Source organism: Xiphophorus hellerii, chromosome 3, assembly GCF_003331165.1.
Source record: "Xiphophorus hellerii strain 12219 chromosome 3, Xiphophorus_hellerii-4.1, whole genome shotgun sequence".
Taxonomy (NCBI): domain Eukaryota; kingdom Metazoa; phylum Chordata; class Actinopteri; order Cyprinodontiformes; family Poeciliidae; genus Xiphophorus; species Xiphophorus hellerii.
Window position 1 is genome coordinate 24,882,977 of NC_045674.1, and position 139,968 is coordinate 25,022,944.

The 139,968-nt window shown below is 40.1% G+C and overlaps 11 protein-coding genes across 18 annotated transcripts; 7 read left to right on the forward strand and 4 right to left on the reverse strand.

Annotated features, from left to right (window-relative positions):
- Nucleotides 1–13,901: 13,901 nt before the first annotated feature.
- LOC116717833 (basic helix-loop-helix transcription factor scleraxis) lies at nt 13,902–52,614 on the reverse strand. Its single transcript, XM_032559465.1, has 6 exons — nt 51,693–52,614; nt 51,566–51,625; nt 51,359–51,452; nt 28,993–30,035; nt 28,695–28,911; nt 13,902–14,556 (listed from the first exon to the last, which is right to left on the reverse strand). The coding sequence occupies exons 4-6, from the start codon at nt 29,382–29,384 to the stop codon at nt 14,518–14,520; spliced, it is 648 nt and encodes a 215-aa protein (XP_032415356.1). The 5' UTR covers nt 29,385–30,035; nt 51,359–51,452; nt 51,566–51,625; nt 51,693–52,614; the 3' UTR covers nt 13,902–14,517.
- Nucleotides 52,615–54,144: 1,530 nt separating this feature from the next.
- LOC116717832 (B-cell receptor CD22) lies at nt 54,145–63,954 on the forward strand. 2 transcript variants are annotated; one of them, XM_032559463.1, is made up of 19 exons: nt 54,148–54,663; nt 54,755–54,820; nt 55,539–55,637; nt 55,887–55,998; nt 56,066–56,211; nt 56,297–56,417; nt 56,992–57,125; nt 57,467–57,589; nt 58,120–58,266; nt 58,417–58,522; nt 58,733–58,896; nt 59,611–59,760; nt 59,885–60,016; nt 60,782–60,863; nt 60,982–61,030; nt 61,235–61,321; nt 61,402–61,535; nt 62,065–62,183; nt 63,111–63,954. In XM_032559463.1, the coding sequence occupies exons 2-18, from the start codon at nt 54,772–54,774 to the stop codon at nt 62,159–62,161; spliced, it is 1,932 nt and encodes a 643-aa protein (XP_032415354.1). In that variant the 5' UTR covers nt 54,148–54,663; nt 54,755–54,771; the 3' UTR covers nt 62,162–62,183; nt 63,111–63,954. The 2 variants fall into 2 exon arrangements, with proteins under 2 accessions (XP_032415355.1, XP_032415354.1); XM_032559464.1 differs by lacking the exon at nt 62,065–62,183 and having other exon boundaries at nt 54,145–54,663.
- Nucleotides 63,955–66,846: 2,892 nt separating this feature from the next.
- On the forward strand, nt 66,847–72,122 carry LOC116717950 (B-cell receptor CD22-like). Of its 2 annotated transcripts, XM_032559634.1 has the most exons (9): nt 66,851–68,068; nt 68,171–68,509; nt 68,589–68,813; nt 69,530–69,820; nt 69,897–69,975; nt 70,691–70,721; nt 70,895–71,038; nt 71,119–71,207; nt 71,361–72,122. In XM_032559634.1, the coding sequence occupies exons 1-9, from the start codon at nt 68,029–68,031 to the stop codon at nt 71,422–71,424; spliced, it is 1,302 nt and encodes a 433-aa protein (XP_032415525.1). In that variant the 5' UTR covers nt 66,851–68,028; the 3' UTR covers nt 71,425–72,122. The 2 variants fall into 2 exon arrangements, 1 of the variants encoding a protein (XP_032415525.1); XR_004338851.1 differs by lacking the exon at nt 71,361–72,122 and having other exon boundaries at nt 66,847–68,068; nt 70,691–70,725.
- On the reverse strand, nt 71,819–85,494 carry hpn (hepsin). 2 transcript variants are annotated; one of them, XM_032559633.1, is made up of 12 exons: nt 85,314–85,494; nt 76,712–76,819; nt 76,519–76,560; nt 76,175–76,304; nt 75,541–75,660; nt 75,338–75,378; nt 74,960–75,125; nt 74,602–74,792; nt 73,892–73,987; nt 73,641–73,783; nt 73,375–73,539; nt 71,819–73,141 (listed from the first exon to the last, which is right to left on the reverse strand). In XM_032559633.1, exons 1-12 carry the CDS (start codon nt 85,348–85,350, stop codon nt 73,097–73,099), a joined length of 1,284 nt encoding a protein of 427 aa, XP_032415524.1. In that variant the 5' UTR covers nt 85,351–85,494; the 3' UTR covers nt 71,819–73,096. The 2 variants fall into 2 exon arrangements, with proteins under 2 accessions (XP_032415524.1, XP_032415523.1); XM_032559632.1 differs by having other exon boundaries at nt 76,664–76,819.
- A 1,114-nt stretch (nt 85,495–86,608) lies between these two features.
- On the forward strand, nt 86,609–92,871 carry LOC116717951 (sialoadhesin). 2 transcript variants are annotated; one of them, XR_004338852.1, is made up of 9 exons: nt 86,609–87,358; nt 87,483–87,625; nt 87,814–87,884; nt 87,981–88,186; nt 89,300–89,563; nt 89,726–90,028; nt 91,120–91,213; nt 91,476–91,871; nt 92,036–92,871. XR_004338852.1 is itself a non-coding variant. In XM_032559635.1 (8 exons), exons 1-8 carry the CDS (start codon nt 87,307–87,309, stop codon nt 91,570–91,572), a joined length of 1,230 nt encoding a protein of 409 aa, XP_032415526.1. In that variant the 5' UTR covers nt 86,609–87,306; the 3' UTR covers nt 91,573–92,871. The 2 variants fall into 2 exon arrangements, 1 of the variants encoding a protein (XP_032415526.1); XM_032559635.1 differs by having other exon boundaries at nt 91,476–92,871.
- Nucleotides 92,872–93,412: 541 nt separating this feature from the next.
- On the reverse strand, nt 93,413–99,040 carry LOC116717952 (sialoadhesin-like). Of its 2 annotated transcripts, none has more exons than XM_032559638.1 (7): nt 97,278–99,040; nt 96,055–96,399; nt 95,748–95,969; nt 94,823–95,110; nt 94,583–94,661; nt 94,440–94,476; nt 93,413–94,349 (listed from the first exon to the last, which is right to left on the reverse strand). In XM_032559638.1, exons 1-7 carry the CDS (start codon nt 97,312–97,314, stop codon nt 94,311–94,313), a joined length of 1,047 nt encoding a protein of 348 aa, XP_032415529.1. In that variant the 5' UTR covers nt 97,315–99,040; the 3' UTR covers nt 93,413–94,310. The 2 variants fall into 2 exon arrangements, with proteins under 2 accessions (XP_032415529.1, XP_032415527.1); XM_032559636.1 differs by having other exon boundaries at nt 96,055–96,402; nt 97,278–99,038.
- A 14-nt stretch (nt 99,041–99,054) lies between these two features.
- On the forward strand, nt 99,055–101,659 carry LOC116717955 (uncharacterized). 2 transcript variants are annotated; one of them, XM_032559643.1, is made up of 6 exons: nt 99,055–99,218; nt 99,758–99,868; nt 100,637–100,863; nt 100,960–101,107; nt 101,202–101,324; nt 101,441–101,659. In XM_032559643.1, the coding sequence occupies exons 2-6, from the start codon at nt 99,793–99,795 to the stop codon at nt 101,485–101,487; spliced, it is 621 nt and encodes a 206-aa protein (XP_032415534.1). In that variant the 5' UTR covers nt 99,055–99,218; nt 99,758–99,792; the 3' UTR covers nt 101,488–101,659. The 2 variants fall into 2 exon arrangements, with proteins under 2 accessions (XP_032415534.1, XP_032415533.1); XM_032559642.1 differs by having other exon boundaries at nt 99,056–99,218; nt 99,745–99,868.
- Nucleotides 101,660–107,348: 5,689 nt separating this feature from the next.
- Nucleotides 107,349–111,184, forward strand: fxyd11 (FXYD domain containing ion transport regulator 11). The gene is made up of 7 exons (XM_032559646.1): nt 107,349–107,391; nt 109,112–109,167; nt 109,346–109,378; nt 110,058–110,072; nt 110,289–110,363; nt 110,485–110,509; nt 110,618–111,184. Exons 2-7 carry the CDS (start codon nt 109,134–109,136, stop codon nt 110,646–110,648), a joined length of 213 nt encoding a protein of 70 aa, XP_032415537.1. The 5' UTR covers nt 107,349–107,391; nt 109,112–109,133; the 3' UTR covers nt 110,649–111,184.
- A 268-nt stretch (nt 111,185–111,452) lies between these two features.
- On the forward strand, nt 111,453–123,539 carry fxyd3 (FXYD domain containing ion transport regulator 3). The gene is made up of 8 exons (XM_032559645.1): nt 111,453–111,643; nt 118,471–118,528; nt 119,850–119,891; nt 120,089–120,112; nt 120,283–120,357; nt 120,472–120,508; nt 120,585–120,628; nt 122,866–123,539. Exons 2-8 carry the CDS (start codon nt 118,495–118,497, stop codon nt 122,883–122,885), a joined length of 276 nt encoding a protein of 91 aa, XP_032415536.1. The 5' UTR covers nt 111,453–111,643; nt 118,471–118,494; the 3' UTR covers nt 122,886–123,539.
- A 127-nt stretch (nt 123,540–123,666) lies between these two features.
- LOC116717953 (uncharacterized) lies at nt 123,667–127,675 on the reverse strand. 2 transcript variants are annotated; one of them, XM_032559639.1, is made up of 6 exons: nt 127,570–127,675; nt 126,227–126,330; nt 126,002–126,031; nt 125,615–125,897; nt 125,279–125,415; nt 123,667–124,545 (listed from the first exon to the last, which is right to left on the reverse strand). In XM_032559639.1, the coding sequence occupies exons 2-6, from the start codon at nt 126,258–126,260 to the stop codon at nt 124,199–124,201; spliced, it is 831 nt and encodes a 276-aa protein (XP_032415530.1). In that variant the 5' UTR covers nt 126,261–126,330; nt 127,570–127,675; the 3' UTR covers nt 123,667–124,198. The 2 variants fall into 2 exon arrangements, with proteins under 2 accessions (XP_032415530.1, XP_032415531.1); XM_032559640.1 differs by lacking the exon at nt 127,570–127,675 and having other exon boundaries at nt 126,227–126,718.
- LOC116717954 (synapse differentiation-inducing gene protein 1-like) lies at nt 127,577–134,395 on the forward strand. The gene is made up of 4 exons (XM_032559641.1): nt 127,577–127,702; nt 128,974–129,145; nt 130,663–130,923; nt 134,029–134,395. The coding sequence occupies exons 1-4, from the start codon at nt 127,602–127,604 to the stop codon at nt 134,173–134,175; spliced, it is 681 nt and encodes a 226-aa protein (XP_032415532.1). The 5' UTR covers nt 127,577–127,601; the 3' UTR covers nt 134,176–134,395.
- Nucleotides 134,396–139,968: the final 5,573 nt, after the last annotated feature.

Below are 139,968 nucleotides of genomic sequence, written 5' to 3' on the forward strand. Positions count from 1 at the left end.
CTAATTTCCCCAAGCGCTCGGATATTTATTAGCTGGATAAACTAGGAAGTAGGTCGAGCAGCTGTTAGCTGGAGCATCCAAGCATTCATCATGCAGAGGTGAGTGAATTTTCATCAGTGCGGACTCAACATTTTCATAGTGTGGCATTAGATTAATTGTTGTTGTATAACAGCAACCAGATTCTTTAGAATATTTTTAAGTCTGCAGCTGCACCAGTCGCTCTGTTTATCAAATTTTAGTCTATCGATGAAATAATTGAATCAAAAGACGAAGATATTTCTTTATACTCATATTGATTCAAATAATAAACATGAAAAGGATAGCAGTTATCTGACAGCTGATGGCTATCCTTTTAGGCACAAACGTAATTATCTAAGAAGCAAAGCAATATAATAATAAAGCATGACTGAAAGACAGAATGGAAAATAAAATAGTCATCAAGAGAATTATTAACTGTTCAATGTCCAGACTAAGATTATTATTATTATTTTTGTTTAATTTGGTGTTCACATAAACTAACACCGATTTTGAAGATCCTGATTATGACATGGGTTGTGCTCTGTTGCCCAGCGATATTTTTTGTTGACATGGACAGAACCTCACTCAGTAGTAAACATTAATGTGATGTATACAAGACAGAGGCTAGTTGAAGAAAATAAAGAGTTCACCATTCATAATTATTCATTTTCCCTCACAAGAAGGTCCATTGCAGCTTCAGGTGGTTTTATATAGACAGAATGCTGCAGTAACAGCGAGGACTGCCAGGAAGACATTATTATATCAAAAACTGGTGTAATGCTTTGGGAAAAAAAATATTTCATTTGTCTAACAACAATTAGCTGGCCAGCCAATTAAGCATAAGAACTTAAGAGTATTTGGAGCTGAAAAAGTCAAAGTTTAAGGGTTGGTTTGCACAAGGAAAGACATTTTGTTGGATCACAGAAATCAAGTTTTTGCTTGTATATGGTGAGTTAACTGTATCATTACCATGTTGGATCAAAACCTCCATTAAATTAGCTTCAATTTCATGTTGAGTTTAAGAACAAATCTGATACCCTGAATGCATTTTCTGACATACCAGAAACCCCAAACATGCAGGCCACTGGGAGACAACAGCAATCCTCAGCTGAGCTGAGAACTCAGTCAAGGCCTTGATAATTATGTTTCAGCCTGTTTTTCCCAACTGAACGGCGTAGAACTGGAGCAAATTAGTCAGGAAAGACTGGAAAAAAGTGCAGCATCCAGATGTGCAATGCTGAAATTATGCATTTCAGAGTCACGGGAGTAATTGGTTCCAAGGGGTCCTTCCAATTTTCACATTCTTAGATGGAATATTTTGTTGGCCATAGTGCTACTGCTTTACCTAGTCTAAAAAGTGATTTACAAATCTAAAAAGTTGTCCAAACAAATGTGGGTGAAAGTATATAGAAAAGACAACACTGCTTTCCACTGAAACGAGACTAAAATGTGGTTGAAAGGCAACGAGACGTCAACATAAAGATATCTAATGATATCTGTTCATTCTCAAATTGTTGGTTGATCAAATAAGCTGAAAAAGAAGTGAATAGGAAGCTTAGGCTTAAAAAAATCAGATGTTAAACGTACCTATCAATGTGGCCAAAGAACAAATAAACTGCAAAACGGGTGACAAGTGTTTTTTTAGCGTATCTTCACATATTGTTTTTGTACTTTTTCAGCACGACAGAAGAGAACCAATCAATAACCTTGAACTGATTTTAAAATTTTACAGTCAGACGTTTAACTCAGACAGCTGTATGGAAGCTGTGAGTCAGCTAAAGGCAATAAAACCAAACATCCATAAACACAAAAATGAAGAGAGTCAGGATGACACAGAGCTTGATGGAGAACAAAAATCTAATAACACAGGCCGTGTTGCTGACATCAGTTATTATCGATACACAATCATCACGGCCCTCCATTCTTCTTGACAAACCTTCACTGCAGCAAACAGTAGCTTGTGTGCAGCTCTGGAGCCGCAGGCCAACATTTTTATCATCTCCCTGAAGAACGCTTCCCTCAGTCGTCCCGCAGTGACTTGCCTTGACACTGATCATTTTCTCCTGTTCTTTTATTTCATTTAAACATTTTTTCTGCTGGCTCTAAGATCAGTACTAGTCAAAGATTATATATTTTACAAACCTCTGCAGCCAGGTTCGCATTTGTAGTCAGGAGCTGGAGTCGGATGGAACACATTGTTGTTATTATGAGCAGTGGAAGCAGTCCAGCTGCCAAGAGCAGGAGAAAGGCACACAATCGTCTGGTCAGAGGAGAGGGGGGGGGAAAAAAAGCCGCAGTGGTTACTATGCACTGTTTAAATCTACTCTCGTTCTCTCAGTCTCCTACACACACACACAGCCCAGAACTTTTACATAAACAAATGGATGCTCACAAGGACACCGTGCAGGAACACGTACAAATCATCTAAATGCACAGCACACATCCATGGACAATTAATGCTGATATAAATCAGCTGCCCAATTTCTGGTTGGAGCGTAGAGCAACTTCTCCACCCCCCTTCAAATTCCACAAAATGATCTGCAGTAATTTATGGTGTGTTTTCCACCGAGGGGAGTGATACGGGGTTCTGGGCTGTAAACGTTGCGCTGCCGTGTTTATTTTCATTTCATTTTGCTCTGCCTCTACTAACACTTTACCTTGGTGATTTAAGAAGGTTGCGAGTGGTTTTGGAATCCCACCAGCTGGATCGGTGTGTGTGTGTGTGTTCGTCCTTCATACCAACAGCAGAGTTTCTTTTTTTTTTATGGTTCTTCTAGACTTAATTAGAAATATAATATTTTACACATCCAGTTCTTGTGATATTCTGCTCTATTTTTGTCACGGACGCAGATGTGTTATTTATTGCTACCCGTGTCCTGTCATTTGCTTGCAGATGGATGGAGAAATTTGATGTGACAATTCAAACACAAATTTATGGCTACTTAGTGGCAAATCGTCAGTTTATCAGCTTTTTGATCGGTCATGGATATGCTAAATATTTTTTTCTAATTGATGTACGACTAAATCTTTTTTACCGGTGGGATTCAGGATGTGGCACACTGACACCTAAAAATTGGGATGAAAATGTTTCATTTGGAATTTCATCATAAAAATAACAAAAAGGCGACCATTTTTTTTCAGTTCCCTACTGATTTACACCTCCTTCACACTCCGATCGCCCCAGACGCTGCAAGACCTTAACGATCATTCGAACACGGCTGGTTTGCGGCAAATTTGGAAGATTTAATTTCAGTGTGAAAGGAAGGCTGGGCTGGAATATTTCAGTGAATAGGCTTTTCACAAAGCAGCGACATGTTTTAATTGGAACTGTTTGCTCAAAATGTATGGCTCGTACAAGGAGATTTCTCATGCATATACTGTATAAGGGACGTTTCTGCAACAATTGCTAAATTATGCAACATACCCAATTTGCTGCTGCTTTTGGTTTTTCCTCTTCTTAATCACTAAATACCTGGCGCCTATTTGGGTCAAGTGAATTTTATATTTAAACTACTGCCTGAAAACCTTCTTTGGTCTTCCACCAAACGGCAAAGCCTTGCTTATGGGCAACTTGGAGGAGTGTGCAATCCTTGCTGTGACAGTGTGCTACTCTAGCTGAGCTCCCACCACTTTCCACTGGCAATATAGCGCTATCTCATAATAGCGCTATATTAACTGGAATCGGACTGGTGCACCTATAGAGTGTTGCAAAACCTTAGTTGAAGTTCTGCCAACAGTACAGGACGGGAAGTGGCTGTTGTACTTGGCATGTAACACGTGTGGCCAACTTTATGCCTGATATTTTGTTGGCCAATCAATTCAATTTCACACAGGTCACTCGTCATACTTACACATCGTTCTTTGCTACTGTGCTGCCTCGCTTTGCACCTGGAACATGCAACCACCATGATAACCTAATGCCATATGTACATACGGACGTTTTGTGCACTTATATGTTGTCAAGTGTGACGGGTAGTGTACTACATTCTTATTCTAGGCCAGGAAACTTTGCCAACACCTGGCAAAAAAAAAAAAAAAAAATCCCTGTTTAGTCTGAGTCTTTTATGTCACACAGCTTTATTAAGGGGGCCTTGGACTAGCTTTTCTGATTTGACTGCCAAAGTTTCATCTACAGTACCAAAGAAAATCTTACTAGATTTACAATGTCCTTCTGCTTTTTTATTTCTTGTAACAGGCAAGAAATATGTGCTGCAAGAAACTCTTGAAGCATATTTAGTGCTTCTGTTTGGAGTTCTGAATCAAAGTGTAAGTGAAGGTCAAAAGGAAAGCCTTACACCGGGGACACGCAGTAGGATTGGTTGCCCAGTTTTACAGTCGATTCTGAGTCGGGGAAGGTTTGCGCCAGTCTGCAGTGTTGCTGGTGAGTTGGCACATGAAATCTGTTAGTGAGATAAGAGGCAAAGACTGGAGTCTGTAAGTGAGTGAGGGCAACCGACCCGATCTCAGCTGCAGGCCATCAAACAAAAATAAGACATTTAAGACTAAAATACAGTACATTGTGAATTATTATCCTTACAATATTATTTTAAATATATGATATCAAAATTAATGGTAAAATTGCTCTGAATGTGAAAGGTTTCAGTGGTTTAATTGGAGCCCAGTAAAAAAAAAAAAAAAGTAATTGCTCTGAATAAAGTACTTTTTAACAAAAGTGGTAAGGTTATTTTATTTATCATAAATACTATACTAAAAATCATAAATACAATAAATACAATACTAAAAATAGTATTGCTATCATGATTGATAGCAGTCATGATTGGACTGTTATCAGTCCAATCATGATAGCAAAGACATTTTCAGAATAAAATCAACATTAAAACTTGTTAAAAAACACACAATCTTAGATGGAAAATTAAAAATGATTCAAACGCTCAACACCAAAAACACAATCAACGCTATCCGAATGAACTTTTCATTGAAGAAGTTCAGCTGTTGCCTATTAAGTTTATCAGAGTTTATTTCTTTAACTTAATAGGGAAGTGAAAAAGAACTATAGCCAATCTCGATTCTCACACGTCTTTGCTTACCCTTTAAAGTACTTCAGTCAATCCATTTTTCATTTTATTTGGTTTTAAGTGGTTGAAAAACATACTGCGATACTGTAATCCCTCAGCAGGTCTAATTATTAAGTGTGCGGTTCCTCCAACTCTGTTCAAAACCTGTGAAGACCAGGACCGTTAATCCGCAGTGTTTTCCTCGTAATTTTTCAGGGAACAATTTTCTCCTTTTCCTGCATTTCTGACTGACAATGTTTCACAAGTCTCTCCTCACCAATAATAATGTCGAAAGACGGAAACCACTGTTTACCTCCCACAGCCAATTACCAGTTTTTCGTGCAAAGCCTACTTTTCAGATTAAATAGACAAATGCCTCACGCTGATCGGAGGTATGCAGTTATTTATTTAACCAGCTTGAAGTGAAGCCTTTGCAATACCAATTTAACCTCAAGGAACATATATCACACTATGTGCTGTGGCCTGCAAGCCGGCCACTGATTAGCTCCAATAGTTTGGACATCTCCTGAGTGACATTAGAAAGTCACATATTTATAGTCAGATGTTGGATTTTTACTGACCCACTCTTTATTTTTAGGTCCATGTAATTTATTTGAACTTTTTGCTTGCACAAGTTCGTGAAACTCGATGAGGAGATGGAGGGGAAAGGTCCGTGGGATTCGGTTTCAGTCTTACTGGATGGCGCCAACCTAAAAAGATGTTCTCTTTTCCAAGAGATCTTTTTTTTCGTCTTCATAATATGTATCAGAAGGAAAACCGGACTGATCTGCCAGGTCAAAAACAGGTCCGCATCACGCTGCGTAGGCCTACCGTATTATTGATGGCTTTAACGTCAGGGTTCATATCCTACAATGAGCACTGATGTAAAAATATTAAGCAGACATGGCTGTTGAATGACTTGCAGTCTGCTGAGGCCCAGAAACCAACATTTGAAGAAGTTTTCTTAGTTCAGCTGGTAGAAGAAAGAGTTCATTAATCTTACACGTGCGGTAGGATGCCAGCTGCCACTCAGCTCGTCCGTAATCGTCACTCATCGGTCAGCCGGTCAATCTTTCATTCTGTCAGCCGTCTTAGCTGAGCTTGTCAGCACCCAACCGGTCCATCAGCTAGTCAGTTAACCAAACAAATGAGCAAAAGAAAAAACACCCAACCAGCCAGCAAGTCAAATCAGATCCCATCGTGGACGTTAGGAGTAGTTTCCCTCAAGCAAATCTGATTAAGCATGAAATAGAAATGGAGAGAAACAGGAAGATACATAAACCATGTCTGGAGCTCGCTCGCACACGAGTGGACGGAGGGAGATGTGTATCTGTGTGCGCAGGCAGATCCTGGAGTTATTTTCTGTAATACCCCCAGTTTCATTTAAGGTTTGGTCAGGGTCCAGGTGGTTGGCTTTAATGCTGTCCAGATGGGAGACACGGAGCGGAGAGTGGCCAGATTTTTCCAAAGTTTCTGTCGAAGCAGGATTCCTCTAATAAAAGCGGAGGAGATTTTCACAGTTCCGCAGACAAAACCTTGCATTCTGAATCTCAAAGGAGAAGGGAGAACAAGTAGGACCGCAATGTTATACTTTGTTTTTATTAAAGGGGCTGATTGACAGCTTGGAGAGAATTTTCCAGCATTAAACCAAGGGTCTTATTGGAGAGGACATAGCGGTGAGCAAAGGGACCTGGCAAAGAAAAGCAACTCTTTGGCAAGCTGCTGCTGACTGAAGGCTTGGCGTCCTCTCTAATTCTCCTCTCCTACCATCTCATTCTCACTATAGTTGCTATCTATCGCCTAGGAGCAGACTGCTGTGGGGTGTAGCTGATCTTAACCTTTGACCCACCCAAATCTCTCTTCTCAAAGGCCAGATCTCCACTCGGTTTCAAACCCCATCGCAATAATTCCCCACATTTCAGGTATATGCTGTATCCTTATTTCACTTTATCCTTGAAGTTAGGGACCTAATGACTGTCTTTGATGCTCAGAGAATCACTTTGGGAACTGCGGTACAACAGCACGGTTTCATACGTGCCTGCTTAGAGCCTAATAAAACCCAGAGTGCCTCTTGATTCAAACAGCCTATAAAGGATAAAACACTTACTGTCCTTGCATTAGTGTGTCTGTGGATATATGGGCGTGTCTCAGTCTCCGTCTTATCTCCGTTATGAATCTCTCAAAGCCTGGATCCAGTTATAAAGACTGAACAGGTCGCTCAGTGTGTCTCAGGGTCTGAAAGGCACCATCAGAACGAAGGAACAGCACACCGGCCGCATGCTAAAGAGTTATTGGATATTCTGTTTTCTTTTTGTTGCTAAGATTTCACACATTGCCCTGCGATTGTCGGCGGACTATCACTCAGCAGGCGCAGCGTCAACATTTGGCACCGATTTTCACTTTTGACTTCAAAGTTGCGCCATTGCAAATCTATTTTTACACCTTGGTGTGCAATACTTAACTGTGTATCGAAATAACTGGACGATAAGGTCTCGACACACACACAGCGACAAAAGACAGTGAGAAGCTGTCGGTAGCAGCGACAGCAGTTCAAGCCTCAACTGTCTGCCACGTCTACGTGTACGAGCTCGAAATTTCCCACGCACAAATCTCATCGGTCACTTGGCTGTTGGAAGGCAAGAGGTTGTCGACTCGTCACACAAGTTTCACAGGAAGTTAAAGGAGAGGGAGCGACGTTGCCTCTCGTGTCAAGCCCATTATTCTTTCCCAAACGGTGCATTGATGAAGGCTAAAGAAAACCCTCTAAAGACTTGCAAAATGCATGTCAGTAAATCTTTTATGTTTTTTACTGTGATCCTAACAGAGCCACTTTTTACAGTTTTTTGTTACTTTTGCAATTATTTGGAGTCTGATTATAATTGATGTGTGCACACTTAGCCATGATGCAATAATCACTGAGGCCTCAATAGCACGACTCTGTGATTGCAAGGTTGTATCCTTGTCAGCGGGAAATGTCTTTTTAACAACCAATTAAAGATGAGCCAGGCTGCGTGCCTGCAAGGAGAATGTTTACGCAGCGGACCTCTCGGACGCAGAAAGAGGGAGAGAAGATTTATTGTCGGGGAATGCAAGGAGAGAAAGAGAGAGAGACCAAAGGCAAGGGGCCTGGGGGAGGACGAATGCTGAACAGTCCGAGATTTGGCACTTTCACAGGTGTGCACAACAGGGGTTTTTAAGGCGGACGCAGTTTATGCGTGCATGCGTTTGCGTGTATCCGTGTGTCGGGGTGTGTGCGTGCGCATGTGTGGAGCTGCCAAGCCGGCCACCTGTCTTTCCCTCGTTGTAGTTTTAGTGTTTCCTTTCATCCGGACCTCGGCAGCAGAGCTCCCACTTGGAGCAGTTAGCCTCCTGCAGTGTGTGTGTGGGTGTGTGCGCGTGTGTGTTTGTGTAGCTCAGGCCTCAGGTGGATTGGAAAGACTAATGTTCCTAAAGGTGCATTTCGCTCTTTCCTCCACCTTTTTATATCTTTCTTCTTTATATTTTATAGAGACAGCTCGGGTGGAAGCAGGAAGTTGGCCTACAGGGCCGCAGAGCAGAGGAGGACACCAGAGGAAACTTCTGCTCCAAAGTCAACAGGAGGTCATGCTACAGGAAAAGTACTGCTACTGATCCATCTTTAATTAATAGGCCTTATTCAGCTGGGTGCCATCAGAGAGCAAGAACATGGACGAGTTGGAAAAAGAGCAGGAAGTGCTTCTGTCTCCTTCACTGATTCCCATGTTTTGACAGTTGAGAAATGGTGAAATAACTAGTTTATGTTTTTGAGATGTGATCCAAAGGCCCGTCTGGCCACTTATTCCCGAATAATTTGCTTATTTATAAAAGCCGTGGAGGGCGGTTTGAGAAATTCCAGGCTTTACTTTCAGTTTCCGACTCGGCGGTTTATGGGTCTGCAGCGTGTGAAGGATAACCGAGGTAGATGCCCCGTGAAGCCAAGCAGCATGGCGGGGTGAACGTTTCAGCTATTTCAGAAGTGACCCATAAAATGCTGCATTCATCAATATTTTCACACACCCAGTGATTTAACAATGACTCATATGATTTCGCTTGATGTGACAAAAATTAAAAAAAAAAAAAACACAACAGAAAACTCTTTGAGATGATGAGGCAGAGAGCGCTCTGAGCTGCTCTGTGTCTGTCCGTCTGTCTTCACGGCGACGTTGCGCCAAAGATACGCAGTCAAACAGACGGAACCTAATGGAGAATCGCTGTTTGGACAAAAAAATAAAAAATAAACTCATAAATTATATTCGCTTTAAAATTACACATTTTTGTAGCTACACCTACCTACAAGCCAGTTAAGTCTTAAACCTCTGAAAAATAATCAGACACTTTCACTTGGAAGGAAAAAAGATATTTAACTACCCTATCTAATAATTATTAACTATTTTTTGTCTCAAACAATGTATAAATGAGTAAATATCAAAAGTCAGAATGCAAGTGAGAAGGGGTTCACTGATATAAATCGGCCACGATTTCCTTAATTTTGGGAAATCGGTGACAGGTTGATGCTCAGATGTGAAGCTGATCTTATCCACCGATCTTATCTCCTCGGTAAAGATCTAAAAATCAGCCTCTCTGCCGTCAGAGAGGCTTGACTGAAAGCCCCGCCCACCAGGTCATGTCTGCATGTTTGCACTTGACAACAGTCGCCCCACTGTTGCCAACTCAGCGACTTTCCTGCTATATTTAGGGACAAAATCTGATCTGTCATGTTAGGTTTTTTAACGATTGGTAACCAGCGGTCAGACTGGTCCGCCGCTCCAAGTGACAAGAGTCTTAGATTAGTGTAGTAATGTTATCTAAAAAAAAATATTGACTGTTTTTCCCATCAGGATGCGAGGGAAATGTGTTCTTCTTTCACATCCAACTCGATTCCATAAGGGAGGAACCTACAAAGATTTAGAACCTGTGCCAAAGCTGACGCCCTGCCAGTCGCAGAGAGAGCGCTCTGATACCAGCATGTTGGAGCAGAATCGGACTGAAGCCAGAGACACAAGTTGGTTCGGTGTAAATTGGACCAAAGTAAGGTCCTGTTTTCAGGTTCTGTCGTGATGGTTCTGGTCCTAACAGCTCAGCCTCCTGAGACTGATAAACTCTTGATAAATGTTAGATCTTTAATTGGTTGAGACTAACTATTATACATAAAACCTTTTTAATTGTCCGGGTGTAGAAGAGAATCGGAGTTGTAATTTTTTTTATTTTAGATGTCTGTTTTTGTATTCCATTGGCCAAGTTAATCATTTTGTGAAAATATCTTAGTTTTAAACTTAAATGTTTCATTACTAACCCTTCTTATAATCTTAAATTGGAGTATTGATTAGCGTTAGTTTTTGATTTGAGATAAAAGAAAAATTTTAAAAACCGATTCATTTTTGATGCAAGCATGTGTTCCACTTCCTGTGCTCACGTTTGGTCGACATTTTGCCCAAAATTAATGGGCTTCATCAAATCCATGTTACTTTTATTTGTACTCTAGGTTACATGTTTGAAACCATGCTGTTGATGATTTTTGTTTTTAATCACACTTTCCTTTAAACTTAATATCTAGTTTTGCAAAAGTGAAAATTTCATGCCAAGTGGGTTTATTTTTTATTCTTCCATTTCTGATTCTCTTGCTGGTGTGAAAATCCTCTGACAAAAGCTGCTTTTTTGTAACTTTTGCCGGCTGTATTAACATACAGTCTGTCGCACGCAGCATCCTCGTCGGGCCATTATGTCGATAATTAGAACCAGTTGATTCTCCAACCTCCGCTTCACCTTTTAGTCCAAAACCTCCCACTTCAACACACCGCAACAGGCTGCGTACTCAGCTGATCTGCTTCATCGATGTAAAATACAGAGATCATTATACGGCTAAGCTATAGCACAGACTCCCCTGCTGCAGATGAGTGTGAGCGCATGCAAATGTGTGCGCGTCCATTCATAAAGTGTGCTCATCTATTTGTGCGTAAGTTCATTGGCTCACAAGTTGCATAAATGGTCATCTGTGTGTGTTCAAGATTATGCGAGTGTAGGCGTAGGGGGAACCTGATCTGATCTGTGTGGGAGGAACCGGCTCCTTTTTTCCCCCCACTCACAACTGTTCAGACAGACGGCCTGCTAGAGAGATCAGACTCTCAGACTAACTGGACCAGAAGCCATTAGGACACACTAGACACGCTGCACCTTTTTTTTTTTTAAAAGCTGATACTTTCTTCTTTTTTTTTTTTTAATATCTAGCTCTTAAATTATCAGGGGGCAATAATAAGAAAAAAACATTTTAAAGTAAATTCGCAACACTAATCAATTCATTTCCCCGGGATCCGACGCACAGCATGGGCCAACAACGGCCAAAGTGTCCTGAGATTTGGCCCTTTATTTTCCTATGTTCTGTCTTTTTGGGAAGGAAAACAGCTCTGGCACTTGAGTGTGAGGGCAGTTCAAGCATGACATGCCAGAACTACATTTTGTCTTTAATACAAGTGATTCTCCAGACCTCACAACTATCTTTAGCTTGGGTTTTCTCTGAAACTGCTTTTCCAAAACTCTCTAAATATTGCCAGAAATGCTATTAGTATTAATGATATATTATTAGTTGTTTGTTTTTTTTTAAATATATAACTATTTTTTTCCTTCACTTCTATTACCTTTGTGAATCATGTTGTAATGGCTGATACGACGTCTGCGGTGTCCCCTCAGGAAAAACATTGGCACTAAATGTGGATTAAGTCTTCAGCACCGTTTAAAGCACTCAAAATGAATCTGTTTCGTTTCCTTCAGTATTTTCTTTCTGGTTCAGGTTTTATTGTTTTATTTTTATTTGGCCTTTTTCACCAACGCTTGCCACGTTGCAGAAAAAAGTCAATACAAACTCAAACAGCTTCTTTGTTTGTAAGAAATTTTACCCACTGTGCTAACTCAAATTATTGGTGAGCTATTTCCATTTGCTAAATGCCCGGCTGACGAGAGAATATTTCTTGAAAAAGTTTTTAAAGACAACACCTCAAACATATTGTTTCCAATTACGAAATCATAAAAAAATAAATTGACCTAGATATCAGGGCAGTAATGTGGACCTGTACAAGTCTGCTTCGTTCTTGAGCACAAAGTCCAGATACCTCAAAGTACCACGTTCATTTGTTCAGACAATTGCATGCAAGTACAAAGACAGGCTCTGTGTGCAAAAGAGAGAACATCTTTGGTTGCAAAATGTGTGAGTCAACCATTAAATAGAATAAAAAACCTTGTAGAAATGCTGACCAAACCGGTGTGAGCTGGAAGGCCACTCAGAATGGAAGAAGTCATTATTGGAAAGCAGCATGAAAAGCCTCCTTATAGTATGTAAGTGCGTTTAAGACAATCCCAGTTGTGGTGGCAACGTCGTCTTAAGGAGGCGATTCGCTGCATAAGGAAACATTTCACACGACGCATGGCATCACGACAAAAACAGTCAAAGCAACACCCAAAGACATGCCGGATAACCAACATGTTTGACCCAACCCACACCGCTTTAGGCAGTCCAACCAGACAGAAACTGTGTGTAAACCTCTTAATACGAAGAAAGATTTTTTTAAAAATCATGGAAATGTAGTTTAATTTAATGTGAGACAGTGGAAAAAAAAGCTTGTTATTTTTGTATCTTTTATTAAACAGTGTATGTAAACATGCAGTCTCAACCCTCCAAACATCAGTAATGTGTATTGTCCATCAGCCAGTCACAGTATTTATTTAGTTACTTTAGTTATTTAGGTTGACATTTTGGACTATTCACTCCATCGGTCCGACACAAATTCAGGCTAAATGCTTGAAAGTGAGCCTCGGTTAGCCCGTCCGGTCAACCCCGACCCTAACGTCAGCGGACCTCTGCATGCGGGCGTTTCTTCACCTTTCAATTTTCAACCACAGTTAGATGAGAGGCACCATCACGTTCTCTACAGCCGTCAGACGAAGGTTTGCTCGGATGAAAGGCTTTGTCTTTCGCTGAGATCAGCTAAACAGAACAATTAAGAAAATGTAAAGAGCATCCTGTTTATTTTCACAAAGCCAAATTCAGAAGAATGGGAAAATAAAAAATACTGTTTCTCGTGTCAGAGAAGAGGCTGGAAAGATGGACAGGCAAGGTTATGGGAAGGCAAGCACGGTCAGGATGCACACACTGGAAAGCCATCACCAACCAGATTCTGGCCAGTGGCACTCCAGGGAGAAAAGAGGAAGAGCAGAGGAGGAGAAAAGAGAACAAGCATGTGGAAAGGTAAAGAAGAGGACAGCAAAGGGACAAAGGCAGATGTCCAAGTAGCCATACCTGCAGATGCAATTTTGCAGCCCACTTCAACCCTTCCTCCCACCCCTGCTCTTATGCTCGCCTGTTACTCCGCTTCTTAATCTTGCTTTTTTTTTTTATTTCCTCTTTAGCCTTTCTTATTCATTTTTATTTCAACCTTTATTTTTAAAGAAGCAAATATTGCTTTTTCAAGATCATTTTGGCCAAGGCAAAGAGCAGCACAAAAAAAAACAACAAAAAAAAACATCCAACATAACGGATTTCCTCTGTTATGTTAAAAACAAACCAGCAGCTTGAAATGAAAGGGAAATCTGAACTGAAATGTAAAAACAAAAGCATCGATTCTGTTTGTTTCAGATAATTATGCCTTAAATTTGCTCTTGTAAAAAGCTTTCGTTGACTCTTGTGTCTCCCGTAGCAGCGAAAGTATCCCCTAAAGAACCCCCCACAATTTGGTTTTAGAAAACATCTGCGTGCCATCATAAATTCAAAATGGAAACTTTATAAGCTTTATTGGTTGGAACCGGCAATTACTGGGACAAGATTTGAAAATACAGTATGCTCAGAAAAAAATATGATTTACGCCCAGATTTACAAACATTTTATTGGTCAGCTCGAGTTATTTTCCACTTTCAGGGATGAATATTCGAAATAGCCATTACCACCATAGTTCCAGCATGTTCTCTGTGATGCTACAAACTGAGTCAGAAACCAAAGTCTGCACTTTAAAAACAATATCAGAAATGCCACAAGTCTGTTAAATAACACAGTTTCATTATATATTGTTATGTTACATAAATATACATTTTGTTTTTATATCAGTTTACATTTTAATAAGACAACTTTTAATGAGTACAAATTTGTGGGTTTGTAGAGGTCATGTGCCATATTTCTTTTTTTAGAAGTACTGTGTTGTTTTTTTTTTTCTCTCTATAGTCTTGATATGCTGGTGAAAATCCACGGAAAGTCTTGTTCACGATGCCTCACTGTAAAACAAAGAGTTCGCATAAAGTAATAGAAAAAGGAAACATTAAAAAGTTCCTTGTAAAAGGAAGTGGAAGTGCTACATAAATCCTTCAAAAGTCTTTAAAACGCATCACAAGTCTGGTTCGTCTTCAAGCTGCAGTGGTTGTAATAAAAATCACATGAAGCCCCGTCAGAGTCGTGAACATTTTGTCCGTGTGGTTTGTGCCCTCGGCGTTAGCTTCGGATGCTCGTCTTCCTGTCTCTGTCTTTGTTCTGCGATAGAAAGAAAACACGGTGTCAGATCGTCAGGAACGTTCAGCTTGGATCTAATGATGCAACATTGAGAAGGCGACGCCAGAAAACGTGTCGATTTTTCACATTTCTGGCGTTGATGTCGACCTCCGGCGGCGGGACCGGGGTCACGAAACTTCCGCTTCAGACAACTTTCGCCGTCTGCTGCGGCAACAGGATCTGGTTTTCTGCAATCAGTGCGGCTTTGTGAGCATTTCGCCTCTGGTCGCCGAGAAAGCAAATCGGCCCCGACCGGCTGCAGCAAAGTCACAAACACATTCCACACAGTAGCAGGGCAACATTTGCTGCGGCGGCAGGGAGCAACACGTGTTTTGCTTAATTCGATCGCAGGCTGAATGATGACATCATGAGCTGATTTATAAGCGCAGCGTAAGACGATATATTCCTCATTTATCTGTGGTATCGGAACAGAGGAGCCCTGATTTCCTGGCTGGTGAGGAGCCTTTCTCTATCTGGCCAGGAAAATAACATCACTTTTTCCCTCCTCACCTAACCTCTCCCCTGCTTGCTGCGCCGGCCATCCGCCGCCGAGCCCAGCTCAAAAGGCTTTTAATGAGGTTATTTTCTGAGTGATTTGCAACGTATTCAATCTTTGCTGTGCTTCAAAAATTAATGATATCTGATCTAATGCTGTTAAGACCTAATCCCTGGCTGTTGATAAATGGTTCCTAATCAAAATCTGTTCTCATTCAAATTGAACTTGGATGGGTTTATTGTATTTTCTGCCAAAAAAAGTTTGGGAGATTTCTTTTATTATTATTTTTTTTTATTACTCCTTGCTCTTTTTCCTTTCTCATATCATCTCAGCTAACCTTCTCCGACTCCCAGCTTGGCCTCCTTCTCAACACCTGCAACACATTTCCTTCATTTCAGACGGAGCACGAGGTGTAGGTGTTTGGAAAAGTCCATGTGACTGACATCAGCAACGGTGGGTAGGTGTTTGGACGGGCGTCAGGTGGTAATCGGAGGATGAAATCACAGGATTTGGACAGGAATCGGTCCTCCCACTGATTGGGGCGAGCGCGCGGAGACGGCGAAACCATTATTGACGATCCGTCCTCCAGCTGGACAGAGAGGAGTGTCATTAGTAGATTGTGATTGAACCACTTGTAGTTGGCTGCGAAAGCGAGCGTGAGCAAACGCGCACACATTTAGAGGCTGGTGCTTTGTGTGCAGGAATTTACGTTTCAAAGGAGCAGCTACTTCATGTGACCTTTTCATGACATTAAATTCACAGCTTTTTTAACGCAAGTTCGCTGCTCAAAATGCCCCGCTAAAAAAAAAAAAAAAAAAATTCATTTTCACCCTGAGGCTTTCGCAATATGCCGATGATCATTTTCTTTTTAGATACAATAGAATAATACAATCCAATTTTCCTAACTTAAACAGACAAGAAAGTCAATTTATAAAGATTTGCTGAACTTCAGTGCCTGAACTTCATTTTGCACTTGAGAGATCTTCAGGAAATACCTAAAGCTCAGATGCTGCACTTTCATCCTGTCTCATCTAGTCAATTCCTCACACAGGTCTCGTTAAAGTCCAGCCCAGGGAACCGGCTTTAGACAATAATTTGGTCAAGGCAAACCTGAGGATGTTGCACAAGAAGCAGCATTTAGTTTCAATGCACTTGGCTTCTTGAAATACAGATGGAAAAAGTTACAGTTTTCTGCAGCTTAGCCGTAAAGGTCAAAGATCGCTTTATCCGTCCATTTCTGTCATGTGTTAGCTTTGCTTGAATGTGATTTTTTTTTTTTTTTTTAATGGGAGATCATTTTTTACTACTAGTCTTTATTTAGGGTTTTTATTATCTCTGTTCTTTATTATTCTAGTGACTCTGCACGAATAAACCTGCTGCACCTGAAAAACTCGTACAGTTTGAGAGCATCAGATGTGCAATTTTACCCCTAACAGTTTTTGCCCAGAATTGAAGCCTTAATCTGAGTTTCATACATTTGATTAGATTAGTACTTATCCACTACCATTGAATTTGGATGCATTGCTACTTAAGTTACATCCTGAAGTGCAATAACTGGACTACCCCAACACATTGTCCTTGGTCCTTTAGGTAGTGGTTAGAGATGGAGCCGTCCTTCAAGAAGCTGATAAATCTGCAATTCTCGCTGTTTCCTGATATGTGAACATTTGTGATCTAATTTATCGCCTAAGGTATCATAAAAAATAAACATAGTTTAATGTATGCGAAATTAATTAAGATTTTTATACTGTATTACTAAATAAAACTGCTGAAGCAAACAATAGGCTCTGTAGTTGTTCTAAAATAGCACTCTATATTTAAAAATCTTTAAACGTGCATGAGTTATATTAGTCTGGCTGCACCTACACATACGTACAACACAATTTAATCTACACAACACATTTATTTTTCACCATGGTAACAGATCAGAAGCGATCAATTAACTAATTCATTTTTTTTTCAATGGATAACAAATTAAATACATTAGTACACAAGAAGCTACAATAGTTCTTAATACGTCAAAATATTTTAAAATGACACAAGTATTTAGTACTGATTTATTAAACACTAAATTACAGTGATACCAAAAATACCAGTAAAGCAAACAGCAAATATGCTACCATTAAAAATAAGTTAAAGAATAGATATTACAATTAAATAAGCTGAATCAAAAAAAAACAACCTGAGTTGGATTTATTGGGTTCAGTGACAGCCCTTCATGCACCTCTCAGTCGCTCAGCCCTCCACCTAATCGGCACAAACAAATGGGGATGCTCTACCCCATAGAAATATAGAAACTAGGGCTAAAAAAAGGGTTAAAGGGCAAAATGTGGTTCAGCTTTTAACTCTCAGACCTTATAAACTCCTTGAATTGTGGCGTAATCCAGCAATGCGCACTTCAAAACTAAGAGTAAGGCAGTGGGCGTCATGGGATTTTTAGCCAAAAATGTTAATTTTTTTTTTTTTTTTGTGAGAATGAATTTAACACAGCCTGGGAAACTGCGGCCAAACCGTAGCACTCCTGTTATCGTACTCGCTTTCCCAACACAAACCATCAAACCAACAGCTGCGAGACACAAGTGCAGCCGCGCTCTCCGGTGTTTGCTGGAAAGCGCTGTGGAAAATTGCAGGCATTTATCAGTGGAAGGAAAAGTACTCTGGGGTTGGAGAAAGAGGATATACACCAAGAATTTCGCTTAAAACCTGGGCGTTGAAATTAGCCAATTTACCAAAATTACATCAAATTAGTACGGAGTCATTAGACGAATCGTCCCGCGTCTCGTCGTGAGCAATCGGTGACAGCTTGGAAGCGCAGCTGTAGCTGCTGAGGCTTGGATCTGAACTGGTTCAATCCCAACAGGAGGAGGGGTCGCCTCCAGGCCGGCCTGGTAGTCAAAACAATCTGCTAAAGACTAATAGGTCACGGTCAGATGACGGTTCTGCTCTTTCTTCCCTCTTTCCACACACACATACCGGGAGCTTCCCCAGAGGACGATTTGTCCAACCCTAATATGATTACCTGATGATGTTTGCTCAAGATACAATATGAAGATATCACCACCCTGAAACAATATTATTGTTCTATTAAGGTGAAAAGCAGCCTGTTGCAGTCTGGATGTGAAGACACTAAGCACTTTCATTAAAGTGTCTCATCAACTCACAAATTTAAACTTTTCTTTTTTCTTTTTTTTTTTTTTGCGAAACTCAACCCTGCCGATTTTTTACCTATAATTCTGGATTTTCCATGCACTCTTTTTTTTCTTTTCTTTTTTTTTCCTGTCTTAAGCTCGGTCTGTCAAATAAAAACATCTAATTTAGTCCCTGGCTGCATGAGGACAGGACTGACTAGTTGGAAAAAATAATTCCACTTGGGCTCGGGCCTGCATTCATATAAGGACATTGGTATTTAACCATGAAATGAAAGCGGCTTATATCCTTCTAGATTATTAAGTGAAAATATTTAAGACTGTGTCACTGTCTCCAGTGGCTTATATAAGCTGTAGTTACCCTCATAAATGACAATCAATTAAAAAAATCACACATCAGACCTTTAAAGTGAGCTAACTAGCAGGCCAAAATGTCCCAATTTGCCATTATGTGGCTTGGACGTAGAGTCATACCGATTATCGGTATCAAGGTTTTAAAAAGTTACAGTTTCAAAACCGCTGAAACTTTCCTTTGTAGCGTTTAAAGTCCTGTCAGTGAAATACCAAAGAAAAAGTGGAGTTTTCTCCGGCTGTACAAAGGATATAGTAATGCAGGGCGGCCCCTACCCCACATGTTGCTGCTCACCGCCAAACAGCTTACTTATTATTGACTTCTAAGTTGTCCATGAAGTAAAACAAACACCAAACATAAACAAAAACAATGCTATAAAAATGAAACAAAAACCAGCAGCTTGGAAAAGGGACATTTTTCCAAGCCTAGTCAAAGGAAAGTTGAAATAAAGATATTTAAAAGAACAATCAGAAGAAAGTTTATATGTAGCCCTCAACATATTTATGGTTATTTTATTCGACTAATGCAACACAAAAAACAGCAAACATCATCACACTTTTACAGGACGCAAAAATTAATAATCCGTAGGACAGTTTGGATTACACGCCTGTTTGCTAAAATGCCAACTAACATGAGCTTCTACTTTGCTAACAGACCTGCAGCCTGTTGGGTTAAATGTCTTTGCAGCGGATGCCCACAACTGGGCCGGATCGCAGCGCCCAAGATGCTTAGGGTCACAGAGTGTTGGACGCACAGCTGGAAAAGAGGAAAATGTGGATCCATCACAAGTGATGTCACTGCAGTTTTCGACAATAATATCACCATTGCATCATTTTCTGATATCATGCCGCCCTATTTTTCACTCATTGTTGGCCTCCTATCATGCTATTCCTCCGTTACGGTTAGAGCACATGAAAAATTAGTTGATGATTTGGTTTGGCTACGTCAAGCAACTTGTAGGACCGCCACAGCTGCTAGAGTTGACAGCGCAGTGTTTTTTTTTTTTTCCTGCCTTGTGGCACTGGTGGCCTTTTAGGCCTTTATTATACAGCAAAAAATGGCTGCATTAAGGACCGACAGCCTCCAGGTTTTGGGCCTCCACTCCCAACACCACACAATGTGACATCATGACGACTCGGGTTTTAATGCTATAGTTACCAAGCATTTCTCTACCTGGAGAAATACAGCTGATTAACCAGCTAATTTCACTTTGTTATATTTGTGATGCTGTAAGAAAGGCACAAACGCAAAAAAAAAGGAACAATATTCTCCAAATTGAACGGTTCATATACTCATAATTTTATATGCATGCTGTGAGCACTTGAAAAACCATACTTAAATTAATCATCAAAAAGTAAATAAAGCTTCAAAAGTAGGAGTAATATTTAATATGTTGTGTTGTTTAGCAGCAGTAGGGATAACTGTAGCTTAACCTGTAACTAGACAGGTTACAGGTTGTCATGAGAATCCAATGCCAGCCTGTTTTCCTCGGATTAGAACATATTCATGTTACCTTACTATATCTTCTTGATACAATCAACTGATTGAGTTTAGATTGCCCCGTTTGCACATGTATTTTATTACCGCCATATTTTAATGCTGCAATGAGCAGAACAAGCCTGATTTTATTTTCACTTTGTTCTGCCCCATTATGCCGATAGCGTTACTTCATCACCGGCGCTAACATGTCCGCCCTCCAACAGCAAATTTGTCATTAGCTTCAGCAGATATTGTTTTAAGAAGCAGCCTAATTAAAAGCGCCGACTGCTGCTTTCCTGTTCGCCATGTTGCGTTTCTCTCTGCCAGGCTCGGAGCTCCGTATTTGTGTTTTAATTTGCCCTGCGAGCGGCTCCGTCCCTGGAGGCCAAATGACAACAGAATGATAGTTTTGCTAATAGATTTTGTTATCGGACCCGACTTCTTCTGTTGGTGTTGAATTAGGGGGCTTAATTGCTTCCATGTGTGCCGCAAGCGTACAGACGGCTCTGCGTTTGACTGCATGACAAGCTGGACGTGGGGGAGAATATATATATATATATGTTTTTTAAAAAGACAGCCGCAGAATATGACCCTAGCCTGATGCACCTCATTAGCACAGGTTCAAACGAAACGCACGAAGGCGATGCTGCTGCTTATGAGGCACAAATCATTAACTCCCAGTCGACTCCAGCTCCATCGCTCTTTCATCTATGACACTGAAACGTCAGCTTCATGCACGAGAGTGACGCAACGCTTTTTCCAGCTAAAACAGTCTTAATATTCCAAAGAGCTGTGAGGACCGCAGCCATTAGCGCGCTCCTGAACGCGTCCCAGCCACGCATTTAAGCTCTCTTTGGGCGCTCGCTTGATTGGGGCCTCCATAAAGACGCAAAGCGCGGCTTAAAAGCAAACGTCCAAACTGGAGGATGAATCGCGGCGTTGATTATCCCCGCTGACTCGTTGGCCACCTTCCTCCTCGTCTCCAGCTCCGTTTCCAAAACTTCCTGCCCGCCATTAGTTTTAGAAAGCGTTGAAAGCGCAGTAGCCATCCAGAGCTGCTCAGCTATCATACATGGTTTGTTTATGCAGTCTAGATAGACGCAAAGAGCTGCCATCTGGCTGACATGAAAAGGGAAATAGAAATAAAACGCTTTTATTAAAAAACTCTCAAGAAAGGTTGTGCACTCACGCGTATATATATATATATGTGTGTGTGTATATGTGTCATTTGTGGAGGTGTGAGTGTAAGCAGAGAGGGCGTTCCACAGAGCGCGGTTTCCAGGCTCCTTTACCATCACCATCAAAGCTCAGCCTCAATGTGTTTCTAATAGCAGCCGCTGAATTAAACACTGGCTGCACTGCCTCAGCAGAGGATAAATCATTTACAGAACAATTAGCTCATTTGTTGCTCTGCTCCTTTCTGCCAATGACTTCCAGACACAGAGAGCCAGCCGAGGGAGGACGTGTCTGATGTGTTTGTGAGGTGACTGTGTGGGCAAAAATTTGCAAAAGTCACCCGATTCGACTGAGTCATCCAATAAATGACACGATCCGCTTTGATACACGAGTCGCCGCAGCGAGTCTGTGCTTTTATCCCGCAGTGAAGCAAAACAGGCAAATGGAAATCAGCTGTTTTCTGAATTCGCCGCAAAGATTTGGCCTCTTCTTTTCTTACACCCATAGATAACTGTGCGTACAAAGCGCTTCGGATCAGCAGCTCCGAGCAGCAGGAGAGGAGCACACGCATCACGTTTCATCTGCTGTGCCACTGACTTTGAACCTCTCTTTTTAATTTTGAGAAATTCACTCAAATCATAAATAAATATGGGCTGCACCCTAAAATGCCAATAAAATTGCCCATTTCAAAGGGAACAATGGTCTATTTACAGCAACCACACCATAAGTACCAAGATAATTGGATTTTTTCCAGCGTTTTTATGTTGTTTCCAAACATCTGACAGCTCTTTTATGCCATAAAAAAAGAGCTGTAAAACCCCCGATATTGGGCAAATTGTCTCGACTTGTAATACAGGGATTAAAAGGAAAGAAGTTCTCAATTGCAGTCATTGGCAGACAAATTACCACTTTTATTTTCTTTTGCCATTAATTTGAGCTGACCCTCTTCCTAGTTCGAGCCAATAGAAATAGGCCACACTTGTGGAAAAAGCTGTAAAAATATACAGAGTTCTGTGCCCTTAAAACAGAAGTAGACAAATTAGCATGGTTAAAGTTGTTATGTACGGAAAGACCATCTTAACTACAAGCCATCACCCCAGGCTCACCTCAACCAGAAGCGAATGGGCCTCCAGAATCTGCTCTGTTAGAGCACGGCTGTGCCGACCGAGATTTCTACATGTTTATGCAGCCTCCACGCTCCCCACACATCAATCTGATGAGATCTGAAGGGAGCAAACCAAATTCATGTGGGCCCCACGCACCATCCGTGGAGTCCAAAGGGTCTGCTAAACCTGACACTGTGAAGATCTATAAAGATCTTTTACTGCAGTACTATAATCGCACACTGAAAAATTTGCTGCAGCTTTATTACTTGTGAGTTTAGAAAAAAAAAAAATAAAAAGTTCTGACCTCCTTTGCCATGCTCATCATTTTGAGATAAACTTTCCTGCTTTGTTCGCCCCTGCTCCTTTAAACCTGTAGTAACTATTCTGATGGGTTAGCAGCTCATTTTCTTGTAATTATTTTCTGGCTAACGACGGACAACGCACTTCTGTGCTACACTTTTGCGTCTCACCCATTTTGAAAAAAGAGCAATTGAAAACATTGATCAACTTAAAAAAAAGTAAAGTATAAATAAAATCAATGCCTTAGTGGTAGAAAATGATTGATGATGTAGAAACGCACATATGTCGTGTGAGCTTTTCTTTCCCTTTGTCCAACATATTAAAAAAAAATCTTTGCTGGGACCTCTGATGACCTCTCTGGTTATTGACAGTAAATCCTTAGTTATTAAGAAGCTACAGCTTTGTGTTATATGTTGACTGCAGACACCTGAGAGTGAAGGTGGAGTGAGACATCCTTCACAAGATATGTGCATCAGTCATGGTTCAAGAGGCAGGCCCAGTTCTGCTCATTCACCGCCTCCCCATTTTAGTTAACACAACCATCAAAGGCATTAATACAGAAACTCTCTCGTCATTTTACTCATCATTCCAGTTTTTTTGACTCTGTTTTATTGTCTGTTCTGAAAGTCTGATTAAACAACTTAAAATAGTTCCAATATTCCAACATCCAGACTGAACAATTGTACAATTACTCCACTAAGAAATTAGAAGTGTTGATATTTTGCACTTTGGAACAATAATGGTATTTTTTACCAACTGGCATTGTAATCAATTGAACTTGATAATTGCATCATGGTTGAATTGCATATAGTTGGATCCAGATATGGGTAGTAATTAGCTACATTTACTAGAGTACAGGAACGTTTTGGACTATTCACAGTTTTACTTTTACTTCAGCAATACTATTATTAAGAATCACTACTCTTACTGGAGTAAAATTTCTGGATACTTGACCCACTAAGAGTAAATGTCACTGAATAAGAGTTTATGTCAAAGTGAGACTTCGTCTTTACATACACAAGTTTTGTTCTTCTAATGATGTTTTCCACATACTGTTAATGGAAATCCACCTTGCTCTACCATAATACCTACTATAAGTATCAGTGTAAAAAGTTTTATATTGAAAAAATGAATGAAATCTATATATAACAATCATTTTAGTCTTTAAAATACCAGAATATGCACATAACTTTATTTTTTTTGTCTGTGAGGTCATTTTCTAATCTTAAATCAGATGTTTTTATCAGTTACTCAGTACTTGTGTAGCCTTTTATTCAGATGCCATTTTACTTGAGTAAATACATGGTGAAGCAGTGCTGCTCTTACTTGAGTACAATTTTTCTACCCACCTCTGACAAGATTGTATTGTAAAGAAGTGGATTTGTCTGACAATGACAAATGATACACAACTGAGTTGTATTTAGCAAAACCGCATATGAATTGGAGCAATTTCTAAAGTAAAAAACAACAACAAACAAACAAAAACAAAAAGATCTAATGGGTTCCCAGTCTTAATGAGTGACCAAATTGTTTCTAGAATCCAAGTCACATTCACCAACCTGCACTCAAAAAGCTTCACAAAGACTGGCGAACAGCTTTGAGGTTTAAGTGGCAAAAAGAAAACTGAAATCAAATTTACAACCTTCCCAGTTGACAGACTACACATCACATTGACCTGCATCCATCAAAGTGTGACATTAGTGTAACTGTGCCCCATATAAATGTCAATGAAAATGTTTGTTTTCCGAGTGCAGCAACACAGATAAATTCAAATTCAGTCAATTTCCTTTCTCCCTATGATATTGATATAAAAGATAATAATCACTTTATTTATCTTTGCTTTATTTTACAGCTTTCTTCGACCCTTGGATCAAGTCCAGCAGATGAATAAATCACATTAGTATTCACCGCACTACATGCCTGAATATGCAACATGTGACGCCGTGTGCGCAGCAGTCATTAGTAACAAGGCTGTTTGTTTTGAAACACTTACACCGTAGTCACCCATAATAAGAGGAAATGACTGTACACTTTTCTCACTTTCACCCTCTGCTGCGTTGGAAATGGGAGTAACTGAAGCGGCTGGTTTAAGCAGACCTGACAGCGGTGATGAACCTCAATAACTATGAAAACATACGAAGAAAGAGCTCTGAACAGAAACTCCCCTCTTACCTCTTCTGGCTCTTTCTCTGTAATCACCAGCGCCAACTCTGCCCTCCAGCCCACTCCAACACACTCCAGATATTTGGCAAAGAAACGCTCTCAATTAGCGCTAATCACAGTTAATCGTTTACGTTCCAGGACTAGATGGACTACTCATTTTTTATTATTGTTAAAGTAATCAAATAAATTTGAACTGGAGAGTGTTAATAATATACATAGATACGAGATCTTATGTAAGCCGAAGAGAAACGCGGTTAAACATTTGCAATCCATCATAAGGCTTATTATGAAGTCTCGTTCTGTGTGTATGAATGCAGATTGCTTGTAATGATTTTAAAAACAGCAGTGATTCAGCATATAAGCGATTGAAACTAAATCTTAATCTGCATTATTCCAGCTTACAGTGAATAATGACACGTTCTCTCTGCAGTAAACATGAGTAACGTACTTTATTATGACTCCATCCCACAGAAACCCTCCCTTTGTTACACTAAGCTTATTACAACGCTAAAGTGAGCCGACGGGTATTTATGCATAAACACAGACAGATACGAGACAAACACAACCGTGTGCTCCTCTGAACAATTACTAATCTGGTATTAAATTCTGTAATAATACACTTAGTTAATATCCGTTTTAAGGAGTGTGTTATGTTATGCAGGAAACCCAAAACACATTCAGTGCTACTCCACAGGTATTATAAAAAGTAATAATATAAGAATTTATGACTAATTTGTGATTTTGTATTGGAAGATGAGCCTCTTCAATTGAGTTTGATAGATGATTATTCTGCAATTACAAAGGTAGATAAGGTATTTTTTGTAAGTAAATACACTACAGTTATAATGAGGAATGGCTCCCGTACCTCTAGTGGATGAACAACATAACAATAAGTTTGTAGAAAATAAGGGAATAAATCCTCCTAGAGGGAGAGTGGACCCTGACCTTAAGTTGATTTTAGACCCTTCAAACCACTTAAACTGAAAACATTCATATCCATGAGAGACAACACTAATATGAAGATTATTTACAAAGTTTGTAGTTGTTTTTCTCAGCCGTGTCACGTTGCTACTTGTCCTCGCTGGGCCTGTATCTCTTCACCTCATCAGCTTCAAATCATCAGTCATCTCAAAGTTCAGCAGTAAACCTTTTGTTTTGAAGTTATAGTTTGTGCAGTGACATTAAAATGCTCCGTTACTGTAGTTTGCAGACTGATAAACTGATCAGTCGAGTTGATGCAGCCAGTAGACTCAGAAAAACAGAAATGTAGAGTACTAACATGGATGTGTTTTGACTGAGAGGAAGTAATATTTGCACATATGAATATAAACTGTTTGACTTGTTTTCCAAATGCTAAAATCTGATTAAAACGGGCTTGAGAACAGGGAGTCTGTTAGCTGCCTTCGTCCGTCTGATCGACTAACTTTTTGGACGTCTCTAAGTATGGAGTAAGCTTTTGGATTTTGCAACAAGCTGCTGTGTTTACAATGGGACATACAGTCATTATGTTCCTGTGCTTTTCCAGAGCAAGCAGTTGCTTAGGATTTAGCTAATGGGGCCTATTAGCTGATCAGGCAGAATGTTTCAGACAGCTCCAGTCTACATAACCTCTCTACTAACACAGAGGATGTTTGCTTGAGTAAACAACGTCAAATTAATGTGTGGGAGAGAAGAGTCAATATTTAATAATGCTCAATATAAATATCTGCAGTTTGAGTGAACTTAAATGGTTAAAGTCCGCTAACGTATAGCTGATCAGCTTTTAGCCTTCCACTGTTTTGAGGTTTTCTAACATACTTTTTTTTTTTAGAAATCTCACTTGAATAATGTAATAGACCAGGAACAATTACAGTAGCCTGCCTCACCCCGAACCAGTCTCCTTTAAATGAAGTAGTGCTTAACTTGTCATTGACATGTGGAAGAATCTAAACCGTAGATCTGAACCGATGGAGGTGAAGCAACATGTTTACATATAAACCAGTGAGTCACACCACAGTTTCTAGTACACTCCTGTTTTAGCCAATTGAGAAATGTGGTTTTAAAATAATGGGGTATAAATTCTGTGTTGTGGACAATATTCCCAAAGACCTTCCCGCTGTGATGGGATGGGGTGAGGGGTCTCTTTCAGCACCCCTTGCCCAGGGGGCTCTGCCTTTTTTAATCTGGCACTGCTTCCAGAAACTTTATTTTGAAACACCCAAATGGCCTTAAGGTTACTGTTATATCATTTCCATAATATCACCAGTCTATATAAAATATATTTATTACAAGGTGTGTTTTTATAAAAGCTTTGTCTCTAACTAATCTCATATCGCCCTTATTTGTTTTTCTTCAAAACTTTGATAAAATAACCAAGAAATAAAAAGAATAGGCTATGACTTTCATGTGTGTTGACTTCATCATTTGAAAGGGTTTTAGCTCACAAAAGAACACTGGGACTTTTTATCCGGCTGTAATGGGAACCAGTGTAATGTGACTGACACCCGGTAATGAGGGACTTTATCAAAGTGTCCGCGTTTGAGTGCTCCGACATCAGAAAGTTTCTAAACTGTTTTCCGCGCAGCATGCATTTACAGGTCGGTCATGCATCTGCAGCGGCCGGTTGGCGGCCGCGGATAGTATTACACATTTCTGACTGATAGCCCCGACCTGTGCAGGCCTGATCGATATGCAAAGAAGTAGTTAAGGAGGGAAGGTTCAAACGAAAGGAGATGTGGATGAGAATAAAAGAGGATGTGGGGGTTAAAACGACGGGACAGACGGAAAACGATTGGTGGTGAAACTAACACTGGTTTCAGGCCAGTTATCTCCCAGCTGAGAGCGTCTGGGTGTAGACACTCAGGACGTCTAGGCTTTCAGGCGCACAAGTTCAGAGGGTGAGGCAGAAGGGGTTGGGGGGGATTTGTGCCGCTGAGACTCTGGTTATCCCTCAGCTAAAGGGTCTCTGGGTTTAGACACTGAGGAGGGTATTAGCTTTCACACACTGCTGGGGTAACTGGGGAGTCTGCCAGATGTCAGCTCCTTACCAATAAATCCTGCTAAATGGGCAGCCGGCTCGGTTATAGAGGAAGGCCTGAGTGGACGTCAACTCTCTATCATTCTCCGCTCTGTTTGTCAAAACCCGAACCGAGCTCGTAAATATTTGATTTCCCTCAGCTGATGGCAATCCCTCATTCCCAGTAATTCCTCATCAGACCGATGGTTTCTTGCGGGAGAGTGTTCTTGATTATGACAATTTCCTGTACTGGATCAGATAAACCAAAACTCACACTTTTTAAAGTTCACCTCTGCTTTGTCTTTGAAAGAATGGCAGTTTTTCTCTTTCTTCTTATTTCAGATTTTATATCTGTATTAAATTTTGCAGCAGTTTGGATTAAAACCTCGTCAAATCCTGGCTGAAGAATTTACACACTATTGGACAGATTTCACGCACGCCCGGTAATAAATCTCACTGTATAAACACGTATAAACTTCAAATTCATATTTTTCGTGCTCATATCGACTGGAGTTCTGAAAGTGAAAAAAAACGACTCAGGTCCCCCGAGCTCTCGCTGAGCTCCTGTGACAGAGAAACACTCATGTATATGGAGTGCAGAGGATTTTTTTTTTTTAGGAACCACCTTGAACTTTCAAGCCAGCTGCTCCAGTAAAACCCAACCCCCAGCAGGACAATATTGCATGGTCGTTCACCCCAGAAAGTGGACTCTAAAAGAGGTTGCGCTTTTAAAGCCCCTTAGGGCCGGCTAGGTTTATAGGCACAGTTGCTGATCTCAGGTCAGGTATTTAACACAAAACTGACCCGACCCAACAGCCCGTCTCTGCGACCACCCTGTCGCTATTAATGCGTCTTGATTTGACCTCGTACAGCTGATATCTCTCTGACTTCTTGTTTTTCTGCTCACCATTTTCCGCTGGTTGCTGAGGCAGAAGGTACAGATGTGCTTGGGCTGAGCCGATTGGTCGGATCCTCGGGTGGGGGAGGAGCTGACGTGGAAGAATGGAGGCGAGGGGGCGTGGCACGGCTGTCCGTCGTGAAGCCCTTCGCCCAGGAGCAAGACGTTCCCCAGATGGCTTATGTAGCTGCTGGCCAGACGTAGTGTCTCAATCTTTGACAGTTTCCTGCAGTCAGATGAAACGTGAGTTGCAAAATTAATATGAAACCTGAGGTAGAACGGGTCAATAAAAAACCTCGCTACTTACCTGTCGGCCGGCTCGGTGGGGATGAGCGTGCGAAGCGCCGTGAACGCTGTGTTGACAGAATTGGTGCGATCTCTTTCCCGTGCGTTGGCTGCCGTCCTCTGGCGGACTTCGCCGTGAGGAGACGAGCCCGGGGGTCCGAGCCTGTCCGTCAAGTTTGTGACGCTCACCCCGGCGCCCCCGCACATCTTTCTCTTCCTGTTCACCTTGATGTGGAAGGCGGACTGGGACGACGAGGACAGGCGAAAGGACGCGGAGTGGGAGGAGCTGCTGGTGCGGTCCTCAGAGCCTGAGCCCTCGCTGCAGTTCTCGTCGTCGTCTTCGGAGAGGAGGCCAATGTCTCCGTACAAGAAGCGGCCTGCTGGAGGTGGAGTGCGTAGCATGGCAAAAGTCATCTTTGATGGCTATTTGATCAGTCCCGTTCAGGAGCTCTTCCTAGCAAGGCTTTGCTCTCTTGTTTGGTTGGGTAGCAAAAACGTGTTGATGCTCCCAATGAGTGTCGACTGGTGGCGTTCGGCAAAGCAGACTTGGTTTATAACCTCCTTTACTCAAAGCAAAACATCAGCAGGTTGAGCTTAAGGTCAAGGGCAGTAAAAGTCGGGTCTTCTGATCTATACCCACAGGTGCATTCAGACTCCAGCTCTGTCTTATTCTCTTCTGATCTACTAAAATAAAAACATCAGAAAAAAACTCCACATTCCCAAAGTCTGCTTAATCTTCAGTTACTGTGCAAGAGCTCAAAATAGCATCTCCAGATTAAAACTCTGTCTTTCTTTGTGTGTCTTTACTTCCTACTTTATCACTTGTTTCTACCCGCTTCCCTTCCAAAAGTCCAACTAGAGTCAACTGGTCTGTGCCGGCAGATTCATGCTCTTTTGCTTCCAGCTGGTCTCCCCCCCTTGTCCTTCTTCCTCTTTGCCTGTTTGCTCCACGTGTGCGTGCGGTCTGAGTGTTTCAGCCTGCCTCTGGTCTTATAGTCCGAGGGAGGGCCAAGAGGACTGTCGTGCTCCTCCTCCTCTGAGCGTTCAGAGTCCCCCGGCTGCCGTCTGAAAGCAGACCACAGAGACCGGAGGCAAGAGGCGAGCCATCAGCAGTAGTTTGTTTTGGCTGCATGCTGATGCTTTCCAGGGGAAATCCACCCAAAAACAGTGCTTGCATCATCCTCAGGGGCCACAGCAGCTCTCCAGCCAGTCAACATGAGTAAGGTTTACAGATAGGAAGAAGTGACAAAGCACTATCAGCTGGCAGCTAGAGGGGGCAATGAGATCACCTAACTCTGTACTAAGTTAATTGTTTTCTGCAACATGTTACCAAAATCTTTTCAAGAAATCTTGAGTACCTTTTTAGTTTGTGTTCAAAAACTTATAGTTTTTGCTCTACGTTTCAACTCTTAAAACAACAGAACAGGTTACAAGGAATGGGATTAAAATGTTGTGTTTTGCTCTGGCACATTGTTGCCAGTGATAAACTGTCGACTGCAAGAAGTCAAGTGAAACCTTGCTTTTCTAATTGGTGTCTTTTATTCACAATGCCGTCGCTCTTGTGTTTGTCCTCTGGTCTGGAAATCTGGACGCAGTGCAGCCACAGAGCTGGAAGATGGCCGGCCAGACTGAGCTTATAAATAAAAGCCTCTAATGGTTTTACTGAGCCATGCCTGAAGTCTTTTCAACTTCACAGTTTTTGACACTAGAGGGCCCGAAGTTTCTAATCGTAAACACATTTAGTGCCTTGCAAAAGGATTCATGTGGGGAAATTGAACTTACAACAACATACAGTACAGACCAAAAGTTTGGACACACCTTCTAATTAAAATGGGTTTTCTTTATTTTCATGACTATTTATAAGGCAAGAAATCCCACTTATTAACCTGACAGGGCACACCTATGAAGTGAAAACCATTTCAGGTGACGACCTCTTGAAGCTCATCAAGAAAATGCAGAGTGTGTGCAAAGCAGTAATCACAGCAAAAGGTTGCTACTTTGAAGAAACTAGAATATAAGGGGTATTTTCAGTTGTTTTACACTTTTTTGTTTAGTGCATATTTCCACATGTGTTATTCATAGTTTTGATGCCTTCAGTGTGAATCTGCAATGTCAATAGTCATGAAAATAAAGGAAACTCATTGAATTAAAAGGTGTGTCCAAACTTTTGGTCTGTACTGTACATCTGTGGATTTTATTGAGATTGTGATACACCTACACAGAGAAGAACATAACTGTGGAAAGAAAATGATAAAGTTGATTGATTTTTTTCAGTTCCCTTTACAATATTAACCCTGAGACTGTAGTTTAATCTGATTATATATATAAATGTTCTGTGAAGGCCAGACAAATAAAGGTTTGGAGCAGTTCAAAGCAGGGTTAGTATATGGAACAATGTCCTTATCTTAAAATTTACAGGCCAGACAAGGATAGCGTTAGTCCCAAGAGTACCATACAAACACTGGAGGAGCTGCAGAAACCCTCAGCTCAGGTGGAATCATCTGTAGGCAGTACAAATTTTGAGTTCAGCGCTCTATAGAGTGGAGCCTTATTGGTAGAGAAGCAGGAAGTATGACATCCTCCAAAGAAAAGAATAACAAGTCCTATTTAAGGTGTTCTGATCATATGAGATCAATGTTTAACTTTTTGGCCATGCAAAACATTATGTGTAGAGGAAAACTAACACTTCTCATTTCCCTGAACACACCATCCTAATGGTGAAGCATGGTGATGGCATCATTATGCTGTGGAAATGTGTTTTTGACAGCAGAGATGGGGAAGCTGGTCAGCATTGATGAGGAAATGCATGGAGCAAAATACAGGTAAATCCTAGAAGAGCACCTGTTAAAGGTACTCTTTGGTTTCTGACATGGTATAAGTTAGTTTTATTTTATGTCTTTGTCAGGGCTGCACAGTGGCGCAGTTGCAGTTGCCTTTGTCCTGTCTGTCTCTGTGTTGCCCTGCGACAGACTGGTGACCTGTCCAGGGTGCACCCCGCCTCTCGCCCGAAATGTTTGCTGGAGATAGGCACCAGCACCCCTCCTGACCCCACTACTCCTTTTTGTTCAGTATTTTAGTCAGTGTCTGCTGATTTGCAAATCAGCAGACACTTTTAACTAAAACTGAGTTGGCATATACGAAAGACTCTAAACATGCAAATGTAACGAACTGATTCAGAACAAACCATATTCATGTGTTACATTGCGAGACTCTCTGGTTAAGAAAGGAAATGCGTCCATCCATTCTGATTGAGGTTCAGTAAAGAATCCAAACAAAATTTCAATCTGTGGACATGTCAAGTTAGTAGAGACACGACCGAGAACCCAGATCAAACTTCCCTAAACAGACTATATGAAGGAGTGATGCTACGGGCTAAATACATATGCAGTGTCACACTTTTCAGATTTTCATTTGTTGAAAGCCATGTATCCTTTTTCTTCCATTACACAGAGTAAGTGCAACTTAATTAATTTGTCTGGAAAAGTGAATAAGAGAGAATTTCAAGAGAAGCATATGGAAACATATAAAAGACAAGAGAGGAAATCTTGGGATTTTGCTGATTATCATTGTGTAGCTGCTTAATCTCGACATGCTTTTCCATCTTTAAATCAACAGTAATTAAAGGCTGGCTGCCAATGTAAAACCTAGTTATGGAGTCCAGAATCCTCAGTGGTACCTTTGTGAAAACTCTAAACCAAGCAGCTATTGCTGGTATGCATCTTCTGTGTAGCTTGGCAGCACTAAGGTGCTGCTGAAAACTGATGGCATAATGAATAATACGCGAGTTACACAATGTTACAGTCAGCATTCATCACTCTCAATTTCTCTGTCGATTTTTCCTCTTGCGTCCACACTTCCTCCCCCCTCCCCGCCTGTTTCTTCGTGTCTCAGGCGTACTGTTTATGCTGTGGTATTTAGTGAAGGAACAGAAGCCAATGTTGGTTGCAGCGGTTGATTTCAGCACATACACAAAGCGCTTGAGACACTGAGAACGGAAACAGAATGTGGAAGTCAAAATGAATAAAAAACAAAAAAATTAAATGTAACAAATTTGCTTAGTTTTTAAAGAAAAAGAAAGTATTACATTTGGAACCATCCATCAATCTTTTGTCACACCAGACACATATTTGCCTCTTACCGAGCTCTAATCTGGTCGCTAGATGCACATTTGACCATTTGCAACAAACGAAGCAGTCAAGAATTCTTCTGATAAAGTTACATTACATTGCAAAGTAATCAATAATCAAAACAGGCTGACCGAAAGGTATTGGAACCCTGCACTCCAATTTAATGGCCCACGGCTGTTGCATTGTGGAAAACAAATCTGCAACTAATCCAGTTGACTTTAGGTTCAGGATGTATGTTGGATTTGCTTCCAAATAATCGTTTCTCTTGGTATGTTTGATATAAATTGATAGAGGCAGTAAAAGCAGATGTAATGTGATGCAGGATACGCCACAGAATGGACTGCGTCAATGAGTTTCTTGAAAATACGGCAAGTGAAATTTAATATGAAAGTTTTCAGCTCTGGCTTGTAGACAACATACTGTAACACAAGCATGTTAAACAGTTTATTTGGATACTCCTAAAATATTTAGAGGGAAAATATCAAACCATCCAGTAGCCATCGCCCACACACCGTGACTCAACTTCCCTAACAGTCGTGTTATCTATGGACTATTTGGAGAAAACTCAGTATATACGATCGCTGTCGGCCTATATATTGTTGAAATATTTTTCCAGTCCAGCTACATCCACTGAGGTCCATCATTACATGCATTAGCATGATCTTCCTCATATTTGCATCCCTCTAGAGAGTATGGCTGGTCTGACACAGCATCCACTTCACTCTGAATTACTGCCTCCAGGCTAAAACACATTGGACTCGAAATAATGTCGACTGTGAGTCTTTTTAGAATAGCACATCTGTATTTGGGCGAGGAAGGCTGTATGAGAAGGAAGGAGCTACATTACAGAAAAATAATGGTGTAATTTACATAAAATTGTTGACTTAAGTTCGCAACACAGTCACAATGAAGAAGGACACACCTCTGTTGGAAAGGATTGGCTGTCAATCAGACTGCACTGACAGATTCTAGGGATAAGATGAAAAATACTAAAAATGGTTGCAGTGTTTTTATTGCACATTTTGAAATTATACTTTGAAACGGAGACGTATGATTTAGAGCTTTTGGAAAAGCTGGAGATATAAAAATAACCTAAAGGAAATAATGCTCAACACAATCATGTTTGATTGGCCAGTGGGTCTGTGAATGGTACTTTAGATTTTTCCAAATCATGTCTTTACCTTAGTACTTCATAGGATGCATTTACACCAGCCCTGTTTAGTTTGCTTTGATCAAACTCTGGTTCGCTTGAATAGACGGTTTGGTTCATTTGGGAAAGTGGGAGTGCGCAATTCAACTCTGATGCTTAACACAATAGCCAACTCTGCTCTGCCTAAAAACCTAGCGCTTGGTTTGTTTGAAGTGAACTCTGTTGTGGTTCAAACGCTTATGTGAATGCCAAAGGGACCAGAGACCGCTCCAAACACAGGAGGCAGACTATTGCGCAAGGCATATTGGTTAAGTGCAACCAAAACAGATGAGGGAGTCTAGCACTAGCGGAGAAATGGATAGTGGTCTTTTACCAAAGACAAAAGAGAAATCCTACAACCGTTAAAATATGAACAAAAACGTATTCTGTTTTTGTTCATATTTTGTGAAAAAGGAAGTTGTGGTCAGTGTCTTGTTCAGAGGTATTCATGTTGTTTCCTAAAGTGGTTCTTGGTGCGGCGCCACCGAGAATGAAGGGGCAACAGTTTGCTCAGAGGGCTTTTTTTATTTATTTATTTTCCCTTTGGGATCAATAAAGTATTTTTGTTTTGAATTGATTTGACACAGTGCAGTGTGGACACGAACAACATCAGCTGAAAACGTAACAAATGTTGCAATTTTGGTCTCCAGTCTAACCGAGTTCAACGGACCATCATTTTTTTGAGTAAATATCACACATTGCTAAAGATCTAACAGTATTACCATACATGATATAATGTAAAATGCATTGTCTGCAGCTGAGATGGGTACTGTGAGCTTTCTTGTTCCAAGAAAGAAAAAAAAGATCATAGTAAGATATTACTCACAGAGAGATAATGTCTTGCTGCTGTAGGTAGAAGTAAAGAGATCACTTAGTACTTAAAGTAAGTGCATTGTAGAAAGAGTTATGGAAGTAAAGAGGCTTCTCAGAAAAAAAACAAAACATTTTCATGTTATTGTGATCATTCAAATTGGGCTTGAGAAAAATTGGATTCAGAAACATATCAGCTCCTTTCTTGCAAATGCAGCTTTGTGTCAAGTAGTCTAAAAACGTAGTTGTTCATGGGTATGGGATCAACTCTGTTCGGTCTAGTCATTGGACTCTTTCTTCATTTGAGGCAGAGCTGTTCTTTCTCACGCCGGTCGTTCCACACTTCTGAGGTATAATGACAATATACTGTATATAAATTGTAAAACCGAGTGGTTTTCTCCCTTTAAAAGACGCAGCAGCAGTAGTGGTGGCAGCAGCACAGTAGTAGAACACCATCTGATAGTCATTACCCCACCCGTCTCCTCCCCCAACCTTTCCCTTCCTCTTCTCCGTTTGCTTTATACTCTTTTCTCAACTCAGACATATTATTCATTAGTCTGATGAAAAACACCCACCAGCTTAGCTGGGTCCAATCTCTCTGAGAGACATACACTCACACAAAAGCACAACTGACACAAAGACAGATATACAACACACACCCACAGTCTCAACCCAGTTGAACCATTCTGGCATGGGTCAGGGGCCTGTCAAAACTCCGATGCAGGTCTGGAGCAGAACGCAGGCAAATAGATAGATGGGTAGCGATACCCCAAGAAACTGAGTTATTTATTATAGTTGTCAGATGTTCTCATTTTACATGAAACGGGTTAGAAAGGAGGATTTGACCTTGTTTTGATGCCACTGAGCAGACGTCTGGAGTGGTACTTTTCCAAAAGTAATTGTTGGTCTTCCTCAGCAGGGAGCATGGCATGACGACAGGAATGAGAACAGGAAGACAAGTCAAATAGAAAGGTTTCAACTAAAAAGACGAATGGGAAAGAGATGGTGGCCGTCTGCCAGCGCTCCAGACTGCATGGTGTATTGCATCGGGAAACCGGTCGGAAGTGCTCGCCCCCCTATAACTTGCTCCCCACCCCAGCCCCAATTTCAGCCTCATGCAGCCTCAGCGCCAGCCACACTCTACTGTGTTTCCCAAGAGAGCCAGACTCTACAGCTGGCCTTATTAAACCAAGAGAAGCAGAGAGACAGAAAAAAAAAGAAGCAGAAGGAAAGAGAGGTCACACAACTGGAAGACATCAGTTGAAGCCGTGCTCGCTCTCTTAGGTTTTTCCATTCATATCCCGTTTTATGATGGAGTTTCTCACAAACACTCTTGCGGTGCAGCGAGTTCAGGCTCACAGTAAAAAGCTATTGTTTGATTCGACAACCCTCAGAATGCTGTAAAACAATGAGACGAATGCTGGGGAATTAAAAGTCTGTGTGACTTTTATCTCGTGTGTCTGAGTGCGTCTGAAGGTTGTCGTCATGCATGTGGCCCCCGCCGTATGAGCGTGCCTCATCCAGTTTGTGTGAATCCCGTCGCAGTTGTGAACACGGAGGAGCAATAAAAGAAACTCCGCAGGGTGGACGTCTGTTTCCAATCTGTTATCTGGAGCTCATTTAAAATTAGATTAATTTCTCCTGCATTTTGTCTGAGCTGACTTTTCACCTTGAAATGTTTTTTTGTTTTTTTTTATTTCTAACGTGCTCTTTGTTTTAGACAAACACAATTAGACAAATTCACACCTGTGCTCAGTGTCTCCTCAGACAGCTTCTGGCTGAGGACCGACTCGACAGGAGCAACTGGAGGAGAAGCATATTGCTCAAGGCTCTCCCGCCTCCAGTTTATATCGAGTGTCAGGAAGGCATTACACGCTCATTTTAGCGTTGAGGATTTAAATGAGCATCACGGTGATGGGCCTAAACTCTCCAAACTCCAATGATGCTGTCCAACCCCATCCGTCCAGCACTTTTCTGCTCGTCCGCCTCCTTATTGCTACACACACTGCCAAGGCTTTTCTCTAACATATCCAATTCGTGCTACAATTAACACTGAAAAACAGGCCACTTCTTCAGTTTTCCTGCAACCAAGCACCACCAAGTAAGGTGGAATTTAAAGATTTACACCATTCTCTTGCACACTGAGTCCATGCTGCATTGGCAAGGGGAAGATACAAGCGCCTCCTGCAGAATGATAATTGAGAAGACAGCGTCTGGGTCTTCTGCTCTTTACATGTATAAATCTAAAAATTATGGCCCTGTTCCAATAGCGTGCACTCAGCATGGCTTGACTTGGCTCTATGCGGTTTTCCACTAGTAACGGCCACGTGCTACCAGCCCCTTTTCAGAACCTACTTTGCTGGTGGTAAAATGTGTGGAATTGGGTTAAAAACATGTCGAAAGACTGCAAGTCACTGATTGGCTGGGAGGTGGAGTCACTGGTTACATCACAAGAATGAATACACAACAATAATCCAACCCGCCATTTGAAAAAGTAGAAGATCGACTGAGTGGATTTGGAGATTTAAACACCAGTGGCCGACTGAGCACAATGTTCATATCATCCATGTCCTCCATTGTAGTGTTGTGTTTGTATGGCGTATAGTTCATGTTGTGGTACTTTTTGGACCCTGGGATAGTCCCACCCACTAGAGCTGTTACACAATTGTAATGGAAAGCCATCCAAACTACGTGGAGTTGAGATGAGATTAGCTGTGCTGCTAGGTGCTAGCGGAAAAGAGCCAATAGTCGTAGCGTGTTACCAAGTCCTATATGTTATTTAAAAGAGGTCTGTTTGTTATATGTGTGACTTTGGTAGTAAAACCCATCTTCATTTTTCTAAAGGTGATCTACTGCAATTCAAATGTGGAGATGCGGCTAGCTATTATAGGTAATTTATGACATCTCATCTATTATTTAAAAATAACTACATTAAAGTGATTTCTCTGCTTTATCTGAGTCTGCAATGTATTGTAATCAAGTAGCACATACAGTACAGACCAAAAGCTTGGACACAACTGTGTGTCCAAACTTTTGGTCTGTACTCAATACAGACCAAAAGTTTGGACACACTTTCTCATTGAATTCAATGAGAAGGTGTGTCCAAACTTTTGGTCTGTACTGTATAAGTAGCAGTAAAGATGGACAACAGTCTATTCTTGTGGGGTTGGGCAGCAATACTGCACTGGTATTGCTTTGAATCCTGTAATAAATTATGACTATAGCCCTCCACATATTAGCTTGATAAATCACATTTGTTTCTCCGTCAGAAACGTTTATTTCCTGCTAACTCTTCTGCTGCCATTTCTATTATGTAGCGGTATTATTTTCTCAAGTGTGACATGTTGCGTCCAGGAGAGAAAGGTGTCTTTATAAATGATAGGGCCACTTATTGCAGCTATGTGCTCAGTGAATTCGCATGTATAATTTATAAACATGAATATGCGTGTTCAGAAAGTGGATTTCTCTGGTTCAAAACAGAGCAAAATGGATCACAGTGAGTATGCTAATGCCCTATGTGCTTGGATCTACTTGTAAATAATTTATTTAGCTTCTGTAAATCCAAATCCATGCTGGAGTTTTATGTTACTGTTGAGTCAGGTCAACCATTCACAGCGATCTACAGAAACCCCATTAAAAACATGGTTTGTGGCCAGAGAAGGAGGGGAAATAGTCACAGCTCAATGTGACTTACATATGAACAGAAGTAAACAGGCTGCATTTACTTCCAGACCCCCATCTGTATTGCGTGACGTCGGCACTACGTCATCTGACACCCAGAAATATAAAATAGCATTTAGATCTCCAGTGGCTTGCGGATTTACTTTGTTTTAAGATGGTGCAAGTCCGCTTTCTGGCCCAATCTCAGACAATCTACTACATTCATCCACCAGGACCATCTGATCTGGTTTTGTACTCAATTGAAATAGAGTGAAAGTTATTTCCCGCAAGCATTAACCAGATAAAACCTGTTGCCAAAGCTTTAATTAAAATATCCCAGACATATTTCTTTAAAAACCATTGTGGATGGACCCGTCACTTGTGCAGTACTTGTTTCGTTTCTCTGTAATCCAAATGGGAAGTTCTGTACCGATTAGTATCAGGTATACATTAAAAGAAAATTGTTAAAACCTTATTTATAGTAAATTAGTTCTGGTAGTTCATTTCTCACCCGGCTACTGAAATGACAACATAAAAAAGAAACGTTGCTGTGATTAGCCTCCCTTTATTGGCAACATAAAAGCAGTTCCCCAGACTCTGCTGCTTAATCTGGCCAGTAGCAGCTCCAGCTCTCCGCTATAGAGCGGCGGTGGAGCTCTAGCAGCAGGTCTCAAAGAGAAATCAGCTGTGATGTCACTGCCTCTAATGAGGTGGCGGGAACCGTTTGACCACCTGACTCAGTCCTCCTCACCTCTGCCTGTATTTTTAACTTTCCCTTTAAGTCCTCTCTCCCTCACTTTTTAATTCCCCTTGCTGCGTGCAACCATCTCTGCCTACCGCTTGTGTTTCATCCCCGGGTCATTCCCTCGGTGGTTACATGAGCTCAGCTGTCTTGGTCTTCTGGTCAACTCCTTTCATTTCCAGAGCCAACCCTGGATGCATCAGCCGGGTTGTTGGAGCTGACAGAGATAAACTAATGGCTGCTTCAACCTTTAATCATTGGCAAATGATTTATGTTAACCGGGTCTGTCTACTGTAAAAGGCAACAATAAATAAAATCCTGCACACCACAGTTTTCCAAACTTTTAGGGCTTTGGTTGGCTCTGATATATTCCATGGTGTAATGACTGGCTGCCTCGGATGCCAGGGAGCTCACATCACCAGAGAACAGACAGGGGGGAACAAAAAGGGAGAGTTTACAGGGAAATGGAAATAGACATGGGTACAAAGTGATTATGATTTGACTGACTGAGACTTGCAAACCAAATTGCAGTTTTTATGATAGAGAAGGAGAGAGAGGGAGAAAATAAAGACACGAGGCACAAGAGAGGCACTAACTGTCACAGTCTTTCTGGAAAAAAATGGATGACAAATATTCACATCTAGACATCAAAAAAGTAAACCAGGCTTATAGTTGTGAGATATCAATATATACAGGCTATTTACAGATAAGATATAAGCAACATATTATAAGTTAATATCTACAGTCTTCCTTATTTCCGTTCTAGAAATAAGCCAATCAGCGCCAAGAAAAACAAACACAAGTCCCGGATTGGCTGCTTCACAAACGCCAGCCAATAATGTGTAAAGGAGTATTGTGCATCAAAAGCTGCACTTGATACATATTTTCTGAAAATATTTTTATTTTCAGACTCTATATTGTTAATTTAATTGAAAGCGAGTGATTAGGCTGAACCTGGACTTTTATAGAATCGACAAATAATCTATCAATAAATACCCTAATATGTTTTAATATTTAATTTAGTAAGGATGCAAATCAAAACATAAAACAAAAAAATTGGCAACTCATAAAAGAAAATTCTGATGTCTGAATGGCGTACAGAGTGAAACTGAGCATCACTGTCTGATCAGAGGATTCATTTCATCAAATATAAACAATTGCTACATTAACAATTGCCACATGCAGACTACTAAGATTGCCGAAGTCTGCATGTAGTTTTTTAATTGTGTTTTATTTAATGGAGATGCATTTTATGCCAAAATCAACACGTTCAAGATGGAGAAGAAAGACACTGTAAATGTCAGTCACCAAAGAAAGCTTTCGTTATGTTACAAAACTTAATGTGGATATGTATTACAAATATCATAAAGTGTGAAGGCAGTTTTAAGGCAGGTCAAGTGCAAACATTTCATACTTCATACAGAGTTTTATGACGGTTCCACTGCTGCGCCTCAGTCAGGCGAGTTTCACAGAAACGTCCAGCGAGAGTGAAAAGTAATCCTTCTTTAAAAGTGTCACTGACATCACCGGACTGCAGGAGGCTGAAGAGACGAGGTTTCGTTTTTCCTTATCAGCTGCACGCATGCACCTGCTGAGCCCGACGCTGAATGACGGGTTTGTCTTAGATCATCGCCCTGACTATAACCAGTCTGCATCTCTTTACTCACAAAAACAACAAATAAATCCTGTAAGCTACAGTGGACATGACAAAAGCTGTGTTTAAAAATGCTTCCGGAGAATAAATGGTATGCTAGGAATGGATGAAATAAGATGAGCTCTTTTGATGAACTTGTTAAGGGACTCTGAGGGATCAAGTAAAAGATGTGTCAGACCCGCGTGCTAAACGCGCGAGAATGCGTGCGTTTGATGTTACACCCTTGTAAACCCGCAGCTGGAGAGGGCTGCACCCTGTGGACCATCGCAACCTTCTAGTAAACCTCACAAAGACGCGCGCCCCTCCCACACACACACACACACAAGCGCAGACCTTAATAAAGTTGTTGCTTGGGGAACAGGCCTGACACGGGCAGAAGTGACGTGGCTGCTATTGAATTATCGTTACAAACGATTCTTCAGTTATAAACAAAAAAAATGCTTTTATATTCCAGCTTATACTGTATGTGCTATTATAACAATTTATCCCTGGTTTAAGTGTATAAAACAGTACATTTACTGCAAAACTCCACCATACAGATGTGGAGTTATAGCTACAAGCCTCACCAGGAGGGGACACACAGTCTTTAGAGAAGGGGAACACCTGGCAGACCACCTGAGCTGAGCGCTGCACTGTTTTACAGTGCAAAAGTATCCACACTCCTTGTACTTTTTCACATGTGGTTACAATGTCACAGTAAATGTTGGTTTACTTACACCAACATAAGGTGGCATGTACCCGTGAAGAGGGAGGAGACATGTTTTGTTAGAATTTTCTACAAAAGTGTGAAAATTGTGGCGTGTATTTGCATTCAGCCTGTCTGAGTCAACGCCTTGGAGAACTTCCTTTTGCTGCAATTACAGCTGCAGGGTTTCTCGTCTATGTCTGATTCTGATTCCCAGTTGGCTCCAGGCTTCGACTTTGACTAGACCTTTACAACGCTAAGAGTCATATTTGCCTTCAGATAAGATTTCTTTAGAGATGCGAATGTTAGAGGATCTTCAAAAAAAAAAAAAGAGAGAGAAATGTCCATTTCAGGAAATGTTTTGAAATTTTTAAAGAAACCCATTTTAGTTTTGTTTTTAAGTTTTAAAATAAATAAACATAAAACATTTGCAGAAAAGAAGATGGATACTTTTTATTTTGTGGGATGTTGAGACTTATTGGAAAAAAATAAAAATTAAAAATTAAAAAGTCGTTTCCAGCTTATTGACAAAAAAAAGTCCAACACGATACCACTTGTACTTTTTAGTGTGATTCTAAAAAAACTGCTTAAACTAGCATTTATTACTAAATTTATATATAAAACATAAGCTGATTCTTTATCATTTTAAGCCAACATTACTAAGAGCCATTGTGGAAGGCCTGAAGAGCCACTTGCGACTCCGGAGCGTCAGGTTGCAAACCCCTGGACTAGACCATTCTAACACATACGCACATTCCTTTGGTTTAAAAAATATATATATTTTTGCCCATTAATTTGGACAAGTTTTCTTTCTAGAGAAAAGCTTCCCCGCAACATGATGCTGCTGTGGCCATGTTTGTTTTGGTAGGCTAGAATTTGTGCCACATTCTGTCCATTTTATGTTGATAGAAAAATAAACATCATGAGTCATTCAAAGAGTAACATGTGGCCTTATAAACTCCTTTATGCTTCTCCACATCGTTTGCCCTGGCCTGTACGATGTCGTCCTTGGTCTCCATGATGCTGTTTGTTCACTGACTAACTTCTGAGGCCTGCAGGTGGGCTGTGTTCACTAATTAGGTGCTCTTTTAACGCATGGGTGAACTAGATTTTATTTAGGTGTATCAGAGTAAAGGGGATGAATACAAATACGCACCACACTTTGGGGGACACTGGAGACTGAATACCTTTGATATGTTTTAATTTTGGACAAATATTAACAGTGTTTAAGACATTCTGAATAACAATAGGAAAACAAAGACGCTACTTTTGTTTTTGTAGCAGTTTACCCCACACAGAACACAAAAGTCAGGTGCAAAGCAAATTTACAGCAAGTCTGTGTTTAGACAAATATTAGTGGCTGACAGAGCTCTAAATCAGTCAGCACAACAAAAATCTAAGACATTAAGTAAACCGCTGTGCTTTGCAAATTCACCCATTAAATATCTTTTATTTCCCCTGATTGTAGAAATTATATTGGATGAGGTCATGCCGCAGCTGACTGCGAGCAAACACTCCTATTTTAAAGCGGTGGATTGTTTCCAGGGTGATGATATAACGCAGTCCAGATGAGTCCCTTCAAGGATTGCCTCATTATCGCACATGCTGCAGCTGCACCCACTCTGTGTGTCTATGAGGAGCTATGTTTATGTGAGAGCACGTGCATGCATGCAAGCTGAGCTTGTGTGCATGTGTCTCTGACTATTTAAACTCTACTTGCAGTCAATTACCAGAAAATGGCTTGTGCGGTTCGCTTTTTCCCTCCATAAGAGCTAATTATAGGGTTTGGGTTAAGGTTAGAATTGGGGTTGGGAGAGCAGGAAAGTCCTGGCTGGAGGAGTCTGGTCCATCCAGAGGACATGAAACCAGGGGGTGTAGCCGAAGGACCGCCAGGGAGTGACTAGGCACCAGACGAATCTGATAGCTGCCTCTATGTGGCACTTCAAAGTCTGCTTTTAGCTGGGGTTAGGCTGTTGCCATGCTCGTGTTCTCAAAGCCAAGAAAACACAACTTCGTCCAAAATTTACATTGCTGAATCACAACAATAATATCCAAAGCAGCTAGAGGAGAGTTTGTCAAAATTAATGTCTGAAGATGAGATCAAAACTTTAAAATTGAGAAATCTCTTTTTCAGCATACAAGCAAAAGAAGTAGCGCTTTATGCCTGTAACTCTTACCTTATGACCTATGCAGCTCTAACTTTGTAAGGTAAAACTTAAGATGATGTCTATAAAATGTCTGCTGATACTGTCACCACCTCCATTGACACTTGTTCCTGTGAAATGGTTGGTGATGCTAATGCCTAATTCATACCTCCCAATTTATTTTGCTGTCTGCTCGACCACAAAGCCCAGTGTGACTTAAACTACATTATTTTCCAGTGTGGATGATTCGTCCTTCAAGGTACAGCGAGGACACTAAAGCTACCTTGGTATTCTGGTGAAAAATCATTTTATTCTACACGTTCTTTTATTTTTCTCCTCTTCCGAGTAGAGAGCTTATAAACCAGCGGATTAAGAGCCTGTAATAAAAAATTTTATACAGTGGATTTCTTTTTATATGTTCAATTCCCAGATCCTGTCTGTGTTTTTGCTGGGTGGAAATCATGATGCCCTAAAACTATGGTCTGGACTGGGTCCGGATCTGGACTTTCAGAACCACTGAGTAAGTGAGTGTTTACAACTGTCTCTAAATGATGTAATTAAAGCACACTATAATCAGCCGCATCATTACTGAGTCATACTTTCCTCTAATAAAGTGCTAACAATGATAATGTTGTTAGTGCAGTTTGTGTGAAACACAAGAAAATAAAAACATAAAGTCGACGGTAGACAGGGAAAAAAAACATATATACGCTATTTCATTATATTATTTAAGTTCCCTTTGGGATCAATAAAGTGTTTTTGTATTTGAATTTTCTATACAACTCACCATTTTCTCCCCTCGTGGCAATTCTTGAGGGAGATTTTTAAAGTTTTTCGACCTGCAATGGAAAGCCTGAAACTGGTAAGGTTGGGACCAAGTGATTAAATTACCAAAACCAGTGACTGGTAGGATGGATGACCTTCCTCGATAAATACGACTGAATAACAACAACACTTAGGGCCTACTTCAATTCCTTACCAATACAAATTTAAAGGTAGAACGGTAAAAATACATAAAGTTCTACGGCTGAACTTCTTATTCTGAAAGGATCCAAACTAAACAGCAAATCCATAAAAGAGTGGTTTAGAATGGAACGTGGCCAGAATGTATTTAACGTACTGAAGCAGGGTGATCTCATCTTTTTATTTAGTGATAGTTTCAGAATGTGCAATGAGTATAAAACCTATTTATAAAGCCCAGAATGAGCCAGCAGAGGGAAAGGAGGACGTAGTGCTAGCAGAGGACGGATTTCCGACAGTAGCCTGGTCCTGACAGCTTCCGTCATATCCGACTATACTCAATCTCATGCAGGGACTCTGCACATGGTAAAACTATCACAGACAGAACACACACACACACACACATTGTCTCCCACATACAGTGGACACACATGTTCTCTCTCAGTCTCAGCCAGGAAACGGCTTTCATTTATATTTGAACACTGAAGAAATAAAAACGGACAGCTTCAGAAACAGAAAGTCATTCGGCTCCCAGCAGAGAATTTGTGCCACTGCAGGCCGGGATCTGGATTCCCAGCTGGGAATATTTAGGAAGCAGACAGTAGATATGAACAAGGTGAGCTGAGTTCTCCCCACACAATCATTTGTCACTGAACCCCAGATTTTCCTGAGACAGCTTAATTTGTTTGTGGCTGCAGAAAGGCTTCTCAATAAAACACGTGGCTGGGAATTCATTGCCATCTCTGCTGAAAAAGTTCCCAAGCCGAACAGAAAAATCTAATTGACTCACATAATTACCTTTTTAATTTGTTTTTTTTTGCGCAGCTAATATCAAATCATTTGGTTATTTTGAGAATTTGATGATAACTGCACGTAACTTAAGCACCAGCTCAAAATCTTCGAAAGTAATGTCCGTTTCTTTCGCTGCTGCTACGAGGCACTCTGTGGAAACAAAGGCCGTCCTGCACAAATTAATATTATGTTTGGATTTGTTCGCGCTACCAAGAAATAACAGCCTGGGGTTAGTTTGTATTTCTTGGACAAGCACTACTGATGAATCAACCTGATGACAAGACCTTGGAAAGTTGAAATGTATCCAATATAATAACATAAAAATCATTTCAACAACTAATTAGGGAGATGCCTGGGGTTGGTAATCGTCCGTTGCCTCAGAACGCAGGACGTACATCAATGAGTATATCAAAAATGTTTAACTAAACAACAGCTTAGCATTCACTAAAATGTTAAAACATTACTCTTTGTTTTCATGTCAAACATTTCTTACTTTACCATGAAGCCGATGATTGGACAATAATTTAGGGTTTCAATAAACAATTGCTGTTGAGCGATAAGACGAGCAGTTTTCTACTTCATACAGCAAAACCCTTTAATAAAGTTCCTGCTAACGTTGGACCCTAAAGGTATAGTACGGGTTGTAAAGAAGATCTTCAAGAAAGAAAGCCAAGTTTCAAAATGGCTGCTACTAGTTTTTCTCACAATGTTGTGAGAAATAAAGAGATATTATTAGCAGATTTGGGAGTTTTGACCCCCATAGGAAAGGGTGACAACGAGAACAAAACATTTGTGCTTTCAATTTTCAATCTTCGGTAAAATTGAAATTTCAAATGACTATGGAAGAATCTCGTGTTAGGTATTCGGATAATCCATAAAGTGGATTATGTCAACTCTGAAAATTACTGAAATTGTTTACTGCAAAGTAATCAGAGTGAATCGAAAACTTAATTTTTTTTTAAATGAATACAAAAAAAATCTTTAAAACAAAAAGATAAACCAGGAAAGCTTTAGTCTGATTTGATATTAGGCAGACTTTTCTGTCGTTTTCAGTTTTGCAGATCTCAGATGAGTAGTTCTTATGAATCTGTAAGAACCGGAGACTCAAATAAGTACAGTTTGTTCTGTATTTTAAGGTACAAGATTCCTTTTCATTTTAAATTTGTGGTGCCACAATAACAACAATAAGGGTCTGTGCATTTCTTGTCCTTTTCTCCTTTTACAAACATGTAAGTAAGACATTATGATTCCTACCATCTAAAACATAAACTGTATTGTGGAAAATATTAGACACGCTTAAGATGCTTGTCTATTTGTCATTAGCCATTAAACTTGCTGTTTTTCAAAGACAAAAGGTTCTATTTTTAGCTTAAATTAGTTACGAATTCAGTAAAGTTCTGTGTTTTCGTTTTACAAATTGCTCATTTCCAGGAAGCTCACTGTGAATATTTCCTTTTTTAGAGCTTTCTTTGCCATCTTCGATGCTGTCAGGTATTCTTACATCACAAAGCAAAAATGCGCTCTTAACTCATCTTGCCCGGTTAAATGAGCACTGCTCTTCGTCAGCTTAACTGGACGAGGCTCAAAAAACATCATGTAATTTTTGTCTGCTGCCACTAGACGGGGTGAGAGTCGGAGGGGGTGAGCCAAACGCCTGCCCCATAATAACCACCAGACATGACTCATTCAGCGTGGAATACCACAGCAGCCACAAACAGGTCTCTGGCAGACAAGGAGCAGAAATCCGACCCCACAGCAGAGTTTGTGAATGGGACAGGAATGAGCGAAACCAGGCTAAATTTAATAGAGCTCCAATACGTTTCAGAGATTTAGGAGTTTTAAGAAATCACCAAATGTTTAGTTTGGCTTATTTGTAAAGTCAAGTGTGTAAGTGACTAAAGGCTGTGTGTTTTAGCTGTTGATATTAGTTTAACCGAGAGGAAACTCGGCCTTTCTCTCCACCTCACAGTTTCTCTTTATTTCCTTTCCTAAATTCCCCTGCCGGCTCCGTGATTCTTTTGGCAAAACGTCCTCTCATCGAGTCGTCACGCGCAGCTTTTTAAAAGACAGCGCAGGGACGACATATCACCTTGTCAGATATGATTGCAGCTCTGATCATCGTCATCCTTGCCCCCACCGAGCGCGCCGCTCAGTATGAGGACTAACACATGTTGGACGGCCGAGTCGTTATTCGCGGCCGTGGAGCTCGTCCAAGCCTGGAAGGGCCTGGAGAGCTCTGAGTCCATTCCGCGGGCATAAGAAATAACGCAGAAATAACATATTGTTCAGCTTAAAGTATGGCCGCCCGGGAGGGGGGGAGAGAGCAAACTGTGAGTGGTCACATTACATGAAAACAGCAGGCAGGAAGTGTTTTGCAACAGCGGAAAATCTTCAGGTCCAGTCTGACCACCAGACGGTCACACTTCATCTGGCCTGCGGTCAGTGGATGGATATCATCCCTACTGTACAGGGCTGGAGACGCTGCCCGGCGTTCGTCTTTTACCCTTTTTGCACGCTTTTCAAAGTTTACACCTTATCCTTCCATCACTTCCTCTGCCTCTCCTGCTACATCTTTCTTCTTTTACAACTACGTCTGATCATGTTTAGTGCCCCCCCTTTACCTTTCACCTCAAGCTTCCCCCCACGTCCCTTCTCTCTCTCTCGCTCTCTATCTTACCCTCTTTCTCTCTCTGTTTGTGGTCAGTCACACTTAATCTAGCTCCATCCATCTGTTTCTCTTCACTCATTTAGTCCGGGCTGCTTTCGATTAAGATTACATCAGGCTTTGACCTATTAGTGTGCCATGATCCTTTTGAAGTCATGCTGTGGTTACAGGTTAAGCTCAAAGCCCACCAATCTTCATACTCAGTCTAACACAGACAGCAATGGGAAAGTAAAGAAAAAAAAAAAGAGCATGGGTTTGTAAAAGTTTTCAGCCTGGGACCAAAGTCATTGTTTTTTTTTCTCTCTCTCTCTCTCCGGGATCTGGGATCATTAAACGGTATAAGAGTCGTGGTAATGTGGACACCCAATAGAGACCCATTTTGGACTCTAACCCATAATCCAACCAACCAAGCTGTGAACTGGAATATATTGTTCATTTAACCCCATATCCTGAAGATTTTTTGAGACTTTCTGTTCCCTATTATGGTTCCTGTTTAAAATTGGACTCAGTTTCCACTAAACATAATCCAGACCGCTTTCATAGCTTTAGGAGCCAAATGAGGAACATATTGAGGCTTATCTACTAGGCTAACCCTCCACTTATAAGTCATTTTAATAAAGCACTAATACTTTTATTTTAATGATACAAAGACCTATAAAAACCTGCAGATGTGAAGTTCTCCCAGATTAAATAATGTTTAAGTTGTGTCCCCTGCTCGTTCTCATGATTCACTTCTAACTTCATCTCTACGAAAGAGAATTAAACATGAGGCGTTAAAATTTTTTACATTTAAATGAGGTGTATTAAATTACAGGCTGCACAATCACACAGTTGTTGAAATTGGTGCCTAGCATAAAGAAGGTTGTAGGTTTGAATCCTGGCATAAAGTCTTGATGTATGTATGTTGTTTTTTTCCAGGTAGCCTGGCTTCCTCCCCCAGTCTGAAAAAGGGGATGATAGGGACTGGAGACAAAAAAAAATAAAAAATAAAAACATGTATTTTCTCCTTTGATAGCCTGTAATTTAATTGTTTAGTTTTGGTATTTTTTAAGAAAGGAACATGTAGACCTGTTTTTTTTTGTTGTTGTTCTTTTTAGCAAGACCTACATATTGATTGAAACAAAGGTGCTATACTGAGAGTATCAGGTTTAATGACTTTGCATCCAATGCTTTGTTAACGTTAGTGTTTGATAATAACTGTTATGCTGAGTTGAAAAGAAAGAAGAAAAAAAACCAGTTACATTTTGGTCCAGTTGTTGGAAAATTAGCTTGTTTTTGACGTTATGACCGTTATTTTTTTTTAAATGCCATGATACACATTCGGTATCCATGGATACGCTGAATGAAATGCATTAAATACTTAGTATTACTTTAAAAAGCATTTTTAAAAATGTACATTCCCTATGACAGACTATGATTTAATTGTTTAGTTTTATTATTTTTTCAAGATATGTGTTGATCTATTTTGTTTTTTTAGCATAGCCAGGAATGCTAACATGTGTGAATTGATTTGAAAAAGCTAAGCGGTGCTATTTAATCTAAGAGTATCAGGTTTGGTGACTTTGTAGTCCAATACTTCACAATTTTGTTGACTTCTTTGAAATATATAGCTTTAATTGGTCTCTTTTGCATTTGTGGGATGAAACAAATTTGTGAGTTAAATGGTTTTGTGACTTATGTGTTAGCTTATTGAAATTTGTGGATAAATGTCTGGGATGTTAGCACTAGTGTTTAAGAAAAATTGTTATGCTGGTTTGAAAAAAAACAAAACGGGAAAACTAGCTTGTTCTTGACCGTTTTTTTTTTTTTAAATGCCCTGACAAAACAAAATTTGGTTTCCATGGCAATGACATCAGACTTGTAGAGGTTTACTAGGACACTCAAAGACGCTTTACATAAAATCAGTCATTTCCATTCATGCACATGTTCAGACAATGATGATGATAAGCTAATGGATTATAGCCACAGTTGTTGTATCAAGCCATTGGACCTTCTGACCAACACCAGCAGGAAAGGTGGGAGAAGTGTCTTGACCAAGGACACAACAAAAGAGGCGGGCCATTGCAGGGCAAACTCCTACCATTGTCGCCCCAGTAATAAGCATTTTATGTGTGTGTGTGTGTGTGTGTGGGTGGGTGTGTGTGTGCGTGTGTGTATCTGTGTCGTAGTGATCATCAATCAAAGCTGATTTTCACAAACAAAATAATGATTTCCTTGTGAAAATCAGCTTTTATGACTTTGGTGTCCAATTCTTAGCAAATTGAATGGTCCTATATTTTGCTCCTCTAAAACAGCACTATTCTCAGGGTTTTGTGACGGGAACAAATCCATTCGTATGTCCCGCTGACTCACTTGACTTCACCAGGTTGACCATCACATGTCGAACGTATGATTCACTTCATGTGCACATATGCCACAGAAGTGAGAAAAGACAATCAGCCTCAGACGCTGACACACTACAATCAATAATCACAAGGGTCAAGCACTGAATACTACAAAGTATATAAAATGCATATATGACAATTTCCTGAATCCTTGTACACAGACCTGAGTGTTTGCCTCTCGTGACGGCAGCGCCGTCGTAGCCCTAATCTAGTCTGGAGTGGTCTCGAAAGCCACCTTTTTACGCAAAGCTTTCGTCCAGTGGGGGAAGCCACTTTATGCACTGAAAAAAAAGATTATGCATCTCCAATTTTAAAAATAAAAAAGCATTAGTTAGTCACAAGTACTTAAATGAAATTTGTAGAAGTTACTTCACTTACGTTGGTTTACAATGACAGCTTAATAAACGTAATACATTAATGTGAATAAACTTCTTTTTTTTGTACTTGTGATCAATTAAAGCAATTTTCTTTTTAAGTTGGAGCTGGATTCATTTTTCTCAGTGTGTTCTAAATACCAGGGATTTAGAAGGGAGAAATGGCAGCCGGCATAACAAAACACCGATGAGGTACTCCAACCTTATGTAGTCGACTCATTGGGCGACCTCTTGCTGTTGTCATGTTGCATCTTGGACAGGCTTCACAAGATCCCCCGCTCTTGACTGGGGAATGTCTGGTGACAAGCAAATCAAATAAAGTTGGAGTCAATTAAGCATATCCCTCAAGTTTTCATTTTTACTGAAATTCACTGGAATTTAAAGACAATTTACACAATGAAAAGCATACCACCAGGTCCCAATGGAGCACATCATCCCTTGACGCCTACACAGAACACCGTGCTTCATACTGGAAAAAATATATATATATTAATATATGCCTGGAAAATATATACATTTCCCAGGTTTCTGCTTACCATCTTACAGAATTAGCACTGAGAGTTGACTGGTGGCTCAACAGATCGGAGGGTTAAGTCCCCAGCTTCACTCTGGTTGTCAGTATCAGAGATGCTCCTGTCCCAGTTTGTGGTAAGAGCAGAAATATGTGTCATAATAGAATCTAAGCATGTATTCAGTTGAACCAGGACCACATTATTATTCATTTAAAGCTGAAGGAAAGACTTAAAGAAAATATAAAAGTAGTTAGACATGAAAGTTTTCACTATGTCTAATGTTAAATCACATACATGTTTGTAAATTGTATTGTGTGTGTCAATATTAACTATAATGTTTGACAGTGATAGAGAATATGTATATGAAAAAAGCATGTCTATGTATCAGGCAGGAATTAAGCAATATTTGCCCACTGCCAGCTCCTGAAAATGAGGTTGAGAAAAAAAGTTGGTAAAGAGCAGGGCACCTCTTCATCAGGTCAGAAATAATTTAGTTATTTAAATAATATTTTAATTTCGCATTCAGCGATGTAAACTCTGAAATGTCACATTGTAATCTTATGAAATGACACTTAAGCTTAGTGAATTCTTACACCTCATGTTGATAAGACTGACCTTTAACGTAATCGCTTTGATTTTTATTAGTTTTATTAGTTATTTTTATTAGCGCGCCACCAAATCTAACCCCACAAAGGGCCTTAGTTAGCATTAATGTTATTTAGCGTTGGCTTTGCTTTTTAATTTTCTGTTTGTCAAACTTAAGCTCTATGAAAGCTGTTAGTAAACAGAGATTTATGATTTACCAACATATTATTCCTGTAGACTGGCATGAATTGGTTGAAAGATTTTCTCAGATTGTCGTGAAACGATCGGTACACTAACTATCAACGTGTGAAGCAAGTAACATCAAGTCTTGGAAAAAAGGGAAAGAACAACATATTTTTATAAAAAACAACAAATATAGACAAAAAGAAGCTAATTTTTTTTTTTGAGATCTTCCATCTTAGCATGTCTTATTTATACCAATCTTGTTTGATTAGGGAAATATGCAGCAGCTGGTGGACTTTTGATACCTACGAGAAACTTTTAGTCATCCCTTCAAAATGATATTGGCACAAATGTTTGACACAAGTTTAGTTAGTTTTGGCCAAATAAGATTTCGACTGGCTAAATTCTACCAGGTTGCTTTATCTGTGCATCCACGGTTTCATTTCCGTGGACGGCTTGTGAGTAGAGATTGACAGAAAAGCTAAACTGCACATCATCATTACTCCTGGGTCAGAGCTGGGCTAAGTAGCCAATTGGCTAAAACTGACATCTTTTGGCCAAGCCGCAGCAGGGTAGGATGTTAAAGTCATTTCGACTCATCAGGCTAAGTGGACACAGTTGACTGAAAGGTCTCGAACCTCCACACGTCTGGCTGCGGGTAGCTTTCATTGCCAACAGTTCTCAATTAGAGCAGAGGATAAGAGGACATCTGGGCGGCGGAGTCAAAGTCTGTTTGACTTATGTATATTAATGTCCGCCCACAGGCCTGGTTTCATTTCATAAATAAACCTTACATGGAGCTGCAAATGTCAGTCACTCTGTTTACAGCTTGGACTGATGCTGAGACAATATCCAAGCAGAGGGAGAATCTACCGACTTTTACTATGATAACTTGCCTCACTAACTCCTTTACATGAACAAAGTCAAAGTACTTTTGCATAATATACTAAAACAAAAATACAAAACCTGCCAAAGAAAGGCAGACGATCCAAAGGCCCCAGGTTTACACAACATCTGTTAGTACTAAATGAATTTTTTTACAACCTTAACTTTTCAGCCTTTTTATGGTTGAGATTATTTTCTTAATTACTCAAGAATTAAAACCTTGGTTTTCATTCCCATTAGAACATGTAAGCAAAAAAAAAACCCCAACAAATTCTAATGTGCAAAAAGTCTATTTACAGTGAGCAATGATGAAATGATGAAACACTTTTATACATGCAATGCAGTAAACTTTCCGCTGTTTTGTTTTTTCTTTGCATTTTGTTTGTTAATCCTTGCTCTGTCTTTTGCACATGACTCGAAGCATGTGCAAAAGATGCACATGCTTTGAGTCGTGCAAATACCTATGTGCAGGTACTATGCAGATAGAAAGATGCATAGCACCTGCATTTTTCTATGTGCTTCTAAAAAAAATAGCTGTTTGTATTTTTAACACATTTATTGGGAGCTTTAGTGCCAAAACAATCATAAAAATTGTTTTATTTCTCAAATTGCAGTGGCATAATAACACTGAAAACTTCGAGAAAGTTAGGAATCATGTGTAACTTTGTACATAATAACTGATGCAGTATTGAATGATACTGAATATTACTGAACCATTTTTTATGCTTTATTTTGAGGTCGATCAGCATTTAGGAGCTTTTACTTTGGAAAGCTCCAAAGTAAAAGCTTTGGAGCTTTGAAGATGCCAGGCTGTCTGTAGCCCCCACCTGTGAATCCACTAAAGTAGTATTGAGCCTTTTTTGGGTGAAGTTAGCTTTAAAAAACCTACTATGAGTACGTTTTTCCTACCCAAGAGTGAAGGAGCAGAAGAAAAGGGAATAAAGGACTGTTACATAACAAATGAATCTAACACGTACTACAGGTTAATGACATTTGACTTGTAGCACAGACACGCGTCTCTGAAACCGATGCAGAAGTGATAAGATCACATGGATGTCACAGTTTCTCCTTTTAGCTCATCTTTTGAGACAGATTCAGATGGAGAAGTGGAATAAAAAGCAACAGTGGAAATGGGTCAAACAATGACGGATGAGGAGCTGATCACTTTCACACCCACCTCTCACCCCATCCGCCTCACTCCTCCTCCCATCTGACAGACGCCAAACACTGAGCCTCCCTCATCGCTATAAAACCTCCTCACCTCCATGACTGTCAGGGACATAAACATCCTGAAGTGTCTGTGCTTATCTGACTGGCTGAGGTGGATGCAGATACTCTGAGGGTGAGTTCTTGAGATTTAAGTAGTTTGATGACATTTGCTGTGATCAGTGAGTTCTTCAGCTCTCATCTAATTGTTTATGGTGACATAACAGAGCTCGTGTCAGCGGAGATGTTGGCAGGTGCGCTAGTTCTGGGCACCATCCTCACAGCTTTACCAGGTATGAGACGAATGGTATTATTTTTTAAAGTGTTGTTTTTTCTTTGCATTTTGAAAACTAGAATCAAGGCGTGTTGAGCTCGCAGATTTTTGGGGGGGAAAACTGTTCAGTTACAGATTAGTTTTTAATTTAGGATTTATATTGTTTACTTTGAAGTTTTAAAATCAAGTGGCAGATTTTTAAGAGGCATTATGTCGACAATGTCCTGCAGCCAGGTGCCCTTCTCTTTACACTCCGACTTATTTATAAGTATTGATTGTCTTTTGTGCAAGGTAGTCAGCCAGGCCCACAGTCAGCAGCACAGGACGACACCACGGCTGCACATCAAGGAGAACGCTTCCTGCTTAACTTTGAAATGCTACTCTCTGAGATTTCATGTTTGAAATATATTAGGAAAACAATTGGCCATGTACTTGTTGCATGTCATCACCCTGTTTACAGTCAAGAGATGGCAATTCAGGTGAGAATTGTAGAAAATGCGGTGGAATATGTGCTGATTTTTGTGCATTTTTACCAATGGCATGCACATACATTTTGGGAAGAGGTACACAAGTGGACAATTATGTAACCATGATTTTTACTGTAACATATATGTAACATATGTATACTGTAACATATGTATACTGTAACATATGTATATGTTTGCTTGTATTTTTTGTGCTTAGATTCCTAAATTAGAGCCCTGACAATTGAAAGATTCAAAGCGTTTGTCTCCTAGGTGCTCAGAGCAGGTGGAGTGTGTCGTTTTCCAGAAGAGTGATCTGTGTGTGGGCAGGAACTACAGTGACTCTGCCCTGCCGTTATGACTACCCCTCAAGTTGGTCATTTGTTCATTTTGCAATTCTTTAGATGGACGGTTCAAATTTTTGTGAAAACAAGTAAATGTACTTTGTTGGGGTTTTATGTAACAGAGTATAAGAAATCTGAAAAGTAAGATTTTTTTTTCCACTTCACACTAATAGGATGTTGTGTTGGTGTATCTCATTAAGTATCAGTAAAATATGTTGTTGTTTATGGCTTTAGGATATGTTTAAGTGAACAACAACATTGTGTAAAACTACCCCAGGTCACACTGTGAGGCGCGTTATGTGGTTCCGTGTTTCTACTGAGGGTCGCAGGGAGTTTGCTCACCACACCGACCCCAACCAGATCAGCCCGTCCTACCGCGGGCGCACGCGGTGAGAACTGCAAGTGCTGTTATTGTTACAGTAAAATTACGTTACTGAATTGCTGCCTGGATTCTAGCTACACCGGGGGAAGCTACTCCAGCTGCTCGGTTCAGATTCGGGGTGTGCAGCTGGGCGATGCGGGTCAGTATCACTTCAGGTTTGAGACAGACCAACCGCTGGGGAGATGGACCTCACCTGACACCATTACTCTGGATGTAACAGGTAGGTGAACAGAAGCTAAAGCTGCTGAGACATCTCAGAAAAGTCTCCGTATTTAATGACGTGTGTTTGTCTCTGTGTGTCACAGAGCTCCAGGTTCAGGTGCATCCAGCTAGGCCAAGCAACATGTTTGGATTTGGAGAAACAGTCTTTGTAGGTTGCCAGGCCAGAGGATGTGCTGCCCCGGGGAGAAGCTTGGTACTTTACAGGTAAGTCTACATAATGCCTGTTTTATTATTACAAGCAGCCATCTACTGTGACCAGACAGGGGTCAACAGGACACGAAGGAGGCACAAAACACACTGTTAAATAATCACTGGGTCAGAATTACTTTTTAAAAGTAGAGTAAAAAGGCAAATATAAATTGGTAGCAATAAGTCAATCAGTGAATTTATCCAGGAAAGAAGATGGAGCAAAAGCAATGAACCAGGAGTACTTTCTGTGAGAAAAACAAAGAGAATACACACAGTTAATGTCAGCAATAACTAAACCCTGGTTAGGTGTATCTTTGGATGCAAAAATAAGAGAGAAAAAGGTGAGAGATGAGAGAAATGGCACTTATTTGACATAACTAAAAAGTGGCACCATTGGGCTAGTGCAGGCCATCCACTTCAGCTGTGCTATCTGCCTAGCTAGCCCAACGCTAACTGGCTAGCTAGCTGGCTAAGTAGCCCAAAGTTGGCATTGTGTCGGGTTTTCTTTCCACCCCTATCCCCATCTCTTACTAGCTAATGGAAAGAAATCACAGTTTACCGTCAGTTCCCTTATCGTGTGATGTTTTAGGAACGGATTGAACCTCGGCTCGTATGAGAAGAAGATGATTAACCGCTTCGACCCGCAGCACGCAGGCGCATACACCTGCCGACCAATCCCACCGCAGAACGTCCAGTCACCGTCGGTCTCCCTGACAATGGGGTGTAAGTAATGTCAGCCAAGAAGAACAGAAACTTTTAGGATTTTTAAAGTTTTACACTGTTCACATGCATCTGGAAGTAATGGACAGGGGATAATATTTATTATGCTCTTGTTCATAGATGAGGACAAATGTCTTACAATTTGAAGAAAGCATGAAGCAAAGAATTTAGGAAATAATAATCATGCACTTTATTTCACATAATAAGCTGTAACATATATATATATATATATATATATATATATATATATATATATATATATATATATATATATATATATATATATATATGTTGCAAAAGTTATTCATATTTTGTCAGAATTGTGTCCTTGTTTCTCACTACAGATAGTCCTCGCTCCACTTCCATTGCAGTGTTTCCTGCCGGAGAGTTGTCAGAGGGGGGTTCAGTCACTCTGACCTGCAGCAGTGATGCAGCCCCACCTGTTGAGAGCTTCGCATGGTTTAAAGGTAAACAGTGGGGAATGTTGGTCGGTTGTAAGCTTTGAAGATTGTCCTACGATTGCATGCTATCCTGCCGACTCAACAAGATGTCGAGATCGATGTGGCTCCATCTGATCTAGTGGTCAGTTGCTGAAAGAAATAGGCCGCTGTGTCACATCATATTTATAACCACAAGGAGACTTATTAAGAATTTCCAGAAACGTCAGCAACTCAGTAAAAAAATTAATGTATAAAGAAAGAAAGTGCTTCAGTTGCATGTGTTTTGTATAGATAAATAGGAGTGACAACAAATGTACCACCAATAATCCTAAAGTAAAACATTTACTTCTTAGCCCATCATCCATCCATCCATCCAATTTTACCTATTTACTTAAAAGTGAATAAATAGGGATGGGTGCACTTGATTCTTTGTAAGCCACACACCCATTAGGTGGAGATAGTAAAACTTTTCAAATTGTCAGAATTCCCGGTTTGAAATGATAGTTATCATATTTTCCGTCCACATGTAAACACACATTTTTCTCCTTTCTTTGCAGACATGGAGAGTGGCAGCATTCCAGACAGCTTCCGTCCTCAGCTCCACCTGTCCTACCTAAAGTACACAGACAGAGGAGAGTACTACTGCGTCGCCCGCAACTCCCTGGGAACAGAGCGCTCCGGATCACTTCTTCTCAACGTCAGCTGTGCGTGGTCCAAATGTATCAGAGGGGCACAGCAGGAATATTTATGATAATTAAGTATTCCACTGACCAGTTGCTCAGCTGGACTGCGAAGGTTAACATCAGTCTTTGTTGTTTAACTTTATGTTTTCTGTTCCTGTTCCTCCTGCGTAGACTCTCCCAAAAACACACACGTGTGGACGAGTCCTCAGAGGGACATCAGAGAGGGCTCGTCTGTAAACCTGAGCTGCAGCAGCCACGCCTCCCCTCCTCCCAGCAGGTAAAACATCACCTTGAATCAGCCCCATACAACTTTGCTACTTCACCATGTCATGCATTTGTTGTGGCCTTATTATTTTAAATAAGGCCCTCGTGTCTTCCTGACCAACCGTATTACATTTCTGTTGATTTGATGATGTCAAAAATCTGTTGAAATTACTAGGCCCAATGGTCACCATCATCATCATCACTTCCCTGATTTCCTCTGCAGGTATGTTTGGTATCGAATCACAGGTGACCAGGTGGTGCCTAAAGGTCACAATCAGAACCTGACCTTTCCTTCAGTGGGGGCTCAACATGCGGGTCAGTACTACTGCATAGCAACAAACCGACTGGGTTCCCAATCCTCTCTTGTTTCTTCGCTAACAGTCCTCTGTAAGTACAAGACGCATCCCTCCGCCTTTTTCTTTTTCATAAACCTTTTTTTTTTCAAACAAATTAACATTGTCTTGCAAAAGTATTCATACCTGAACTGCTTAAAATCAGACATGTGGAAGAAGGCTCCTCGGGTTCTCTGCGATGTTTTGGGTCAGTAATTCATGGAGCGTCCAGCAGGAACTCTACGCTGGTTGTCCGTAAAGTTTCTCTGAGTCAACATGTTTAAGTCCTTACCCACTGAACTAAAACTGAACTCTGACTGGGATCATTTCAGATCAACCTGAAGAAGGAACTTGAGCTTTTTTGTAAAACAAAAAAAAATAGTCTTTAGATGGACAACATGGCAGAGACAAACTAAATATTGATTTTTAGATATTTTCAAATGTATCGTTTCCATTTTTAGTCCCATGACTATGTGCTACTTTGTATTAGCTTTACATAAAGTACACATCATTTTATGGTTGTAACAAGACCAGATGTGACAAAGTTCGAGGGCTGCGAATACATTTGCATGACATTTGATCAGTTACTGTAACGGTATAACTACTGGCCTTTGCTTCACTCTCTGGCTTCGCTTGTCTTTGATTTTAAACAGTAACAAAACCAAAATGATTAGAACTGCATGTTGAACTTCAGCTGGTGTTTGCCTTGTCTTTATGAAAAAATGATTTATAAGAACATTAATCTTCTTTTCTTCCCTCCTTTGTGCAGATCCCCCTAAGAACACCTCAATTCTGGCGCGTCCTTCCAGCGTGGTGGACGCGGGCCGACCCCTGACCCTGACCTGCAGCAGTCAGGCCTACCCAGCCGTGGACAACTTCACCTGGCACAGACTCGCTGTGGATGGTGGCACTGTACACTGTTAGCTCTGATTTTTTACTCTTTTTTAAAAAAAATTTCTTTGTGGTGAATGTTTGCAGTCACCGTTTGACTTAAATTAAAACTGTAAAGCTTACCTTTTTTTTTTCTGTTCTTCATGACGCAGCATGGGTCACCAAGTCTGGGCCCGTCTTCACCTTCTCCGAGGTCGGTCCTGGGGAGAGTGGTCAGTATTACTGCGAGGCCAGGAACCGAATCGGAGCCCACAGCTCTCCGGTCCTGACAGTCAGAGTCAGAGGTACAAATCAGCTCTGATGGATCATCTTGAATGTTGCCAATTTCTTGAAAATCTCATTTCTACTCTTACGATCAGTCCTGTTTTATTTGTTTAATTCCTCTTTTTATTTTCTAACTATTATGGGCAATCTTTTTCTTTTAAATTACCAGTATAATCTATTAAAGTGCAGCCAGCTTAGCATTCAGCATTCAAGTGTTTATTTCTGTTAAGTGAGAATGGGAATACTATGTTTCACTGCAGTGAAACCCACCTGCTGCATATTTACAGCCATGTTTCTGATCATCTCAGACGTTGCAGAAGAAGAAGAAAGAAAAAAAAAAACGGCCTTTGAGTATTTGTCAGTATTTATATCATTGAAGGTTTTCAGATATGGTTTCTGTTTGTCTGCGGCGATGAGCGATGAAGCCTCCTGGTCACCGTCGCAGTGGTCCGTCCGGCCTCTGGCTTTCATTGTTTTTCTATGATTCACCGTGAGTCATGCAAACCACTCTCACTATTAAGAGAGGAGGTGATGAGGTGCTGCGGAAAACTGCTATTCGAGTCTAGACAGCTGAAGAAATGGAGCTTTGGAAAGAAGAAGTGGAAATACAAGACTCGAGTCCAGACAGGCGTTTTCTGATGTGCAGATCTTTAGCTCTTCAATCACTTTCCTTTTCTATTTTTATGACTTCTGTTCAGTTGTAGCCGGCTGAACTTCCTGCTTTCGCGTTTGGCGACAGCGTGTTTCTGTCGTGCCGATGACGTTTGCGATGTCTCCGACTGCAGGTCGTTTAAAGGCGATCGCTTTGGCTTCAGCGGTGGGCGTGTCTGCTGGTCTCATCACGCTGACGGTGGCCGTCATGATCAGGTGACTGGAAGTACCTTCACCTCTGCAGCAGCTGTTTTGTTTTTTTTCCCCTGTTTATTCATCACTTTTCTTCATCAGTCTTGTCACTGACTGCGTCTCTCTCTCTCTGCGTTCACAGCAAGAACATGCACAGAGTAGACACAGAGTCCGTAGACGATGTAAACAAGGTACAGCTGTCTTTGTCGTTGTTTTTAATCAGTCTTAAGAATAATCCAGCATTTTGTGTTTTACTGAAGCTGACAGTAGGAGAAAACATGGGTTTGAAGAATGACCCCGGTTACCGCAGTAAAGTCTGGAATGATTTTTCATGATTTGTGATCCTATTTATCTGGTTTATCCTCTGAGGTTTGTGTCTTTCCGTTTGACCCCAGCATCCAGCGGCGACATCCGACACCGTGTGCTGCGAGTCAGCCGAACAAACCCTCCCTGTCAGAAAAGGCAAGATGTCCGACATCCCGGTGAGCCGCGCTCAACGTCACCTGGGGAACGTCCACCAATGAAAGGGAAGAGGAATTAGATGTTTTTCATGTGCACACAGGAGGAGTCGGAGGATTTAAGTGACACCTCCCATCCCTCCATCGTTCCTCTGATGGACGCTCCGCCAATCAAGGAAGTTTCAGGCCGCAGCTCCTCCTCCAACTTCATCACTGTGCATTACTCCAGGATGTCCAGGTAGACACTAACCAAAGTCTCCTGCTGTTATTGTACTTAATGTTTTTGGTTTTTTCTTTACCAAAAAGTACCAGAAACACCGACAGATTATTTCACTTATAAGTATTATTTTACATTGTGACTGAAAATGTGCTCCTATATTTGGTTGACAAGTTACCAGTTAGTTTTGTCTTATTTCAAGTGTACTAAGATATTTGCACAAGAAACTAGACCAAAAATACTTAGTAAGTTTTTGTGTTTTTGCAGTGTAAAGAAATGTTTGGGAGTACTACTAATTGTGACACCAGCGATCAAGTTTGTGAAAAATGTTTCTTCCCCCACTAAGTGAGCGTAGTCACATTAAAGCTTGGAGTTTGCTAGATTTGGGAACATGGCACTGCGATGTGAAAGAATTTCATGTTCAGGCATTTTGCGCTTCCTGATCAGTCACTGTAGAGGATTTTTCTTAACATCATTAACATCTTTTTGTCTGGAAGATCGGGTTTTTGTGAACTTACCGATTTGGTGGTGCCTCATCTGTTTCCTGCAGCCCAGATCAGGTCCAGGTGCACAACATGAGAGGAGAGAGGAAACCGAGGGATTCTTCCAAAGTTGTTTACACTTTACTGCCCCAGCCTGGGCACTAAGCAGGAGGAAACGCCTCGTTAGGTACGACTCCTCACAGCACACACTGCAGAGGATAAAACCCTCTTCTCTGACGTTTTTAGCTTTGAGATTGTTTCGTCAACATTTCACAAATGCAGCAGAAATGGTAGCATTTACGTAACAGTGGAACGAGTTTCCTGAACGATTAAAGTTGACCATTGAAAAGAGAAATCAAATTCCAATCTCATATATCGCTGTTAGGCTGTAATCTAGTTATTTTTGCATCTTTTTAGTTTAAATGTATTCAAATCAGGATAAAACTACGTTCCTAACAGTGTGTTGGTACACCTTTTGCTAGGTCTGAACCATTGAGGCGTGGGTTTCGCAAGACCCTTAAAGAAACAAGATGTTAGCAGCAAGTGCTTTCAATCCAATACGTTTTGAAAGAGAGCGTCCATACATAAGTTGTATGTGCAGCACATCCTGCAGATGCTTGATTGAGATCTTGGAGACCAAGTCAACGCCTCATATCACCACTTGTTATTGGTTCTTCAAAAGAAGATCTGTTCCAGCAGCGCTAGAAAAGTTAAACACTGCTCATACTAAAAGAAAGCTGGTGCTTAAGAACTGATTTAGAAATGCTGTGTATGGATTTAGTGAACACTGACTGTAGACACAGCTCTATAAGGTTGGTGTTAGTGCAAATCGGGTTATTTACTAAAGTTGAAACTGTTTTTACTATGTCGTCTTGATCCAGAATAAAGAAACTCCAGAGATTTAAACATGGCGCCTTCGTAATTCTGATTGGTTATTGGTCCCCACACTCCCAAATTGTTACACTCATCTGTTTTTCCTGCTTCTAACTCTTTAAGGACAAAACGTCCACCGTCTGCCCTGGGTACCACGAGGAAACATTCACTTTACCCGCCATGTTATGTGTGATTAGTGTTCCTCCTCCTGATATGTTGCTCTGTTGTCTTTGTCCCACAGAACACCTGGACCGGCCTGGTGTGAACCGCACTCTTTGCTTTCATCACCTGGTGGCGCAGAGCGCTTCCTGTATCAGTGAATCATGTTACACCATTCCAGTTCAGGCAGCAGAGGACCTCTCGGTGAACCCGGCTCCTGAACTCTGCTGCATGTCTTCTCCTCTTTTCTTTCAGTGCATCCCAGAGTGGCATGCTGTCCAGTGAAGTGAAAATGCTTTAAAGTTCTTAAAGGGTAAAACACAAATATATAAAAAAAACTTCACGCTGCCTGGTTTGCACATTTTGGCACTAAATGTATATTTGGTATGTTGTTTTTTTGCTTTCTCTGATCATTTAGACTGCTGAATGTTTGTATTCTGACATAATTGTCTGTGATAAGACTAATGGTGTGAAATTAGGAATATTAGGGGAGAAAACCACAAGAACAAGGCTTGATATTATGTCAACCTTTGGGGTACATTTTGACATCGCAGTGGTTGGGATCTGATTCCTTACTCTCTGCGTCTTTGTTGAATGCAGATTATTTTAACTAACTGTAACCTAAAAGGTGAAAACAAGGATAGTGAGGAAATATTAAACTGAAGTGACTTCTCACTTTGTTCTTTTCTAGTTTACTACTGATTGTGAATTATAGTTTGGCTATAAATAAACGTAATCTGCTTATCGACTGAATTACTAATTATAACTGTCAATTTGACTTTTTTCACAACACATTTGAGAAATTCCTGTGACTCTGACCCGCTCAAGAATTTGTTGCCACATGGAGGTTTTGTTCTTTTTGTCCGTCTTACAACACAGATATGATGTTACAGAATGTGGGGAAATTAAACATGGCAGCTACATTACAGGCGTTTTGCAATGATGTTCTTTGGTTGGTCAAAAATGGAAATGAAAAGCAATCACTTGCTTACTCAACTTCTGTTTCCTCAAATTTTTGTCTCGACCTGATCGTTTTATTCAAATTTCATATGGCTCGACATCAAAAGAAATTAAAGAATATTAATTTCATGAAGTAGAAAAAAAAAGCATTTTAATTTTTACATTTCCTTTATAATGCAGAGATTCAACTGCAATGTTTTAAGAAAAACACAGTATGCATTGAATGAGTATGAATATAATTTAGTGGGGTTTTTTTTAATTATTATTACACCAAGATTATATGAATAGATTTAAACAAGAACTCAGGTTATATATATATATATATATATATATATAAAAAATTCCCTTCTCACCCACCGCGGGTGGTTCTTATCCTCTGAGCTCGGGTCCTCTACCAGAGGCCTGGGAGCTTGAGGGTTCTGCGCAGTATCTTGGCTGTGCCAAGGACTGCACATTTCTGGACTGAGATGTCTGATGTTGTTCCTGGGATCTGTTGTAGCCATTGGTCCAGTTTGGGGGTGACTGCCCCGAGGGCCCCGATGACCACAGGCACCACTGTGGTCTTCACCTTCCAGGCCCTCTCCAGTTCCTCCCTGAGGCCCTGGTATTTCTCTAGTTTCTCGTGCTCCTTTTTCCTGATGTTGCAGTCGCTTGGTATTGCTACATCTACCACAACGGCTTTCCTCTGTTGTTTATCCACTACGACAATGTCTGGTTGGTTCGCCATTACCATTTTGTCTGTCTGGATCTGGAAGTCCCACAGGATCTTAGCTCTGGCGTTCTCCGCCACCTTTGGGGGTGTTTCCCACTTTGATCTCGGGGTTTCCAGTCCATATTCTGCACAGATGTTTCTGTACACTATGCCTGCAACTTGGTTATGTCGTTCCATGTACGCTTTCCCTGCCAGTATCTTGCACCCTGCTGTTATGTGCTGGACTGTCTCAGGGGCCTCCTTGCACAACCTACACCTTGGGTCTTGTCTGGTGTGGTATATCTGGGCCTCTATTGCTCTGGTGTTTAGGGCCTGTTCCTGGGCGGCCAGGATGAGGGCCTCTGTGCTGTCCTTGAGTCCAGCTTTTTCCAGCCATTGGTAGGATTTACTGATATCAGCCACTTGGGTTATTTGCTGGTGGTACATCCCATGTAGGGGCTTGTCCTGCCATGATGGTATCTCTGGCACCTCAACCTCCGTTCCCTGTTGTCTGAAATATTCACTGAGCACATTGTCTGTTGAGGCTTTGTCCCTGATGTATTTATGGATCTTAGTTGTTTCGTCCTGGACTGTGGTTCTCACACTCACTAGTCCTCTGCCTCCTTCCTTGCGGCTCGTGTATAGTCTCAGGGTGCTGGATTTGGGATGGAATCCTCCATGCATTGTTAGTAGTTTTCTAGTCTTAATATCAGTGGCTTTTATCTCCTCCTTTGGCCAGCTAATTATTCCAGCAGGGTATCTGATTACTGGCAGGGCATAGCTGTTTATTGCGCGGATTTTGTTCTTGCCATTGAGCTGGCTTCTCAGGACTTGCCTTATTCGTTGGAGGTATTTAGCTGTGGCTCCTTTCCTTGTGACCTCATCGAGGTTGCCATTTGCTTGTGGTATACCTAGGTACTTGTAACTGTCCTCTATGTCTGCTATTGTTCCTTCTGGGAGTGAGACCCCTTCTGTGCGGAGGACCTTCCCCCTCTTTGTGATCAGCCGACCACACTTCTCTAGTCCGAATGACATCCCAATGTCCGTGCTGTAGATCCTGGTGGTGTGGATCAGTGAGTCGATGTCTCGCTCACTCTTGGCATACAGCTTGATGTCATCCATGTAGAGAAGGTGACTGATGTTGGCCCCATTTTTGAGTCGGTATCCGTAGCCAGTCTTGTTGATAATTTGGCTGAGGGGGTTCAGGCCTATGCAGAACAGTAGCGGGGACAGAGCATCTCCTTGGTATATGCCACATTTGATGGACACTTGTGCAAGTGGTTTGCAGTTGGCTTCAAGGGTGGTTTTCCACAGCTTCATCGAGTTTGCAATGAAGGCTCTCAGAGTCCTGTTGATGTTATACATCTCTAAGCATTCAATGATCCAAGTATGCGGCATTGAGTCATAGGCTTTCTTGTAATCAATCCAAGCCATGCACAGGTTGGTGTGTCGGGTTTTGCAGTCTCGGGCAACTGTGCGGTCTACGAGGAGTTGGTGTTTGGCTCCTCTGCTATTTACACCGATACCTTTCTGTGCCGTGCTCATGTATTTATCCATGTGTTTGCTTATCTTGGCCGCTATGATGCCTGACATGAGCTTCCATGTTGTGGAGAGGCAGGTTATTGGTCGGTAGTTGGGTGGGACTGGACCCTTTGATGGATCCTTCTGGATTAGGATTGTCCGCCCTTCAGTTAACCATTCAGGGTGAGTCCCACTTTGTAGCAGCTGGTTCATTTGGTCTGCCAGTCTCTCATGGAGGGCAGTGAGTTTCTTTAGCCAGTAGGCATGGATCATGTCAGGCCCTGGTGCTGTCCAGTTTTTCATACCTGAGACTCTTTCTTGGACGTCTGTCACAGTGATGGTTACCAAGGCTTGCTCAGGGAGGTTATTATGGTCCTCTCGTAGAGAGATCAACCACTGTGCATTGCTGTTGTGGGACGCCTCCCTTTCCCATATGCCTTTCCAGTATTGTTCAGTCTCCAGCCTTGGTGGGTCTACTCTGTTGTTGTTACCCTGCCATTGAGAGTACACCTTAGCTGGTTGAGTGGAGAAGAGCCGGTTAATCCTTCTGGATTCATTCTCCCTTGTGTATCTCTTGTGTATATATATATATATATATATATATATATATATATATATATATATATATATAATATATATATATATAAATAACACTGGATAAAATGTGGAATCAAATATGTCCAAAAACTATGAACAAATGGTAAACATCAGACTGTCAATTAGACATAGTATTTTTGAATAATGCCTTATACTCCTACATGTGACAGGATTGAATAAATTAAAGGTTAAAACTGAATAAGCCATTGAGTTTAAGCACATTAAATAAACTTACATACAGTAAAAACGGGAGGGGAAAAAACTTCATCAAACGAATGAGAGTAAAGCTCACCTTTAGCCGTGTTTAGGGATCTAAATGGATTTCTAATAGCGGCTGTGTGGATCAGTGTCTCCCCCTAGTGGACACAGAATAGATAAAGCTGGCATTAGTCAGCCAGCCGGTCAAAAGTACAGGGAGGGAGACGCGTGAGGTCGTGACTTTATTAAATCACAATCTTTACTCTTTTTTTTTTTACACTGGAGATTTTTATTGACCTGTCAGAATGAGAGATGCACTTCATCCCAGATCAGTTCGCTGTAAAACCTGAAAAATATTTGAAGTACCAAAAAAAGTATCATACAAATCATACCAAACAGCCCACGTTGTTCATATTTTCCACAGTAAAACGGACTTTGTGATCTTTTTGGTAGCGGCTCTTTCTCTGTGTTAAGGAATTTGAAGTCTAGCAGTAAAATAGTGCTGAAGCACACATCCCACGGTGCAGCGGGCAGCTGTGGCCTGTCAGCAGATGAGTAGCTATAACCCTTCTAAAAACATGTCCAGTAGCCACATGTCTTTTACGTATGCTACATAAACATCTCCACTGAGACATTTTCTAAAAGAAGAAAAACAGTGAAAACCAGTAAACCGTGCATGTCTTGCTTTGCATAACCGCAGTGTTAACGCTGCTGGATGCTGAACATTCTGTACTCTGTCTCAATGCTGTGGTTCAACAAATCAGCTGAATCAGTCTTCCTTCTCCACATCTTAACTCTCTGTGTCTTTTGCCAGTCTATTTTGTGGTATGAAGGTGTTTAGCTGAAAGGTAATTGTAACTCAAAGTGTCCCAATATGATAAAAAGGAAGCAGGGGAAGGAAGACGTTCCACTTCTGCTTTCCACTGACCAAAAAAAGAAAAAGAAAAACGCCCCAGGGATGTACAGAGTGAGTTCTTGCTCCTGTCCTCAGACTGTACTCTACAATTTCATGACTTACTGGCTGATTTAAACTATGGGAAGGTGGATTATCATTATTCTGGGATTAATTCCAGGTAAGATAATATTTTCTGGAATGTTTTTGCCAATGAGTTGACATTAATTGTATCTTTTTTGGTTTTGAAAATGTTTTTTTATATATACTGTATTTACCGAAGGTGTCTGGAGTGGAAGATGGGGAGTGACCTATGAAAACCAGTGCGCTTTAAGAGGGACGTCAGTAGATTTGAAGTGCAAGTACGGCTATACTTCAGGGAATTTGGTCACCAGGGTCAGCTGGTCTAAAGCCCAGCAGGTCTCTAACGGATGGGTTCAGGTTCCCCTCTCACTACTCCCTTCATTGCCAAACCACTTTACATACATTGGCGATTACCACGGCAACTGCGACCTGAGGATCAATAATGTTCAGCCTTCAGATCAAGGAGCATATTATTTCAAATTTGCCGGAACATTTGGGAAATGGACAAGTGACACATACGCTTCCTTGACTGTGAGAGGTAATAACACAAGAACATACGTATAAACACACATCCAAGACTTTGAAGGGACTCATGTGTTTCTCTGTCTCTGTGGCAGAGCTGACCACAATGGTGGAGCCGAGCGTTGCCAGGGAGGGGGACGCTGTCAAGATGACCTGCAAGTTGGGCTGTCCTGAAACTAAAAAGATCAGATGGTTCAAAGATGGGCGACTTGTTTGGAGGCCACAGTTCCAGGCCAGGAGAGAGGATGCTGGGAGCTACTACTGCGCCATCCAGGGAGAGGAGACGGTCCGGTCGGCCTCTGTTGCTCTGACTGTTCACTGTGAGTGTATGAAGGATGTTAAATATTAAATATGTCAACTTGAAAGCATGTCTCGCAGACCCAGCTTCACAGTATAGTGTATAACTCTTATTCCTGCTCTTTGTGTGGAAAAAATGTTACAGTGCTTCCCCTTAACTTCCTGAGTCATGACTGCCTTCTTGTACAAACACAACTGACTCATTGATGGCCATCTTCTTGCAGAGACTTTGTGTTACTTGGGACGACCTGATGAGGATTATTTGGTCTAAATTTGTGGTTTTGCTCACAATCGACTCACTCACCGTTGGCGTTCAGAACGCTGCGATATCCATTTCTCTTGACATTGACATGTTTCTCCCGATAAAAGTTTCAGCAGGACATTCAGCTAACGTCTTCAATAAGCTAACCATCTGATTCTTATGATGCATATTTTTATGCAGAGGATTTCCGAAGTGAAACATCAGCATGTTTCCTCTCATTGGTATTCAACTAGAACATGTGGTTTCAGTTCATCATGTCCAGGCAAAACTTACAGAAAAAGTCCTGCTTTATAAACTTTTATTTGAGTTTCTGCAGCTTTGTCCCTCACAGAGGTAGCAGAAACAGAAGAACTGCTGCAGTCAAAACAGTCTCTCTTTCATTGTGAATAATATTTTAAAATAACTCAGATTGTGTACAGGCTAGGATCCAGCTCTGCCAGCCCTGTACGAAAAATGAATTACTCTTTTTCTCTCCAGATCAGCCGACGAATGTTTCAGTTTCAGTGAATCCAGAGCATATTGTTGCGGGCAGCGGCGTCAATCTAACCTGCGTCAGCGATGCGAACCCTGCAGCAGACAACTACACCTGGTACAAAAGGGCAGAACCGACCGGCTCCCACTCCCGGGTCCATGTGGGCTCAGGACAGGTGCTGTCCCTTCCCTTCATGGAATCGTCCCACAGCGGCCTCTATGTCTGCTATGTGAGGAACAGCCTTGGAGAGGGCAACTCAACCGAGGTGGTCCTGGCCATGGCAGCAGGGCAGCATGGTTTGTGGCATTCCTCTTTCACTGCTGCTAACTATTAACTTTATTAAAACCTAAAATGACTTTGTTTGCTCCGCAGGCAGCCAGTCCCTTCCCATCTTAGCTGGAGTTGGACTACTTCTTTTAGTGGCGTTAGTTGCTGTGCTGCTTTTGTTCTGGTGAGTCATCAAACAATTAGGAGTTTGGGCGACTAATTTGAGTTATGCGGTTGTTACTGTTGGCCAACTTACAGCTTGTATGACTTCATCGTCTGGAAATCTCCTTTTCTGCTTGGGACATTGCCTTCCGACAAATTTCAACACACTTCGTGACTAGGTAGCATGCATGCGTCGTTTGAATTTCTATTTTTGACAAGCACTTTTTAGTCACAGCAGGCAAAGAGCGACATAGAGGTCACTCAAAGTGCCTTGCAAAAGTATTGATACATCTTGAACTTCTTGATTTGTGGTGAAGTAAAAACCACAGCCAAGCATAAGTTGTTCTAAAAATCAGGAAGGGCCAACATTTCAGTCTCTGGATGTGCAAAGCTGTTAGACACATTTCCTGTATCTGGAAAAACACAAATCGGAACTTAACTCCCCCCCCCAAAAAAACCAAAAAAAACCCGTCTGTTTCACTCTCTATGAAAACATAACCTGATAATTCAGATGAATGATAAAGAAATATTTTACAAAACTGTATTTCTTGTACTTTTTCCACATATCTCCTACAAACAGTAAAACAATTATTCGTATGTAATCTGAGTGTCGACTAGTAGTCGATGTATTTACCAATATTGCAATATCGGTTAAAAAGATGGCACAAGATAAAGCAAAAGTAAGGAACACGCTGTTCAGTAAGGTTAAACATTAATTTCCCTTGTTGTTTTTCCAGGAGGAAACAGAAGTCTGAGGCGGACAAAAAAGTGAGTGCATCTACAATAAGCTGTGAAATTACATCCCAGCTTTCCAAATTCAAAGAAGTGAGCTGTGGCTTGCCCTTTCTTCTCAAATAAAATTTTATGTGGCGTTTTGGGGAAAAATTGAATTAGAATTTTAAAAAGGAAAAACAAAGATTTTTCTCTGGTCCATCCGTCAGACTCATTTAGTCTCCAGACTCCATGGAAGAGCATCAAACCCTGAAGAACCGACAGAAACTGCTTATTCCAACATTCACATGCCTCCATCTTCTCCTCCACCCGCCTCTGACCCCTACGGCCCTCCAGCTTCACGCAGGAAAAATGTAAATATGTTTGCATGCGTTTACAAATGACCAACTCCAATAGCAATCTGACTGAGATCGTTCCATTCTTTTATTTTTAGACTCCTAAATCTTCTGAGGCTGAGATTATCTACACCACAGTGACAATCAAACCCAGAGACCGGAGAGCAGCACAACACAAAAACTCCTGGTAGGTTTATATGTGCAGTAGTATGTTTCCATCATTGAACAAATAATTCACAATAAAATACACCCATGGGGAAACTCTATCTGTACTGCAACAATAGCAATATGAGCAGGTCTTAATCGGTGGATTGATTGAGCTTCATGATCTTCTGCTCAGGTCTAAAGGCAGAGAAGACGACAGCTCTGTGATCTACTCCTCGGTCGTCAAATCCAGCAGATGATTCGTCTCCTGACAACATCTTTGTTTTAAAATACATACTCGACACGTTTCGGGAGAAAGAGGCATTAAAAGCTAAAGAATTCAGAATTTTAGTCAAATATAGTTTTTATTTATTTATTTTAATATTAAATTTGGAGATTAAAAAAACTGTTGCTTATATTAAAACTATATTGTGATTAAAAAAAAATGTATCTCATTTTTGGACAGCATAAACCACATCATGTCTATTCTGCACACCTGTAAATATTGTATTTGAAAATAAATCATATTTATTGTGATTTTGACTCTTTTTTTTTCAGAAAACATTCAATGTAGCAATATGTTTGTCAAATTTGAATTAAAGAAATGAACAATTTTCAGTGAATGAAAAGGAAACTATATTCTGCCTTCATCAGTCTCAGAAAACGACCAGTTTATTATTTATGATCAAAAACCATTTATATTTACAACTTGCTCTCAGGACACACACACTGATAATTCCACTGTTTTTTGAATATTAGGTTATGCTACTTTTATTTCTAAAAGGTATAAAACGTTATATTAATGCATTATTTGGTAAATGAAACACAAAGAGGAACAATATAACTAAAAATATTTTTTTGTTTATGGTTTTGTGGTTCAAGTTTAATATGACAGTTCTGGGAATATCAGTACACATACAAACAAACACATGCCAATATATTACATTCACAATCCTAAGATAAAAATCATCAGTAGAAAAATGTTTTATGAAACGGGAATTTAATTATTATTGCACACTTGAATGGCAAGATGTGTCAGTATCCTTTTTCCTTTCACCTTGCAATTATTCTCTATTATGTCAGTCACATAAGGCTCCATTACATTACTTTGAAGTTTGTGTTTATAACATGACAAAAGGTTAGAAAGTTCAATAATTTGAACAAAGAGACAGGAACAGACTAATATTTACAACAACAAAACACTGATTGGGGCGATTGAAGTGGATTTAAAGTATAAGGCACATACTGAATGCTATGTGGAAATGTTATAAAATGTGTTGTAAAAGATAAAAGATAAAATGTGTATCACATGAGTGAATGTGAAAGCAAAGAAAACTAGCATTTCCACTGTGAGGCAACCTCAGAAAATAATTAAGCATTTTTTAAATCTTTAGGTGTTTGGTTGTATGCATTGATTTGTTAGCTTAAATATAGTGTTGAAGTGGATTTAGCATTCCTACAATACGCACTGTGAGTGGTGTGTCCAGCACTGAAGACAGCGACTCATGTAAAGAGTTGATCAAATCTTCTTTTAAAATCAACTTTACTTCCAGAATAGCTCTGATTGATTGAGCTTCATGGAAGTTCATATGTCCAGTTATCCATACTTCAAGTCCAAAGTCTACTTCACAGATATGAGAGAAAAATAAACTCAACAGGTTCCTCAAAAGTAAAATTCAGTTAAGTGACAATATTTATGTGTCTTTTGCTTCCATATCTTCATAACAACTGGTTAAACTGGTTTCCTATCAGTACACCTTCAGTGAAGCATAAGGCTCAGGAAGTGGGGAATGTTTCCGTCATAATAAATGTCTGAAGCCATGATAAAAGGGGACGGTCACAGTTTTTCACTTCCCTGTCACGGGGTCACAGTGTCAGCGACACAAAATGTTCGTATTGTCATCCAAAAATAGAGAGATGGATGCAGGGGTGTCATGGTCGAGCCAGTTTGTGAACACCTGGTGAGTTGTGATAGTTCTGCAGAAAGATGAGAGCAGAAAGGTTCGTTTACAAGCTAAATGAACGTTCTGGTGTGCTGGTGTAAAAAAGCTCAAATGAATCAGTTGCTGGTTTCACTAAAATTAGGATTAAACAGATTAGTGTTTTTAGAAATAAGAAGAAACATGTAACACTACATAGTTATTAGCATTTCAGATCCAGGTTCTGCTGTATTTGCGTCTAGAAGGGTACAGATAAGGCATGACTCTTACCCTCATGGCTGTGGATATCCACGGCAGAAACCTGGAGACTCTGGTGTAGACGCCTGGTTTTTTAGCCATGGCGCAGCCTGTTCCCCAACTCACCACTCCCAGCAGGCGATAGCGGCTGCTTTTAGACAGGCAGTCAGCAGCCACAAAAGGACCTCCGCTGTCTCCCTAATGCCACAAACAATTACAGCCAACACAGTGAAATAATCACACACAAAAAATCCAAAGTTGTTGACACGTTTGAGTTTATAAACCCATTGATATCCGACCTGGCAGGCATCGATGCCTCCTTTCTCATAGCCAGCACAGAACATGCTGGTGGTGATCTGGTTGTCATAGTAATCAGGAGCGTTACACACAGCATCACTGATGATGGGGACGTTTGCTTCCTGGAGAACGTCTGCCAGATGACCTGTGGGAGAGAAAAAAAAAGAATGGCAAGAAAATGAAAAAAAAATTTGAATGTAACCCTTAACTAAAAAATAAAAAATCTCAAAGTATGTTAAGGGTTTAGACCCACCGTAGTATCCAACGTTTCCCCATCCTGTCACTGTTCCCATCTGTCCGTCTACTAGCCGTTGTCCATACGCTGGCAGACAGGCAGGCTGGATGTACTCTGCAAACATGGACAGATAATGCATTATTGCAGATTAACTGAACTTTTGTGTTTAATTCTTGTTTTTGTTACATCCCCTTAAAAGTTTTTCTTACTTTAATTCAGAGCATTTACTAAAATTTAAAAATAATTTCACAACAAGTCTATATTTAACAACACTAGATGTCATCCTACCCATAGTTTTGTACTGAAACTAAAAACCAAACAGAACAAACTGAGTAAAAAGATGGATTGAGATCTCTTTACCTGTCATAAATCTTTTTTAATTACATATTTTGGAATATTACATTTCAGTTCATTCCAGTTTATCTGGCACCAATTCAAAACAAGGCTTACGAGAAATATCCAGACCATCACTGTCTTATGATTCAAATATTGATTTTGTAGTTATCCACGGTTAACACTAGATGTCAGTCATGTCCCACTGAAAAGGGGTTGGTTTTCTATCCTGTACTGCAGCAGTGCACACTGCACTCTGAATGTAAGTAAACTAATTAGTCAGAAAAGCGTTTGTTTCAACAATCTTCGCAATGTTGACAAGGTAAAGAAGGTGTTAATCATTACAGACATCAACATGTCAAAAGAACATAGCTTGTTTTTTTATAATGTCTTACCATTGAAAGTAAGAGGCTGTGCGAGAGCCAACACAGCGATGTCTCTGCTGTTGTCATCAATATTGGCATCTACAAAGGGCAGGTAGCTACTGTGGTAAACAATGGTCTTCACCTCGACCACGTTAGCATTGACAGGCTTGTTGTAGATGGAGCCCAGCAGCACGCGCCATCGATTAATAAAACGATTCCGCCTTGGAAAAAAAGAAAAAAAGTTTTTTTTAAGCTCTTCACAGACACATTAATTAAGCACACTTAAAATATCTACATGTAGATTTTGTAAGCTTATAAATTGTGAAACACTGTTTAACCAGTTCGTAAAACACAAGATGTCCAACTTAGCAATAATTGCCTCACTTACTCTGGGAAGCAGTGAGCCGCAGAAACAACCCAGCGATTAGAGATGATGGATCCTCCACACTGGTGAATGCCATCGTACTGTAAGCTGACCTGCCAGGGCCAGCTGCCCTGCCTGGCATCCACACCCCCAACTATACGGTCCGCAGCAAAACTACGCCTGCCACAGTCTGCAAAGGAGAGAAATAAGAGGGATGAAAAGGGAAGAAAATAAATCCAACTTTTAGAGTGAAAAAGTTTCCTTAGGAATGAAAATGGTCGAAAACAAGGTCGAAAAGAACCAGAATCCACAAAAACATGGTAATCTGGTAGCGGTGTAGGGTGGCAGCACTTGAGTTGTGCCAGTGTGCCACACAGAATGAGTCCAGGCCTGACCTCTCACCTTGGCATAACAGTGTAAGAACTTCCCGGCTCTCACAGGCACTGAAACAAAGACCACCAGAATTAATGACCGCAGGATACTCAAAAACCTCTAAGCATCTTTCATAAATGTTAAAAGAGACCAAATTCATAAAAACACACAGAGAACCACAGAGAGGGCACTGTAGGAGACGGATTAGGAGATAAACCAGCGGTGTGAGTTACCATGGGTACAATGAGTCTTTGATTTTCTTTCCATAGCTGAGCTCTTCCTGTCTGACACAGAAGAACTCTCCAACGTCACCACTGGCTTCAGGCACCGATACGACCGAGTAGTTCACCACGCTGAAACAAACACTGATCATGAGTTATGTCTTCGAAATGACTGGATTACTGACATTTAAAAATGAAACCATGGGCCCACCGCATGAGAACATGATGATTCCACGTTGGCCCCTTGTCTATTTTCTGACTAAAAAAACTTTTACTAAATTTCATCTGTTGTGGAAAATCTGTTTTTGAAATGTTTTATTACAAATACAATTTTCAAAACAAACAGAATGATGTGCAACAGATTAGTGATGCTGGTTTGGTCCTGGTCGTTTGTGCTTATTTTTGCGATCTAGAGATCTAATGCAATCTAAATGCCTGTTTGCTAAGTTTCACTCTGAGTAACTCTTGTCCTTTTAATTAAAACTAATTGCATTGGGAGAAACTTTTTTTTAAGCAGGATTTGCGACCTTTATTGAAAAGCAAGCAGAGTGATCAATCACTCGTAAGGCCAGCAAATTAAATTCCCATTATATTCATAAAACCAGTGTATAAATAAAAAAACATGACTTGATAACAATGATCTCACCTAACAAATCCAACTTCCTCACAACTGATGCTAGCAAGAAGCTCATTGGTTGACGAGGAACACACCTGGCGCCACCTCCTCTGAGCAGAGTCAAACACTCTGAGATGCTGGTCAGGTGAATTTACCTGAACTGCAGGAAAACATATGACTTCAGAGATACTTATTATTATTCTGTGGTATTTTCTAAATAAATTAATTAATAACTACAGTAGATGCAATAGCTTCACTGTGAACAATAGTACAACATTTAATGGCATATTTATGTTTGTGATTTAACACAACACTTACATAAACTGTAATAAGTTGGTTAATTTGAATAAATGTTCATATCTTATCCAACTTACCATCATACAGTCCTGTGTCCCCCTCCATAGTGCAGAATGTAACTACAGAAACACAATAAGCAGCAGCAGGTCAGCACGTTCTGATTGGAAATCAAGTGAAAGCATTAAGAAATATCAAAAGCAGCTGATTATTGTCGTCACATACTTGGAGAAATGTGTGATATGATTACGTATGAAAGCAATGTAGTCTGACCTACGGCCCAGACTGCAGCGCCGATGGCTCCAATGGTCATGAGTGTTGCACAGACGCCCATCAACCTCCACGGGGTCAACACACAGGTCAGAGAGATGCCTCTGTTCCCTACACACACACACATAATGGACATTCAACTTAGTTCTGATGGTGATGGGGCATAGACTTCACAGATTGCGTGGAAATGGGGATCCAGTTGAAACAACACATAACTCTTTCGTTTCTCACTGTCTGACATTAAGTCAGATTAAATGTTTCCGGTTTTGGGTCAGTTTTAATTAAACAGAAATTATTTCTGTTTCTAGATGCAACAATTATGAGAGAGGTCATTTTTGGGGAATTTTTCTTCAAAATCAGCAGCTTACACACATTTCTGTGGTATTTGCCAGGATTGGCCATTAAACTGTAGTGGTCACAACAACTTTGGCCAAATCCTAGAGAAAGAACTGGAATAAACAAGTCCACCTTGGTTCATGCATACGTTTTCTGCTCTTCTCACACATTTTCTGGAGCCATCTCTGAAAAAGAGTCTCTTTATTTTTTTCTCTCCAAATGTAAAAATTGTCATTATGGTCAAATAATTCAGTTGTAGTTTCCTCAAAACACTTGAATTGTCTCCAAAAATGGCAGTCTCTGTTCCTGAAAGCATCTCCAATAAATAACCTTAGTTTTTATGCTTCATTTGAAGCAATGTTTTATTCCTCTACAAATGACCTTCTAGCCCATGTAGATACAGAACTTGTTTCTACCAGCATCTTTTGCTTTTGTTCTGGAATCACACATTTTGCATCCAAACACTCTCAACCAGAACCCGACTCCTTCCTGCACAGGATGGCTGAACATTCCCGTGCTGTTCATATGTCTGATATATTTAGACATCTAGAAATTATACCAAAGGATGAATTATACTAGTGCAGTTTCACATCCTGATATAGTGACAGATTCATTACAGTTTCTTTATGATGTCTCTAAAGGAATCGCTGTGTTTGGACGTATGTGTGTGGATGTGTTTGAGGCAATTAAAAGAGATTTTATTTATTCAGAGCCATGATATTGTCCTCTGGGATTTCTTTAATCTAATTATTCAGGTATCAGCAAAAATAATAACTTCTGTAATCTTAGCATACTTTTTATGTCAATAAATCTTAATTGCCATATTGGTGGCTAATCTTTAGCTATAGGGTTGAAAATTACAATTTCAGTGAAGTTGTACACAGACTTAATTCTCCTGTTGTAGCAAGTTTAGTCTGAATAGTTTTATTTACTCTATCTAGGTTAAAGTGCATTTATTCTGAAACACTGACACCTTTGTTTTACTTTGTACTTCTGAAAAAATGAACAAAAAGGTCGGACTAATGTTTAATTTAGACAAAACAATTTTTGGACTCCAAGCAGCCCAGATGGCTGCCCCAATGTGAAGAGGCAGACAGTTCATGTGCTGGCACAACGTGAAGAGTACAGATCTGATCAATAGTCTAAAGTCTAGCATTTACCCACAAAGCAAGAACAAACTCCTAAAACTAGGATATAGTGCCATGTCTGTCCCAGGAGTGTGAACCTGTGTACCCATGCTGTTCTCATCAAGCCCATATTAGCGATGAAAATATTGTCAGTTGAATTTTACATTTCAGTGATCAGGTTTGTCTGCTCATTGACTCTTTAAAAGGGAATTTCACATTTTATGTTATAAAGTGGAATATATATTTTATCCCTCTGACTGCATTTGGGGCTAAATTGAATTTTCTAAATTGAAGTATGCACATACACTTTCCCACACAAAAGTTTTTGATGTTTTATTTATTTATTTATTTATTTATTTTTTATATAAAATTTGAGTCTCCGGGACATGCTGTTTGTCTTTCAACACAGGTCAGCTACTATCACTTTCCCACTTTACATCACATCCCATCTACACAAACCAGTGGCCAGTGTCGTTATCAAGGTTAGAGCAACAGAGCAGACAATAGCCGGGGCAACCCCTCCAAACACAGACGGACATTAAATCACATCACACAGCCTGACCGCTTCTTTTGATAGTTCAGCATAGCCAAAGCTTTCTCTGCTCTGTCATCATCTGGAAAGGACAAAGGAAGGAAATGTAGCTTGTTTGTGTTTCCTTAAACATATAACAATCATCTTTTTACTCTTCTAATTATTATCATTGGCTCTGAGAACCTCTGGAGACGATGGTGCAAAGAGGTATTCTTAATAAATTAATAAACAACCTCCTCTTTATCAGATGGTCATGCAACAACAGTCTTCAGTCAGAGGCTTCTTCAGAACTGCTTTAAAACAGGCTGCTACAGCAGATCCTTCCAGCCTAAAGCAACTCTTTTAATAAACTTATAAAATATGAGTTAAAACAATATTTAGCTTCCCTTTGGGATTATTAAAACATGTTTATAAGTTGAATTCATTGTTTAACTCTTCTTCTAAAGTTGGTTGAAGCTTTAGATGTGGAAATAAGGCCTGCCTTGTGAGAAACTCAGCACACTTACAGTTGATGCTAAGCAAGTTCACTTTTGTTTAACAAAAGCTTCAATTTCCTTACTTCTTTCTTTTTAAGTCATCTCTTTCCTAATCTTTCAACTTTCAGTCTTCACACTCTGGATTCTTTCTATTAGCTCCATCACAAGGAATCCTCAGTAGTAACTTATGCAAAAGTGCTTCATAAAGGGTAATAACAGAATGAAAAGTATATCCAATTTTGTGGTGAAACATGCACAAAAACAAGATATCTGAAAAGAGTTTTAACAGCTCCTGGTTGTTTTCATGTCACCGAGAAAATGTTGTTACAGATTGATTCGCATCTAAAACCAGATATACAAATCAGGGTCAGATGAACACATAAATCGCAGATTACAGCCGATATGACTAATATCTGTCTTCCAGATATGAAGAAGCTAAAGCTAAAAAGATTAATTAAAATAAGTTACTATATCAGGACAAGTATGAGGAGAGAGATTCACCGAGTTTCAAATGTACATTTTCAAAATGAGAGAACAAAAGCAGAAAAAACTTTTTGCATACAGTTTTACATAGCTGGAGGAAAACATAGAGATTATGATTTTTTTTTTATTATTTAAAGTCTTGCAGCCAGACTAAAAGCCTAAATGCTCTCCTTTTGAAAAAAAACAAAACAAAACACTGATTTATAGAAGAACAACAAAGACAGAATCTCTCTAAACCCTGAATTATTAATTTAAAAAATTGCATCAAGTGACCCTCACTGGTTTGTAAATATCTATGATTTCAGTATTTAATAAAAGGAATCATTGTTCTTCAGATCAAGCCACTTCACTGGACAATCAGGTATGTCGGTACACTAACAAGCCGGTATGAATTACAGGTTTATTCAGTAATGTAGGTAACAGAAAAAATGAAATCAGCATCTTCATAAAGTTTGTTGTGAGACAGAAGGCTTAAAATAATCAAATCTTTTTTGTAGACAGCTGTGCTGACTTTGGATTTTCAAATTACTTTCAAGTGAAAAGAGGATGTTGGACCACTGAACCAGAGTCGAGTACTTTTAGCATCGTCTCTGATTCAGGAGGCAACATGTGAAATACAAGAGCTGTAGGTAGAATAGGTAGGATAAGAAATAAAACAGAATTTGATCAATAATAGTGACTCACAGCACACATTATTAGCAGGACATTCTTCCTCTGTTTGGCTGGAAGTATCACAACCTTTCCTTCACACCTCGGCACTGGCATATTTATTCTAACATGAGAGGAAAGTCTGCCTAGACCAAAATGTCCATTTTTCTATCTAACTTGTTTTTTTCTCTCATATGACACAATTTCCAATAACACAAAACAAGCTATATTTTCTGTCTACCTCTACCTGAGATTGTGTGTGTGTGCGTGTGTGTGGGGGTGGGGGTGGTGGGCGTGGGGTGTGTGTGTGTGTGTGGGGGGGGGGTGTTAGAAAGTATGAACCTATTGGTGGAATCACACCTAGAATTGCTCCATTGGCCAAGATTGTGGTGTGCACAAACAAGGAATATGATTTTGGTGTTACATGTTCAGAGTGTAAAATCAAAGTCAAATTACAGAGAAACATACTAAAAGACTGGATTATATGGTAAAACACACCAATAGCATACGTTTAATACATTTTTGCCAGAAGATGTGAACCAGAAAGACAGACAAAAACATTAAATTAACAAATATTGCCACCATTTCAACAGGATGTAAAAAAAAATCTGCCCGGTGCAGATATTGTTCTACACCAGATCTGAAAAATTATTATAGCACTCTGAACTTAATGCCATGCTGTGCTGATTATGTGGAAATTGGAAAGAAATATTATAAAACTGAGTCACGTCTCACACTTCAACCTAAACAATCAGCTGAACAAATGTTTACAGAAAGTGAAACAGATGCCGGTTTAATATCACATAACCCTCACATCATTAATGATCCACTTTGACAACATTATCCTAACTTATTCCAATGAGAAACATATGGTAATTTGTCGTAAATCTACTAACTTATCAGCTCTCTGGCTCAGTTATTGTTTGATCAGCCATTGTCACTTAAGAAAATAAGTAATGGCATCAAGCTGTCTCGAACAGGCACCAACTCAACACAGATTTTCCAGTTTTTCAGGGATTTCTCTTCACAACTTGTATCTATTCAGAAATTAATCTAGGATGAATCCCTGATATTTACTCAGGCCATTGTCTCGTGTTTGCTTATTAAAAAGCATAAGGACCCATTTCAGAGGGGCTCTTATTGGCCAATTAGGCTTTTATGTTGCGATTACAAAAAGTCCTATCCAAACACACAGACGTTGTTCCTGGGAACCAAACATTTTTTAATGTAGGAAAAAATGCTTCACTTACACTCAGTAACACAATCTTAAATTATTCTAGGTGTTAATCGTGAAAAGCTGTGCTGTATTGTAAATCTGATGCTAATTACAACTCACTGCTCATTATTAACTAGATTAAAACATTCACTCTAGCAAACAGATTTTAAAGCCAGTTTAAAAAGGAAAGAAGGAAATATTTTCATAATAGTTTTTCAAAGAGTTTGTAACTTGAACACTTGTAAATAATCCCAAGGCTTTTATCTGGGTGTGGAGAAGTGGGATCAAGCAAAGACCTACCACTGACTCTCACAAAGAGTTGGAGTAAGAACAAACTGTGAGTCATTCATGCAGTGGTCGTCAAGGAACAAAAGTAAAAATAAAAAACAACCATGTGAACGAGTAGTACTGCTCGTGTCTGGGTTTTCCTGATTGCTCACACCCACGTGATAAATAACTATGTCGCGAAAGATATAAACACAGATTGTCTCTAAAAATAAATAGCAACTCTTTTGATTTTAGCCCAGAACAAAGAAAAATAAGCCAGGCGGTGCGTGCCACTCCTAAACGAGGCTGTTTTTCCTCTAATTACACGCAGCATGATTCACTCTGGGTAGACACCCCTCAGTCAAGCAGCTAAGCAAGTCGTTTCAAGGGCTGAGACCATTTGCTGGCAAACAATAGTAGAAGTTGTTTGGGGTGAAGACAACTTCATTTCATTACGGATTAAAAGGTACCGTATTTTCCGCACTATAAGGCGCACCTAAAAACCTTCAATTTTCTCAAAAGCCGAGAGTGCGCCTTATTTATGGACCAATATTGAGCCACAACAGGTCTCGCAACTACGGTAAGCAGCCGCCGACTTTATTTTCCCCCGTAGAAGAAGAAGCGCGCGGTGCATGCTGGGTTTTGTGCAATGACCCCAAAATGGCTCCTATTAAGAGACACGCTTACGACGCAGAGTTTAAGCTCAAGGCGATCAGTCACGCAGTAGAACACGGGAACAGAGCAGCAGCGAGAGAATTTAACATGAACGAATCAATGGTGCGGAAGTGGATATATATTGTGATTGCACTAACGTTTGATTTACCGTAACAGTATCAGACTGTTTTTTACGTGTTTATTGAATCGAGGAAAAGTTCCCCTCCACTATATGTTACACCTTGCTGTTGTTAAAAGATAAACTGTGTCACGGAAATACCACGTCACTTACTTTACCTCGGGGAAAATAATAAAACAGCTGTTTATTCATTTTGGGAATGAACAGAGTTTTCACAACGCTGGTTTGTAATCTATTAATAAAGTTTGACTGACCTATTTGACTATTTTGTTGACATTCCCTTTAGCGCAGTTCCATCTAATGGATGCATAACGTAACCCCAGCCTCTACTGTAGCGTATATTCTATGCGCCTTATAATGCGGTGCACCTCATATATGAAAAAAGTTTTAAAATAGGCCATTCATTGAAGGTGCGCCTTATAATGTGGTGCGCCTTATAGTGCGGAAAATACGGTAAGTTAAGTTATGTGCATTTTGTGGTTGAATGTAGCAAAAACAGCTAAAAAGGTGTAAGTATCTCACTTATTCAGACAGTCAGCTTTAGTTTTCAGTGCAACAGAAGTTTGATAAACATTTTTCTGTTCAAACCCGTTTAATAATTTCAGTTTATACAAACGTGTACAAATGTGCTTCCTGTACATACAGTGGTCTCACTTCAATAATAGCCATTTATAAGAGCTAACTCGTTTGGAGTAATAAGACAGGAAAATATATAAACAGTGCTGCAGCTAGTAAAACTAAGACAGATTTTTGTTTCCTTCTCTGTCTTCCTTTGGGCTACAATGATGCTAGTAGCAGTGGACTGAGATTATGAAGCAAATCTTGTCATTTATTATACAAGATGGACGATAGAGCAAAAACATTGTGTCATTTTTTTAACATGGAAATCACAAATCTGTCAAGCACAACTGAAATTTAATAAATAAGCCAACGTACTTAAAAAGTTATTTCAGATTTTTGTAATTTATCTTTTACTAAGTAATTATCAGTTTGAATATTAAGTACATCCTCGAAGGCGGTCGAAGTCTAGCAACCTAGTCAGACATCCACTGTATCAACACAGCTGGCTTGGCGAGCCAGCTGATTGTGAGTCTGTCTGGATAATTTTTGAGATAACATCATTGATGCCACTAAACAACTGACACAAAATCCAAAAGATAAATCTGTTCCTGACAAAGTTGAGGTACACATGGGTTGCAGATGATCTGGAGGAACCAAAACACCTGGCAGCATCAACCTACAAAACTTCACAAAGAAACATGGCGGCTGCCTGGCTGGAAACAACAGCATCAATTATAAGAACAGTCCGTTACGAAGTTGTATACTTTTAATATCCACTTCCATAGCGCTGTATTCCACTAATATTAACTTTTTCATTTTGAATAGATTCAAATTGCTAAAGTCTGCTAAAACAGGCAGTTTATGCCTGACACAAAAAAAAAAGCTCACAGTGATCTGACATTGTTTTGCTTCAGGTAATAAAAGAAAATCTGAACTAACTCTTTAAGACTTGAAGCACAATCTGTGTAAAACTGTTTAGTCTAACTCAAAAATATTTAAATTTAAAAGATAAAAGGAGTCACTCAGGTAAAGTGCACGGCTTCTACGTTTGCATACATGTTATTCTTAAGAGTATCATTAGTTGTTCTATTAGTAATAATGTTTTTCTGTCATTTCACACAGACAGAAATTAATTCCCTCACCAACACACACAAATTATGTTGTGTGAAGAAATTACAGTCTCATCCAGGATGTGTTTCTATGAGCAGAGTAGACACTGTTACCTGCTTTAGAAACTTTGTTTTTTTTAATGTTTTATTGCAAAGTCTTGACGTTGTTTCTTAGTTCATCGTCTTGAGGTCAGACGGTCTGCTAACTACTTCAGGCATAAAGCACAAGGAATACTGATGGTTAATGCCTTCTATGTACTAAAGAAACAAAAAAAATACAGGAAGTTGTCCTTGGACAGCTACATGTTGCTAAATACAACTATATTGATTATGTCTGATTGCTGACATACCTGTACTTTACTTTTACTCACTTCTGTTTGCGTCTGTGGCAAAACCTCCAAGACCTCCTTCTTTCAATGATCATTCAAAGAGCCACAAATACATATTTAATGTTAACTTAAGAGCACTGGTGTAACATAAACGTTAGCTTAGAAAAGAAAAATTAAATACAGATGTACAGAATGAGCCCAGCCCAAGGCATGTTCTAATCTTTCACAATATGTCATCATCATATTTCCCAAAACTGGCATAGAGTCATGTGGCCTAAATGTTTTTATGGTATATTTAATAGAGCATGTCATTCTTTTCCTAAATATAATGAGTACTAATATTAACAAGTGTTAATATTAATTTGCTATGATCATTATTACTATGGATCCTGCATCTATTTGGACTAAAGAGACAACTAAATGAAACAAATATTACAACATATACAACTAGTATACGCTGACCCAGCTGAAAAACAAACGTCATAAAAAAATTCAGGGAACATCAAAAAGACAGCAAAGCAGTTTTGAACAGGCCGGTTAATCGTTAACTGTAAGGTGGACTGATGTCTGGACACAAATACAGAAAACAGGCTGCATGGGCAGCAGCATTGCACAGCATTTTGATCTGTGCATGTACGTGTGTAGCATGGGGTGAGCGTGCGTGTGTTACAGGTGTTCTGTTGGGTGAACGGCACGAAAACAAGCGTGTACTTAACCAGGCCACTCACCCATCTTCCCCTCTGTCACAACTTTCTCAGCGTACATCTGAACCCAGGAGGAAGCAGAAGGCAGCAGTAGACAATGATGAGGGTAGTTCCCCCTTCCTCTCCTCTCTCAGTAACTACGCTGGGCAGGTGGTCTGAACTTTAGGCTGTCGCCTTTTAGCTTGGTAACGTAACACCAAGGGTCCTTAGAAAATAGAAGGATAGATCACAAAACATTAAATCAACAAATATTTACTAAATATATACATAAACAGACAGGATTAAGTGGGAGCCTTCATTTTTTGCTACATTGCTACCATTTTTTATTCAATGTAATCATAAAACATAACTGTGTCCACGTTCCACTCATCTGCCATCTATCACCTGCTATGATGGTAAATTAGCTAAAATGTACAGGAACAATTCAGGAACTACTAAGGCTCAAGCCTGTCATAAACAACAAGATGCTGTAACCCAATGTTGCTGCATGCGGCAAATCATGATGGAAAGAGCACATATAAAACACATTTTAAAACATATAAAGAGAGCAACACTATCCATCTGGATCCGCATCAACCTCACCCCTACTGAATATGTATGAACTATGATTAAAAGACGCCTATGGCAGTAAGTAGTGGTTAAATATGCAGCCAGAGCTATACTTGTTGATGGCTTCAGAAACTATATGGCATGTTTGTAATTTGCCAGTGGGCTTCTATCTAAGTATTATTGGGGATGTATAAATGTTTTTACTAAATAATAAAAATATACTAACCGCTGAACAGATGCTAATATTAATTTTGCTCCATATTAACCAGCACTGAGGAAATACGAGGATGGATGAGTGAGTGAGTGAGTGAGTGAGTGAGTGAGTGAGTGAGTGAGTGAGTGAGTGAGTGAGTATGTATGTATTTATGTTACGTTTCAAAGCATGAGTTGCTTCCACTCATAATTTCTGTTTAGTTTGTTTTAATTGGGGATTAGCTTAATCTGACCAGGATTAGCTCAGTGACTTAATTAATGATGAACTTAGTTGTTACTTGTTACATACTTTTTAAATCCAGTAATGCGTTTTTCCCTCAAGGTGACTCACCTGTATATATTCCTTAACAGCAGGTGAAATGTTGTTGTTGTTTTTCCTCTTTTGAAGTAAAACAAAATTGTGCTTTGGAAGTCCCGTTTAATAAAAAACAAAAAATATTTAAAAAAAAAAAAAAAGAATTTTACCCCTCCTCCCGACTAATTCTGCTAGTGTCCCAACGCGGGCAAATCCTTGTTTTCCAGTAAATCCTCCTTTTTTTCCTCTCTTCACAGGTTACTGACCCCGGAGAAAAAAGTGAAGCAACGTTTCCTACCAAAGTTTCGCCCGCGTTCATCAACCAAAACCACCAGCGCCCGCTTCTAGCTGTAAGGAGAACAACATTTGAAGGTCTGGGCTCGTAAAAACGATGTTTGCCGGAGGGGGGGGGTTGGATGAAGTTCGTCGCTTCTTCGTGTCTTCGCGGTCGGCTCCTTCTGTGGGCGCTCAGCTGCGCACGAGAGGGGTGCGAGTGACGTCAACGGTCCTGAGTGGACGAAGTGGACGCGAGCTCTCCCTCTGAAGTGACCGAGTGGATTCACTGTCTCACCTGAAAACATTTTCCTAATTAGGCACATTTTAATAGTGACTGTCGACAAACAGCAGGTGGTTTTCACTTGGTTAACTCAACAGGTGCCTCATACACACGCAAACAGGCGCACTCTGCAGGAGGAAGAAAACCTAACTCGGATGTGGTCATTTCTTTGTAATGACATGAAAGCACTGACATTAGCTAAGTTCATCGTGGGTGGAGAAAATAAAGGGGAAGCTGAAGACACTGGACCTATTGGTTTTGAGACAGAGAAGTGAACACAGCTGTGACCAGACACTGACAGGAAGCAGTGGGAAAACAAGCGAAAGAAAACTGAGGCTAGTACAGGTGAATTTAAAGGAGGGTGAACAGAAAACCACAGCAGGAGGAGAACATCAAGTGAAGTCATGGCACATCATCAGCAAAGCTGCTGCTTTCTCATCATTCTGTGCGTGAGAGGTAAAAACATGGCTAATGTATTCCAGCGTTATCACATGACAAAGTCAGTGAGACTGTTACAGTTTGATGACTAACTCCTGAGTTATATTTCGTAGTAATGTAACACCTACTGTTTCTTCTGCAGGTGTTCTGGGTGGTGATTGGTCAGTTGTTCTCCCCTCTAGTCCCATTTGTGCTGCGGTTGGTTCTTCAGTAATCTTCCCCTGTTCCTATGACTACCCACGTAACTCTGATGAAGTCCAGACAGATGGGCGGCTCTCCGCACAGGTAATAAAGGAGGCATTGTTTCTTGTAGCAGTAGGGATCACTTTCTGTGTAACCTTTCTGTGGTCAGAATAAGTAGATATCACCATGCCATGGTTCCTGTCAAACTCTAGCAAAATAAACTGTTCTCATAAGCTTCCTGGTAATACTTAGTGGGGATGTCTAGATTGTAATCTGCTGCTCTTTATTAGACAGGAAGCAGTGAAAAGAAAGTTTTGTCTAAGATGTGGTGTCTCGGAGACAGTCGCTGCTTAACGAAAAGGTACAACACTCATCAGAGAAAAACAAAAATACATCACAGGGCTTTCTGCAAAAACACACAGTTTCTAAGTTTACGTGTCCTGTATGTCTGTGTCAGCTATGTGTTCCACAGTGAAGGTATTTTCCAGGATCCATCTTATCAGAACCGGGTGAAGTACCTGGGACAACCAGGAAGCAAGAACTGCTCTCTGAGGATTTCTAATCTCAAAGAGTCAGACAGTGGAACATACGTGTTTTACCTCATCACCAACCATAAGACGCAGAAGATGCCTCCACAGACTGGCGTGCAGTTCTTAGCGGCAGGTGGGCACATTCGCTCCATTCTGTAAGATGCATGACAAACACAGTTTAATATTATTTCAAGACAGTTTTATCCATCTGTTTATTCCTTTTCCTAACCTGGAAGACTTTGAATTTATTCTTCCAGTGGCTGTTGCTTAATGTAGGTCTATTGGTGAGTTTCACCGTTAGCGAACAACACAAGGTCCACAGTGTGTTTGGTTTGCCACAAAAACTGATCGCTGTGAAATAAAAATGAAAACAACTGATTGATAGATATTTATATCTAAAATATATGCAAAGCAGAACATCAGTATTTGTATTTTTGTGTTGACATGTAACCGTTTCCTTTTTGAAAGCTTTGACTCCTCGTGCTTTTCGCAGGAAGCAGAACTGAAACCTGCCAGTGGCCTTTTGACATAATAATCACTATATATAAACCCCTGGCTTTGTATTACTTCAATAAAGAAAAACCAGTCAGAAACAAATGTTACAATGTTTTTTTTTTATATTCAAATTACAGTATCAAACCCTGTGAAACCATAGGATTTAGGGCATTAAAAGGATTTAAAAACTGAAATTATCTCCTGACACAAAATGAGTCAACTCCTGGTGGGAAGAACCGCTTTCTGCTTTTGTCTTTTTAACCACACAGACATTCCTGTCTAACTGCATGTAATAACAAATACATCTGTAGGTAACAGCTTTGTGGCTTCCTTGTTTCTAATGTTGTTTTGTCTAATGTTATAAACCTCAAGCAACATTTCTAGTCTGCATTTTATAGGTGGAGCCTAATCTTTGTTTTGCTGTGTGTAAAATGCAAGCCATCGCCCCAAGCTTTGAATTATAAGCAATTAATTCAGCAAAACTTCTAATTTATTCCAGAGTAGTAACTAATATGTTATCAAAATACACAAATGCTTCTTAAAAGATTTATTTATTTACCAAAAAAAAAACACTAAATAGAACTGATGATAAAAAAACATCTTAAGTGATGATATTGCCCTTCATTGTTTACGATTCTATCAAGTCAAAATGAATTAAATTTGCTGGGTACCTTTATCGTTATATAGGTACGCTCCTGAAACACGAGGTTCTTCATTCAGGTTCCTTTTCTCTCCCTTTTTGTCACTGCAGCTACATGCACTGCAGTTGCGGTCATGGCGAGTCCATCCCGTTTTGTCCTGGAGGGGACAGCCTTAAACCTGGCCTGTTGCAACCCAGCTGCCACTTCGCTAAGCCGCTTCGCATGGTACAGTACCAAAGGTGCCAGGTTGGAAGGTGCTGGACCGGTGTGGAAGACCCGCAAAGTTACAACGGCTCATTCTGGCAGCTACTACTGCCAAATGCAGACTGGAGACGAAACGCAACGCTCAAATGTTCTGGAAATCGATGTGCAGTGTAAGTGAAATGTAACTTTGAAACCAATCTACATCATATTTAATTATACTGAAAACCTGTTTAAAGATATGTTTGCATCTGTCCACTACTTGATTCATTTTTCATCTTCTTTAAATCTTGTGATATTTGACGTTAATGACTTTTAATGCCAACCTCCTGTAGACTCGCCTAGAAACATAATCCTCTCCACCTGGAGAGCAGAGAAGGATCATCGTGTGACTCTGACCTGCAGCAGTGAGGCCAACCCACTGGTCCTCACCTACTTTTGGTACCAGGGTGCAGCATGTCTCCCAGCAGCAGACGTAAGCTTTTATCGAGGAAGATCCACCCAGGCTACATTGACAGGAAGAGTCCCAAAACTCACCAGTGCCAACATCACCACGGAGGACGATGGGGAGCACTGCTGTGTGGCACGCAACAAACACGGCTTTCAGAAAGCCAGCTTGATTCTGCCCAGCTTCGAAGGTAGGTCAATGCAGAGCCTCGAGATCACATTCAAGGGATTTTTTTTTCCAAGTTCTCTGTTATGAGTACAGGATTCAGAGTATAGGATCCTTCAAAATGTGTTTTATTTTTAGATACTACGGCACTGTGGATTCAGGTATTGTTGGTATCATTTGCTGCATGTCAAATTAAACTATCTTTACATGGTAATCAACCAAATACGGCCAAATATTACCTTAAAATAACATTCATAAAGTTGGTAATGAGGTTGCAACATAGTAGTGTTTACAATGCATCTCAAAAGTACTTATTATATTGAAAATATATATTTCAATATATTTTAGTGAGATCTCATGTGGCCGATTAACACAAAGTACAGTATATTTGTGACGTCAGAAGAAATTGTTCATGGTTTTGATGCTTTTTTTTTACAAACATAAATCTTAGAAATGATGAAACACTTTGACACCTTGTTCCTATTGGGTTATACAGAGTTAACAGCATCATGCTATGGAGGTGCTTTTCTTCAGAATGGAGTGATCTTAGAAGAAAACCTGTTGTAAAGTACTTATGACTCGGGCAGAGACTGAGCCTTCAGCAGGACAGTGATCCAAAACATACAGCCAGAGCTACAATTTAATAGTTTAGATTGAGTGAGAGTGGCCTAGTCAAAGTCCAGAGCGATAAGATGTGATAAGATGTGGCAAAATTTGGAAACCCATGTCCTATTTATACAATCCTGTGGGGTTTTACTTTCATTGGAGAGAAGAATAACCTTCGATTTCAGTCTCAAGATGGAGGGACGTGGTCTCAAAAGACCAGCAGCTGTAGCTGCAGCGTAAGATGTTTCTGTAAACTAGCCGGCTGAAAAAAAAGCATGTCACTCTATTCAGACTTTTATTTGTAAAATAATTGGAAACTATCTATCATTCTTCTTCCACTTCACAACCATCCACCATTTTGTTGGTCTGTCTCTTAAGATTCTCAATAAAACATCGAATTTTATTTTTGTATAATGTGACAAGACATTAGAGCTTCAGATGGTATGTATATTTTGCTAAGGCTCTGTGTATGTATGCATTGAGTTCTCTGTAATCTTCTGCTCTTTGCAGTGGCCGACTCTCCAGAAAGGACAATTTTGGTGACTGGATTAACTATTGGGGTCGTGCTGGCTAGTGCTGCGTTAGCTGCCTTTTTTATGATAAGGTGAGTGACGTCTTTGCTCCTTTCACGATCATCAAGTCATATTAACAAGACCGGGACTGCTGCTTCCAATAAGCATCAGACATAACACAGTCCTATTTATAGACAGTATGGTTGTAGTTCTTGTCTGGATGAACAAAACAAATCAACTTTTGTGAAGGTGTGGCGTATCCAAAGCTATGCGTAGATGACCAAAAGAGTTACAAAAAAAAGAGAAAAGAATAGTTACACTTCCTCTATAAATCTGTGTTTGTTCTGCTTTCAGGAAAAAGAAGAAAGCCAGAAGACAGCCAGACAGTGTCGCAGACACTGTCACAGTTGTCCTCACTGTTGTCCTCACTGGGACCACTGTGACAGAGTGAAGGAACTGCTTTGATTATGTGTGCCAACACACACGTTGGGTAACACAGTAACACAATGTTGAGAACTAATGGATGCATGAGATGTCGGATCATCCTGCCCTGTAAACCCCCCATATTCATAAAGTTACACAATGCAACCTATTTTGGGATTTTTGAAACAAAAAAGGACCAGAGTTTCCTAACCCTGGTCCCCAAAGCGCGCTGCCCGGCTTGTTTTAGAAGTGTCTCTGCTTTTACACACCTGATTCAGATCATTACTGTTCAGCAACAGGCCTCTAAATCAGGGGTGTCCAAAGTGGGTCCTGGAGGGCCGGCATCCTGCATGTTTCAGTTTTCTCCCTGGTGGTAGAAACAGCCTTCTCAGCATGTCAGTGTTCTCCTGAGGCCTCTAACGAGCCATCATTTGATCCAGGTGCATTAATCCAGGGAGAGAACTAAAACACACAGGATGCCAGCCCTCCAGGACCCACTTTGGACACCCCTGCTCTAAATGATGTTCCCCCTACGGAGGGCTAAAAGGGCCACAATTCCACCCAAAAAAAAATGAAATAGTAAATATAATTGGGAGATTAAATGAAAGCTAAAAATAGATATTATATTGAACAAATATACATATTTTACCCAGTCCAAGTGTTATCCCTTCCCAGACTTTACATAAACCAGGTGACTGTAAATAATTAAGTGGTCCTTTTAATTATTAAATAACTTGTCCTGACCTGGTATTTATCTGTATATTTTAAAGGTCTAGATGAGTTATTAGAAGTACTTAGATGTGGAAATCAAATTTCATTTTGAAAATAACTATGCAGCATATTAATTTATATGGGTTGTTTTTTATATATCCATATATATTTTTTTTACATGAATAGATATTTCTTTTACGATTTTTTTATGTTTTGCATTTAGGCTGATTTGGTCCATTATAAATGAATACTTGAAGGTGCAAATTGTTTGTGTCTGGGATTACTGCTGTTGATATTTGAGCTCAACATGCCAAATATCAACATGGCATGGCATGTGTGCCTAATCGTACTTGTAGCAAATTCATTTATGATGTCTTTTAAGTCTAGTTTCTTGGGAAGTTGACTTTCTGTGGGAAGAAGAGTTAATTTTACTGATGTATGCATTACTTCTTTCTTTATTTCCTAGCAATTTCTTGCCCATGATCAAGTCTAATCATGAACCTTTTATAAAAATATTTCTCATAGTATCCTTCAAACCTTTTCTGTGCACCACATTTAAATGAACCTAGCATTTTAAACGTTACTTCATGGCTCAATACATTAAAAGTCAAAAGTTGTCAGTTGTTATTTTTGTGTTGTTAGCGCCGTGCTCTTGATCAGTTCAAAAGATATTTAGGAAAACCTAAATATTTCATAAACGGACCTAAATTGAAATGATTTGTTATAAATTGATGTCGGCTTGGACCAGTTGTACATCTGGTTTTGCTACTTTGAACTGCTAGCTCCTTGGAAACTGAATAATTTCTGTGTTTTACTATATGGGCGCTAATCTTTTTTTTTTTGTCAGTGGATAGCTTATAAGAAAACAAATAAACACATTTGTTGTATTTATTTCTTTATTAGAAGGAGTTTTAATCCTCACAGTGATCTAATGCATGGGTATTGTGAAGGAAGTGTTGAAAAAAAAACAGATGTGAATACAGGAAGTCCTCCACAGATCGTTACAGATGCAGACCACAAACGACATGACTTGTATAAGAAAGCAATTTTCAATTTCCTGAAGAGGCTCTTACTGAAAACCTGATGTTTCATGTTTAGTGTAATAATGATGATAGAAAACATGGTCATCACAACCACATAAAAAAACAACCTCACAGTCAGATTTATTTCTGTATTTAGAGTAAACTTTAGGTTTCAGATATTGAGCAGGGCCTGAAGAAGAGCGGGGCGAGGATGAAAACCTGCTTCCCGCCCAATCAGCTACAGGAGGCACTTGGATATTTTAGTGTCAGTTTATTTTTAGAAGAGGCCTTTTCAACCAAGACTGATTATGTAAAGTGCTCTCTCTTTTTTGTGTGAATGAAGTTATATTATCTGTTTTTGTTTTATTTTTTTTCCCCCATTTCACCTTTTCCATGCAGTAAATTCTCATTTTAAACTTTGAGCTGCAGTACGCACATTATGGAAAGTACAACATGTCAAATAAATTAAAAATAAGAAAAATTAAAGGTGTGAAAGTTATGTGCATTAAAAACAACACATTTGTGAAGCTGTAAAATTTCAATTACCATTATAAAGAAACTATAATAAAAGATAAATCTTATCGGGTCTAATCGAGACCACTGGACAAATTTCTTAAATATTTCTATAGGAGAACACATAATAATTGGCAAAGTGACGGAACATTTTCATGCTTGCTGAGATATGCAGACATGAATTCAAACTCAAGGGGGCAGTGTTACGTGTCTTAAAGCTGAACCATTTCTACCAATGACTGCAGCATAAACCAATGTTTGAATTTAGCATACAAATAACCAACCTACATTAAAAAAAAACATCAGTATTGTTTGAAATAGCAAATATCCATTCTACGTTCAAAATCCATTCAATGTTGCAGAGAAAAAAGAAAATGCACAATGCAGATCGTCCATGCAGCTTAGCTAAGCGTCAGGAAGCATTTTCTGTCCACGTGTTGAGACTTGGCAGCTCAAAGTTACTTTGATTCCTGTCCTTTGTTTCCTTGCTCATGCTAGGGATTTTAGAGCAGTTGTTCTTTCATCCAAAAATCCCATTTTCATAGTCATTGCTGGTATTCTGAAGAATAAAGGAGACTAGATTAGGCGTCACATGAGTCTGGTATCATTTCCTGTTTTATTTTTTTCAAAAACCTGTTCCTCTTCTCACCTCTTCGTTCTTTGCATGAGGACGAGACCGACACTTCCTTTAACAAGAAAACAAGAAGCTTCTATGAACAGAGTTTATTTTCTGGTGTCCCAATTCAGCAAAGCAACCAGAGCCAACTCAGAATGACGTTCTGCGTTACCTACCAGACCCAGATGAGAATCGGTGGCAGCACAAGCAGAATAATCACTTTAATTCCAATACCAAGGACAATCAAAGGATGGACTGGGGGGAAAAAAACAAGGAATAAACCACTAGAAATAATTAAAAGTAGCCACATATGTTTTAAACAAACCCCCAGTATCTTGAAGCTCTGAAGTTCAAATTAACATGAATGAATTAAAGCTGTAAGAATGCGAGTTCTTCCCTTCCTCCAGGATTCCTACCCGTTTCTTCCACCGCCAGCAGCAGCTCAGCTGAACGGCTCTGGCCCGCGCGGTTCTGGGCCTGGCAGATATACGTCCCAGTGTGGGCCAACTCAACGGAGGAAATACTCAGCACCTGCCCTGAGCCCACCTGGAGCTCGGTGCTGGAGTTGGAGACGTCACTGCTGTACCACCAGGTGTAAGTAATTGCAGCAGGGCTGGCAGAACCTCTGCAGGTCAAAGTCACGCTGCTGCCGACCAGCAGAGGGTCAGAGCGGTTCACCTCAACCGATACGTTCAGCGGAGGATCTGGAGAAAGAACACAACCGTGGTTCCAGTAAAAATAGGTTGATAGTACATACACAGTGTCATGCAGAAGTAGTCATACTATTTGAAGTTTTCTTTTACATTTCATCACATTTCAACTACAAGCCTCATTTTATTTTATTGTTTTCCGTGACAGTCGTACACAAAGCAGCCACATGGTTGAAGTGGAAGAAAAATGAGAACTTTCACCCCATTTGCAGATCTTTTAAAGCCTCCAATAGGTTTTATTCCAGGATTGTCCAGTATTTGTTTCACCCATTTTTCTATCAACCCTTACCAGCTTCCAAAATATCCCCACAGCACGCTGCTGCCACTACCATGCCGCAGCATGGCTAAGGTGCGTTCGGGGTTATGTACAGCATAAACGTCTTTTTAATATTCTTCCAGATTTGTGGTGGACAACAAATGATTGCCCCAACTGAGATTAGATGTTTAAAGCTTTGGATATTTTTCAATCATTTGTTTTTAAACATTGCCACGTCTTTCTCCTTGACCTGTCTGCTGTGTCTCTTGGTCTTCTTGATGGACTTTGTTCGACGTTCTCCAACAAACCAAACAAATTAGATATTGATTAATATCAAATGTATTCATCTTGACGTAGCATCATTATAGTGCTTACACCAAACATCCAGAGCCACAGGATCTGATTGCGAGGATTTTAGCCCCTCAAAAGCACATGAATAGTTTCCGGTATCTGTAGTCTGAGCCTGAAACGTTGGTTCTGCCAGCGGACGTCCGTCTCTGAACCAGATTATTTTGCCGTTTCGGCACTCTGTCTGACAGTCAAGGGTCACGCTGTCTCCGAGTCTCACTCTGTCGGGGTGTACGGTGGCTTTCAGCACTGGAGATCAAGCAAAGACAAGACTTACACCACAAAAAGACATTCAACCTGAAAACGGAAACCTGAGAACGTAAATCTGTTTTACCTGTGACAGAGAGAAACACTGACGTCTTACTGCGCCGTCCAAACTTATCTGTGTCAAACCAGAAGTAGTAATATCCAGTGTCGTTCTCCTGCAGGTCACGCAAAACCAGGCTGCAGTTGTGTGCATGATCACCTTGATACTCAAAGCGACCATTATATGACGGAAGGCCTGAAAGCCTGACGCGTTCCCAGACGCCATTTTGATTCATTCCTCTGTCCCATGCGGTCCCTCTGACGGATTCCTCGTCTGGGTAGCTGTACGAACACCTGAACTCCACCGAAGACCCCCTCAACGCACAAATATCCGGGTTCTCAAAGGTCACCGACCAGGCAGCACTCACTTTCTCTGCTAGTAAAAACACAAAATAAAACTTGTGATGACCGTTTTTAAATCATTTATAAGGTCATGGGGAAAAGAAACTTAATTGACTTGAAAAAAATAATACGCCCCATGATTCAGCAGAACAGCCTTCAATAGCAATAATTTATAAATTCGTAGTTTTTGGTATGGCTTCATTGGACTCTTTCATGTACAGTAAAAGCAGTTAGCAGCAGGTGTTGCTACTTTCCCTCTTAAACTCTGTAAATGCAACACAGGAAACAAACAAACAAAAAACAAAGCATAAAGAAAAACACACTTCCAGCCTTATGAGCCAAGCTTTGTGCTTGAAGTTCATTTCACTTGCTTGTTCCCCCCCTGAGCCAAAAATCATTTAAATAAACATAAAGCTAATTTAACATGACATTCATAGCATTGCATGTGGGAACAGTTTACACAAGAAGAGTATTTAAATAAAAAATATCATGTCATCAACATTAATTTTGCAGTGGGAGGTATGTGTGATGATGCATTTGTAGATATGAGAAAAACAACACTTTTCAAAGTGTTTCCAAGCCTAAAGTGAAACTTTGACAGAAAACAACGAAACTGAAGAGCTCCCATCACCATGGAAACGCTGCACTGTTGCAATAAAAGGTAACAGTTCATGTTGAGGCTCAAACAGAAAACGCAGCTCCTCTTCAGTTTGTGTTTCCTAGCGTTGGTGCTTGATTCACGGACTGTATTTAACATATTTAACCTGGAATCAATGTTTTGAACAAATTCTTGGTCTAAGTTCAGAAATGATCAAACATTAAGATGAGCCTTAAGAGGTTTGCTACTCTTGCAAATGTAAAAGATTTTCAAGTAGAAATAATATTTAGAATAACTACATATTTACTTACCCTGCTGCAGCAGAAGAAGTATCAGCACTTGAATCATGTTCTACAAGAATAAGAAACTGAGTTGATAGTTCATTTCTCAAAGCAAGCTGTAGTGATCGGGGCCCAACCCACGGCTGCACAAACAGATTTGAAGAAGTTTTAGGTGGAAGTTTGTCACAAACATGATCAGTAAGCATTATGTAAATCAGCCAGGATAGGAAGGGAGGAGTTTGTTTGTCCCTGATCACATGGTGAGTTTGAACCAGAATCTGATATTTAAGGTGAAATTGGAGAATAAAGAATGAAGATCAGTGAATGTCCTAAGAGATAGCTGAAGAGCTGATGGAGATCAAATGGGGGCTGCTGATGTTTCTAGGGTGGTGAAGTTTCTTAAGTCTCCCGTTAAAAGAAAAAAAAAGAAAAGGAAAACAACAGGGTAAACTTGAGTTTTGTTTTGTTCTTCAGTTCCTAAAACAAATTTCCTTAATTACTTTTCCTCTTGTGGTGTTTGAGATATAATAATCTCTGTCAATGACATAGCAGGATCTTGAACGCAGGAGGTCTCAGTTTCAGCATGGATGACTGGAGCCAAAACCAGCTTTCATCTTTCACTACTGAATCAGAGTATTTTTAGAGTTTTTGTTTTTCTACTCCAACCGTTTTAAAGTGGCTGCCCATATGCCACTTTCCCCCATTCTGTGACATTACAACTTCCAACTTCAGGATGTCGAATTGGGATTTTAGAGCAGTTTGAACCCCGTCTCTCAGTTTTCCCAGCCACCCCTGAACTCATCGCTTACTCTCTCCATGATTCCCAGACTGATCACGCCTGATCTGAGGCGTGTAAAGCTCACCTGTTTTCCCCTGCCCTCTGCTGGACTCATCTGCAGCCCAGTCTTACCATTCCAGAAATTAGCTGAAGTCTCTGGACTTTGACTGGTCCATTCTAACAAGTGAATACTCTCTGCTCTAAGTGGTTTATTTATTTTTTGCAGCTACTACACATGTTTCCTCCAGTGTTTCCATTCATGACAACCATCTGCTCAATAGCGTGAAGCTTGTTTCTCATCTACTCACGTGAAAAGATGCTTCCGCCTGAGCCGTGGCCCTCTGCAGCTCCTCTAGGGTCGTCTTGGCTGCATCTCTGATTAATGCTTCCACGTTCAGTCAGTCAACCATGTCTTGACACGTTTGCAGTTGTGGCACACTCTTCCTGTTTTGATGTGTTGAACAAAACATTACATAACCTAACCCTGCTTTGACCTCTCTGCTGCCGTCTTTGAGCTTCATTAATCCCAATGAAACTCCCAATAAAACACATCGAAGTGTAAGTCAGAAATACTAAGAAAAAGTACAAGGGTTGCAAAAACCTTTAAAAGTCGATTGGGCCACACATGTTGATAGCTTGGTTTCATCAGTGGGCCTCTTAGCTTGGTATTTAGGAAAATGTTTAGCTTGTTAATTGTCAAGTGAATTGATCTTCCCTTTAGGCTGCAGCAGGACGATGAACCTGCTGAACAAGCACGCTGGAGGTGTTTATATGGAGCACTGTTGATGTTGGAAGCAAGTAAAAGTGAAATCTTTTCTTGGCAAACATGCATGTGGGCACTAATATAAAGGTTTTTCATGGAAGGTTTTTCTATTTTCATTCTCAAGAGAACAAAAGGTTTTGTGATGTACTTTTGAGCGACGCAGAAAGGAAATGGAGAGCAGAGAAAACGTAAACATTTTTGACTGCGTAGCGTTTCTTGGTTGAAAAGCTCCACAGCTGCTCGACCTGTTTGCTGTTCTCAGAAATCTGCCCGGCTCGTCAGGAACTCTTCCACATTCCTCCAGGTGCCTCGGTCGTCTGAAGTTCCTGTCTTGCTGGGGACAATTGAAGAGACCGAGGAAGTTTAGGCGCAGAGGGAGACACGAGGCGCGCCGGTTCACAGAAGCATTTGCATTCGGTGCATTTGTGAGGTCAGAAAAAAAAAGATATTATTTTTATATCTGTAAATAGGGAAGCTGTCTTCAGAGCTAAGGAGGAATTTGTTGTGTAATCAGATTTCTCTTTCTTTATCTGGTATTTAACTAGAATGTATCTGTGCTTTAATGTAGAAAGAAGGAAGCCAGGCTATAGTTTTGTTTTGATTAAGCCTTCAGCAAAAGCATTTATGTAACATTATGAGTGCCTGAATGTGTTTTTAAATGTGATTCTACCAATAGTAACTTTGCGGCTGTTAATTATAGAAAATGAGTTGATGTAATTCATGTTGATTAATGAATTTACAGTATCGGTTTAATATTTTGGGATTTACTGAAGTAAAACCCAGTTCGTTTAAGTTTATGCCAGGGAGGGTTTGAGTTGACAGAGGTGTCTAAAAACGCATACGTGTCGTCACAATGTCTAGCTGCAACATTTTGGCAAACAAATGTGAAATTTATTGCCGTACTGGTTATTTAATCTTTATGAAAAGAGCTGTGTGCATTTTTCTAACTCGCCCAGAGGTTATCTGTAGGGAATAAGAGAAACTAACTGAGTCAAGCAGAAGAAATGGCAGAGAAGAGAAAAGTCTCTCAGATCTGCTGGCTGCTCCTGGCGGTGCTTCAATTCACTGCACCTTCTTCAGGTAAATAACAACACGAACGTCACAGACGCGTTAGCAGCTGCCTGCACTGAATGCTTTGCATTGTGTGATTGAATTTGAGGCGTAGATGTTATCACCGCAGCAGATGTAAAGAGGTGACCTGACATTTTTCAGTCTAAAGACTCGTGATGCAGAGAATCGTCATTATTACATGTTAAAAGTAACGTTAGCAGTATGTTACATTTAGTGAATAAATGTAACATACTGCTAACTTTTATTATTATACTGCTAACTATGATTATTATTATGACAACATGTTTGACACAATGAAGCCAAAATCTTTTCTTATACCTTAAATTATTATTATTTTTTTTTCTTTTTATGTTACCAACATGTTTCTTAGGACTGGAACTAAATGTTTTATTTTTAAAGAGTCCCAGCTTAAATATGATGAGGACCTCAAAAAACTTGAAGCTCTTCAACCCCCCACCCCCCCCCACTCCCCCCCCACCCCCCACTAACTATTAAGATGGATATCAATCTTCTAAATGTCATTCTTTAAAATAAAATGTAAATTATTTTGTTCTTTCAAACCCAATCCTGAGTTTGCATTTTATTTTTCTTTGTGCTCGTCTCATTTCTCCTCAAAAACAAATTTCTAGTTTAAACAAAAATTCAATTCAAATGCAAATCTGCAGATGCATTTCAGATGTATCAGCATGTTTTTTTTTTGTTTTTTAAATAGAAAAAAAACACCCTTTCACCCTATTTTGGTGTGCTTCTTTTGTTTTTAATCTTCACCTGCCTCAGCACAAGACGCCACGACCTCCTCGGCAAACTCTACCGACACCTCAGCTCCAAAGAACGTCTCTGGCTATCGGACTCTTCCGACTGATGTCAGAGTGGCCGTGGGCGAGCCTGCAGAGTTCAGGTGTGGAGTGCCTGAAGCCTCCAAAAGCCTCACATTCACCTTTTACAGCAGCCATGGAAACTACACCCTCTCCTGCCCCAACGGCAAGGTGGAGGACATTCCCCAGGTGAGACGGTCATGACGTTGAAGCTGTTCGTTCACCTCGTACAGTAAAGTTAATCTCTTCAACTGCGAGCTTTTTCTTCTGCGTCTGTCGCCTCAGGCTCCGTATGGGCGTTGTGAGGTGAAGGGTGGTGAACTGGTGGCGATTTGGACCCTCAAAGGAACCTCCTACTCTGACAACGACACGCTGGTCGTTTGTCACCAGTCAAACGATCCAGAAGACTGCTCTGCTGTCCTGCATGTCTATGGTGAAATCAGGAAACATTTTGTAAATTACACATTGCATATGTGATGTGATCAGTCGAAATCATTTTGCTTAAACTTCTTCACACCTGCCTGCAGATAAAGGTGCCAGCTATGCTACCCTCGTTGGATGTGTGATCGGAGGATTCTTTGGGGTCCTTTTGATTTTCGGCCTCATTTTTCTCCTGATGCCAAAATCCATGACGATTCAGAACTGCCTTGGTAAGCAGTGACTTAATGTTTATGTGGCAAATGTAGGAACAATAACAACAACAAAAAAGAGAGCAATCTGACAAAATCTTAAGAACTGATGCAATATGCAAAATTGTTGTTTTTAGATGAAGAGGACATCATCGATGACCTGGACTCAATCGTAAAAGAGTGAACCAAGAGAAAGAATCGAAACAAAACTCCATTCATCTGCCAGTTTTACTTCTAATTCCAGTTGAACCATGTTATACAGATGATGTTGGCTTGTCTCTACCTGCTGCACATCTTCCTTCTACATTCAGTCATTGGATGACGGCCATCATAATAATAAAAATAATAGATAATACTGATGAGCATTGAGTCACTTAAATGCAGTACCACAACTTTTCCACTTGAGGGCAGCACTTTTATGAAGACAGTAAATGAAGACAAAATGCAAAACATGAAACACAAGTTGCTTTTCTGCACTAATATTGGGGATGTGAATAGTGATTATTATATTTTTATTTTGGTTTATGTGCACAGCATCAACAAAGTCACAAGTATCTGAACTAATTTGCCTTTTTTCCCCCCACTTTTCAGTATGAGTTTGGAGTTTATTTTAAAACAGTTCACAAGCGAACACATCAGTTTGATATGATCAAGTCAGCAGGCGCGTAGAAATGTACAAACTAAAGCGATCTGTTGCATTTATGGTCGACGCCCATTTACTGTCAAGCCTTATCTCAGCGTCTTTGTTTAGGACACATTAGCGAGACAGAGGATACTTGTACAATTCTTCAAACTAAGCTGGCCTCTCCACCAACTCAGTCACCGATAACTAACTCAGACCTGCGTATTTCACTGTTTTGATACTTATTTAACATGCACCCAGCTTTCATTTTAAATCAATCATTTTAGATTTTATCCAGTGATTAAATTATCTTCTCATTGTTATTGTTGATCCTGTCAACTCGCTCTTTTGTGGTTTAGGTGGCTTCTATAACAAAAATAAAGTTGTTTACTGTCACAATATTGCCACTCAGCTTTTTGTCAAACCTTAAATTGTTGGGTAACGCAGCAAACCGTGAATCCTGAAATATCACATATTCTTGTTGTTAAAGACAGCGCTAAAAAAAAAAAACCCAACCCAATAGCTCATCAGTTACAAAGTGAATTATGTTTAATATGTGAAATCTGAACTCTGCTGCAGTAATTTCATATTTACATAAAAAGGCACACTGAAATGTAGTAGATTGTAAATGTGAAGGGAACAGAAGAGTGATGCCCCCTAGTGGTGACAGTGGTGATGTAGCGGTGATAGTGGTGTTTATATATATAAGTTATTGCAATCATTCCTCAATTATTCTTAGATTTTTAGACTCTGCAGGGAGAGTTATTATTCACAAATGATATAATTTTGAAGCTTCCAGCCTACTACAATGATTCCACGAGCACAAAGACCTGTCTCACATATCCCAAACAGCATCTGATATTCCACAAGACCTTTGAGGAAATATTCTATAAACTGCTGAGACAAAAGCGAAACTTTTAGGAACATGTGTGTGAAAAATCTAATACAGCATTTAGGAAAAGAAAATCATACCGACAGCTATACAAGGTGGTGGTAGCATGGAGGCCTGGGCCTGTGTTTCCTCTTGGGGACTTAAACAATCTGTTGTAAATGATAGCAGCATTAATTTAACTCTCAATTCCTGAAGGATATCAACCAACTATTAGTTTGTGTTCTTAAGTTTAAGCCTACTTGGGTTATTTAGCAAAAATAATAATCCAAAGTACACCATCAAATGCAAATCAAACCTTAAACAAACTCTTAAATATGGTTTAATGAATAGTCTCCTTTCAAATGACCCCAAATGTTTGACGGAAGTTGTTGCTGCAAAAGTTATTGGGTTAAGGGTGCAATTACTTTTTCACTCAGGTCCAGGTTGGTTTAGATAAAAGAAATCATCATTAGAAAACTGCATCTTGTGTTTTCTCGGCTTGTCTTTGAATTGAAATTTGCTTGCCGAGACAGAAAGCAAAAGCAAAAGCAACATGTATGGGGGGCAAAAACGTTCTCAGAGTACCGTACCATGAGATCTGAAGTGGAAAAGACACACACACACACACACACCCCCACACACGCACCCCCACGCACACACCCCCGCCCACCCACACACACACACAGGAGAGAGTCAGCGGGAGAGATTTCTCCCTGGCCTTTTAGCTGATACAACAGAGTTGGTGTGGAGCAATGTGTTGATTCAGCTGCTCATCAACTCCTTGGTTCACTGTGTGCTGGATTCTGTTCCTCAAATCTGATTCTGGTAAAGTCAGAACCACCGAATGGGAAGTCTGCGGTTGTTCCAGGACATGACAAAATAAAGGCATGTGTGTCGGAGTAAGAGAGGTCATGCTGGCTGCTGGGCTGCTCAAAGGGTTCTGGATTTGACTGTGAAAAAAAAAAAACGTCAACAAAAAAACAAGTCTTTTAAGTCTGCGTAAAAGTAGTACAATACATTCATTTGAAAATGAAAAGGAATGGATGAATTCCTGCACATCTGAATGGGACAGTAATATGACTTCAAGTCAAAATGTAGCTGATGTTTTTCAATAAATAAGTGTATAAACATATTAATGCAGACAAGGGTCCTGTTTGTGGCCAACACCTCTTCCTTTCAAGGTTAATTTCTGTGACATTTTACCAAAACCTAGCAAAGATCTTCTGCTGACTGACTCACTACAATGTGACTTAACCTGTGCTAAGACCTTTACTAGTGCTGTTTATGGACAAACACACTTCAATACCACCATAACAGAGGTGTGTGTCTGGCCAGTGAGTGTAAGATAACCTTCACTGTTTCCTGTGCGTTCATACTGTGACCTTTCACTGACAATAAATGACTTTGGGGACATCATGTTTACCAAATATCAGGAAACAACGGTCAAAATATTCCAGAGGAAAGTCAAAAACAAACTGAGAACGGTCAGAGGTGGAGCTGTTAATTAGTTTTTGCAACTTTTAGTATAACTGTGACCTTCTACTGACCTCTGTATTTGTTTTGATCGTCGTTTTAGGTTACATAATGAAGGCAAAACAGAGCTCTGCACGGTTCAGAATATTCTTTAACTTCAAGATATATTTTAATGATTAAATGTAAAGGACACATATGTTGATTGTAGCTTTAGTGTGTCCATAGGAATAATAACCTTTGATAATACTGTCACCAAACTAAGTGTTAATATGGACAGGAGCATCTGCAACAAGAGATCCACTCTATTCATACACCATAAACTTAATACTCATCAGCTATTCATGAAATATACTGATCAATGTTCCAGTTATTATTAACTCTACATAAATTAGTATTTAGCCTTGATTTGAAGAAACTCAGCCTTTCTCTTTCAGTTTTAATAGCAGTATTCCTGCATTGAGTATCTCCCGTACATTAAAGCAATCATCGTGTAATTTAATCTTTGGCATGAGAGATGTCTTAGAGCACAGTGGCCATTATCTAATCTCATTAGCAGGAGCAGTCAGATAAATGGCCATGGAGCATTCAGATGTTTTCCTTTTCTATCCCACAGAGGCGACACACACTGGACTCAATTTCAGTCTGAATATTCCAGCACTTAAAGTCTTAGATATTTGGTAAATAAACCTGAAAATTGTTAACATTCATGGAATAATGTGGTAACAAACAGCAGCAGTGACCAAACAATGACAAGGTGATTAACTCTGGGTTTTCTCTACTTTCTCCAATGTCATCAGGTATCAGCTGCTAAATGATGCTGATATTATCACTTGCACACAAACCTTGAGGTATTTCTTTGTCTTTGTCTTTGCGTCCCAGCAGCTCTTGCCTGTTAAGACGCTGTTGCTTTCTGCGTGACAGAGGCAGGTATAAATAGTCACGAGACTCAGACACACCGACCTGTATATTTTTGCACTTTGTGGTCACATGCGTTGTAAGGAGAAGCGCCTGAAGATCTAACAAACTGAGAACAAACCGCTTCTCGCAGTGTTAAAAGCCTAATGCGTCTCAGACCATTTTTGTAGGAAGAAAAAATAAACGCTCTCTCCTGCTCAAGTAGTTAGAAGGAAAATGTCTGCCCCGCACCAGGCCAGCAGAGTGAAAATTACTCTACAGGGAGAAGGGCGCCGGGTGATACCTGGAAACCTGACAGAGCCCCAGAGACCAAAACAAAAACAATAGCACCTGTGGAGGAAGGAAAGAGAAAGAAGGAGTGGAAAAATACACAGTACAACACAAACTCCTTCCCTTGTGTCTTTGTGTTTCTTCTACATGAAACAATCTCACTGAAGATGAAAGCTTTAGGACAAAACACAAGAATATGACTGTAAATTATATCCTTATTCTGATGACTCAATTGTGGTGAACCAAATACCGACAGATTGTTCATGGAGTTTCATGTTTTAGAGGAAAAATCTCTGGCAGTGATGGATTTATAGTTTGTGCCTAATGAACCAAAACGTTTGGTGATGAAGATGCAATGAGTTTCACAAATAGGAGAGATTTGTCATTATTTTTCTGTGGCGATGTACTCAGCAGCTGAGATAGGATGGAAATAGAATAACTCCCCAGACAGGTTGGGTGACTTCATCATCTGAATATGTGTTATAGTGAGCCATTAAAACAAAGACGAGGATCAGCTGAACTGGGCAGCAAAAAGATCATATTCAAGGATTCACCAACTATTTACACATCCTGCGCTTTATAATCGTGGACAAATTTATTTCAGAAACATATGTTTGAAGTAAATAAATAAATGAGATTTCAGGTGTCGTGGAAAATGAGACAAGAACAGAGATGATAAAGCCTGCCTGTCGGGTTTACGTTTCAGGTTGGCGTAAGTGAAAGGATTTGCAGCTGAGTGTGATGCTGACAGTGTGAAGCAGCACCTCTAGATCGCCAACACGTCCGTTTTATTGTGTTATTTTTTCTTAAAACTTGTCAGTGTTGAAGTGTAGTTAGAGTCCCATGTACTGTATGTCAACTTAATTACTAAATGTCAATTAGGCTGGATGTCATTTGTCAAAATTACTTGAAATATGTCAAAAAATAATGTTTGTCCAAAATGGCTTAAGCCTTTCTGTCTCTGAAAAAAATATTTATATTTATATTAAATTTAAACAGAGAAGTTGTTAAATTGTTCATCAAAGTTTCTTTTACTGTAAATGACCTTGATATAATATTTTTTGCCCACCACCAAGGACACAATTTAGTTTAGTTTTTTTCTTCACCTTTTTCATGCTAATTGATCCCCCACTGATCTTGGGCTGACGGTTCGGTGCTGCATAATCTGTCTGAGTCGTATTTATTTTGAAGCGGTCAAATAACTATTAATGAATTTGATCAGAAAATAGGTCCAACTGTCCTCCAAGCATTCGCCGTGCTGAATTGAGTGAGTCTTTCTCAGCGCAGACAGTGCATCAGCATGAGATTTTTATTTTGTAATTTATGCTTGATTTACACAGTATTTAAGTAGATATGGTTAGAAATTGGGTTTTTATGGCTTACTAGTTCCAATCAAAAGTTACGTTATCAAAAGCCCTCTCCCAACTTTGGAGGACAACTATTTGTTGAGCACAAATATGGCAAGAAGAATTGATTCAGGAGGCTGTGTTTCAGATGCATGGCACATTTTACAAATATTCTCTAGAATATTCTCACCTCCCATTTACACTACTTTATGCATTTCTATCACATACAAAACATGTTAAAATACATCGACTTTATTAGAGTGTGACAAAAAGTGATGTCAAGGGGTTTTTGCTACTTTTTCAATGGCCTGCAGTCTATCAGGTGTTAGTAAAAATACATTTTCGCAAGCCTAGCTTTCTGCTATGTAATCACACTCGCTGATGTTTGTGGAATAGTGGCCTCCGATACATACTCTACACATCTCAGGCCAGAAGTCATGTCCCGCTCCCAATGCGGTTGTGCACATACAAATGTTTCTACCCCAAACAAAGGGGAGGAGCTGAGAGTACTTATTCAGGTAAAAACAAAAGACACTTTTAACCTTGCACAGTCTTCACCAACGCTCCTCTGCTCCTGAATCGTCACCTCAGGTAAGCCCAGGTAGGGTGGGGTGAATTTGAAGTTAAACATGGAAGGTCATGCTTTTCTTTTTTTTTTAGCACAGAATGAGTCTTTTTGTTCTTTTATCCTTGTTTGATCACAAGTGGTAATTTTTTGTGTGCAGAGGGAATACGCCAAAAAGATTGTCCGTGTAGTAGACCGTGTCTGGTTGTGGGTACGCACGATCGTCAAGTGCTTCAATGAAAACGTAAAGTTTCCTTCATGAGTTAAAAAAAACAGATGTATCCTCTCGTATGTATTTATTTTCTACGGATGTACATTTAGTCGACGTTTGGGCAGATTTCTGCTAGTTCGATTTGGCAAAATCCACTGTTGCTTTAGGTCGCATGATAAATGTTTTCATGTTGCGCGAGGCGTTTTTTTTCTTTTACACATTGCATCTAGAAGGCAAAAAAAGTCTTTGTCAGCCTTGGCTTGCTAAGTGCAACATGACACTGACATTGAAAAGTCACCTGACGAAGGTCATAATGGAAGTGACGAAAATAGAGTCACAACAAGCCTCTGCTTTGTCATGGCGCCCATTTGGTGCCCAGCAGGGAGGATGCTGATGCAAACTCTCTTTTTTCGCTAACGAGGACGCAGAGACAAAAATGTGTTGAGGTTTCAATGAATCTTCCCATCAAACAAAAAGAAACGCATTTCATGAATTCACTTTTGCGCCTCCTGGTCAGAGTAACAAACAGGGTACTTTAAATCCCAAATGATAAATGCACTTTAGGCAGAGCGAAGACAGAAGAGACAGAAACCAGAACACATTTGATTTCCCACTAGCCCAAGGTCAACACCAAGTGAGAAGAGAGACTTGCTGCAGGCGGGAACAGGTTGGCCATCTGGGCGCCAACCCACATAGATGGTGTCCATTTGGTTATTTATCTGAAAATCTATTTAAATCTTTCAACAAAACTACTGCACAGTGTTTTACTTCATAATGTTAGCAACCCACCTTTGCTTTTTGTCATGTAGCAGATAATTAGCGTCAAATGCAACATAAACTGGCAGAAAGCATATTATTAAGCCCAAGGAAACCCGAAAAGTTTGTTATTAACTTGTACTACGTCCTGTATGTAAGCTGGGCAGCTTCAATCACTGCAAAGCAAATTTACCAGTAAGTATTGATCAAAATCAAACTGTTACTGGTCAATAATTGCCGAAAATCCACTTTGGTTCATTGGCAAGTTCAAAAAACACATTGCAATACCTGTGTAGTCAATATTGTCTTTCATTATAACTACCAAGTTGACTGATATTTATAAAATATCAGCCTAATGAGAAGTACTATTCTGAAATAAATGCATATTTCCCATGTGAAGTTCCAAATCAGATAAAGATCCTGAGAGGTTGAACAAAACCTGTTCTGTACATCACATGACTGACTTGGCTGGATGCTACAACACTTTCCCCACTCAAGTGCGAGTCGTAGGAACGTTTTCTATAGACATGCTGGGTTTCGACCCATAACAAAAAGCGATCCGCTGTTTACTCTACAAATACCCAGAATGCACCCCTGCGGATGAGGCGCTGACCTCTCTCAGCACAAGGACATTCTTCCCGAGGAAAGGGCAAAGTACACGGTGTTGCTGGTCTGCATGAGTCTAAGAGAGCGAGCAAAAAAGAAGTGATGAGAAAAATGTCTCACGATGCTGATATGTCTCTCTGTGTGTGTGTGTGTTTACCTTCGTCTCTTTCCAGCTGACTGTCTGTTGTGTTCAGGATGGGACGTCTCAGTCTGGTCACTTTGCTGGCAGGTAACCTAAACCAAGAAAGCATATGTTATAGGAGAATGTGTTCAAATGCATTTACAGCAGGAAAAACACTTTCCTGTGTGTTGTCATTAGAACAGATGGATGAAATGAAGAATTTTCAATCATCATTAAGTTGTTTTTGAATAACGTGCCATTTTTTTTTCTTTTTACTTTTTTTCAGTGCTGTTCTCCATTTTTATGGAAACTGAAGCAAGTAAGGCCATAACTTTTCTTTTTTTTTTCCCTCCATTAGCTTTAGCTGATCTGGGAATAAACCAGTTCAAACGAGACGTCAGACTCACATTAGAGTGGTAACCTTGAGTGAAAACAGATACGATCAAATTGTTTTTATTTGTAATGTAGACGCAGCATCACTAACAATGTAGCATTTATAATAATGTTATTGCTCAGTTTGAACTATTGTTATTTTTTATTTACTTTGGCATGAGACAATTTAAACTAGAGTTTGTTGTGCAGAATATGGTCTCTGTTTTGTTCTTCATAGAGTAAGATGATGGTGGGATTTTATTAACAGATAAGTAAGTCAGGTTATTTGTTTAACCGGCATGCCAGAGCTTTCAATCCTAAAAGAGAGACTCCTCAATATTAAAGGGTGAGCAGCTTTTTTCCTATTCTTAACTTTTTTGCATTTACGACCACTATAAATAACTCCAAACAGCTCAATTTGCCTTTTCTTTAAAGCATGAAAAAAGCAGCGTTGTGCTCTTTCAGCTGGCTGACCCGTTGTGTGCAGCAAAAGATGGGATTAAGAGTCTGCAAGCGCCTCATATGATGAGAAAACTTCAGGATTTCCTCTTGGATCCTGACGGATTAAAAACTGTAACTAAACGTGTTGCTTTCTTTTCCATGTATCTCACTGCTGTTGTCTTCAGATCCATTTGTTTACAGTGAGTATGAACCCTCTTTTTTTCCCCCTACACGCTGAAATATGAAACACAGTCTCACATGATTAAATATTTGATTACAACTCCATTTGTGCACTGCAAATCACTGATTGCAAAAATGTAGAAAAGTGAAACTTATTGAGAGCTTTGCCTCAAAATATGACATTCAACAAAATTTCCAACTCAAACACTGGATGTGTGTGCTTCCTTACCTGACAGACTACGAAAGGCTAAGAATAGGAGGCCTCGTCTTTACCTGCTTGCTGATAATTGGAGCAGTCCTCCTTTTAGTCTGTAAGTGCTCCAAAAACAAACAAATATATACATACATTTTCATCTTTCCCTCTTGATCCAAACTGTCCAGATATCTACAAATCATTTTTTTTTTTTAAAAAAAACAACTTTTCTGTCCTAGACAAAGACTGCAGCAGGAAACTCAGGTGAGACATTTCTACGAATCGTGAGTTTGTCTGAAATTAAATTTGCTGGCTCTTTCTTTGCAAGCTGCCTTGTTAACTGCTGCCACTCCCTTCTTCCTCTTTATCCAGTCGAAAAAGGGATAATGACGGTGATATCTGATCTGGCTCCCGACAAACCGGTTCGGAAAGAGGAGCTGGGAGGCGGCTGGCTGGTGGAGAGACAAACGGTGGGAAGAACATCAGCTCAGAAGATCAGGCATAACCTGTACAGACATAAAAATAAAAGCAACCAGAAACCCCAAATTTATATTTTGGAAACACCATCAGTAATCAGCCTTATATCATGGTTTAAACTTGTTGAATCTAAATATATGTGACATTTCCCCCTAACACGAGACTTTATTTTGTCCAGATCTGTCCTTAAATGTCTATTTAATAACTATTTCCACTGTTTGTAAATATAGATTAATTAGACAGCATTATTATTTTTTTTTCTTTCATAGGCATTACTACAATGTCGCATTAAAATTATGCCGGCTAATTATAAGCTTTATGAAACGGTGTCATGGTGACATGTGATCAGTCATAGATACATTTAGTTATATTTGTCCAAGTATTTAAAGAATTTGGGAAATAAACGTCGCCGACCTAAATGCATGTAGAAATTCTAATAAACATCTCTGTTGTAAAAGTTAACAGACGTGTCTGTGTCTGTGTGTGTGTGTGTTTTTTTTTGGTTTTTTTTCCAGAGGCTTGTTCAATGCACAATAAAGATTGTGTCTTTATTTTTAAGCAATTAAACGTGAATAGCAACACTCTGCTCAGCTTAGCGCTTCTTAGATCCGACGTTTTCCCGTGGGCTGACTCTGGATCAGCTTCCCCACCCACTCGTGTCCGGTCGCTCGTCAGCGGAAACCGACCCGGGACCAGAAACTCTTTAACAAAGCTGCAGCAGCGCTTTGAGCGCGGCTCCCCCTCCTTCTCCTCCTTTTCTTTTTTTTTCTTTTTTTTTAAATGAAAAGCCAACCTGTTGAGTGTCAGAGGGACGTGTTGAAGGCTGGGTGTGGGCAGGCTCACTGGAGAGAGGACGCTGCTCCAGAGAGTCACGCATTGATATCCGCTCGCTTTCTGCTGCTGAATTGACCGAGTTTCAGGGTAAGTTTTCACCAAAAATGACCCTTTAGTCTCAAATGTTCTCTCTACGTTATCCGTGTTGTTTATTTCCTCTGGCAAATTGACAGTTTACTCCATTTTTTTGGAAAACTTGAAACGAGAAAAGGCGTGTTACGACTTTTTTTTTTTTTTTTTTTTTTTAGATAAGTTGCGTGCGCGGAAATCTCTCCCAAAAACTTGATGAAGCACACACACACACAAAAAATCACATTAAATCATTTTTATCGGTTGTTTAAACAGCAACAAAGACTCAAGAAAAACATTTACCGCTACAGTTTAGTATTTAGACACATGATTAAAAGTGAAATCTAGTCTAAAGCAATTTCTACCTTCAGTCCTGTTTAGTTTCTATCGAGGCCACCAGTACAAGTGATCGCACGCAGAGGCGGTCCATGTATGAATAGGGCCCGGGTGGCCCCTTCTCCTTCTTTAATGGTGCCTTTTGTTGCTCTGTTTTCACTAACAGAGTAAAAGTTTCAGAAATTCAGAACTTGTGAGGAATCTATGATTTGCATAGGATAATAAATTTATATTAGGTTTATATTTTCTGCATTTCACAGTTTACATAGTTGTCAATGAAAGTGAGTTTTAACAGCTTAAACTTCTGCAATCATTTAAAGACAAAGATTCAGGAGTATTCTGTGTTTGTCAAATTTACAAGGACTTGAACGTAACGCCTTTGAGCCAGAGGTTGGCTTTGATTACCGCCTAAGACAGGACGGACAGCTCAAGATAACAAGTCATAAATCATCTTTAACTGGATCCAAAACTTTTTGTCTTCACCACATTTTCTCTCCATATTCATTCACACTTTGCTGTTGCTGCACACAGTAAAAACAAGAGCCTTTAAATCAAGAATTTGATTAAAAGCACAAACAAAGAGGGAAAAAGATAGAATGAGAAGGGAGAGTTTGTTATCTTGACTATATAGGAATTTAGAACAAAAGGGTAAAACAAATAATTACAAAGTCACCTTAGCATGCTTTTCCTGCAAGTGACAAACTATAACTGTACGTATCGTTAGTTTGATTTCACTAAAAGGTCTAACTGGAAGTGCTAAATGTACTCTTATTTCAATCCAAATATATTAGAAACTGTCAAAAAATAAAATAAACCTGATATAAAATGTGATTTCAAATGATTCGATCCATTTTGGAAATGTTTTGCTCCTAAACCTGATGAAGCACTCCTGGTAGCCAAGCAGCAGCTTGGTTTCACAAGCGTATAGTGGAGTGTTGGTGTGTTTGCGAGTGTGTGAGAGACAGAAGGCCAGCTGATAAGAGCAATGGTGACTCGTGTTTGCCAAGTGTCACAAGGACAGCCTGGGAAAAGGACGAGGGGACAGAAACCGTTGGTGAAACTCTTAGCAGTTCCTCTGGCGGATGTTGATGAAGGATTTAGATCAGGATGTCGTCGGCACATTCCTTCTGCATCAGTGGAAGTCAGAGGGAAATTAGTGTTGCTTAAAGTTGTCAGGTGGGATGTAACGATATTTACATTGGCAGTTCCTATCTGTGAGCCATTGTTGCTGCTACAAACTTTGCATTTGTAAAGAAAGAATCAAAAGAATCGCAAAGCAAGTTAGCAAATTTGAGCCAGAAATTAAGTTCTTGCTCCTAAACGTGCTTCAGAACAAGTTATGCTTATATCTCTTTCCCAGTAGCTATGGAGTTAACAGCAGGATGGAGTTTGGGATCCTGAACGAGGTGATAGAGTTATTTATTCTTTCACAGATGAGACAGACTTAGCTCTCCGTCTTCACCTCGCCTCTCGTGATCACAGAGAAAACAACGGGAGAAACCGAGAGAAACACTTTGGCTTTGTAGGAGAGGAACAGAGAGAGCTCAGAGGCGCCCGCTCCCTCCTCACCTCTTCACGCGTCACTTTGCGGGCAAATTTAGAAACCCGGACAAGGAGGCATTGATTTTATATCAGCATCATGGCCGTGACCTTCACTGCTTTCACCGTTTGACCTCAGAGCTGTAAAAGCTCTGCTCCGATGAACCACAGCTAATCCTTTCAAATTTAGCAGCCATAAACGTTGGCGGATAAGGCTTTTAATTCTGTAACTATTGATTCAGATCTTGGACTAAGCATGTTTTTCAACTGAAGTCTGGTTGAATGAAATTATAGAAATGGACTCCATCCCTTCGTCCTGTGAGTGTGGCGGCAGAGCTAGGCACATGAAGTCTGTTGTTAGCGCTTGTGGTTTCCATGTGTGACTCATGGTTGGAGTATGCTGCACTCCCTCGTGCTTTCTGCCTGTGTCCCTCCTCCTTTCCTCGGTTTCTCAACCTCACTCTCCCTCGTCTTCTTGCCTCTCTCCTTCCCCGAGGCCTAAATTCCTCTCTCCTTCTTTCCTTCTCCTCTTCACTCTTTACTTCCTTTGAAATGTTATGAGCTTTTCCTTTTCTTGTGTCACTTTATCCTTTAACGCACCACCTCCACCGAGTCTGGCCTCTTCCTTTCTGTCTCTGTTGCGGTTTTTTTTTTTAATGTCAACCATAAAAAAGTTCCTCCATTTGTTGGAGCTCATCCTTGGTCAGTGTGGATTATCTGGTATCTAGCGGACGCATTTGACAAGTCTCCAGACTTTAAGGTTATCCGTTTTCACTTTAAAATCCTTAATTCCTGACTCTTCTCTCGTTCCAACGATTAATGGAAACTTAGTCATCAAAGAAATCGAAGCGGACTCAGCCGCCGTCAGTGTGTTCAGGCTACAACAAAAACCTTCCTCTGTATGTGTGTGTGTGCTCCCTGAGGATGTGTTGCACGCTGGAATGCACTGATGCTAATTTAAGCATAAAAAGACACCCCTGAAAATAGACAGCTGCCTTTGTAGTGCAGGAACACAAACACACATGTCTGGGAGTTCAACACGTTGGAAAAGTACTTCCAAGCTGGACATACAGTTCAGACCAAAAGTTTGGACACACCTTCTCATTGAATTCAATGAGAAAGTGTGTCCAAACTTTTGGTCTCTATTGAGTACAGACCAAAAGTTTGGACACACAGTTGTGTCCAAGCTTTTGGTCTGAACTGTACATGCTGTGTGCGTTTCAGTCGTATCAGCACACCAACCACGTGTGACGCAAACAGGGAGGTTTTCACCGCTCTGAGTCAGTTTGCCATTTCACCAATTCATGCTCCCATTTCGTATTCTCGTGTTGACTTTTTTTTTTTTTTTTTTAATCTATTCTTACTCCCATTTCATAACCACTTTGGCCGCCGAGTCACAGCAGCTGCGGACACCCACAGTCTGTTCTGGCCAGGCTGTTTTACTGCTGCCCATTAGTGTGGGCGTGATCCAAGTGATCGGGTCTGTCGTCTACAACTACAACCAACAACAAGATGAATGTTCCACTATTCTGTTCTGTGTTATAATATTTACAGAAGCTGTGGCGATTTAAAGTATTAGTTAATAACTTAATCCTGACTCTGCTGTTTGAAAAAATCTAGAAACATTAAACCTGCTGTGTTTTTGTTTCCAGTTCTGAGATGGAAAAGGGTGATCGACTTGAGACATTGTGCAGCATTTTAATCGCTTATTTTGAGTTATTCAGCCACCTACCGGTGTGATGCATCGGCTGAATCAACTGTTTTCTAAACTAGTTTACAATTATCTTACCCACAATGCACTTCATCCTTATCCTTGTTCATATCTTTGTAGAATATGTCTAATACTGTCTATTTAAAGCAGTCCTAGAACCGCTTTAAATAGGACCACTATGACCAGCGACCGCAGTGAAGACGATCTAGTTAAATGTAATAACACGATCAACTGCAGCCTTAGGAAAAACAACAGCTTTATATAAGTAGACTATGCAAGTTTGTAAATCTTCCACACGTTCCTGCATGTATGGTCTTCCAGGGGCGAGACAGGCTTGTTTATTTCAGCGTAAACATACCAGGTTTGCTTGCGGATTCGTGACCGTATAGGTGAGTTACGCCTGGATGGTTTGTACAGCGTCACTGATGTCAGAGAGGAGAAGAAGAGAGGCTGGACTGCAGAAACTGATTATGGGCTCAAGAGCAGAAACCCTAGAAGCCCTGCCTCTGGGACTTTGTAATGGATAAATGGGTTGAAAAGGCTGAAGAGACGGGGAGGGAAGGGGAAAAAAGGCGAAATTGCAGGGATGTGGACAAATGTTTTTTAGGAACAGGGTACAAGTAAAGGACAAGTTTAAACAGAGTGTAGAGCCAAAGCTGATCCAACGAAGAAAAGCAGTGGGTTATAGTGATTTTAAACAAACAGGCAATTCTTTCAGCTTTCAGATTTGGCGAAAAGAAAAGTAGTGAAAGAGATACGTGAAGCAGGAGAGAGAGAGACAGGAAAAAAAGGGAAAAGTACTGCTGTGAGAGCTGAAAACAAAACCCAGTCAGAGACTGGCTTAGCAGCATGACAAAGCCAGAACAGAACCGTCTTTATTGCTGCAACAGGCGCGGCTGGAGTCGTCGCTGCGCAGGGGGAATTCAGGCCTTGGGAGTAAAACAAACCTCCCCATCAGCTGTGATTTCACAAGATTCATAATAAAGTCGCAAGGAGGACAAAACAAGATTGGAAGCTAATGATGCTTTTTAAAGGATTCAGCATGCAGACAGCAGAGCATAGATCTGTCAGGGGGGGGTTGGTGTGAGAATTTGTCGTATTTCCCACTAGGAAGAATCGGTAAGATGTGTGAGACATGAAAGGCCTGAAAATTATAAAACTCCTGCAAGATGAATCCCTGAGAGATTGATGTTATCCCAATGGGAAAGTCAGCTTATCTTTTAATAAGTGTTGCTCTTGTTTTCCTTCAAACGCTCAAAATGATGTGGCTCGCCGGATGGAACTTTCTTGTACAGTCTTAACATGGTCATCTGACAGTTTTCGCTTAAGCACCTTGTGTGACAGCACGGCTCTTTTCTTTTCAGCCGGCTGCTTCATGACGCGTACTGACTGCACTCTGCTTTCCCATCAAGTTGCTGGACTTTTACCTTTGCTTGAGCACAAAGCCTCCAGCACTTTCCTCCCATGCTCCACCCTATACAAACATCTGCTGTAGAATATGATCGTGCTGGTGGAGGAGGGAGCTTTTCCTGCTGCGTGCTCTCCATCGCTCTTCGTCATCCGTCTCTTGCACGTCTCTCCCTGCTCTGTCTTCCTCTGCTGGTCGCCGGCCAGCTTCCCATCCTCTGCATTCCCCCGGCGTCGCCCGAGGTTGCCGTGGGGAGGCACCAGGAGAGAAGCGCTCATCCTGTTGTTTTCTTTCTCCCCTCCCCGTTGCCAAACTCCGACCAGCAGCCAAGCGGGAGGAGATGCTGCTTTTATAACAGCCTTTATTCTGATCCCATCAGGCTCAGCTTTGGTTTGTTTTACACCTACAAACCTTGGCAAATTCATTTAGCTAAATAAATGAGACAGTAGCTGTCTTGGGGATTGTTAGGTTGGTTCTACAGAGCAGACTTTCTGCCGCTGTAAGTGTTGCGTTTTCACATACCTCACTCACGTGTGACTGTGTGAATCTGGTCCCGCTCGAGTCTGCTCTTCCTGTGATGCACCCAACGCGGAAAAGTGCAGTAAGTGGAAAGTCGCTGTAGACTGAGGTGTGTCACCGCACCGTTCACATGGCGCGTCTGCCGTTGCTGCCCCGACATGGCAACCACCGCAGCAACAAACAACATGGGAGCTGATCCGCTCGGATGACGCGTGGAATCCAAATAAAGCGCCAGGAAATGAGTTAATAAAGGAAGATTTAAAATGCCCTGCAAAAATGTTCATACCCCTTGTATTTTCTCTTTTTTGAAACTGTTTTTTTTTTTTTTTTTACATGGTTTTCAAAGTTTCTGTAGATATAAAATCTGTAAGGCTTGCTGTGCATTATGTTTAACCCATTTTCAACCCGATAACCCCAAATAAAATGATAATGCCGCTTTTCATAAGCTAACTAGAGTTAATTTGAAGATAGACGGAGCTAAATGTAGGTCAATCCTGGAGAAAAACCTGATGAAGCCTTCAAAAGATTTGACACTGAGGTGGAAGTTCAGCATCTAGCAGGACAATAACCATCTAGATCAAAACATATCTCTGTGTCATAATGGCCCATTGACATTCAGGCTTAGAAAGTAGTAAAATGAAAACTAGCTCAAGGCGTATATGTGGTTCTCCAAGGCATTTTATTCCTGTTACGATGATTTATTAGCACCAGGAGCTAGATCTGAGAACATCTGCACAGACTGAGAGCTCTTTTAATAGAATAGCAGCATTTTTATGCTGATGCATTGCAGAAAACAGGATTAATACATCACTTCAGAGCAAGAAAAGCTTTAAAAGCCTGAGGGCTGGATAATAACATTCTGACAGACAGCTGCACTGAAGCAGGAGCAAAGAAGATTACAGTTCTGAAGCTTTAACATGGGAACCTTGTAATGCAGTTACCACGAGATATTTAAGGCCTTCATCCCTTTGTGACCATGAAAATCACCCCAATTTTCAGCCCATGTGAAATAATTGGATTTCTTTGCTTGCGAGCGAATGCTTATTCCTCAGAGGTCCGGGTCGCCTGCCGTTTCCATCTCATTCTGCTGCTCGGCCCACCGGCACAGTGAAGAGTTTTTAACGTCACAAACGCGACGCATGACATTTAAAATGTAAATATTTTGGCGACCCTGCAGTCGTGTGACTAAACGGTGATGTTCTGCCTAGATTATCGAACAAATCATCATTTCCACTCAGTTCCTCAGGCTTTTATTTATATTTGCTACCAGAGCCTGACAGAGATCAACAGTTTGCATCATAATTAACCTACTGTACCTATTGTCTTTTTCAGATCTAAACAGAATCAGGCCTGAAGATGTCAAAGATCCTCACTTTGGTGTTTATGACCTGTGAGTAAAACAGAATGTCTTGATTTCTGCTGAGTGGTTTTAAACTGTCTTTGAAAAACAGACGTTTTTCTTAAAATGTATTTTTAAAACTTGAATAGTAACTCGTCACACACAGCACCCTTCGCTCTTTGCACCCCAGGTTGGACATGCATACTAAAAAACACAGAAACCTTTATTGCTGTTTTCTGTTTGTGACTGCAGGGTTTTTAATAAGTATGAACATCAAGACACATTCAATTTACCGGTACTTAAATGTTGTGTTCTGTTGTCTTTCCCATTTTGAAGAGTAGCTAAGACAATTCTAATTGTCATATTTATAGCCGGGGAAACGGGATATCATAGACTCACATATATAAAAGTTTCTTTAGGCTCTGACGAACTCAAAAGAAAGATTTAGTTTGATTTACTTTACAGGATTTATAGGAAGGTTTCTGTTAAAACATTAGAAATATTTAGTCATGTGAATCTTTCTTCTCACTGAAGAAGTCAAATTAATGGTTGGATTTTTCTGATTTTTTTTTAGTGTGACATTATGAAGCAATAAAATGTGACTTTATTAGGGGTCCACCAATAAATCTGCCGCAATTTCCGTATTTTTTTTTGGGAGATGGCTGACCGTCTGATACGTACATATGAAGCCAGTCTTATCAACCAACCTTATTTACCCCGGCAAAGGTCTAAAAATCAACCGCTGTCCTATTTTGCTCCCCTGTTAGGGAGGTTTTGACTGACAGACCGATCCACCAGGTCATGTCTGGACGTTTTCAGTTAACATTACTCACCCCACTTTGCCAACTCCATGACTTCCTTGCTATATTTAGCAAAATTTCAGTCGAAAAAGAAAATTTATCGGCCAAAATCTGATTTGCCAGATCAGACTTTTAAAAGATCGGTTATTGCCGATTGGCCAGAAAGCTGCAGTCGGTGCAAACACCTAGACTTTATTTTACCTTTTTTTCACATATCTCTACCTGTGGTGCCGGTACTGTACTAAAAATATCACATTGACAGTAATGAGGGCACATCTGTGCACTCTGCTCTGAATTGTAATGTTTTAATTAAATATATATTGTTTATAGAGGACCTAAAATGTACTAGTAGTGAATATGCAGATTGCTTTTATTTTGTTATTGAAGTATCTTTGTAAGAACCTGCCTAAATTGAACCATATTTACACTAACATTAAATGTCAGCTGAAGTACTGATCCTGCAGAGGTTTGCATTTTCTGTGCAGCTCTTTTCTTGTTGGTGAAATCGCGTGAGAGGTTTCAGGCTGTGGTTCACTGCACTGATGTGTATCTCTCCTTTTTTTGTTTTTCAGTTTTGTCCCTGGTGTCTGTCAACGCAGAGGCCACGAACGACAGTAATGTTTTTAAAACATTCTTATGCCTTCAGATTAGGTTCTATATCAGTTCAGGACAACAAATGTGTTAATGCTGTGACCTATGAAAGGTTCAGAACGAGACCACCATGTTTGCTCATCACACTGTTTACATTGTGTCACTTATTAATGTCACTGTGCATCCTCTCTCTGACCTTTCTTCTTTTCTGCTCCAACAGACGGAGAAGACGCGTTTACATTTGGTAATTCATCGTTCTTCTACGACTACTGCAATAACAGAAGTTTAATTAGTAACATCAGCTCTTAGTATTTGAACCAAGATGTCTGGGGAAATTAGTTTATCCAGTCGGGCCCTTTTGCTAATATTTGTTTTAGCTTACTGTTTAATGATGAGCGCCATTTGTTTGTGCAGACTACCACAGGCTGCGGGTTGGAGGCCTCATCTTGGCTGCTGTCCTCTGTCTCATTGGCATCACTATTTTGCTCAGTAAGACGCATACTATACACACACACACACACACACACAGAAACGTCTTGGTAAACATGTGATATTACTCAGAGATACAGCCATCGTAAACAAAGAGCTTCTTTTCTCTTGAAGGTGGCCACTGCAGGTGCAAGTTCAACCAGAACAAGAGGTGAAGCTTTTAAAAGCACAGATATAGATCTGTGTGAAACTAGAGTGGAAACGCTAAAGCTCTGCTCTCTTTTCAGAAGGAGGACAGGAAGCAACGCTCAGCAGATGCTCAACGACCAAGGTACTCTAATTTACACCCATCTTCAGTTAGTTGCCCATCAGCCAACAGATTAATATCAAGATGTCCAAAAATAAAACCATAAGTATTCCTCAGAACTGTAATCTCGCTTATTCACCTGTTTTACATCAGTATACCTTTAGTTGTCTTCTAAATTAGGTGCAAAACACAAGATTTTTGTACTTAATATATTATCCTCCATATTTATTTACTCTATATTTATTGAGCTGTTTGGAATCTAATATATTTTCACGCAATGACATGTAAACAAGTTATTATCTTTACTGTAATACAGTCTTGCAGAAATTTTTATCAGGGCATTAAATACTTATTTCCAGTGCAGTATATAGTAAAAATATGTCAGCTGCATTTATTTTGTACAAAAAGGCAGGAGAGTCATTAACTATAGCACTACTGATTTTATATTTAAAAATATTTGACATAGGAGGGGTTTTTTTATGAAAAAATTGGATTTTTCTACAATCTGCCCAGTAAAATATTATTTATTTAAAAAAACAAACATTCCGTCTGTGTTACAAATGCCAGTGATTGTCCATGAATTGACTAAAGCTAAAAAATATTGCAGAGAAAACATCTCTTATTTAAAATTGTCAGTCAGATAAAACAAGTATTTCCATGGAATATAGTGTATCAGATTTGCCAAGTTAGGAGGACTATTGATGGATTATTAGCGAATGCAAAAGGCGTAATAGTGTCTTAGATATTCAGTGTTTCATCTCCAACCCAGTTTAATTTTTCCGGTTAAAAGCTGAATTTATTCCGTCCATCTGTTTTGCCGCAAACACACACACACACACACGCACGGCCATGCCAACACAAACTGGTCTTCGCTCGCAGAGCTGGCCTGAGATGCCTCGGACCTCGCTGTTCAACAGGTGGCGGGACGCCGGGCGTCCGTGAGGTGGAGGAGGGGCGCAGGGAGCGGACTGGGGCTGCTGGAGGTCACCACACTTGTGCTGCAGCAGCTATAAAAAGATTCAGCAGTGAACCCCTTGGCGCGCACTCTGCCTGATTGTGCATGACTCTGTCATTGTGCATGACTCGATATGTCCACAGGTTTTAGATCTTATTTACAAAGGTCATAAAATATCTTCTGTTTCAGTTAAAGAAGCGATTAAATAATTACTTGCACACCTCACCTATTGCCACGTTGCAGGGATTTTTACCCATCAGTTTTGACGACAAACATCCCAACAGTTCTTAAAAAACTTTCACAAGTCTAATAGAGTAAAAAAAAATAAAAACTGGCCGGTCATGATAAATGTATTTTTGTCACAGAAATCTACAATAAAGAATGTATTACGTGATCCAGACATATTCACTATTTGTTTTCTTCTCAAACATACAGTAAGAGTAAATTGTTTTTGTTTTTTTTAAGTGTTATGTGTTGGATTTCCTTATAATTATGATTTGTAATATTATTGATATTATCTATGTCTAGTAAGGACTCCCTCAAAATGAGATGATACATCTTAAGAGGGTTATCCTTGGATTAAATGAGCAAAAGATAAGTGAGAGTCGGTGAACTTGTAGGCATCATGATTTCAAATGTATAAATTGGTCAGCTGAGAAAACGGCCATAAAACGTACCGGTTCTTGTGAAAGTGTTGATCTTCAATAGCTGCTAATATAGTGTCACATCCTACAACATTTTGTTTTCAATTTGCTTTAAAATATCCTAACCTAGAGGAAAACTATCACTGATAACTTTACCAACTATCAAGTAGAATGCAAAAATGGATCTTCCAGGTATTTATATATTCATATAACCGCACATGTATCGTAAAACAAAATGCAGATAGCCTATTGCTGCCTGTGCTTTGTGAATTTAAGCTGACCTGACCAAAAGGTTGCACAGCATATCTTATGAAAACGTGTTTGGTAAAACCATGCAATTATTGCAGCTTTGATGTAAACAAAGTACAGCTGAGACCCACATGGAAACAACTGGGTAATGTGTAAGCATCTCTTCACAGCGCCTGCAGGGATTCACTGCAGCCATATTTTCCACTTGCATTAGCGCAACCATACCTGCTCTGTCTCTGTCCTCCTCCCTACCAGCTTTGTCTTATTTACACATTTGTTCCTTCTTGCAAATAGTCTCATTTTAGAGTCAGTGTTGACAAATTTTTAGGTGAAGATTACGAATGGGGAAAAAAGTCGATTGGTTTAGTAAATGTCTCTGGTCTCTGACTTCTCTTTCCATGTTGTGCTTACAGGTCGTGCCTGCGACTGCTAGACAAAAACCTAAACACACCAACTTCTCAAACGTCCGGCCAACAGAAGCCACAGAGCAGCAGCAGCGGGATTTATAAGACCAAGCACAGGCTTTTGCTGTTATTTAGAGAAGTCCACAGAGAGCAGTCGGCATGCACCGGATATTAGGTGTGCGGCCTTTTGCCTGACAACTGAACTACTGACCTGCAGCCTGTTACACTCAGACATATTGTGCATAAAACTGTCGCTTTCATTTCACTCAGCTGAACTCTTGTGTATTTGAGAACCTGCTGGGCTGGGATTGACTGAGAGACCCCAAAGGTTTGTGTAATCTTCCAAAAAGAGAGCAAACATTTCACAATTCGGCTTGTGTCGGCTGACTTGGCTGACTGAAATGAAAGTGGCATGGGATTATAATGCAAACATACCACCAAAAATGATCGTAAAGCTCCACATATACTGCAGGCTGTGTCTGTCGTCACTTCTGTCATGTATTCTGTATGTGTGAGGTGAACACTGATGTAGATATTAGTCACCAACCTAACCTGCAGTCTGTGTTTTGTGTCGAATCCGTGAAGTGAGTGATGTTCCTTCCCCAAGTTTCAGTTCATGGAGGAGAGTAGTGGATTGTACTGTTTAACGAATCCTGTTTCTATAAAATAACAGTTAAAACACATGTAGGAGTGGACCTTTCTTTTGTCTGTGTGCAGTGATGCTGCGTGTGACGCACCATAAATGAATTAAACTCTAAAGCTTTAATGCATTGTTGGATTCTGCAGAGCACATAATAACCGCAAGAGGGAGCTAATCAAGTAAGTTTATAATGTCTATAAATCGCAACACGTTAAAAATGGTGTACAACTTAAATGAAATAATTGATTCGATATCAAACTTGTCATTTTGACAGAGTGGGCTCAAGTCATTGTTTTGCTAATCCCAAGAAAAAAAAAGAAACTGGACTTATAAAGTAGAATGCATATGAAGACAAAATAAAATGCTTCTTCATTCCGCAAGTCAGCACAAAATTATCAGTGTTTCTTTAATAAATTCTGACATACAAAGGTGATTTTGATGTTAGCATAGAAACATTACAGGTTGTAAAGAAGTAAGAGCAGCAGAACTGCAAGACATTACTAAAGTAAAAATATTCATTCAAAGACTAGTTTAAAGGCTTAGAGTTACTTGATAAGAAGGCTACTCAAGTTCTGAGTGACTGATCATAACATATTATGCAAATGTAACTGAGTAAATGTAATATCTTATTTATGATTACCAGAATATAATAAACCCGCTACTAAAGCGGGTTTATTATGTTCACACATTACAGTTGGTTGTTTATGATGCACAGATAAAATTAAACTCTTCATCGTCAGACTTGCTGAACCAGCGATGGTCTCCTTCTTTCTCCATGCCTCCACTCATGTCACAGTCTTCTTTATAACCATCCGTACCCCAGCGTTTAAACTTTACAACGTTGTCATCAACCCAGAACCAGAAGTCCAGAGTGCAGGTGTAGCGAAGTCCGATCCAGACGAAGGGACTGTTGGCTTTCTCAGCCTCCAGCTCAGCGAAGGTCTGCATCTGTTCATCCAAGATGGAGGCCAGATCTCTGTGGTTATCTCTGCAGTAGTACAGGGCTTCTTCCCAGGTCATGTTTTGGTCAATCAATTTAAAGGGAGATTCTAGAAGAGCAAATATACACATAAAAAAAATCAAGAATCAGCACATTGTGAAATAAAAAGTACATGTATGTTGTTCAACCAGTGGAACATTTTTTAGCTTTTCATATCCAGTCTACTCTAATGTTTAGCCGCCACATTTCAGAAAATGAAATAAGATCTGAGGATCTTAACTTGTTTTGGAGTTTGATTTGATTTTAGCGTCTGTTTTTGATTCTGTTTTAGTTTCTCATTTTGATTAGTTGAGTCTTGTTCCTGTTTTTTTTTTTTCTTTTAAAATTTTCCACCTTCTTTTTTTTTCATTAATTCACCAAAATCTGCTCAACGCCTCTGCCTGCTGCATCTGGCTCCACCAACACAGCCTGCAGGCTCGACACGAGAGACTTTAATCTGAATGTGACAAACTCACAGGCTGACTCAAAGGTCTGAACAGGACACTAAAAGTCCCTTAATGCAAAAGATCTGATGCACCTTAGAATGAAAGGAAGACTTGCGTTAAATTTTCCAGGTTAAATCCAACCTACACGCTGTCCAATACATACAATAGCATCCCTTCTGATTTGACTAAAGTTGGTCATTTGCTTTAAATCTTCTCACATTGTTCAGTTTGCCAACATTTAGCTTTCTTTGATGTGCTCAATGTTCACACTGATGAATGTCGAGGTGTTCGACACTCAATCTTCTCTCATATTTCAGCCAACGAGCCTCATTTATGGAGGGAGACATTAATCATTACCTATCTGTTTGCCTGTGACGTTCACTTCACATAGGACTAAAGGTTTTGCTGGCATGATGGTCACATAACGCCCCAGCACCGGATCAAATGAGCAGAGATTGTTTTGGTCGATATTGAAGTTGGTGATGTTATAAACCCTGAAACAAAAAGAGGAGAGGTCGAGAATGGTGATGTGAGAATAATCCTGGCTTTATCCATGAAGTCATAGGTGTGCACAATTATATTTAGATTCCTCGCTGTAAGACAATTCAGACTCTATGTTAGTAATGTTGGCAAGTGCTTAAACATAAAGCTGGCAGCCTGAAAATACAGAATAAATCAATTTAAGGCTCTTACAGCTTGTTGTTGACGCTGTTGTTCTGTGGAAAGTTCCCAATGTAGATCTTCGCCCCAGATATATCAGAATGGTCAGCTCTCTTGTTGTATATTGAGATGCAGGAAATTTTGTAAACACCCTGCAGATCAACGCTCCACCAGGAATCAAGAAATTCTCGAGTGTTTGAACATGACGACTGATTTCCATCAGTGGCTTTGGCAGAGCTGAAGTCGTCAGAAGAGTAAGTTGAAGACTGAGAGGATTTGGAGTTTGTTAGATCTACAGTTTCAGTGTTACACTGAGCTGCAGAGGAAAAAGAAACAATTTGATTTTAGAACTTCAAAATGTCTAAAAAGGTACAAGATGTGTCTACCAGCGACGCATCTGTTGGATACATTTGGTCCTACCTGTCGTCTGCTGGGACACGCACAGCCTCCCTGTGAAAACATTTATTTAGACATATCCTCAAACTGGACTTATCATTCACCCATTTCATTGTTTAAACTATAACCTTCGTGGAAAGTAACAGAAGCTTTTCATATACATGAAAAACCTAAGAAAAGACGGCAAAACTGTTTCATCATGATTTTCATTTTTCCTGGTGCCAGAAGGGATCAAAATGAGCCACTTACCAATCAAACCGATGAGCAGCAGACACTGCAGCATGTCTGAAAGCGCACTAACAACAAAAAATCAAAGTAGGAATGACGACGGTCTGTGCAAAGTTGTCCTCCGCCTGAAAAAACAAACAAAAAAAACAATAGAGAATAAAATAATATCTGTCAGAGCAGGTTATACTTGTAACTTTGGCAGGAGATTTCTAACTGAGGGGTTTGCCGCATGTCTGCATGTCCACAATAAGCCTCGTTTATTGGTCACTTTCTGAACTGCTTCTGTTCCATCCGCTTGTATGAAAGCAACCTTTTATCACCGCCACAGGGTCACGGTCAGACTTGTATGTGGACATTTGCATTTTGTCTGCGATGGGATGCAAGAAATTTGCTTATTAGACATCAGATTATGTTTATTAGTCAACATCTAGTGAGTTGACTCTTTGTGTGAACTATCCTAGCTATTAAAATATTGTCTGAGCTGTATGTAAAACAGACTTTCCACAAAGCTACGTTCATCGTGTTTCTCTTGTACTTTTCTCATATGGAAATATTTGGGCCCTGTGATGACCTTGAGCTGACCTTTGTACCAATTAATAAATAGCATAGCGATGGCTATGGAAAATGTGTCAACACTTTGACGGGGTGTGCATAAGACTGACATGACACACATAAGCATGACTAATACCTGAAAAGTTGCATTAAAATGCATTAAAAATATCAACTTTGCATTGTTTGGTAAATAACCGCACTTTTAATGCAGAGTTTCATTAAAACTTGGATTTAAGGTCTATTAAAATGGTCATCTTTGCATTAAAAGTGTAATTATTTAGAGAATGACGCTTAATGAAACAGTCGTAAACATTCATAAAGACTCTTTCATGTTTATGACACAACAAGACAACTTATGCACAACAAGACAATATTTGAATATTGTCTTGAATAAATACACACATATATATATATATATATATATATATATATATATATATACTGTATATATATACAGTGTATCACAAAAGTGAGTATTTCTGCAGATATTTAAATACATCTTTTCATGGGACAACACTGACAAAATGACACTTTGACACAATGAAAAGCATTTCTGTGTGCAGCTTATATAACAGTTAAATTTATATTATATAAATTATATAATATAATATATATATTTACATATATACGTATAAATTTAGTCTTCCCTCAAAATAACTCTAAATAAATAAATACAGCCATCAATGTCTAAACAAAAGTGAGTACACCCCTTAGTGAAAGTTCCTTAAGTGTCGATATTTTGTGTGGCCACCATTATTTAACAGAAAACTACTTTAACTCTCCTGTTACCAGGACAGTTCACCGGAGCTCACTGGCTGCCACTGGAAAGCTTTCCCACTCCTCCATGATGACATCACAGAGCTGGCGGACAGCCTTCTCCTCCAGCCTTCTGCTTGAAGATGCCCTAAAGATGTTCTATTGGGTTCAGGTCTGGAGACATGCTTGGTCAGTCCATCACCTTCACCCTCAGCCTCTTCAATAAAGCGGTGGTTGTCTTAGAGGTGTGTTTGGGGTCATTATCGTGCCCTGTCATCCCGTTTCCAGAGGGAGGGGATCAGGCTCTGCTTCAGTATTTCACAGTGCATATTGAAGGTCAGGAAACTTAACTCCCCAACACCTGCTGCACTCATGCAGGCCTAGACCATGGCATTCCCACCGACATGCTTGACTGTTGGCATCACACACTTATATTTGTACTTCTCACCTGACAGCTGCCACACACGCTTTACACCATCTGGACCAAACAAATGAATCTTGGTCTCATCGGATGACAGGACATGGTTCCAATAATTCATGTCCTTTGTTGACATGTCTTCAGCAAACTGTTCGCGGGCTTTCTTGTGTACAGACTTCAGAAGACACGTCCTTCCGGGGTGACAGACATGCATGACAGACTAATCTGATGTAGTGTAGTTTGGTCTGAGCACCGACAGGCTGACCCTCCACCTCTTCGATCTCTGCTGACAACGCTGACAGAACTCCTGCCTCTATCTTTCAAAGGCAGCACTTGGATGTGACACTGAGCACGTGCACTGAGCTTCTTTGGACGACCAACGTGACCTCTGTTCTGAGTGGACCCTCCTCTTTTAGAAAGCTGGAGGATATTGGCCACTGTGCTGCAGCTCGGTTTCAGGGTGTTATCAATCCTCTTGTAGCCTTGGCCATCTTCACGTAGCGCAACAATTCGTCTTTTGAGATCCTCAGAGAGTTCTTCGCCCTGAGGTGCCATGTTGGAACTTTCAGTGACCAGTATGAGAAAGTGAGAGCTGTACTACAAAATCTAGCACACCTGCTCTTTATGCACACATAAGACCTAGTAAAACTTACTAGTCACTTGACATTTTGGAGGGAAAATGACAAGCAGTGCTCAATTTGTACATTTAGGGTGTAGTCTCTTAGGGGTGTACTCACTTTTGCTTAGACATTAATGGCTGTATATAGAGTTCTTTTGAGGGAAGAATAAATTTACACTGTTATATAAGCTGCACACAGAAATGCTTTTTATTGGGTCAAAGTGTCATTTTGTCAGTGTTGTCCCATGAAAAGGTGTACTTAAATATCTGCAGAAATGTGAGGGGTGTACTCACTTTTGTGATACACTATATATCCTGCTGTGTATTTAATGTGAAAGACATGACAGGAACCATGTCGTGTCTATTACGTCTCTGCCGTCATAAACCTGAAGATAAGGACAATTTCTGATCCGACTCTCACAGGCCAGCACCACAGCTGCAGAGAGGCAGGAGGGAAGAAGTTGTCTCACTCCTTACAGCTGCATCATGGATTACAGCAAGTCGATGGGAACTCCTTCCACCAACCAGCCGTCCGTTCCCCCATCTTACCAGGACATCTCCTTGCATCCCCCCCCCGTACTCAGCACAGCCTCAGGTAACCACCAGCATCCAACAACACACCTCAGCCTAATAATTTGACCCATATATTCTCTCCCGACAATGTAGGTGAAAAGATTTGAGACAAAGGCAAGCTGGAGAAAACTAACATTAGAGATGGAGAGAACACCTTTTCTGTTTTCTTGCATTTCGCCAGATTGTTTCTGCTGTGATCTGCTTTGGTTTTCTGCAGCTGGATTCATAACAATTAATCGGAAATATGTCTTATTTAATATCTACTTCATAAAATATTCCATGACAGCTTCAGTGATGTAATCTGTACGAACTATGTTAACCACATAAATTGCCTAGAGAAGCAGGGAATTTAAATTAACATTAAATTTCAACTTTTTTACTTGTTTTCTGCCTTGATAGTTCAGTGAGAACTGAACCAGAACAGAGCCTGGACTTTGGACCGGCCTGGATCATTTTATTAGAATTACAGGAAGCCATCATGATAGTGCTTATTAAGTGAGTACATGTGGAAACGAGGAAACGCAACACAAGAAAATAACGAACATAATTCCATAACCTGAAGCACTAAAATCCTGTAAAACTGGATATTTGTTTAGGCTCTATCAGTTTGTATTAAGTGATCACCATCCATTTGATATTTTCACAGTTTTTAACAGTTTTTCTCTCGTCTCTGCGCCACAACATTCACTTCCTCTAAACGACAAATGCAGCCACAGTTCAGATTTTCTCTAAGGTTTTAAATCCCATATTCTTGCAAACACGTCGTTTTCTTTATTTCGTAAACTGTTTTTGGTCTAAAGCGCTCACTGGCATTATTTTCTCTCAGCTATCAGAGTGTTGCGTAAAAGTCAACTTTTATTGAACATATCTAGCCTCACACTGTTATCAGTGTCTATGTCAATTTATTCCAGATATTCACCTAATCAAGCAGGTCAGCTCATAAAAGCTTCATTACACTGACTGAGTGTGGAGTCAAACATACCGCTGTAATTTATTTATTTATTTTTTACAGTTTTCCTGCTGTCTTTCAGTCTAAAAATAAACAACTCACACACTTAACAGTGAGTTAGCTATGTCTGTTTCAGGTCTGATCCACCAGATTAACATGATTCAAAACAAAGAAACATTATAAAATACATAAAATGACCTGCAGTGAACTACATATTAATAAAACTGAGCGTATTATGGATTTTAACTGTACTATCCCATCTGACTGACCTGTCGTGTAAAAATGCTGAATTCTGATTCTGTATCAGGGTTGTAAAGGTACAGAACTTTTTCTTTTTTTGTAAACCGTCCATTCAACTCCAGTTGTATGACTTAAGCCTCCTCAGATGTACGCCACTGGCATAAAGCCTTACTTTGAAGACAAATAAAACCTGAAGCGAACTGGCAAAGGCGAATTAAAACACGTGACAGGAGCAAAAACTATCAAAAAAACTGAACATTTGCCTTGAAGGTTTAATCTTTTACCTCTGCCTCTTTGGGGAAGGGTCATCTTAGAGAGATTAAGATGTATTTTATGTTGCTTTCCTTCAGGGTTACGGATTTTCACAGCAGTATGTCACAGGCATTGACCAACAGCTGAATCAGCACCACATCCAGCAGCCTTTCTCCATTGACCAGCAGCCGAATCAGCACCACATCCAGCAGCCTTTCTCCACTGGCCAGCAGCAGCATCCAGGCGTGGAGTCAGCAATGCGAGAAAGCCCCATTAACGACTACTTTAGCTACTCCATCTTCACCATGGTCTGCTGCTTCTTCCCACTGGGAATAGCTGCCCTTGCCAACTCCATAGCAGTACGTACATCTTAACTTGCATTTTGTCAACGTTCTTGTTAGGCGTCGGAGAGCGTGACCCACACACAGGTCAGCCTAAGAGCGCGTGGTATCTGTGGCTGAGGTTGAAACTTTGAGCAATTTTAAGTCAAATGTAAATAGAAACAACAAAAATGTTAATAAAAGTCAGAAAAGCTGTTAATTTGTTTTTGTTTGGACATAATTAATTACCTATAGGATGCAGCAGTGAAGATGTTATAATGGTTTATATAAATATGACTTACAGATCAAAAATAAAATAATAAAAGTTAGTTGCTTTGACGTTTCCTCTGTTCTAGTCACAGTAATGATTGGATTGTCGCTTCAGGAGCTTGAGGAAGGGTAATTATTATACCTTCTTGCATCTAAGATATTTGGTGTTTTTGTGTTTCGTCCGCATCTAAATTGCTTGTATCTGTCAGATCCGCAGTCCAAACCAAGCCAGAATAGACGTTGTACCTGGACTTTCAAAAAATCTGGGATGAAGAAATAGTCCGGTCAGACGTTTTTATGCAGTCATCACAGGGATGAAAGTAATGTTCATTTTTGCTTTCATTGCTGCATTTTAATCACATTTTAAATGTGTCATGTGGTGTGGTGCGGGTTGGTGGTGAGGCAGACGCTATTGACCCAGATGAGATGAATAATGGATGTTTAATAGAAAATAAGTCCAGGAACAAGCAGCAGGCACAAGGAAACACTGACGAAACATAGACGCTAACATTGACGAGGACCCGACGAGGAACAAGGGACACAGGTGGAGTTAAATACACGGGAGGGTAATCACAGAACGAGACACACCTGGGAACAATCAAGGGGAGAACAGGACAACGAAGAGACGTAAGGACACAGAAAACTCTAAATAAACACAGAAAAACACAGATCCTGACAAAATGTGAACCGGTAGGATATTCTGAAAACAACAACTGGGTTTACACATTTAATAAATTCAGGATTTTCTCTAATCCTTAAGGACACAGACATAGGCTAATATTTGTCCTTAATCTCTCTGTGTTATGAGTTTGGGATCACTATCCTGTTGGAGCAGCTATTCGGGTTCAACTTTTAAATAACTGACCCAAAGTGTCACACCTAGGTAAAAGGAAGTGGCAAGACTATAACCTGACAAATCCAGGAACAGGTTACTGCCCAAGTGATAATAAATTACACATAAATTGTGCTTCTCTCTTCAACTCTGGACTGGAGTTGAGCTTCTGGGGAATCAAAGATCTGTCATTAGCAATTTGAGTAACCTCCCCCACCTCCAAAAAAAAGTAATAGGGAGATAATATTTAGAAGACCACTGTGCAAAACAGGAAAACTTGTCAATCATCTTTTTGGCCCACATATTAAAAGTGATATCTTGCATCGATGGAAGGAAAAAAGTCAAGTAAGTTGCCCAGTACTAATATTTGGAAGGGTTACTCCACTCTTTTTTATTACCTGTGATTGTGTGTGAACAACTGGCACTAAAGTAAATTGCTCTATATAGATAACGACGACTCATCGTCGATCCGCCTTCCTTAGTGCATGATGACGATGATGCGTTTTACAGGACGTTTGGGAAATGGGCGGGGGAACCAAAAAATGAACGCGGTTGACCTTTTGAGACACCAACTCTGAACCTTGTAGCTGTTGAAGACAAATTTGATCCTTAACAATTCGCAAGGTGTTTCACAATGATTGATGGGTGAATACAGACTAAATATAGCCTTCTGGTCTGGTTGGTTTGAAATTGTTTCAGCATAGATGGCGCATTTATTGGGATTTTGTTTGGATCGTTGTTGGTTTGTCAATCAATCTGTTCAAATTTTCTGAAAACCAAGTTTTCAGAAAAGATAAAAAAGAGTTGGCTACTTTTTATCTTTAAATAATCCGTTTTTTAATATTGCTGAAATAAAAGAAGCATGACCTCACAGGTTTACTGTGCGTTTGGTGTTTATTGTGGAGGTGCTGGGAGTCGTAAACTCACTGAAGCGGGGTATTTAATTTGTTTTTGTGATTTCTTTTTATCACTGCTCTAATGTGCTGTAGAACCACAAAATATTTATCACTTGAGTAACATGCTGAAGTTTGCCTTGATTATAGCTAACGTCCTGATTTTACTGAGATAGGAAATGCAGAAATACATCAGAAAGACCATTGAAACTTAACATTAAGCACAAATAAGAACAGAAAAATGCTAGTTTATGACCATTTCCATTAAAATTTTACTTAAAATAATTTTGACAAAGTTCTGATAAACTCAGATGAGTTGTAAAGTCTAAGGTCACTTGGCAGGAATTATTTTCCGTAATCCAGATAATCAGAGCCATTAAATACCCGGATCCCATGTAGGACAGGACCCAAGCCTCATCCTGTCCACGTCCTCAGGACCAAGAGGTTCTAGAGCACATGTGTCAAACTTAAGGCCCGGGGCCCAAATCTGGCCCGCCATAGCTTTTTGTGTGGCCCTCGAGACTCCACATGCTAAATTACATCAGCGAGTCCACCCAGTTTTCTGTGACTGTGGAAATTCACATAAAATCAACAGATTCCCACGTTTTTTACCCGCTAATTCATAACTGTGAGTGTATTGCAAATTTTTGTCAAAAATGGTCAGAAATATTGGGTTGAACTGACCACGAACTCCTTCCTGTATTTTGAACTTTTGCGACACCACTGCCTCAGCCTTATTTGATGTCAAGTTACTAGTTTGTCTGTGATCGATATGACAACAAACAAAGTCACAATCAACGTCATACATAAAAGCAAATATTGCAAAATTCCTTGAATTATTTCTATATTAGTCCCACAAAATTAGTCATTTTATTTGCAAAAAAAATATCACAATCGTAAAATCGTGAAGGGGCTGAACAACGTAAAATGATGTTCAATTTTAATAAGTACTTATAAAATGCAGAGACGGGTATTTATTTATTTTTTAACAAATTGTTAATGGGTATTAGCACATTCTGGGACGACCGGCCCTTTAAGAACATTCATGATCTTGATTTGGCCCAAAACAAAACTGAGTTTGACCCCCGGTTCTAGAGAGTAGATGTAACCATGTCCTGTTTGGTTTTCTTTGCTTTCTCTGACCCTCAGACTCGCAACGCCATTGCCAGAGGTGAAAGGAGGATGGCAGAGCTGAGCAGCAGATGGGCCCTCATGATGAACCACGCAGCCCTGGGGACTGGGATTGCAGTCTTTGCCATCTCGACTGCTGTGATTATTTTCCTGCTTGTAGAATAATAAGCAGTTTTTCTCATGCTTTTCTCTGTCTGCATCAGACAGACTCTAGGAAGTCATCTGGCCATTATAATCTGACTGGAAGCTAAAAGTGATCTGATTAAAGATTTTTCCACTTGTTACTTTAATCTGTTTCAGTGTTTCTATCTTCAATCTCTGAAGTAAATCACAGTCAGTCATGTTTTCTTTAAAATTAGAATTCTGCAAATGTATTATTATTATTATTATTATTATTATTATTATTATTATTATTATTATTATTTCAGCCATAGTGGCATTTCTGAAAAACTTTTTGTGACTTTAATGACTGTGTCTAGTGTTCTCACTAAAACCAGGAAGAAGAAGAAGAAATACCGTTGTTAATTTAGAAATCACAGAACAGCTTAGCGTTAAAATACATTAAAGATCTGCTGTTGTTGCATGAACCTTCCAGACCACTCAGGTCTTCTGGTTCTGGTTCTGGTTCTGGTTCTGCTCTGCAAACCCAAGAACCAGAACCAAACAGTGGAGAGGCAGCATTCAGCTTCTACGCACCACAAATCTAGAACAAACGTCCAGTAAACTGAAAAGATGCTGAAACACCGAGATCCTTTCAATCAAGACTAAAATCCCACCTGTTCAGAGTTGCCTTTGATAAATAGCTGGAACACTGATTAACATAGTTGATGCATATTTGACTATGATTATTCTTGATTTATATGGTGGTATTTGACAAAGTGCAATGTTTATTACTTGTTTCCTAATTTTTTAAAGCATTTTTATGGTGTAAAGCACTCAAGTGCTTTGTTGCTGAAATGGGCCATAGAAATAAACTAGAGTTGACTTTACTTTAACTGAGCATAGTGCATACTTGATTAAAGCAAACATGACTCTCCAATGCTAATCTTTTCAATAATGTGATATGACCTGCTCAGTTATGTGTAAATACTGATTATCATTGCTTTTAACGTTTAGCTAAAGTTAATGAAGATGTTTTATTTTTTTATGAGTGTCAATTTATCTTTGTTCTTAAATGATTAAATGTTTATGATGTATGGAAGAAATAAAACAAGTACCCAGATAATTCTGTTTTTTTCTTTGCAAGGATCAGTTTGTAGGTTAGACAATTACAGGAAATTAAAGTTAGAAAAATGGGTATTTCCCAACTTTATTCCCCATCCATCCCTCCATCCTTCCGTGGATCAATGAAATTTTAAAGGTCATTTTGATTTTGCAAAAGTGAGGGGCCTTGTTGACCTTTTGACCTTTAAACTTTCATTAATATCTTCAAAGCAGCACAAACATAGTGGAGTTGATTGACACCAATTTGCTGATTTGCAGAAGGAGGAGGTGGAGGGGCCTGGTTGACCTTTGATGACCTCTGGAAACATTTATTAATGTCTTTAAAATGATAGCGACACAAAGATTTTTGCTGCACAAGCGCAGCACGAATGTAGCACAAACATTTGACACCATTTTTGTCTGATGAGAAGAAGGTGGAGGGTCCGCTTCACTCAGGTCACCAGCACCCCTGTGACTTCGCACGAATAAGTGGGAAAATGAGTTTCCAGATTGAAATCTAAGGAGCAAAGTCCCTGTTTTTTTTAAAAAAAAAAACAATAAAAATAAAACAAAGGCTTACTGAGAGGTTCCATTATTAGAAGGATTTAGTGTCGTGTTAAGATTAATCAAAAATCATTCCAGAAAAACAACCGATCCACATAGGATAACAGGAAACACTCTGCCAGCAGGTGTCACCCTCGGGCAAAATAAATGACATTTTCAGCAGTGAACCATTTTTTTAACCCAATGGTTCTAAAGTGTTCATAGATTCATAAAGCCTCGTCTCTCCATCACCGATAAGGAGTAATTAAACTAAGGTGCTGATGAGAGACAACTAACAAACAGAACAGACACAAGATCTCCTAAAATAATAGACTATACCAAAATATGCAGTCAAAAGAATACATGAAAGAGCTCAATAGAAATGAATGAACTGCTATGAAAAGATGTTAATGGCATTTACCTTTCCTTTGCAACACTGATTACTGATTAGGGACAGCAGAAAATCTGGTAAAGCCCTCAGTTATTTAAATCCTGACTGTCAACTAGCCTGTCTTGTCAGCATCTCCTGCACAGACATGGTGCTGCTTTAAATGCTTTCTAGATTGTTTTGACCGGACGATCCAACATTTACATCATCCACTGAAGCACACCTGATGATGGTGATTTCACTGACTTTCACAACTCGTAATAGGAATCTTACTTTTAAATTAAGTTTGTGGTAAATAAATTCACATTTCAGAAATACTTGTAAATGGCATCTCTCTTTTTGCTGTGACCTTCGACCCAGGCCGTAGCAGAACTATAAAACAGTTCCTGTGGTCTGTGTAACATGGATTTGTGGGAAAAGTATCTGAAGACAAATATTCAGGATCAAATATCTTTGGCAGGGGTTGAAATTCAACCCGGGAGCTTGGTTTGAAAATGTTTCTTCAATGTTTCTTCACAACGGACGAAAGTAGGACTTTATTTGCTGTAAAATGTTTTTTCAACAATCAGAACTGCCAATGTTGTATTGAAGGACATAATTAAAAATCCACAGCAGTTTATTAAACAGGGAGCTTATAAAAATCAAATATTGGAGAACAAGAAACTAGCTATTTGTTGATTTGGCTATAGGTTTGAAGCAGCAAGGTTTGAAATGGGTTGGTCAACCTCAACCAATTTTGAGGTTGGCCATTTTGGCTTTTCTCCATGTTTCCTAAATGGCTTTTCTGTTGCATTTGTGTTCTGACTCTATGAATTCTTTGCAGAAGTAGTAGAAGGTTTAACATTGTTGCTGCTAAGAAGGAGACAAGAAAAGAGTCCACTGAGGCTGTGAAGTTGTAAAAGAGGGACAGGACACAGCAAGTCGAAAAGGGATGAAGAGGCTGCTGGGTAAAGGGGCAGTATGCCGGATTGAGTTGGCGTTACGTCTTCAGGATGATATTATCCTCTTTAAGATCAAAGATTGTGTTCCTAACCTTGGCTGTTTGCCATCTGAAAACATGATAAAAAGAATTAATTTCCCTTCTTAAAATTAATGAATAGGTCTGAAGGTTGCTTGTTTTATTTTCCTCTAAAATTATGTTTGAACTTTTGTCTGTTATGTGATAAATCACAGACTAGACTGCTCTGCCTTCAGTGTGAAAGTCATTATAAGAACCCGGTCATTTCCATCACCCATTGCCCTCATAAACCTGTAGATAAAGATAATTCCTGATGCTGCTCTTTTACACTCCCAGTCTAGCAGCACAGCTGTAAAGAACTAGGAGGGGGGCAAGTTGTTTGACTCTTCTCAGCTACACCATGGATTACAACAAGCCGATGAGAAGTCCTTCTATGAGATGGAACGGTGAGAATCCCTCCATGATGCCTTCTTCTTCTCCACCACCTTACCAGGACAGCGGCTTCCCGTCAGCACAGTCACAGGTAACCATCAGCGTCCATCTATATACCCCAGTATAATAATTCTGCCTGTTTTCCCTCTCAGTGATGTAGATGAACAGATTGAGACAAAGGTAAGTTGGAGAAAAATAACATTAGAATTTTATAAACTAAAACACTGAAATCCTAAAAGATGGGTTATTTGCTTAGCCTAGAAACTCAATAATTTCTTGCTTTATCAACAACGTGGTCATGGGGATTATTATTCTGTGGGTGATCTTAAGTGATCACCACTCATAAGATACTTTTATAGTTTTTACAGATTTTCTCTTATCTCTCATCTCACAGTAGGTAGAAACCTCTACAGCTGCTTCTGTGTTGAAGTAGTAAATTTGCAGAAACAGCTACTGTACATTGTAACTTTCTGACTTAATTCATTCTTCATTTATGCTCTGTTTTACCTCAGTTTGGAGTTGCTTTTGGATTCTGTTTCTCCCCTAACACATGCACCCTGTCCAGCTTACTATATACATCAACTACAACGTTCCTGCTATTATCCTCCCTCACCGATTTGCTGCTGTGCCTAGTTCAAATCTTTCTCCTGTTTCCTATCGACATATTTGTTTGTCAAATTCTTTATTTTATAACCTGCGTCAGTACTAGAGCCCTTACCGGTATTATTTTCTTACAGCTGTAAACCACTGATAGCATGATAGGTTATCATGTGAAGGCCAGTCTTTATTGCAATCTCATAACGTGTATTGAGATGTCCAACACTGTTATCAGTATTTTAGGCCCTTCAGTTTGGACTCACATAATCTGTTGTAACATAAATATCAGTAAAGATAAAATAGTACAAGTTATCCGTACTATCCCAAGAGAATATGCTGCTGTGTAAAAATATTGAATCCTGCAAAGTTTGTACAGGGTTTGTAAAAACTTTGCACTTTTTAATTAGAAAAATTTCCTGTTACCACAGAGCTACACCTTTTTCAAAACCCACAGTATCCTCCAGAATGCCTTCCTCTGCCCTGCACGGGACACAAGTCAGGATTTGTTTTTCCCAAAATGAATCTAATTAAGAGTCACTGAAAATGGTCATAGTGGTTTCAGTCTAACCAATCACCTCTTTTTCAGTGCAACTTAGGGTGTCAGCAGGCTGTCCTGTACCTGTAGAGAGCAAGATGAGGGTTTGAGGCAAGTATTCTGTCCAGAAGCGTTATGAACTGAACCAGTGACAAAAGACAACCTTGGTGGAGTCCAACTCTCACCATTTGCATAAGTCATATGCAAACATGACTTATTGCCGGCAATGAGGGCCAAACTCTGACATTGGTCATACAGGGACCTAAGAGCCCATGTCAAAGGGCTTGGTACCTGATATTTCCATGGGACTCTCCGAGGGACATGGTGAAATACCTTCTTCAAGTCCACAAAGCACATGTAGACTGGTTGGGCGAACTCCTATGCACCTTCTAGGAACCGGCTGAGGGTGTACAGCAGGCCAGGTGTCCCACGACCAGGACGTAAGCCACACTGCTTTTCCTGAATCTGAGGTTCAACTACCTGACCGATCCTCCTCGTCAGAAACCCTGAATAGACTTTACCAGGGAAGCTTAAGAATGTGATCCCTCTGTAGTTGAAACACATTCTGCGGTCCCCTTTTGTGAATAGGAGGACCACCACCCCAGTCTGCCAATCCAGGGGAACTGGCCCCCAATGTCCATCCAAAATTGTAGAGTCTTATAAGCCAGCACAACCCCATAACATCCAGACCCTTGAGGAACCCTGGGCAAATCTCATCTACCCAAGGAGCACTGACCTCAGCACTAGAGATTGGAGAGCCTGAACCAAAGTCCCTAGGCTTTGCTTTCTAAATGCAAGACATACTGGTGGAATTGAGGATGTCTTCAAAGTATTCTACCCACTGACCCACGACAACCTAAGTTGAGGTCAGCAGCACACTATCCCCACTATAAACAGTGTTGGTGGTGTACTGCATTCCTCTCCTGCGACACCAGATGACCCGTATGAAAATTGTTCTCCGTGGCCTTTCCAAACTAGTCCCACATCCAGGTTTTTGCCTAAGTGATCACTCAAGCTGCATGCTGCTTGTCCTGACAGCATCCATCATCTGGTCCGGGGTCCCACAGATCAAAAAGGCCCAATAGCAGTCCTTTTCAGCCTGACAGCATACCTCAACACCACATCAGTAGGTTCAAGGGTTGCGGCCACTACAGGCAAAGACAACCTTGTGGCCACAGCTCCAATAAGCCCCCCTCCTGAGAACATGTTAGAAGTTCTCCCAGAGTTGGGAGTTAAAGTTCTGTTTCAGCTCTGCCGGATGTTCCCAGCAGACCCTTACAATACGCCTGGGCCTGCCAGGTC

Excerpts from the sequence above, each read along its gene's own strand:
- LOC116717833 (XM_032559465.1), bottom strand. The coding sequence starts at position 29,384 with ATGACTTTTGCCATGCTACGCACTCCACCTCCAGCAGGCCGCTTCTTG. Across the intron at positions 28,912-28,992 it reads CCCACCGAGCCGGCCGACAG|GAAACTGTCAAAGATTGAGA; the intron begins GTAAGTAGCGAG and ends ATCTGACTGCAG. Across the intron at positions 14,557-28,694 it reads TCAGCAACCAGCGGAAAATG|AACAAAGACAGAGACAGGAA; the intron begins GTGAGCAGAAAA and ends TTTCTATCGCAG.
- LOC116717832 (XM_032559463.1), top strand. The coding sequence starts at position 54,772 with ATGTTGGCAGGTGCGCTAGTTCTGGGCACCATCCTCACAGCTTTACCA. Across the intron at positions 58,267-58,416 it reads ACTTCTTCTCAACGTCAGCT|ACTCTCCCAAAAACACACAC; the intron begins GTGCGTGGTCCA and ends CCTCCTGCGTAG. Across the intron at positions 60,017-60,781 it reads CCTGACAGTCAGAGTCAGAG|GTCGTTTAAAGGCGATCGCT; the intron begins GTACAAATCAGC and ends CTCCGACTGCAG.
- LOC116717950 (XM_032559634.1), top strand. The coding sequence starts at position 68,029 with ATGGGAAGGTGGATTATCATTATTCTGGGATTAATTCCAG. Across the intron at positions 68,510-68,588 it reads CGCTTCCTTGACTGTGAGAG|AGCTGACCACAATGGTGGAG; the intron begins GTAATAACACAA and ends TCTCTGTGGCAG. Across the intron at positions 71,208-71,360 it reads GCACAACACAAAAACTCCTG|GTCTAAAGGCAGAGAAGACG; the intron begins GTAGGTTTATAT and ends TCTTCTGCTCAG.
- hpn (XM_032559632.1), bottom strand. The coding sequence starts at position 85,350 with ATGTACGCTGAGAAAGTTGTGACAGAGGGGAAGATGG. Across the intron at positions 76,561-76,663 it reads CATATCACACATTTCTCCAA|TTACATTCTGCACTATGGAG; the intron begins GTATGTGACGAC and ends GTGTTTCTGTAG. Across the intron at positions 75,661-76,174 it reads GAGGAAGTTGGATTTGTTAG|CGTGGTGAACTACTCGGTCG; the intron begins GTGAGATCATTG and ends TGTTTGTTTCAG.
- LOC116717951 (XM_032559635.1), top strand. The coding sequence starts at position 87,307 with ATGGCACATCATCAGCAAAGCTGCTGCTTTCTCATCATTCTGTGCGTG. Across the intron at positions 90,029-91,119 it reads GATTCTGCCCAGCTTCGAAG|TGGCCGACTCTCCAGAAAGG; the intron begins GTAGGTCAATGC and ends TGCTCTTTGCAG. Across the intron at positions 91,214-91,475 it reads GCTGCCTTTTTTATGATAAG|GAAAAAGAAGAAAGCCAGAA; the intron begins GTGAGTGACGTC and ends TTCTGCTTTCAG.
- LOC116717952 (XM_032559636.1), bottom strand. The coding sequence starts at position 97,314 with ATGATTCAAGTGCTGATACTTCTTCTGCTGCAGCAGG. Across the intron at positions 96,403-97,277 it reads ACTTCTTCTGCTGCAGCAGG|CAGAGAAAGTGAGTGCTGCC; the intron begins GTAAGTAAATAT and ends TGTTTTTACTAG. Across the intron at positions 95,970-96,054 it reads AGTGTTTCTCTCTGTCACAG|TGCTGAAAGCCACCGTACAC; the intron begins GTAAAACAGATT and ends CTTGATCTCCAG.
- LOC116717955 (XM_032559643.1), top strand. The coding sequence starts at position 99,793 with ATGGCAGAGAAGAGAAAAGTCTCTCAGATCTGCTGGCTGCTCCTGGCG. Across the intron at positions 99,869-100,636 it reads ATTCACTGCACCTTCTTCAG|CACAAGACGCCACGACCTCC; the intron begins GTAAATAACAAC and ends CACCTGCCTCAG. Across the intron at positions 100,864-100,959 it reads AGGTGGAGGACATTCCCCAG|GCTCCGTATGGGCGTTGTGA; the intron begins GTGAGACGGTCA and ends CTGTCGCCTCAG.
- fxyd11 (XM_032559646.1), top strand. The coding sequence starts at position 109,134 with ATGGGACGTCTCAGTCTGGTCACTTTGCTGGCAG. Across the intron at positions 109,168-109,345 it reads TCTGGTCACTTTGCTGGCAG|TGCTGTTCTCCATTTTTATG; the intron begins GTAACCTAAACC and ends ACTTTTTTTCAG. Across the intron at positions 110,364-110,484 it reads AGCAGTCCTCCTTTTAGTCT|ACAAAGACTGCAGCAGGAAA; the intron begins GTAAGTGCTCCA and ends TTTCTGTCCTAG.
- fxyd3 (XM_032559645.1), top strand. The coding sequence starts at position 118,495 with ATGTCAAAGATCCTCACTTTGGTGTTTATGACCT. Across the intron at positions 120,509-120,584 it reads AAGTTCAACCAGAACAAGAG|AAGGAGGACAGGAAGCAACG; the intron begins GTGAAGCTTTTA and ends CTCTCTTTTCAG. Across the intron at positions 120,629-122,865 it reads GCAGATGCTCAACGACCAAG|GTCGTGCCTGCGACTGCTAG; the intron begins GTACTCTAATTT and ends TTGTGCTTACAG.
- LOC116717953 (XM_032559639.1), bottom strand. The coding sequence starts at position 126,260 with ATGCTGCAGTGTCTGCTGCTCATCGGTTTGATTG. Across the intron at positions 126,032-126,226 it reads GCTGCTCATCGGTTTGATTG|GGAGGCTGTGCGTGTCCCAG; the intron begins GTAAGTGGCTCA and ends ATGTTTTCACAG. Across the intron at positions 125,898-126,001 it reads CGTGTCCCAGCAGACGACAG|CTCAGTGTAACACTGAAACT; the intron begins GTAGGACCAAAT and ends TTTCCTCTGCAG.
- LOC116717954 (XM_032559641.1), top strand. The coding sequence starts at position 127,602 with ATGATGACATCACAGAGCTGGCGGACAGCCTTCTCCTCCAGCCTTCTG. Across the intron at positions 129,146-130,662 it reads CGTACTCAGCACAGCCTCAG|GGTTACGGATTTTCACAGCA; the intron begins GTAACCACCAGC and ends GCTTTCCTTCAG. Across the intron at positions 130,924-134,028 it reads CCCTTGCCAACTCCATAGCA|ACTCGCAACGCCATTGCCAG; the intron begins GTACGTACATCT and ends TCTGACCCTCAG.